The following is a 144,179-nucleotide window of genomic DNA, read 5'->3' as shown; positions in this document are numbered from 1 at the left end:
AGATAAAGGAACTTGCAGCAACACCACCAATGATTTGCATTTGTATAGCATCTTTTATGAAACCATAGTCTCAGGATAATAAGGTGACACTTTTAGGATGGAGATGAAGACACTTTTGGAATTAGAATTGGTTTATTATTGCCATGTGTGAAAAGCTTGTCTTGTGTACAACTCATACAGATTAATTCATTGCACAATGCATTCAAATAGAACAGCGTAAAACAATAATAATGCCTAATAAAGTGTAATGGCTACAGACAAAAAGTACAATGAAGACGGAGAGTGAAGTGCAAGATTATAGTGAGGTAGACTTTGAGTTCAAGAATCCATTTTATCGTACTAGGGAGCTAATCGATACCATGGTAGCATAGCCGTTAGCGCAATGTTATTACAGCACTGAGCAACAAAGTTTGCCATTTAATGCTGGCATCCCCGTAAGAAAGTTTTTACATTTTTTCCATGTGCACGTGGGTTTCTACCAGGTGCTCCAGCTGCCTCCCACAGTCCTATCACTTACCATTTAGTAGGCTAATTGGTCTCTGTAAATTGTCCTGTGATTAGACTAGAGTTAAATAGGAGAGCTGAGAGGGTCTGATCCATACTGTATCTCTAAATAAATTCAATATTCTTACAGCAGTTAGTAGAAGCTATGCTTGAGCCTGGTGGTATCAGCTTTGAGGCTTTTACATTTTCTGCCTGATGGGACTCTTTCTTTCTTTCCCTTTGAGCTGTTCCACCCAGAAACTCCTGATTTAACCCTAGCCTAATAATGGGACAATGCTAACCTACCAAATAGCACGTTTTTAGACTGCAGGAGGAAACTGGAACACCTGGAGGAAACCCACATGATCACGGACAGAACATACAAAGTCTTTACAGGCAATGGCAGAATTGAACCCTGGTCGCCTGTACTGTAAAGTATTGTGCTAGCCACCATGCTACCATGCTGCCCCTCCCCTCCACTTAGCTCAGTTGCTGCTTCTAATGTTGAAAGGGATCTCAGAGATGCTGAAATCCATTTATTTATGCAGACTGGGGCACAGGAACAGGACTTCAATCTAACTTGTCTATGATGACCAGGCTGTCTACTTGAGATCATCTCTTTTGCCGACATTTAGTCCAAATCCCTCTGAAACTTTCTAATCAATGTACCGGGCTAAATGTCTTTTAAAGGAATTTGACACTAAACTACATAAAGATGCACACTTAGTGGTTACTATATGAGGCACCTCCTGTACTTAATAAAATGGCCACTGAGTACAGATCAGATGACTCAGAGCTTGGTTGAATAGACAGATTTAAAAGAGTGAATTAAGGAAGGAGAGAAATACAGAGGATTATGGAGATAATTCCAGAGTCGAGTGTCCGGTAAGTCATCTATTGCTTTGTGGGAAGAGCTTAGTGTTGCTTATAAATGACCCGTGAACTATCAGACAAATTATTTATACACTTCAGTTTATAAAGGCATCTGACAACTAACCCAAGGGCCTGAGGGCAAGCAAGAAAGCACCCAATTAATAATGCATTATGGACAAAAAAAACACTGCATTTTCTGTCGCTTCATGTTGGTTTCAAATTGTATCACTGAGAGGGTAGGGGGTTCATGTTCAAGTTAGACAAGAATGGTGCTAATCTGTCACCATTGTGTAAACCTATTGCAATGCGTGATCAGACATCAGTACTGAATGCAGAAATGTCCTTGCTGTCATATTTAATATTAATGAGGCCAACAGAAGCTTTCTCACAAAATACACGAACCTCAATGAACTAATTCCCCTCAATACGAGCCTGGTGTCAGAAAAAAAAGAAAAAAAAGTCTGTTGCCACAAATCCTAATTAAACAACTGATATGGATGGACTGATACCTGTGAATGTGAAGCTGAAGTTATTCATGACAGCTTGAATATTATCTAGGATCAATGCTCTCACCCAAATTCACTGACGGCTTATCTCTCAAAGTGTATCAGTTTCATAATCCATGTTCTTATTTTTGAGCCCGTTTTGTCCCACATCTAAAATATTCTTTGGCCCCATAGTCAAAACAAAAGTTCTGCTCCACTGACTTTAACTGCTGTTGGGGGAATTCTTGTCTCTACTGCCCAGAAGACAATCATTTAGATTGGATCTCCCACCATTTCAAAGATTCAAGGGTTCATTTATTATCAAAGTAAGTATGCAGTATACAACTCTGAGGTTCATCTTCTCTAGATAGCCATGAAACATAGAAAACCACAGGAGTCGTACAAAGATAAATGTCACCTCCTCCCCCACACAAATAAAAACACATCTCACAAATGGCAACCTGATCATCGTCTCCGCATGAAAAAAGATCATGCAAATGGCAACAAGCATATCAACCCTCTCCCATACAGAAAAAGAAATAATGCAAATGGATAAAACATCAAACCCCACAATTCCTCCCCCTGCACAAAAAATTTAAAAAATCACACCAAACAGCGAGGAGAAAGAACAGGCGAGAACTATAAAAAATACATAAAACTGCAGGAGCCAAATTTGAACTACAGTCTACAGTCCAATCCACTTATAAAATCCATACATTTTTCAAACCATTGGTTTGAAAGAACCGAAATGTACAGGTTATTCATATGAGCAGAATACTATCCCGTCAGTATACGGTACTTAATTCTCTATGTGCTCTCACACTCATTTTCAGTTCTTGCACTTTGAAACTATTCTGAAATCATCACAGGAAGAAGCTATTTTATCGATTATTTGACCTTGTAGAAGTGTTTTGACCATATGGAAGCCATATAAAATCATGAGGGGCATAATTAGGTAGAATGCACAGTCTTTTTTCCAGGAAAATGGATTCAAGAACTAGAGGGTATCTTTTTAATGTGAGAAGGGAAAGATTTAGAAGGGACTTGACGGGCAACCTCTTCATACAGAGGGTGGTGAGTGTCCAGTGGAAGTGGTTGAGGCTGCTACAATAAAAACTTTTGAAAGATGCTTGGACTGCTTCACGGATAGGAAATGGATACAGGCCAAATGTGGGTTACAGGGACCAACTGGGAAAAAAGTTTGTGCAACATTAAGATAGATGAAGAATGCAAGGAAAATAATTTTAATATTATATACACCACTGATAATGAAACAAAAAAAAAGCATCCAGGACCCTTGCCCAGAGATCAGGGGAGATAAATGTTGAATACATAGATATTCTGAAAATATAATTGTGCAGTATAGTTTCAGTGTGTTTTGTTTTGGGGGTGTTTCAACGGATAGGTTCTGGCTAGAACATCTGAATGATCATATCAAGTCTAATCCAAGGTACTAACTATGCAAGACTTAATAACTGAATGGACATACAGCGTAGTCATTCCTACGGAAATGGCATCTAAAAATAAACAGGAATATTGATTCAAACAACAGGTGTTTAAATACAATAATCAGATCAACGGATGGTGAAATGGTGGGAACTTTGCATGAAGGTGCATGACTCTCATTTTCACATTTATGTTCAGCAAGACTTCAAGTACTAGAGTTTAACATCAGTGGACCCGTAGTCATTTTTTTTTATAAAACACTGATCATAGACTCATTTATCTGATCAGGCCACACCCAATCTCAATATATGCTTTCTTAAGGCAGCAAACTTTGCATGGGTCCTCCTCAGGTTAGTTAGTTAAAACTTGCAAAATTTGCATCTACAAGGATGCAATGGTAGAGCAGACTCAAAGGGCTGAATGGCTTAATTTTTCCTCCTTTGTCTTATGGTCTTGCATCTTATGAAGTTTGGTTGATACATCTATGTGAACAGAATTAGTGAGGATCTTGTATGCGAACAACTCATCTAAAGCTTGAGGGATAAGAAATGGAAAATGCTCTCATCTTTGCAGATATGGACACCGAGTCTCTGCATGCAAGGCTTGATAGAACACAGTGAACCAGGAGAGGCAATTACAGTAAAAAAAAGTCCTTATGTAGCATTGAGATAGATGAGGAATATGAAGAAAAGACTGTGAATACGCTATACAACACCAATGTTAACCAAAATAAATAAGCAGGTCAGTTCAAGACCTTGATATTAATATTGACACAACTGCAGATTAGTCCATTCTGGGAATAGACACTTATAACATGTTTACCCAGGTGCTATTTGCAAGAAAAAATTTAAATTTAAGTATATTATTTTGTGGTGACCATGAAGTTAAGGATGAGTGGAATCTGTGTTTTATAAAGGATCAAAAATGAAACTTCCATTTATAGTAAATGCTTATATTAATGAACAGGGAAGGGATTATATATTAATGAACAGGGAAGGGATTATATATTAATGAACAGGGAAGGGATTAGTTGATAGACCTGAAGCTGGATTCGACAAATGTATTTGAAATAAGTGTTGGGAGTGAATGTTTTCAGGAACTTTCTAATGTTCTAATGTTCTAATGTCTTCCAAGTAAATGGCAGGAGTCAAGCTGCAAGGAGAAATGGTTCAGTCTGAACAATAGAGTCCTAGTATATTAGAAAAATACAGCACAGAATCAGACACTTAGACCCATCTAGTCCATGCTGAACCATTTAATCTGCCTACTTCCGGTGACCTGCACCGGGACCATAGCTCTCCATGCCTCTACCATTGATGTACCTCTCCAAACTTCTCCTAAGTGTTGGAATTGGGCTCACATACACTACATGTGCTGGCAGCACATTCCACACTCTCACCACCCTCTGAGTGAAGAAGTTTTCCCTCATGTTCGTATTAAACTTTTTATCTTTCATCCTTAATCTTAGCCAGAGAGTAGTCGATCTATGGAATTCTTTAGCACAGGCAGCTGTGGAGGCCAAGTCTTTGTGTATACTTACACAAAGGTTGTTAGGTTCTTGGTAGGTCAGGGCATGAAGGAATATGGGGAAAAGGCAGAATATTGGGCCTGAGGGGAAAATTGGATCAACTATGTTGAAATGGTGGAGCAGACTCGATGAGCCAAATGGCCTAATTCTGCTCCTATATCTTATGGTCTGTATCCTTTATCCCTAATTGTAGTTCCACCCAAACTCAGTGGAAAAAGCCTGCTTGCATTTACTCTGTCTATAACGCTCATAATTTCATATACCTCTATCAAGTCTCCTCACAATTTTCTATGTTCCAAGGAATAATGTCTGAATCCATTCAATCTTTCCATATTACTCAAGTCCTCCAGATCTGTCCATAGCCCTGTAAATTTTCTCTGTACCCTTTCAAATTTATTTACATCTTTCTTGTAGGTAGGTGACCAAGCTGCACACAATATACCAAATTGGAATCTGCTGGCTGGTTCCACATGCAGAGTTGTAATACTGGGGAGATAATGGAGGCATACAGGATTAACAAAAGGCCAGAGGAAGTTGGCAATAGATTTCATAAAGCCCATTTTGGTTAATTATTCCCAGCATATGATACCCAGAAATAAAGTAAAGAGGACAACCTGATTGCTGATGTTTCTTTCCAAAGGGCAAAAAAAGGACACAATTGATCAAAAAGAATTTGTGAAATTATTTATCAGAACAGGATGGGGCAATATTATTGAGTCCAGAGTTGGGAAAAACTTCAATAACTTGTGGGGAATTCATGAGTTTAATGGAAGAGTCACTCACACAGTTGAGAGAATGAGCAATCTAGTTTCTCAGTTAGATCAGAAAACTTCAATTATGCCTTGAGGTTGTTGCATCTTTTATGATTGTTCATGTGACTCACTGTTGTCTTGGGTTGCCGCAATCATTACAGAAAGTACTGGGGTGAAATAATATTAAATCATTGGAAAGAGATGTCATAGGATTGGAAGGTGTAGAGTTTCTATGGGTTGAGTTAAGAAATAGCAAGGGTAAAAGAACCCTAATGGCAGTTGAATATAGGCCTCCAAACAGCAGTAGGATGTGGATTACAAATTACAGCAGGAGATAGAAATGGTGTGTCAGAAAGGCAATGTCATAATAATCGTTGGGGATTTTAACATGAAAGTGAATTGGGAAAACCAGATCAGTATTGGACCTCAAGAATTTGTAGAATGTCTAAGGGATGGCTTTTTAGAATAGCTTGTTGTTGAGTCCCACTAGGGGATCATCTGTGCTGGATTGGGTGTTATGCAATGATCCGAAGGTGATAAGTGAGCTTAAAGTTAAAGAATCCTTAGGGAATAGTGATCACAATATGATCGAGTTTACATTGAAATTTGAGAGGGAAAAATAAAATCGAATATGTCGGTATTTCAGTGGAATAAGGGAAATTACAATGGCATGAGAGGGGAACTGGCCAGAGTTAATTGGAAAGGGACATTTGCAGGAAGGACAGCAGAGCAGCAATGGCTGGAGTTTCTGTGAAAAATGAGGGAAGTGCAAGACAGATATATTCCAAATAAGAAGAAATTTTCAAAGGGAAGAAGGACACTACTGTGACTGACAAATGAAGTCAGATCCAGAGTAAAAGCAAAAGAGAGGGCATACAAGGAAGCCAGAGCTAGTGGGAAGATAGAGGATTGGGGAGCTTTTTAAAACTTGCAGGAGGAAACTAAGGAAGTCATTCGGAAGGAAAAGATGAATTATGAGAGGAAGCAGGCGACAGATATCAAAGAAGATACTGAAAGTTTTTTTTAAGTATACGAAGGGTAAAAGAGAGTCAAGGGTAGATATAGGACCAATACAAAATGATGCTGGAGATATTGTAATGAGAGATGCAGAGATGGCAGAGGAACTGAATGTGTATTTTGCATCAGTCTTCACAGTGGAAGATGACTGCAGTATACCGGACATTCAAGAGTGTCAGGGAAGTGAAATATGTGCAGTGAAAATTACGACTGAAAAGGTGCTCAGGAAGCTTAATAGCCTAAGAGTGGATATATCTCCTGGACCTGATGGAATGCACCCTTGGGTTCTGAAGGAAGTAGCTGGAGAGATTGCGGAGGCATTAACGATGATCTTTCAAGAATCGATAGATTCTGGCATTGTACCGGATGACCGGAAAATTGCAAATGTTACTCCACAATTTAAGAAGGGTGGGAGGCTGCAGAAAAGAAACTATAGACCTGACATCAGTGGTTGGGCGTTGTTGGAGTCGATTATTACAGGTGAGATTACGGAGCACCTGGAGACAAGATAGGCCAAAGCCAGCACGGTTTCCTGAAAGGAAAATCCTGCCTGACAAACCTACTACAATTCTTTGAGGAAATGACAAGCAGGGTAGACAAAGGAAATGCAGTAGACGTGGTATACTTGGATTTTCAAAAGGCCTTTGACAAGGTGCTGCACATGAGGCTGCTTAGCAAGATAAGAGCCCATGGAATTACAGGGGAATTACCAGCGTGGGTGGAGCATTGGCTGATCAGCAGAAAACAGAGAGTGGGAATAAAGGGATCCTATTCTGGCTGGCTGCCGGTTACCAGTGGAGTTCCACAGGGGTCGGTGTTGGGACCTCTGCTTTTTACAATGTGTGTGAATGATTTGGGCTATCGTATTAATGGATTTGTGGCTAAATTTGCCGATGATACAAAGATAGGTGAAGGAGCGGGTAGTGTTGAGGGACTAGCCGGATTGCAGGGAAACAGAGAGAGTTTAGGGGAATGGGCGAAGAAGTGGCAAATGAAATACAATGTTGGAAAGTGTATGGTCATGCACTTTGGTGGAAGAAATAAATGGGCAGACTATTATTCAGATAGGGAGGGAATTCAAAATGTAGAGATGCAAAGGAACTTGGGAGTCCTTGTACAAGATACCCTAAAGGTTAACCTCCAGGTTGAGTCGGTTGTGAAGAAGGCGGATGCAATGTTGGCATTCATTTCTAGAGGTATATGATATAAGAGCAGGGATGTGATATTGAGGCTCTATAGGGCATTCGTGAGATCACACTTGGAGTATTGTGTGAAGTTTTGTGCTCCTTATTTTAGAAAGGATGTACTGACATTGGAGAGGGTTCAGAGAATATTCACGAGAATGTTTCCAGGAATGAAAGGGTTACCGTATGAAGAACGTCTGGCAGCTCTTCAGCTGTATTCTCTGGAGATCAGGAGATTGAGGGGAGATCTCATTGAAACACTCTGACTGTTAAAAGGCTTGAACAGGTTAGATATGGCAAAGTAATTTCCCATGGTAGGGGATTCTAGGACAAGAGGGCACGACTTCAGGACCAAAGGACATTCTTTTAGAACTGAGATCTGGAGAAATTACTTTAGTCAGAGGGTGGTAAATCTGTGGAACTGTTGCCACGAGCGGCTGTGGAAGACAAGTCATTGGATGTATTTAAGGCAGAGATAGATAGGTTCTTGATTAGCCAGGGCATCAAAGGATATGGGGAGAAGGCAGCGGAATGGGGATGACTGGAAGAATTGGATCAGCCCATGACTGAATGGCGGAGCAGACTTGCTAGGCTGAATAGCCTACTTCTGCTTCTATATCTTATGGTCTTATGGCACGATAGTGTAGTGGTTAGCATGAAAGGAAAATCATGTCTGACGAATCTCATAGAATTTTTTGAGGATGTAACTAGTAGAGTGGATAGGGGAGAACCAGTGGATGTGGTATATTTGGATTTTCAAAAGGCTTTTGACAAGGTCCCACACAGGAGATTAGTGTGCAAACTTAAAGCACACGGTATTGGGGGTAAGGTATTGATGTGGATAGAGAATTGGTTGGCAGACAGGAAGCAAAGAGTGGGAATAAACGGGACCTTTTCAGAATGGCGGGCAGTGACTAGTGGGGTACCGCAAGGCTCAGTGCTAGGACCCCAGTTATTTACAATATATATTAATGACTTAGATGAGGGAATTAAATGCAGCATTTCCAAGTTTGCGGATGACACAAAGCTGGGCGGCAGTGTTAGCTGTGAGGAGGATGCTAAGGGGATGCAGGATGACTTGGATAGGTTAGGTGAGTGGGAAAATTCATGGCAGATGCAATTTAATGTGGATAAATGTGAGGTTATCCACTTTGGTGGCAAAAATAGGAAAGCAGATTATTATCTGAATGGTTGCCGATTAGGAAAAGGGGAGGTGCAACGAGACCTGGGTGTCATTATACACCAGTCATTGAAAGTGGGCATGCAGGTACAGCAGGTGGTGAAAAAGGCAAATGGTATGCTGGCATTCATAGCAAGAGGATTCGAGTACAGGAGCAGGGAAGTACTACTGCAGTTGTACAAGGCCTTGGTGAGACCACACCTGGAGTATTGTGTGCAGTTTTGGTCCCCTAATCTGAGGAAAGACATCCTTGTCATAGAGGGAGTACAAAGAAGGTTCACCAGATTGATTCCTGGGATGGCAGGACTTTCATATGATGAAAGACTAGATCGACTAGGCTTATACTCTCTGGAATTTAGAAGATTGAAGGGGGATCTTACTGAAACGTATAAAATCCTAAAGGGATTGGACAGGCTAGATGCAGGAAGATTGTTCCCAATGTTGGGGTAGTCCAGAACGAGGGGGTCACAGTTTGAGGATAAAGGGGAAGCCTTTTAGGACCGAGATTAGGAAAAACTTCTTCACACAGAGAGTGGTGAATCTGTGGAATTCTCTGCCACAGGAAACAGTTGAGGCCAGTTCATTTGCTATATTTAAGAGAGAGTTAGATATGGCCCTTGTGGCTAAAGGAATTGGGGGTATGGAGAGTAGGCTGGTACAGGGTTCTGAGTTGGATGATCAGCCATGATCATACTGAATGGCGGTGCAGGCTCGAAGGGCCGAATGGCCCACTCCTGCACCTATTTTCTATGTTTCTATGTTTCTATAACACTATTACAGCACCAGCAAAGCAGGTTCAATTCCCGCCACTGCCTGTTAGGAGTTTGTACATTTTCCTGCAGACCACATGAGCTTCCTCCAGTTTCTCTGGTTTCCTCCCACGTTCCAAAAATATGGGTTAGTAGATCATTTGGTCACATGAGTGTAGATGGGCAGCATGAGCTCATTGGGCTGGAAGGGCCTTTTTCCATGTTGTATCCTTAAAAAAAATTAGATAAAGTTCTCAAGAGGTATTCTAGGAGGAATTCCTGACTAAAGAGGATATATCTTATTTTGGGCCTCTTGCGTTTCATGTGTACTTGCATGTTCATAGACATTGTTGGATCTTTGAACCCACAGCAAACATTTCATCCATACTTTATTAGGCACATCTGTACACCTGCTCTTTAATACAAATATCTAATCAGCCAATCATGTGACAGCAACTCCATGCATAAAAGCATGGTCAAGAGGTTCTGTTATTGTTCAGACCAAACATCAGAATGGGGAAGAAATTTGATCTAAGTGACTTTGACTATGGAATGATTATTGGTGCCAGAAGGGATGGTTTGTGTATCTCAGAAATTGTTGACCTCCTGGGATTTTCATGCACAACTGTCTTGAGAGTTTACAGAAAATTATGTGAAAAACAACAAAAGGACAGCCAGTGAGAGACAGTTCTGTGGACAAAAACACCTTGTTAATGAGCGAGTTCAGAGGGGTATGGTTAAACTAGTTTAAGTTGACAGGAAGGCAACAGTAATTCAAATAAGCACACATTACAACAGTGGTGTGCAGAAGAGCGTTTCTGAATGCACAACATGTCGAACCTTGAAGTAGGTGGGCTACAGCAGAAAAGACGATACCAGGTTCACTCCATACAAATTAAAGTGGCCACTGAGTGCATAGCCCATCATTATGGGTGAGTGAGCAACAGTCTTGGCACTCACATTGCTGTTGCAAGCAGAATCTAGACTTTCTCCTACAGACTTTTTCTGAATAATTTTATTCAATATTATACACTGCTTAAATTCACAAGAAATAATCTCTGTCTGTGTTGAATCACATAATGAAATAACACCAATTTGCAACACTCTCCAAATGACTTAAAAAGGCTTAAGGAAGGACAAGTTCAATTAGCTCTCAGTGTGAAATTTTAAAGTATTTGGCAATAGTGTAGTGAGAGGAGAGAGCATTTTCTCATTAAGCTGAAGGCTAAAATGCACCAAGGCTAAAAGGACAAAGAGAAAAGATCAAATAGAAAATTCAACAAGGAGCTTAAAGTATTGACTGGCTTGGGCTTTGAGACACGTGGAATGCAGAATGGAGGAATAATCCTGGGGAAAGCAGGCTGCAAAACCCCTTACTTGTTTTGATTTAGACACCATGAATCAAAATCTAAGATACTGTTAATAATAGAGCACATCAGGAATCATATGTACAAAATATAGAAACTTACGTTACAAAAAGGTCCATTTGGTTCATTACATCTACGCCAATACATGGGATCATAAGAAACTGCAGAGATTGAAGACCCAACCAGCTCCATCATGTGTACAAGCCTCCCCACCGAGGATACCTTCAAAAGATGGTGCTGAAGAAGGCAGCATCCATCATGAATTGTGGGCATTCTTTGTTGGCACCTAAATGTGGATGCTTATGTGAGAATGCTGTTCTTCGACTACAGTTCATCATTCAACACCAAAATTCCATCCAGGCTCAACAAAAAGCTCGGTGACTTTGGCCTTCACCCTGCCTTGTGCAGCTGGATCCTGGACTCCCTGTCAGATCGCTGGCAGGAGACCTCTGCCCCTCTGATCCTCAACACAAGTGCCCCTCAGGGCTGTATCCTAAGCCCCCTCCTTTACTTTCTGTATACCCATGACTGTGTTGCCACCCACAGCTCCAATCTGCTAATTAGATTTGTTGACAATACTACACTGATTGGCCTAAATTCAAATAATCATGAGGCATCTTTCAGAGGAAGAGTTATCACCCTGTATCACACAGTAGTGTCAAGAAAACAACCTCTCCCTCAATATTACAAAAACCAAGAAGCTGGTTGTGGATTACAGGAGAAATGGAGACAGGCTAACCCCTATTCACATCAATGGATCTGGGCTTGAGAGGGTGAACAGCTTTAAGTTCCTTGACATACACATCACCAAGGATCTCATGTGGTCTGTACATACCGGCTGTATGGTGAAAAAACCACAACAGCGCTTCTTTCACCTTAGATGGTTCAAGTTTGGCATGAATCCCCAAATCCTGAGGACTTTCTACAGGGTCACAATTGAGAGCATCCTGAGTGGTTGCATCACGGCCTGGTATGGGAACTATTCTTCCCTCAATCACAGGTCTGCAGAGAGTGGTGCGGACAGCCTAGCACATCTGTAGATGTGAACTTCCCACTATTCAGGACATTTACAGAGGCAAGTGTGTAAAAAGTGCCCAAAGGATCTTTGGGGACCCGAGTCACCCGATCCACAAACTGTTCCAGCTGCTACCATCCAGAAAATGGTTCTGCAGCATAAAAGCCAGGACCCAGACTGCTTCTTCCACCAGGCCATCAGATTGATTAATTCACGCTGATACAATTGTATTTCTCTGTTATATTGTTATATCGACTGTCTTGTTGGACATACTCTAATTACAAATTACTATAAATTTCACATTGTACGTGTAACATAAATATTTTTACTCCTCATATATATGAAGAAGGTAAGTAATAAAGTCAATTCAATTCAATGTGGGCTTTCCACTGCAGATCCCTTGATATGTTGGTTATTAACGCAAATGTTGCATTTCGCTCTATGTTTCAATGTACATGTGATAAATAAATCTGAGTCTGACATTCATTCTGAAGGACCCTTGCTATCCAGGCCATGCCCTATTCTCAGTATTACCATCGGGAGGAGGTACAGGAGTCTGAAGATATACACTCAACACTTTAAGAACAGTTTCTTACTCTCAGTCCTTAGATTTCTGAACCATCCACGTACTCATGGACGTGAACTCGCAGTACTTCTTTTTCACGACTCATTCATTTTTCATGCTGTAGTTTATTTTCACTTGTTATGCACAGTACTGCTACCACAGAGCAAGTAGTGTTATGACTTGAGTCAGTGACAATAAACCTGATTTGATTTTGATACCAGCCAAATTTGGACCATCTTAATTTGCTGTTCCAGGTTTTGGATTATATTCTGGTGCTCGTTCTGGTACGCTTTGAATGTGTTGAAGGTTTCAGGTTCTATCAAGTATTCTGGCAGTTAGTTCTGCCTCACCATTTCTGGTTGAGAGAAATCATTTTTATATCAAGAACCCTTTGGCCAACAAACTTACATTACGATTTCCTCCCACAGTCAAATGATGTAGCGGATAGGCCAACTGGTCATTATAAATTGTTCTGTGATTAGGTTAGTGTTAATCAGAGTTGCGGATTTTCTGGGGCAATTTTGCTTGAAGGGCCTGTTCTGAGTTGTATCGCTAAATAAATTAATTAATAAAGTGACCCGTACAAAAAGGATGGGTTGCACTTGAATCCGAGGGGGACCAATATCCTGGCAGGGAGCTTTGCTAAGGCTATTGGGGAGAATTTAAACTAGGATTGTTGGGGGGTGGGAACTGAACTGAAGAGACAGAGGACGAGACAGTTGGGTCACAAATAGAGAAAGCTTGGAGACAGTGCAAGAGGGAGGATAGGCAGGTGATGGAGAAGGAACGCTCTCAGACCGATGGTTTGAGATGTGTTCATTTTAACGCAAGGAATACTATGAACAAAGTGGATGAGCTTAGAGCGTGGATCAATACTTGGAGCTATGATGTTGTGGCCATTACAGAGACTTGGATAGTTCAGGGACAGGAATGGTTACTTCGTGTGCCAGGTTTTAGATGTTTCAGGAAGGACAGGGAGGGAGGCAAAAGAGGTGGGGGCGTGGCACTGCTGATCAGAGACAGTGTCACGGCTGCAGAAAAGGTGGAAGTCATGAAGGGATTGTCAACAGAGTTGAAGTTTCGGGCCGAGACCCTTGGGTGGAAATTAGGAACAGGAAGGGGTCAATAACTCCTCTGGGTGTATTTTTATAGACCACCCAATAGTAACAGGGACATCGAGGAGCAGATAGGGAGACAGATTTTGGAAAGGTGTAATAATAACAGGGTTGTCATGGCAGGAGATTTCAATTTCCAAATATCAATTGGCCTGTTCCTAGAGTGAGAGGTTTCTATGGGGTGGAGTTTGTTAGGTGTGTTCAGGAAGGTTTCTTGACACAATTTATAGATAAGCCCACAAGAGGAGAGGCTGTACTTGATCTGGTATTGGGAAATGAACCTGGTCAGATGTCAGATATGTGAGTGGGAGAGCATTTTGGAGATAGTGATCACAATCCTATCTCCTTTACCATAGCATGAAGAATTCTGCAGATGCTGGAAACTCAAGCAACACACATCAAAGTTGGTGGTGAATGCAGCAGGCCAGGCAGCATCTCTAGGAAGAGGTACAGTTGAAGTTTCGGGCCGAGACACTTCGTCAGGACGAAGGGTCCTGACGAAGGATCTCGGCCCGAAAAGTCGACTGTACCTCTTCCTATAGATGCTGCCTGGCCTGCTGTGTTCACCAGCAACTTTTATGTGTGTTGCTCATTTACCATAGCATTCGAGAGGGATAGGAACAGACCAGTTAGGAAAGCGTTTAATTGTAGTAAGGGGAAATATGAGGCGATCAGGCAAGAACTTGGAAGCATAAATTGGGAACAGTTGTTCTCAGGAAAATGTATGGAAGAAATGTGGCAAATGTTCACCGGATACTTGCGTGGAGTTCTGCATCGGTATGTTCCAATGAGATAGGGAAAGGATGGTAGGGTACAGGAACCGTGGTGTATAAAGACTATAGTAAATCTAGTCAAGAAGAACAGGAGAGCTTATGAAAGGTTCAAAAACTAGGTAATGATAGAGATCTAGAAGGTTATAAAGCTAGCAGGAAGGAGCTTAAGAAGGAAATTAGGAGAGTCAGAAGGAAATGAGAAGAGCCAGAAGGGGCCATGAGAAGGCCTTGGCGGACAGGATTAAGGAAAACCCCAAGGCATTCTACAAGTAGGTGAAGAGCAAGTGGCTAAGACATGAGAGAATAGGACCAATCAAGTGTGACAGTGGAAAAGTGTGTATGGAACCGGAGGAGATAGCAGAGGTACTTAATGAGTACTTTGCTTCAGTATTCACTATGGAAAAGGATCTTGGCAATTATAGGGATGACTTACAGCAGACTGAAAAGCTTGAGCATGTAGATATTAAGAAAGAGGATGTGTTGGAGCTTTTGGAAAGCATCAAGTTCAATAGGTCACCAGGAAAGGACTGGATATACCCCAGGCTGCTGTGGGAGGTGAGAGAGGAGATTGCTGAGCCTCTGGCAGTGACCTTTGCATCATCAATGTGGATGGGAGAGGTTCCGGAGGATTGAAGGGTTGCGGATGTTGTTCCCTTATTCAAGAAAGGGAGTAGAGATATCCCAGGAAATTATGGACCAGTGAGTCTTACTTCAGTTGTTGGTAAGTTGATAGAGAAGATCCTGAGAGACAGGATTTATGAGCATTTGGAGAGGCATAATATGATTAGGAATAGTTATCATGGCTTTGTCCATGGCAGGTCGTTCTTTACGAGCCTGTTTGAATTTTTTGAGGATATGACCAAACACATTGATGAAGGTAGAGCAGTAGATGTAGTGTATATGGATTTCAGCAAGGCATTTGATAAGGTACCACGTGCAAGACTTATTGAGAAAGTAAGGAGGCATGGGATCCAAGGGGTCATTGCTTAGTGGATCCAGAACTGGCTTGCCACAGAAGGCAAAGAGTGGTTGTAGATGGGTCATATGCTGCATGGAGGTCAGTGACCAGTGGTGTGCCTTAGGGATCTGTTCTGGGACCCTCACTCTTCTTGATTCTTATAAATGACCTGGATGAGGAAGTGGAGGGATGGGTTAGTAAATTTGCCATTGACACAAAGGTTGGGGGTGTTGTGGATAGTATGGAGGGCTGTCAGAGGTTACAGCAGGACATTGATAGGATGCAAAACTGGGCTGAGAAGTGGCAGATGGAGTTCAACACAGATAAGTGTGAGGTGGTTCATTTTGGCACGTCAAATATGACAGCAGAATATAGTATTAACGGTAAGACTTTTGGCAGTGTGGAGGATCAGAGGGATCTTGGGGTCCGAGTCCGAGAGGTAATGTTGAAACTATATAGGACCCTGGTCAGACCCCACTTGGAGTACTGTGCTCAGTTCTGGTCACCTCACTATAGGAAAGACGTGGAAACCATAGAAAGGGTGCAGAGGAGATTTACAAGGATGTTTCCTGGATTGGAGAGCATGCCTTATGAGAATAGGTTGAGTGAACTCGACCTTTTATCCTTGGAGCAACAGAGAATGGGAGGTGATCTGAAAGAGGAATACAAAATGATGAGAGGCATTGATCATGTGGATAGTCAGAGGCTTTTTCCCAGGGCTGAAATGGCTAGCACTAGAGGGCACAGTTTTAAGGTGCTTGGAAGTAGGTACAGAGGAGATGTCAGGGGCAATTTTTTTCTGCAGAGAGTGGTGAGTGCGTGGAATTGGCTGCCGGTGAAGGTGGTGGAGGTTGATACGATAGGGTCTTATAAGAGACTCCTGGACAGGTACATGGAGCTTAGAAAAATAAAGGGCTATGGGTAATCCTGGGTAAGTTCTAAGACAAGGACATGTTCGGCACAGCTTTGTGAGCTGAAGGGCCTGTATTGTGCTGTAGGTTTTCTACGTTTCTATGTTTTTATTAATGCCCCTTAATATTTTCCTGTGCTCAATGGAAACAGGTCCTTTCTGTTTATACCATTGAGACTTATCATAATTTCATACCCATCAGTTAAATCTCTGCTTCAACTCCTTGATGTAATGAAAAAAATCTCATCTAGTCAGGCAGGATCTATGGAGCAGTAAATATAGTTATAAATACAGTTTTTATATTGCTCCAGATTGATAAGAACATAAGAACGTAAGAAATAGAAGCAGGAGTAGGCCATCTTGCCCATTGAGCCTGCTCCATCATTCAATAATATCATGGTTGATCTGGCCATGGATTCATCTCCACCTACCTGCCTTTTTTCCATACCCTTAATTCCCCGACTATGCAAAAATCTATCCAACCTTGTCATAAATATATTTACTGAGGTAGCTTCCACTGCTTCATTGGGCAGAGAATTCCACAGATTCACCACTCTCTGGGAAAAGCAGTTCCTCCCCATCTCAGTCCTAAATCTACTACCCTGAATCTTGAGGCTGTGTCCCCTAGTTTTAGTCTATATATTCAATGTTGTGCAAAAGGTCTTAGGCACATAAAAATAGCTATGGCGCTGCAGGTATTTGCATAGTTCGGTAATAATTTTATGTATTTCACCGTACTGCTGCTGAAAACAAAACAAATGTCATGACATACATGAATGATGATATATCTGATTCTGATACGGGTCTCTATTGTGGACTGAGAGTGGACGGGACAGGGAGAGGGGAGTCATGGTTGGGAAAAAGGGAAGGGAGAGGAGAGGGAGACATTCTGTCACAATTAGTAAACAAATTGTTTGGAATAAGATGACCTTGCCTGGTTTCTCAGGACTGGATGTGTCTGGACCCATATCACCTCGAGCCACTGACACTCTTTCTCTGCCACCTGTCCCACACCCAACTCACAGTGCTCCATCCTCACCATTCCCTGCTCCCTTTGCTGCCACCAGATTTACAAATGTGCTGTCTGGTCTATGTTGACAAATACAGTACTGTGCAAAAGTTTTAAGCACCTTAGCTATATACATGGGCTCAAGACTCACCATTGATGTTGACTGAACAGTTGATATCCTCCAACAGTTTTTATATTGCTCCAGATTGATAAGAACATAAGAACGTAAGAAATAGAAGCAGGAGTAGGCCATCTTGCCCATTGAGCCTGCTCCACCATTCAATAATATCATGGTTGATCTGGCCATGGATTCATCTCCACCTACCTGCCTTTTTTCCATACCCTTAATTCCCCGACTATGCAAAAATCTATCCAACCTTGTCATAAATATATTTACTGAGGTAGCTTCCACTGCTTCATTGGGCAGAGAATTCCACAGATTCACCACTCTCTGGGAAAAGCAGTTCCTCCCCATCTCAGTCCTAAATCTATTACCCTGAATCTTGAGGCTGCGTCCCCTAGTTTTAGTCTCACCTGGTAGTGGAAGCAACTTTCCTGCCTCTATATTATCTATCGAATTCATAATTTTATGTTTCTACACGATCTCCAGCATCTGTATTCTCTTGGGCCTCTATATTCAGTCTTTCCTTATAACCAGAGCTCTCCAGTCCCAGTTGAACGAATATAAATCTCCATTGTACCCTCTCAATGACATCACATCATATGGAGACCAAAGGTTTAACTTTGGTTTAGCCAGTGCTTTGTACATTGTAATATACTTTGCCTCAGCTAATAAGAACAAACGTGTACTTATACAAAAGAGAAAGGTGGATAATCATGTGACATTGTGCTCCCATTTGTGCTGACTTTTAGGGGAAATATTGAATTGTTTGGGCACAGATGATTTAACAAAGGTCAGTTGAAGGAGAACAGGAGCATTTTCCAGGAATTCTGCTCAGAATGCGCTGCTAATTAGCAACCAAGTCATTGATAACATCCTCCATTGTTACATTGATGTTTGCTGGCCAGTTCTCAGTGCTATTTTGAGCATTATAAAATCAAACATTCAGCAAAATTGTAATATTGGGTATGGAGCTCTGTGGAATACCCACAGTTGCAGGAAGACAGCTTCTTTTATTTTTTTCATGAATGCTGTAATGTATGGATTTCTTTCAGAGTAATGACCCCCTCCCCGACCTCTTAGCACCATGTATTGATGTGTTGTATCTCTATGCACTGTTGTCTAGGTGTGCTTATGTTCTCTCTCCCTCTTTTTTGCTGCAATGTGAATGCACCAGTTAAAGCCATTTCCCACGCGTGTGCTTTTATTTAGTTGATATGTCGTTGTGCACAGACACAACAAACTGGTGACGAGTATAGACCTGAATATCAAAGATATCACGAACTGCACTGACAGTTATGGGACGAAACAGCAAGAGTTAAATAGCACGAAGACCATCACAGACGCTAACAAAGAACAGTGAAAATCCGCTGAGTTTGAAGTGAAAATAATAAAAAGAAAGTTGATGAATTTGATAGCACTAATGAAGACTGGGAGTCGTATATCAAGAGGGTTGAACTGTATTGTAACATGAACAACATGGAGGAGCTTAATGGTCCCAAGAACATACAGTCACTCACGCAACTCAGTAACCCTGAAAAGCCAACAAGCAAGACGTTCAAATTGTTACAACTTTACAAAATCACTTGAGTCCTAAACTACTGACCATAACTGAGAGATTTAAATTTTGCAAAAGGAACCATTTAAATATGAATACTGTGCAAACTTTCTCAGTACTGTGACTTTAGAGATGTACTTTCTGATCAATTATGGGACAGGCTTGTATGTGACATGCATCTTCAAAGAACTCAAAAGAGACCTAACCTTAGAACGGGCATTGACCATTGCAATATTATTAGAGACTACAGCAAAGGATGCAGCAGAACTACAGAAAAGGAGGTTAAAGTGTGAAATGCACAAAAAGTTCCTGAATGATGCAAAAAGGCAAAAATGTTATCAATGTGCCAAATCCTCCCATAATGCAAATGACTGCTGGTTTAAAGAAAAAGTCTACAGAATGTGTCACATACAAGGTCACATGGAGAGAATGTACAAGGCAGACAAAAAGCACAACCGAGGGAAAAGTCTCAAACACAAAACTGAGCAAATGCATAAAGTTACTGAATGTAAAACAGATTCAGACAACACAGAGTCTGACAAAGGTGAACTGTCATGCTAGAACTTCAAAGGATAACTGAAGCAGATCCTAAAATCACCTGGATCACAATTGTGTCTGATGTAAAACTGAAAATGGACCTAGTTACAGGATCAGCTTTGTCTATAATTCCAGAGGCTGACTACAATACACCCTATCCTCGTTATATGCGAGGTATATGTTCCTTGAAGTTGACGCATTATGTGAGATCGCATAATGTGAATAATTATTTAAATGGAGAAAATAGGGATGCGTTCCAGAGGGCTTCCTAAATATGCTTTATCTGTAACTTATTCACATTTTATACCAATATGACACAAAAGCAGTACTACAAGACAGCATTTGTATTATATTTAATCAATTTAAGGTAATATTCAATGTAATAAATCATAGAAAGTTCTCACCAACAGTGGCGGGTGTGTTCGCTCCGGGAGATGAGTGGTTGTTGTGGTGTCGGGCAGTTTTACATGGATTAGGTGGATGGTTGTGGTCGTCAGGTTAATATCTAGCACAGTAAGGGGTGAAGGAAGATTCACAGAACTCTTAGAACTGCCGGCAGCAGAAAGATTACAGCGATTTGCATAAAGTGGTGAGGGTTGTTTGGTTGTCAGCATTTTTTTTCAGTATAAATTTGCTTGTAGGGAAGAAGGGTTGACGGCAGGGAACGACTGAAATGCTGACTCCGTTCTAAACTTGGGTCCATGTCCATCGTCATTTGTGCCAAGTGTTCCGACTTCTACCATTCCCTCACCGTTGGTAAACTCCTGGGATTTTCAAAATCGTCTGTTGCTTGCAGCATCTGAGAGATCGTTCGTCATAAAGAAAAATACGTACGCCTTGAATGTGGATCACACCAGTCGAGTGGTTGAATCAGCGATGTTGTGTTAGGTGGCAGGAAACACACTGTTATGTTAGGATGAATACTGTCCAAATGTTTAGGATGGGCTGGCGCATTGTCAAGCAATAAAAGAACTTTAAAGGCAGGATTCTGTTCCCGGCAGTAGCGTCCTAGTGCTGTGTTACCTTCAGCTGATGCCGCGCTGTTTATAATTTCCAACTATTTTTCAAGTGTTAAAGTGGTTCTCTGTTGCTCGGCTGACAGCTCAAGACATGACATTGGACGCTTAGAAGGCATAATTAGGCATAATTAAATATTTCAAGCACAAAATCACTGCACCGAAGGTAAAACCAACAGAAGTTTAAGATTGCGTATCCACACCTTGCCAAAACCAATGCGAGAGTGGCGGGAGTGAAATTGTGAGGCGTGCGCACCTGACTTGTATTGGCGGGAAAGTGGTGCTTCTTGTTCCAACAGCGAGACTGTGAAGTGTGCGCACGTGACTTTTATTGGCGGGAAGGCAGTGCTCCTCAAATAACTGTGAATTTTGTACGCATATAACGAGACGTTGGTAGAAATAGGTTCCTCGCATAACTGTGAATCTGCATAGTCTGAAGACGCATATAACAAGGATAGGGTGTAGTCTGTTTTCTAAGCTGCCATTAGAGAAGACCTCATTGATGCTAAAGACCTACATAGGTGAAAAAGTGTCTCCCAAAGGCAAACTGAAAGTGAAGGTGACATATGGAGGCCAAAAACAGCAGACAGAGCTTTATGTGTTGGAAAGTGTAGGGCTAGCGCTTTTGGAAGCGATTGGTTGAGAAAAATCCAACCAGACTGGCACTCAGTCAAAGCTCTCAGTGTGACATCAACAGGCAATGGCAGCACAAATGGTAGCACTAACCAGAGACTGGCATATCTGCTTAGTGCTAATGAGAAGGTGTTTGAGAAGGGGATTGGTAAACTCAAAGGCATGAAGGCCAGAATTGAACTGGATGAAACAGCAACACCAAGATTCCATAAAGTGCGCCCAGTGCCTTACAGACTACATCCTAAAGTGGATGCTGAAGTACAAGGCTTGTTGGTGTCTGGAGTTCTCTCCAAGATTGAGTGGAACGACTGGGCCATGTACATTGTCCCGATGATCAAGAAGGGGAATGCCAGAGCCATTCACAGACGTGGGGATTTCACGTCTCCCTACGTGAAATGCTGAATACTGTGCAGTATCCCCTGCCACGGAACAATAATACAGGGCATATATGAGTGTGTGAGTGATTATTTCAGGGACCAAATGAAAGATCTTAGCCAGCAGTCTGTCTACCTGCTAGGCAACACAGGATCAACAGTCATAACACTCCATTCAATTTACCTGTCACACTGCAAAGCTCAAAGTTCAAAGTAAATTTACTGTCAAAGTTCATATATATTCATATATAACACTGACATACATTTTCTTATGGGCATACTCAATAAATCCATAATGGAATAATAACCATAATAGAATCAATTAAAGACCACACCAACTTGGGCATCCTACCAGTGTGAAAATACAAAAAGAAAGAAAGAAATAATAATAAACAAAACAATAAATATCAAGAACATGAGATGAAGAGTCCTTGAAATTGAGTCCAGTCGTTGTGGGAACATTTCAATGATGAGGCAAGTGAAGTTGAGTGAAGTTCATGAGCCTGATGGTTGGCAGGTAATAACTGCTCCTGAACTTGGTTGGGGGTCATCTATTGCATCCGGTGCTCCCGGTGCCTCCTCTACATCGGTGAAACCCGACACAAATGGTTACCACTTCATCGATCACCTCCGCTCCATCCGCCACAACAGACAGGATCTCCCGGTTACCACCCACTTCAAATCTGCTTCACATTCCCATTTGGATATATCCATACATGGCCTCCTCTACAGCCATGATGAGGCCAAACTCAGGTTGGAGAAGCAACAACTCATATACCGTCTAGGTAGTCTCCAGTCCCTTGGTATGAACATAGAATTCTCCAACTGACGGTAATTCCCTCCCCCTCCCTTCCCCCATCCCAGTTTCACTCTGCCCCCTCCTCCGTCTACCTATCACTTCCCTTTTGGTTCCGCCTCCTTCTACTACCCATCGTGCTTCCCCCATTCCTTCTTCACTTTTCCTGCCTATACCCTCCCTGCTTCCCCTCCCCTATACCTTGATCTTTCCCCTTACTGGTTTTTCACCTGGCACCTACCTGCCTTCTCCTTCCCACCCTCCCCCCACCTTCTTTATAGCACCCCTGCCCCCTCCCTCTACAGTCCTGATGAAGAGTCTCGGCCTGAAACGTTGACTGTTTGTTTCCATGGATGCTGCCTGACCTGCTGAGTTCCTCCGGCATGTTGTGCGTGTTGCGAGAGTGATGGAGACCCCTAAGTTTATCAGAGTGCCTGAAGACGAAACCCTCTTACTGGACGCTCCAGAAGACCACAAGGGGGAGTCGGGATTTCCGGCTGGTGTGCTGGTGAGTCCCAAATTGCAGAAGCCTTCGGTTGTACAGGTGATCAGATGGCAGTGATCGTCAGGAACACTACAAAGAGAGAGGTCACCTTCAAGCGGTGGATGCCTGTGGCGTATTTGTTCCCAGTGATGGTAATGTCTAGTGCTCCCGTGAGGCACGCTGGGAAGAAGCTATTGGAAAAGGGGGGAAAGTTGACTGCTGAGTCGTTCAACTTCCGGGACTTCCCGGTGCTGCTGAGTTGGAAAAGGAGGCTAGTAGAGAAGATGTTGAAGCTGGAAGGTGTCATTTCCATTCGCGAGTTTGATGTGGGTTTTTCCAAGAGCACTCGTCACACTATCCGGGTGACCAAGGACACCCCGTTTAGAGAGAGGTCGCGCCGACTGGCCCCTGCAGATGTGGAAGACGTGCGGCAACATTTCTGTAAGTTGAAAGAAGCTGGGATCATCACTGAGTCCTAAAGCCCCTATGCGTCCCCAATAGTAGTAGCCCGGAAGAAGAACGGGAAGGTACGCATGTGTGTGGACTATAGGACACTGAACAAGCGCACAGTCCCTGACCAGTATATGGTTCCGAGGGTCGAAGACGCGCTGGCCTGTCTGAGTGGCGCGAAGTGGTTTAGTGTGCTGGATTTGAGGAGTGGATATTACCAGATCCTGATGAATGAGGCCGACAAAGAGAAGATGGTATTTATATGTCCCCTGGGATTCTTCCAGTTCGAAAGGATGCCCCCGGGCATATCGGGAGCCCCTGTAACTTTCCAGTGGGTTATGGAGAAGACAGTGGGGGATATGAACTTGCTTGAGGTGTTGGTGTATTTGTATGACCTCATAGAATGTGGATTCACCTTGGAAGAACATGAAGCGAGGCTACTGAAGGTGCTCGGCTTCCTGAAGGCTGGAGTGTTAAAACTTTCCCTGGACAAGTGCCAGTTCTGCCAAACATCTGTTAGCTATGTTGGACACATAACCTCACGGAATGGAGTAGCTACAGACCCGGCTAAGATAGAAGCGGTGACCACTTAGTCAAGGCCCTAGACTGTGTGCGCTCTGCACTCATTCCGTGGGTTCTGTGGTTATTATTGGAGATTAGTGAAGGGCTACGCCAAAGTGAGTCACCCCTTGAATCAGCTTCTGTGTGGTTACCCTCCCTTGGGGAAGAAAGGGAGGGGGAAAAAAAGGACAGGAGGATGGAGAATATCTAAATCCGTTGGAGCCCTTTGGACAGAGGTGGGATGTAAACTGTGAGGAGGCTTTTCAGTCACTGAAGGAGCTGCTGACTCAGGCACTGCTGCTGGATTTTGCGGACCCTTGATTGCCGTATGTACTGCACAAAGATGCCAGCCGAGAGGGTTTGGGGCATCCTGTATCAGGATCAGGGTTGAGGCCTGTGGCGTTTGTGAGCCGGAGTTTGTCACCCTCCGAGAGAAATGATCCCACGTTCAAGTTGGAATTCCTGGTGTTGAAATGGGCGGTGGTGGATAAGCTGAGTGACCATCTCCACGGGGCCAAGTTTGAGGTGAGGATGGACAACAACCCCTTAACTTATATCTTGACCTCGGCGAAACTGGATGCCACAGGCCATCGGTGGTTGGCAGCGTTGTCAGCCTGAAGTACTGGCTGGGGAGCCGGAACACTGATGCGGATGCTTTGTCCCAACGGGCGCATGAGGGACTGGACACGGACGAGGAGTGGGAGAGCTTTCCTGCCCCTGGGTTGACGGCCATGTGACAGTTTGCCTCACCGTGAAGGCAGAGGAAAAGGAGAGACAGGATAGAGAAGTGGATCAATTGGGGGCTTCTGATGATGCCATTCCCCAAGTTTACTGTAACCTGACTGCTCTGAAGACAAACCAGCTGCCGGAATTGAGTTCTGGGGAAGTGGCAGTTATGCAGCAAGATGATCCAGGCATTGGTACTATTTGGTCCGCGGTTGAAAAAGGAGACATGGCTCAGGCGGAGAAGATGAAACGCGCTTTGGTACCTCCATCACTGAAAGAATGGCCTTGATTGAAGTTGAGGAACAAGATCTTATACTGGGTCACATCACCCCCAGACCAACCTTGGCGTTGCCAGCTGGTTCTGCCCGACAAGTGTCAGAGGATGGCGCTGAAGTCACTTTATGATGATCTGGACATTTGGGGGTGGAAAAGACCTATGGATTGCTCAGATACCGGTTTTACTGGCCCCGAATGAAGTCGAAGGTCGAAGAATACTGCAAGTCGTGCATTCGCTGCATACGGCAGAAGACTCTGCCTACGTGAGCAGCTCCTTTGTCCTACTTGCAGAGTGCAGGGCCCCTGGACCTGGTGTGTATGGATTTCCTGTACATCGCACCCGCTGCCAGCAACACAGAAAATGTCTTAGTCATCACGGATCACTACACCAGATATGCTCAGGCTTTTCCTACCAAGGACCAGAGGGAGACTACAGTGGCAAAAGTGTTATGGGAGAAGTATTTAGTTTATTATGGCCTTCCCAAGTGGATACATAGTGACCAGGGACGGGACTTCGAGAACAGACTCATCTATGAGTTACTGGGCATGCTTGGAGTTGAGAAGTCGAGGACCACACCCTATTACCCGTAGGGTGATCCTCAGCCTGAAAGGTTTAATGGAACCTTACTAGACATGCTCAGGACCCTGGAAATCAGCAAAAAAAGTAGGTGGAGTCAACATATTGGGCATCTGGTTCACTGTTACAACTGTACACGAATTGAAGCTACTAGGTACTTGCCATGTTATCTGATGGTTGGGTGCGAGGCGAGCTTGCCAATTGACCTTTGTTTTGGGACTGACGAGGGTGACTCACCATTGAAACCTTATCTGAAGTATGTGTCTGATATGAGGAGAGAGCTGAAAAGGGCTTATGAATTGACTGGGGTCACCAAGCAGAACTGAGGAAATAAGAGGAGGCATGATCAGAAAGTAAAGTTCTCCAAACTCCTGCCAGGAGACCAAGTCCTCATAAGGAACTTGGGGCTACCTGGAAAGCACAAGCTGGCTGACCACTGGGTGGCCATACCCTATGTGGTGGAGAGTCAGATGCCAAACCTACCAGTTTTCTGGGTGAAACCAGAGGAGGGAAATAGGCCTGTCAAGATTCTCCATTGGAACTACCTGTTGCCCCCTGGGACAAGAGGTGCAAGTAGAGCCAGAGCCCAACTTGGAACCTACAACTAGTAAAAGAACTCTGCGAAAACGCGGGGCGACTGCAGGGCTCACAGCAGGAGAGGCTGGGCCGGGCCCCACCCATGAGAAGGATACTGATTCAGAGGTTGATGCTCTGGATGTGTGGTACATGCTGCCTTTTGCTAACTCTGCATTGATTGAGGAAGAGACTCCTGGCCCTTCTCCCACTGAGTCAGGTGAGGTGGAGGGGGCTATCTGTGGGCAGCCTGGGTTACAGTAGGACCCTGAAGGAGAGGAAGCGAGGCCTGGACATGGGACAGAAGGGTCCGAGTTGCATGGAGGCATGAGTGATAGATCGAGGGAGGACTCGCCAAGTGGACCCGAAGTATCCTCAGAGGCGTCTGAGCCTGAAGAGTTAGGTGCGGAGGTACAGAGGTCTCAGAGAATTAGGAGACTACTGGATAGGTTGGCCTATGTAGCGCCTGGGGAACAGAGTGTGATCTCTACTATTTTGGGGAGTTATGCCACTGCCTCTTGCACCTGGACTGGGCTTTGTGTTTTGCAGGAAGGGTTGGCTAATTATCTCAACATCATGAGGACAGGACTAAATTTTGTGGGGGGAGAGTATAACGTGCTGTAAGGTTTCACTGTTATTGTAATGGCTTCTTTGTAATGTTCACTGCTGAGGTAACGGTTTCTCTGTAGCAGCAACGTTTGGGTTATGGCTGGAGATAACAGGATGCATGTTAGCCAATAAGAGATTGTTGCTTCGTCTTGTGAGTCTGGCAAGATGTTTTTTTCGTGGTCTTTTGTCGAGGTGAAATGAAGAAGAAAGACACATGTGGAGAGAGCTGGTAGACCACCGAACGGAATGGACTGGGATCTGAGGGTCCGAAGGTCGGCGACGTTCGGAGGAGACTGATGGTGGAGGAATGACTACTGAGTGAACTCCAGTGTGACTTTGACTTGACTTTGGGCCCTTTTATTTGTTTATTTTCATTACTAACCCTATATTCAGATTAAGATTCATAAAGTTCTATCATTTAATTGCATATGGTGTACTGTCTGATATTTTGCGTTGTGGGTTTGTAACTGGGGGTACATTACAGAGCATCCACACAAACGTGATTACCCAGTTTGGCAGGGCCGAAGGCTGATTCCCCTAGACGAACGCGAGCTGGGCGAGCTGAGGGTTAGATATGCGACCCGGCTGCAGCTTTAAGAATGACTTTGGACAGGTTCGGTGAATGTTACAGTGCAATGAAGGGAATGGAAAGTGCACTTTTCAAGAAGCTGAAAGGCTTTCCAAAGATTTCAAATAAAGATAACTTAAAGTTAAGTGAACTAGAGGATCTATTAATGGAGTTGGTTTCAGCAAAGAAAGATGCTTATCTACCTGGTTTAGCTTACTTAAACACTGTCTTTGACATTAGTCCCATTGTTGAAAAGCTGTACATTCTTTGCAAGAGAAATGGATTTCTCAAGGTTCAAAGCATAAAAAGGAGAATGGAGTCATACATCCCCCTTTTCTTTCTTCAATGACTTTGTCTGCCATCAAGCTAAAATAAGAAATGACCACAGCTTCGCTCTTGGCAGCCACAGCTCATACTGGAGCAAGAAGTCTCCTCTGAAGCACAAAAACAGTAGGACTCCAGTGTTAGTCCACAAGACCAATGTCTCCCTAACTTCAGCTCACAACAAATCTGTACTTAAAGATGACCCAGCTAAACATTGCCTCATACATAATAAACCTCATAATGTTTTCAGGCTGTATGCTTTATGCTCAATGATGAGAACAGCAGATTCTTGGCCCAGCCTGTGTTCTTTGGTCTGTTTGGTTTCCATGCTGATTTATCATCCTACATCTTGAAGAGCTGTGCAGGTATAATGGAGAGATCAGGTAGAAGAGCGAAAGGTTATCAGATTGAAACACAGAATAGTAACATCACTCTTACCCTTCCAGATAATTGTGAAGAAATCCCAATTCTTGAAGCTGCTCTCTAACACACACACACCTCAAGTATCTTGCCAAAAAGAATCCACCAGTAGATGATAAGACCCAAATCCCTCTGTTGCTTAGGAGAGACATCCTCACAGCACATGAGGTCAGGGAACATATTAATGGTGCTAGTAATCCACCCTTCACACAGAAGCTGGACCTAGGACACAGAGAGGGAAGTTCCTGGGGGCAGAGGCTGATCCATTATGGATATTTAGGGAACTCTTAGATAGACATATTTTTGAAAGGAAAATGGAGGGCTATGGGTAAGTAGAAGGAAAGAGTTAGATTCAATGTGAGGATAAAAGGTCAGCACAACATTGTGGACTGAGGGCCCGAACTGTGTGATAATGTTCTATGTTCTAGATTAGTTTACCTTTGTATGTACTTGGGTACAATAAAATTCCCCACTTGTTTGAAGCTCAAAGAATAAACCTGCATACATATTAACATTAAAGACAATAATCAGCACAAGCCAACATCATGGTGCTAAGATTGTATTGCAATCTGAAGTTGTGAGAAAACACTACTGATGTGACAGCAGAAGAATAATCAGGAGAGGTATTGTTAAGGGAACGTGGCAGCACCACCAGGAATGGGATGTGAAAGAGGTGATTCGTCCAAGATTCTGAGAATAGAGGGGAAGAAGCTGTTCTTAAGTCTGGACATTCAGGTTCCTGTATCTCCTCTCTTAAGATAGGAGAGACAAAAGGGAGAAAGGGTGTGCTGTAATCAGCACTGAGGGGTCACTGTGTATATTAGAAACCATCGAAACCATAGAAAAACTACAGCACAGAAACAGGCCTTTTGGCCCTTCTTGGCTGTGCCAAACTATTTTCAGCCTAGTTCCACTGACCTGCACACAGACCATATCCCTCCATACACCTCCCATCCATGTATCTGTCCAATTTATTCTTAAATGTTAAAAAAGGACCCGCATTTACCACCTTGCCTGGCAGCTCACTCCACACTCTCACCACTCTCTGTGTGAAGAAGCTCCCCCTAATATTCCCTTTAAACTTCCCCCCCCCTCATCCTTAACCCATGTCCTCTGGTTTTTAATTCTCCCCTTGCCTCAGTGGAAAAAGCCTGTTTGCATTCATTCTATCTATACCCATCATAATTTTACATTATCAAATCTCCCCTCATTCTTCTACGTTCCAGGGAATAAACTCCTAACCTATTCAATCTTTCTCTGTAACTGAGTTTCTCAAGTCCCGGCAACATCCTTGTAAACCTTCTCTGCACTCTTTCAACCTTATTAATATCCTTCCTGTAATTTGGTGAACAAAACTTAACACAATACTCCAAATTCGGCCTCACCAATGTCTTATACAACCTCATCATAACATTCCAGCTCTTATACTCAATACTTCTATTAATAAATGCCAATGTACCAAAAGCTCTCTTTACAACCCTATCTACCTGTGACGCCACTTTTAGGGAATGTTGTATCTGTATTCCCAGATCCCTCTGTTCTACTGCACTCCTCAGTGCCTTACCATTTACCCTGTATGTTCCCCCTTGGTTTGTCCTTCCAAAGTGCAATACCTCACACTTGTCTATATTAAGCTACATCTGCCATTTTTCAGCCCATTTTTCCAGCTGGTCCAAGTCCCTCTGCAAGCTTTGAAAACCTTCCTCACTGTCCACTATACCTCCAATCTTTGTATCATCAGCAAATTTGCTGATCCAATTTACCACATTATCATCCAGATCATTGACATAGATGACAAATAACAATGGACCCAGCACTGATCCCTGTGGCACACCACTAGTCACAGGCCTCCACTCTGAGAAGCAATTCTCTACTACCACTCTTTGGCTTCTTCCATTGAGTCAATGTCTGATCCAATTTCCCGCCTCTCCATGTATATGTAACGACTGAATTTTCCTAACTAACCTCCCATGTGGGACCTTGTCAAAGGCCTTACTGAAGTCCATGTAGACAACATCCACTGCCTTCCCTTCATCCATTTTCCTGGTAACCTCCTCGAAAAATTCCAATAGACTGGTCCAACATGATCAACCACGCACAAAGCCATGTTGACTCTCCCTAATAAGTCCCTGTCTATCCAAAGGCTTGTAGAGTCTGTCTCTTAGTACTCCGTCCAATAACTTACCCACTACCGACGTCAAACTTACTGGCCTATAATTTCCTGGATTATTTTTCGATCCTTTTTTAAACAACGGAACAACATGAGCCATTCTCCAATCCTCCTGCCCCTCACCCATAGACACCGACATTTTAAATATATCTGCCAGGGCCCCAGCAATTTCAACACTAGTCCCCTTCAAGGTCCGAGGGAATACCATGTCAGGTCCTGGGGGTTTATCCACTTTAATTTGCCTCAAGATAGCAAGCACCTCCTCCTTTTCAATCTGTACAGTTTCCATGATCTCACTACTTGTTTCCCTTAATTCCATAGACTTCATGCCAGTTTCCTTAGTAAATACAGACACAACAAAAAAAACCACTTAAGATCTCCCCCATTTCCTTTGGTTCCGCACATAGCCGACCACTCTGATCTTCAAGAGGACCAATTTTATCCCTTACAATCCTTTTGCTCTTAATATACTTGTAAAAGCTCTTTGGATTATCCTTCACTTTGACTGCCAAGGCAACCTCATGTCTTCTTTTAGCCCTCCTTATTTCTTTCTTAAGTATTTTCTTGCACTTTTTATACTCCTCAAGCACCTTATTTACTCTGTTTCCTATACATGTCATACAACTCTCTCTTCTTCTTTATCAGAGTTGCAATATCCCTTGAGAACCAAGGTTCCTTATTCCTATTCACTTTGCCTTTAAACCTGACAGGAACATACAAGCTCTGCACTCTCAAAATTTCTCCTTTGAAGGCTTCCCACTTACCGATCACATCCTTGCCAGAGAACAACCTGTCCCAATCCACACTTTTTAGATCCTTTCTCATTTCTTCAAATTTGGCCTTCTTCCAGTTCAGAATCTCAACCCTAGGACCAGATCTATCCTGGTCCATGATCAAGTTGAAACTAATGGTGTTATGATCACTGGAACCAAAGTGCTCCCCTACACAGACTTCTGTCACTTGAACTAACTTATTTCCTAACAGGAGATCCAATATTGCATCCCCTCTAGTTGGTACCTCTATATATTGATTTAGAAAACTTTCCTGAACACTTTTTACAAACTCTAAACCATCTAGACCCCTAACAGTATTGGGTGATTGACCCGTAATCAATAATCAATATTGATTAAGATGTTCATGATTGTCACTGTTGTTTTCCCCCAGAATCAACAAAAAACAACCTGCTACATGTTCTATTCCTCAGCTACTAATCTTTCCACCTCCAGGCAACGGAGTGCAACTGCTTGCAACCTACCTGATATAGGACCCCAACTGTCCAAGCCAATGTTTCATGGTAATGTCCAATCAATTCTCCACAACCTGCTTCACCAATGCCTCCTTTACCATGTACATAACCTGACCTGACCATTCCTCACATTCTGCCTCACATTACCTCTCCGCTCCGTAGAAAAACAGAAAAGTATGCATTGTGATCAGAGATGAAGGGAGCTAGGGCTTTACTTTTTGGAGAGAAGGAGAATGAGAGGAGACATGACAGAGGTGTACAAGATAATAAGAGGAATAGATAGAGTGGATAGCCAGTGCCTCTTCCCCAGGGCACCACTGCTCAATACAAGAGGACATGGCTTTAAGGTAAGTGGTTGGAAGTTCAAGGGGGATATTAGAGGAAGGTTTTTTATTCAGAGAGTGGTTGGTGCGTGGAATGCACTGCCTGAGTCAGTGGTGGAGGCAGATACTCTAGTGAAGTTTAAGAGACTACTAGACAGGTATATGGAGGAATTGAAGGTGGGGGTTATAAGGGAGGCAGGGTTTAAGGGTCAGCACAACACTGTGGGCCGAAGGGCCTGTACTGTGCTGTACTATTCTATGTTCTATGTTCTATATTCTGTGCTTGAACTGAGTCCATAAATATGCTTGTTATGCACCCCCTTATTCTGTTGTTCTCTGTCCTTCCTCCGACCACCATCAACAAATGTGCTTGGTGAGACTTACCCCTTCTTCACCTATTATTCCCTTACTTGCTAAGCCATTTTGGATTTTTTTCAGTGATGATTTGAATTTAAAAGTTTTGTCTTTGTTTTCAATTCCCTGCATGCTATGCTGCTTTTTATCTCAATAACCTCCAATTCTATGTATCATCTAATGTCTCTGTATTCCCCCAGTGCAAGATTCATTAAGAGCCCAAGTCTTATTGCCTTATATTAGATGCCCTGTGCATTCAACTGTCCAGACCCTAAGCTGTGGAACTTACACCCTAAACATGTCTTCCTTCAGGCTTACCACTTTCCCAAAATCAACAGGATTAAAATATTAATTTGTCTGGCATCTTCCCCCTTCCTCTTCAGTCCTGAAGAACTGTCTTGGCCTGAAACATTGACCGTCTATTCATTTCTATAGATGCTGTTTGACCTGTTGAGTTCCACCGGCATTTTGGATTTCCAGCAAATGCAGACTTTCTCAAGTTTATTCTCTTGTCTCTGTTATGCTTTGTAACTTCAAAACATTAAACTAATTCAAAGGAAGGCATGGCAGCCTGAAATACGAGTCCAAATTCATGTTTACTTTAGGCGAGGCATACACATACCAAATGGTAGCATGGTGACGTATGCAATTTATGTACTTATACAAGGGGTGATTGATAAGTTCATAGCCTAAGGTAGAAGGAGTCAATTTTAAAAAACCTAGCACATTTATTTTTCAATATAGTCCCCTCCTACATTTATACAGTTAGTCCAGCAGTCATGGAGCATACGGATCCCTTCTTTACAGACGTGGTCCACAGCAGGGGTGATTGATAAGTTCGTGGCCTGAGGTAGAAGGAGATGAGTTATACTGCTCTCGTTACATGCGCGTGCAGTTCAACTTTTTGAGTGAAAATGTAGAAAGTTGGAAGTTAATAACTCATCTCCTTCTACCTTAAGTCATGAACTTATCAATCACCCCTGCTGTGGACCACTTTCTGAAGGTCCAAGACGCCGACTTCTACAAAGAAGGGATTCGACTGCTTCACAACCGCTGGACTGTGTATAAATGTACAAAAATCAGTGTACTAGGTTTTCTAAAATTGACTCCTTCTACCTTAGGCCACAAACTTATCAATCACCCTTTGTACCAATAACCTGTAATGAATTATTTAGATAGACAAGAATGTTTAATCAAACAATATATATACAAGAATATGCAAATACCACTGAAATATTAAATACACAACAGTCTGATTATCCTCCTGGATAACATCTTAGGACATTTTACTAATAATGTATTCAGATATTTGTTGTAAGTAAGCAGGATACATACATTAAAAAAACAATATAATTCTCATTATATTTTCAGTAGAAATTAATGACAGAGTTAGTTCAGAGCCATTTTAAGATTATGCATAATTATTTGGCCCCCTTCTGATCAAGCCAATTTTATAAAATAAAGTAAAATGGAATCATTTTGTAGGTGTATTGTAATAAACATAGTATTAGGAAGATCTTTGCAGATAATTTGGTTTACAGTGGTTATTGTTCAAATAATTGAAGCAAATTACAGTGTTCACAGTACTCAAAAAATATTATGGCTTGTGATATCCCATGGTTTCAATAGAGAACCCATAATCTCTGTAATCAACACAAGTTTCTTCCATGCGATTGAGAAGCCAACATAACGAACAATCATCTTTTTCCACAATGATCAATTTACTCTTGGAAATGTTGAAACTGATTGAGAACAGATGTAAGATAATAGCTCACTTTCTATGCAGAGCATAAAGTCCTCCAGGCCCAGCCTGTTTCTCTGAAAACTTCAGTTTTCTCTGCTTTTAAAAACAGCATGCTTTCTTCAAATGCAGATTTTTTGTTGGTGGACAAGTCAATTAAATTGGATAAACCTGACACATGTTGAAGGGGATGGGGGGGTTATATTGTTGGAGAATTTTGACATCCTCTAGCTCTAAGTAAATTGATTATACTCTTGTTCTCAAACGTTTCAGAAGATATTTACTGTTTGTTAAAGACAAACTAGGTCAGGAACAGCACAACTAATGGAAAGATTGTGAGTGGAATGGGGAAGAACCTCTTCATTGATCTGTTCCTGAGTTCAGCCAATGTGGCCATGTTGACCACAGAAAGCAGAGCAGTGGTGTCCATTGCCTTCTTAGAGACTTTCCAGGACTGCAGAACACCACAGAGGCTGGAGTACAGCTTGGAAGCAGAGAGCAATATTTAAAGTTCCTTCTTGAAATTCAAGATTATTCAAGATTGCTTTTGGAAATAAAGTTATCTTTTTAAAAAAAAACCCACCAAAAATGGAATCTGAGGACAAAGAGTACCAGATAGCCAACGTCTTCACAAAGAAGGTGGGGTGTGTATGGAATGAGCTGCCAGAGAAAGAGGTTGACAGAAGTACAATCTATGGTCCAGGTACAGGTCAATAGCAGTAGGTAGTTTAAATAGTTCAGTACAGACTAGATGGGCCAAAGGGCTTGGTTCTGTGCTGTACTTTTCTTCGACTCTGTGACTCAACTATTTAAAAGACACGTGGATCAGAGGGTATAGAGCCAAGCATGAACAAGTAGGATAGCTTGGTTGGCACAGGAGAGTAAGGCCAAATAGACCTATTTCCATGCTATGTTACCCTATGCCGATGAATTGTTAGGAATTATAAGGAGCTTTGACCCAAAAGCAGAGCAGCAGAGACAATCTAGCAGCAAGTAACAGCTTTAATAATAGATGGCAAAGTAACAAGCCACAAAAGGACACAAAGCAAGAGAAAACAGAAACTAAACACAACAGGCAACCAGGTAAACTTTAGGCAGGGAGCTTGAAAGATCGGAGCAACTGGTTGAGACTGGCTGGTTCAACGAGTGGCAAAAGACCACATATGTGAACCTGATTTAAGTAGGTTGCAGGTGATCAGCCTGGAAAGAGTAGCAGGTAAATCTTATTAGCTTACTGGAGACTGGGAGTTGCCTACATATGCAGGCTAGGAGGTGTCAAAGGGAGCTAGCCTGACAGGACTCTGGCAAAATCTGGGTGCTGGGGGAGCTGCATACATTTTCTGCCTGCAGACAGAAGAGACTGCACTTGCTGGTCTAAAAAGTAAGAAACAACTACTGGATGAAGTCAATAGGTCAAGCAACATCAGTGAAAACAAATGGTCAATGTTTAGAGTTGAGGCTCTCATCAGTTTAGCCAAATACAAATAGCTTTTCTCTTGTATCCAATGTCTATTCTCATTTGTTATCACTTAGGAAGAACAATGTTTGCTTGCTTTTGTGTTGGCTTTCATGCCTCTGAATCAGAGGTTTGTCCATTTTTATCTTTCTAGATACTAATACACATTATTTGGTTGGATCATTTCTTGCTATGGCAAGGGACTGCTGTATTTTCACTGATGCAGTGATTGGGATAAAGCATTAATCTATGCAGCTTTTAACTTTGGATATTAATGAAACTACAGTACTGTGCAAAAACCTTTGGCATGTAAAAAATTCTGTAGCGCGAAGATACTTTTAAAAATAATGAACTGAAAAGTTTCTAAATATCAAGTATTTACTTTAAAGAACAGTAACTAATAAAACCTAAATCAAATCAATATTGACCACCCTTTGCCTTTAAATCTGCATCAATTCTCTTAGGTGTACTGTTATGCAGTTTTATAAGAACGTCAGCTAGTAGGTTGTTCCAAGCATCTTGGAGAATTTGCAACAGTTCTTCTGTGGACTTTGGCTGTTTCGCTTGCTCCTGTCTCTTGAGGTATACCCAGACAGCCTCGATGATGTTGGTATCAGGACTCTATGAAGACCATACCATCTGAAACCATATAAAAAATAGGATGCCTAAGACTTTGGCACGTTTCTGTATACATACAAAAATGGATTCAACGCAGAAAATGCAGAGTGTATTCTTCAGATCAGGCAGAACCTTTGGAAAGAGAAAAGTGGTTACTGTTTAAGATCAAGAACCTTTTAAAGATGATGAAGTTCTGAAGGATGATTAGTGACATGGAATATTAACTCTTTTGCAAAAAGCTCAGCAGTCAGGCAGCTTTTATGGAGACAAATGAATCGTTGATGCTTCGAATCAAGGGCTGAAATTGTTGACTGTCCGTTGTCTTCTCCAAATGCTGCCTGACCTGCTGAGCATCCACAATATTTCAGTAATTTTAAAGGTATATTTCAGGCTTCCAACACAAGCTTGTTTATCTTTTTTGCTTTTCAACTCTTCAAATGAAATTTTTGCAAAGACTATTTTCACTCCACCTGTCCAGAATTCTGTTCACCTTCCTAACCCCAGGATGATGAATTCCTTCATCCCCTCAAGTTCATTTTAGTGGAGGAAAGGGTTAGTGTAGAATATTTTCATTAGACGCTTAAAAGAACTGGAATCACATCGTAAGTATTCATGAAACTGAAGATTATTTCTCTCACTTCCTTTTTTGCATTGGTATCCTGCCACGGGAGCAGACAGTTTGATTCAACATTATTGCTTCAGTCAAGGGCATTGCAATGGGAAAGAGAAAGGCACAATCCACCATCACAAATATTATAGATGATTTTCAATTGGAAAAGAGGGAAAGAAATTAGATTGCAGATTAAAATGATTTAATTGTTTTTTTGCAGTTAAATTATTTATACTTGTGGACTATTTTCTCTTTGAGAAATCTGTTATTTTTGAGTGTTGGCTCAGAGCTCCCTCAAGACTGAGCCTTGAACTATTTGCAAATTCTCTACTGGAAAGATTCTTGGACCACATCCACGTAATTTTAGTGACCAACCCTTTGGAACAGGCATTTGTTCCTGAAAATGGAATCAGAATCTCAAAGAAACTGTCCTGTACCCGTCTTATAAATGTAATTGCAAAGAATGCACAACTTAGCCTCTACTTCCTCAGGGGTCTGTGGAGATTTCGCATGTCATCAAAAACCTTGAGAAACTTCTACAGGTGAGTGGTAGAAAGTGTATTGACTGACTGCATCACGGCCTGGTATAGGAATCAGGTAGAAGGTGCAAAAGCCTCAGGACTCACACCACCAGGTTCAAGAGCAGTTACTACACCTCAACCATCAGCATCTTGAACAAAAGAGGATAACTACACTCATCTATTGAGATGTTCCCACAACCAATAATCCCACTTTAAGGATTCTTCAGCTTGATATTTCATGCTCTTGTTTCAGAGTTTTTTTGCCTTCTATGTTCTACTTGATCTTTCAGTAATCCTTTTTTCATTACTATTCTAATTTGCTGAGTATGCCTGAATAAAAAAGAATGTCAGGGTTGTATATATTGACATACTGTATATGTACTCTTATAATAAATTTTACTTTGACCTTTAAGAATCTGGCTTATTATCACTGTCCTAATACATGTAATTTTTTTTGTTTGCAGCAGTGGTACAGTGTGAAGACAAAATTAATATAAATTACCAAATAAGTAAATAGTGTAAAAATATAGTCTTCAGGTAACGTTCATGGACCATTCAGAAATCCGATAGCAGAAAGGAAGAAACTATTTCTGAATAAATCAGTGAGGCTCTTTAAGTATCTCTCCCTTCTCCCAGGTGGCAGTAACAAGGAGTGGGAAATTCCTGAATAGTGAGGATCCTTAATGATGGATGCTGCCTTCTAGAGGCACTGTCCTATTCTGGCGAAGAGGGATGTGTCCATGATGGAGATGGCTAAATCTACAATATTCTGAAGTCTGCAGCAGTTCTGTGCATTGGTGATTCTGTACCAGGCCAGTCAGAAAGCATTCTGCCGTACATCTATAGAAATTTAATGTGCTGACATACCAATGCTCCTCCAACTGCCACTGCCATATCTCCTTTATGATTAACATAGAAAAAAAAACACAGAAAATAGGTGCAGGAGTAGGCCATTCAGCCCTTCGAGCCTGCACCGCCATTTATTATGATCATGGCTGATCATCCAACTCAGAACCCCGCCCCAGCCTTCCCTCCATACCCCCTGATCCCCGTAGAGAGTCTAGGACAAGAGGGCACAGCCTCGGGATAGTGGGGCGCCCTTGCAAAACAGAGATGTGGTGGAATTTGTTGCCACATGCAGCTGTGGTGGCCAGGTCGTTGGGTGTATTTAAGGCAGAGATTAATAGTTCTTGACTGGATGCGACATCAAAGGTTAGGGGGAGAAGGCCAGGAAATGGGGTTGAGGAGGAGAGGGAAAAAAAAGGATCAGCCATGATTGAATGGTAGAGCAGACTCGATGAGACAGATGACCTAATTCTGCTCCTTCGTCTTATGGTCTAATGATTGCATCAATGTGTTGAGCCTAGTTCAGAATCTCTGAGATGTTGACACCCAGGAACTTAAATTAAATCTGCATTAGTGAATAGAAATTGATAGGTGAACTGTAGGCTGTTGTCTGTTACATGTAGCCTTTGAAGCTTGGCTGCTGTGGATTACTACTAGCTAAAGCTCACAGAGCAGCACATTCCAGAATGTTTAAAATATTTATTAAGACCATGGAAATGCAACAAATAAAACAACATAGGTAAATCAGTTTGTTATTGTCACAATTGCCAAGGTACAGTGAAAAACTGTTTTGTACATCATCCATAAGGATCATCTCATTGCATCAGCAAATTGAAGTTGTCCAAGGAAAATCAATAATTAAATGCAGAATAAATGTTGCAGAGGCAGAGAAAGTGCAGTGCAGGCAGACAGTAAGGTGCAAGGCATAGCAAAGTAGATTTTAAGGTCAAGAGTCCTTCATATTTTGCTAAGGGACCATTCATCAGTCTCAAAACAATGGGATAGAATGAATAATACAGTATGGCAGAGTGTTTTCAGGATTTTGTATCTTCTGCTGAATGGAGGAAGTTGGAGGAGAGAGAGAAAAGGGAGAATGTCTGGGGTTGGTGACTGCTTTGATTATGTGAGATTTTTTGTTTATTGAGATAAGGCGTGGAATAGACCTTTCCGGCCCTTTGAGCCACACCGCCCAGCAATCCCCGATTTAATCTGAGCCTAATCATAGGGCATTTTGCAATGAGCAATCACCCTAGCAACCAGTATGTCTTTGGACTGTGGGGTGAAATGGGAGCATCTGGAGGAACCCCACTGCGGCCACGGAGAGAACCTACAAACACCTTACAGGCAGCGATGGGAATTAAACCTAGCCACTGGTACAGTAAAGCGCTGTGTTAACCATTATGTTACTGTGCTGCCCAAGTTCACGGAGGGGAGGCTGTGTTCCGGGTTTCCATGATGTACTGAGCTGTGTCCATAACTCTGCAGACACAAAGACTACATAAAGGAAAAGGAACTGATATTAAATGACATTAAACATTGTAAATATAAAAGATCTCACCACTTTGCACCTTAGACAGTTCTAATCCTTAAATGTAATTATGAATTCGACTCATCCTTTTCTCTAAGGCTGGTTCTGGAATTAATTCACTCCAGGCAGCATGTTTCCTTCCATCTGTGTAGGTTTTCACTTCTGTCCATAGTTTCCTTGTAAGATCAAGTCTTTTGCAATCCCAAGTGTCTGATGGTTCTGAATGTATCTCACCCTTGTGATCATTCAGAGGAATGTGTGCCAGGGAATAAATCAAGTACTGATGAAGGGTCTCCACCCAAAATGTCAACCTTTTATTCACTTCCTGACCTGCTGTGTTCCCCCAGCATTTTGTGTACATTGCTCTGGATGTTCAGCACCTTCAGAATCTGGTGTTAATAAATCCTGTCACGGCTTTGTGCAAATTAATACCATTTGCATTGAACGTTCCTTCTTTTCCTATAAAAAACTTCCTCTGACTTTATGGTCTGATGAATTGCTACTCACCAGCCTAAGCCTCACCTCCAATTACACCATCTCCAATTAATTTGCTACATTCAGGTACAGGTACATGAACTATTCAAAATAGTGTTGATGGTCAGCCATTAGAAGAACTTTGATGGGATAATGTCTGTACCTTCCAGAACTCTGTGAAGTTGGAGAATAGGTGCTACTCTGCAGTTCCTGTGTTTACCATTTTCAAAGGCTGTTGGAGATTCAACCAGACTTGTTGGAGTCGTCACCATTATCTATCTGTTGACCTGCGATTCTTGCTGACATTCACATCACAGGAAGCCAGAGAAGAACATATTATGCTATATACCAACTTGCACTAGGTTATTTGGTATTTCCTTTAAGCTAATAGCTCATTTGAAAAGTTCACCTCTGAGCCCTTTTTTTTATAGCACACTGGGGTAAGAAATTTGACGAAATTTTACTCCAGGAGGCCGGATACAAAATTAATAACCTACTTCAAAAACTTATAAAAATTTGTATCTATTCATTATGATTATTACCAGAGAACAAAAACAATTCATTACCTTTACTTTTCTCTTCTTCTATTCTTCATTCTGGCTCCCATCTTACTCCTTCTGTTTCCTCAACTCCCATATACACCACCTAGATCCCCTCCTCTTTCTCTTTCACTCGTGGTCCACCCTCCTCACTTATCAGATTCGTTCTCCTTCACCCCTTTGTCTTTTGCAACTATCACCTCCCAGCTTCTTATTTCATCACCCCTCCCGTATCCACCCACCTTCCCCTTCACCTGGTTTCACCTATCACCTACCAGCTTGTACTCCTTCCCCTCCTTGTCACCTTCTTATTCTGGCTTCACTTCTCTTCCTTTCCAGTCCTGACGAAAGGCCTCAACCTGAAACACAGACTGATTATACCCGCCTGAGATGCTGCCTGACCTGCTGAGTTTCTCTTGCATTTTGTATGTGTTATTCTGGATTTGCAACATCTGTAGAATCTTTCGTGTCTATTTATCGGCAGCTTCAACGTTGCCCTGTATCCTGATGTAAACATTTCCTATTTATTGATTCTCATGATTAATGGATATCTCTTAATTATGATAGACTGCATTATTTTGATTTGTTAAAGCAACTTTCCTGTTTACAATGCAATAGCATTAACTGCCTAAGAGATTCAGTGTTTCTGCATGCCGTTAGTTTCAAAGATCAGACTTAAATGTCAAGTGACTTCAAATGAATAAAGTCTAAAAATGTTGATAATTATCCATATTCCTCTCTCATTTCCAAATACTGATTTTCTTCTCTATCAGATGATATATTTATTTCTCAATGACTGTGATTTTGCAGAACAATACTGACATTTCCAGCTGTCAAACTTTTCAGTGCTGTAGCAAGAATAAGAAATGGACCAATTTATTTTTCCTAATACTATCGTCATAGAACAAGGCACAAAGAAATTGCCATTTAGCCCAATTAGTCTGCTAGATTTGTCTTCAGCCTAGTCCCATCTACATGCACCCAGACCATAGCCTTCCAAATCCTGCAGTCAAATTATTCCTAAGTGTTACAGTTGAACTCCGATTTACCTCATCTACAGTTGCACCACTCTCTAAGTGAAGAAGATCCCCCACATATTCCCCTTAAATATTTCACCTTTCACCCTAAACCTGTGACCTCTTGTTCAAGTCTCACCCAAAATGAGAGGAAAAAAATCTGTATGCATACACCCTATCTATACCCCTCCAATTTGTTTATCTCTATAAGATCTTCCCTCATTCTCCTACACTCCAGAAAATAAGGTCTTAACGTACTCAACCTTTCCCTATAACTCAGGTCCTCAAATCCTGGCTAAATCCTTATCAATTTTCTCTACACTCTTTCAAACTTTTTGATCTCTTTCCTGTGACCAGAAATGCACACAGTACTCAAAATTCAGCTTCACCATCATAACATCCCAACTTCTGTAGTCAGTACCCTGATTTATGAAGGTCAATGTGCCAAAAGAACTCTTTATGACGCCATCTGCCTGTGATGCCACTTCCAATAAATTATGGGTCTGTATTGCCAAGTTACTCACCACCTCACAATTCACTGTGTATGTGTCTCTCTGGTTTGTCTTCCCAAAGAAAACCACCTCGCATTTGTCTTGTAAGTTCCATCTGCCATTTTTCAGCCCACTTTCCCAGCTACCATCAGGCAGGAGGTACAGAAGCCAGACATCCTATATCACCGGGTTCAAGAACAGCTTGTTCCTTCAACTATTAGTTCTTGAAGTAACTGGCAAAAACTTAATTACCAGAATTTAGCAACGCTATGAATACTTGGCACTAAAATTGACACTTTTCTCTTTCTAATTGTATGCTTTCTTGTAAATATTGTACCTAATTTGTGCTTAATTTATGCTCTTCTTATGGATGCTGCTTATCTGATAACATGTGCCTGTGATACTGCTGCAAGGAAATTTTTCATTACACCTGACCATACATGTGATTGTTCACATGACAATAAATGTGACATTGAATTTGGCAAAGCCTGTAAAAGGACAATTAATTCCCTTTTTGTTCTTAAGCATTGCCCAGGATAATTTAGGAAATTTGCCCACTCGTTGTGACACATTCCATGAAGATGTCCAAATCCACCTGAAAGAGAAGGCAATGCCTCAGCTCAATGTGTTAAGCAACAAGAAGCCCCCATTCTATGCAGTGTGGTGTTCCTTTCATACTGAACTAGAATTCAAAGAATAAGACAGAACTTCACCTCAAACTCAACCACCACAGCCAAAATCCACACCAGACATTTATTTATTAAGATACAGTGTGGAATAGGCCCTTCCAGACCTTTGAGTCATGCTGCCCAGAAATCCCCCAATTTAATTCTAGCCTAATCGTGAGAGAATTTGCAATGACCAATTAACCTATCAAACAGTACGTCTTTGCATTGTGGGAAGAAACCGGAGCACCCAGAGGAAACTCACGTGGTCAAGGGGAGAACATATAAACTCTTTACAGGCAGCAGCGGGACTTGAATCCAGGTTACTGGTACTGTAAAGTGTTGTGCTGACCACTATGCTACCATGCTGTCTATTTGCCAATCACAAGTTTCTGTTTGCATGCAAGGTAACTGGAAATTAACCTGGGCTGACTAGAAGCATTTACCATTACTCTTATACCAATTAGCAGCTCGGTTGTATTTCTTAAATGATTTACCCACAGTGTCTGATAAGGTATTTACTTATTGTAGAATAGTCCATCAAGTCAATCCCAGCTCCCAACAATCCCTTTACACCATTTATTTCTCTGTAAGATGTTGCAGGGTACAGCAACTTCTTTTCATCCATCTCTTGACTCACTTTTTGATCATGAATTTCATGCCGTGCAAATAGATTCGGGCAGTAGTTTTGAAAGGGAGAGTTTTCTTTAAGGTAGAGATCCAAATAAATAATCACTTCCATTTAGTAAGTCTGAAATGGCTAATTATTAATTTATGAAGCAAAGGAATGATGGAAGATTTGTCTTAATGCAAAGGTGAGCAGGCCATTTCCAGAAACGGAATTAAAAGCAGGGTTAAATTGAATTTATATAAATTAGACAAATAATATAGATGTGGAGATCTGTGGAGAAGGGGCAGTGGAATGAAATTAACTCCTGCAGAGGAGATGTTTATTAATCCAAGGATCCTTGTCAAGGAATGTGTTATTCTCAATCTGTTCAGGAATGGTAAGTGGATTTAATTATTTGAGGGTTATCTACAAACGTCACATTAGAGAGGATTGCTGCAATTGTTCCTGACAAACAAAACTCATCGACACCTACTGCATACCAATATCCAATAAAAATGTCAATCATATTGTTCCTAAAGGACCAATCAATTGAGTACAAGAATTAGCTTGAACAACTTATGTCACATTAAGCTTCCAATACCCCCCTGCTGGTTTGGTATCTCTAGCTATCTGTTTGTATTTAAATATTTATGGGTGATTGAAGAGGTCCATGGGGATCAAGTGACTGAACAGTCTTGTTGGTTATTGGCCTATGGTAACTGTTGCTCATTGAATTATACTGTCATAGAGTCATAGAGTGGAGTTCTACTGCAGTAATTTTATATGTTGCAGTATACAGCTGCCTCAAAAATACTAATTTCATGACTTATGTGAGTGATGATAAACCTGGTTCTGACATGGGCCTCTATTGTGGATTGAGAATGGGAAGGGGGAAGAAGCAGGGAGTCATTGTCGGGAAAATGTGGAAGGACAAGAGGAGGGACAAGGAAGTACCAGATTGCCATTCTGTAATGCTCAATAAACCTGAATAAACCAGTTGTTTGGAATCAGATGACCTTGCCTGGTGTCTTAGGGCTGGGTGTTTCTGCATCCGTGCCACCCGGCACTCCTTCTCAGCACCACTTGTCCCACACCCCTTCCGCAGCGCTCCACTCTCGCCATTCCCAACATCTTCCACTCCCATCAGATTTACAAACTCCCTCCCTGTTCTACGTCGACAAATACTGCGCAAACCTCTTAGCCATTCTAGCTATATATATGTGCCTAAGGCTTTTGCACAGTACTGTAGAACACTAAAGCACAGAAACATGTCCTTTGGTCCATTTAGTCTGTGCCAAACCATTATATCCCATCGAGCTGAACCTCGACCATAGACCCATCTCATTTCAGTTCCAAGTCACTAAGATCACATTACTTCCCCATTCTGATGTTTGGTATGAACAACAAATAAATCTCTTCTTCTTCTAGTGATGTTGAATGGCGGTTAGCAGACCAACAGAAGGTGCATTACCACCACCTACTGAGCAGATTTCAAACACAACAGATACTGTTCTTCCAGAAAGTCTTACTCCACCATCCCTTTCACATTTGTGTCAATACAACCTCACATTATACTATGAGTATTAAAATCCCCTGACCATTAGTTAAAAAACTACTAGCATTCCATTGTAAAAAAGAAAAAAAATAAGGAAGAAAAAATGTAAAAAAACATTAGCAACCCTTCTTTGAAGTCTAAATGTCATTTACCTATCCTTGTAAAGCACCATTAGTAACTTCCAGAATTAAGTCTTGACTTGACTTGACTTTATTACTTACATCCTTCATATACATGAGGAGTAAAAATCTTCCTGGATGGTAGCAGCTGGACAGTTTGTGGTTGAGGGGACTGAGGTCCCTAATGATCCTTCGGGCCCTTTTTCCAACCTGCCTTTGTAAATGTCTTGAACTTTGGGAAGTTCACATCTACAGATGCACTGGGCTGTCTGCACCACTCTCTGCAGACTCCTGCGATTGAGGGAAGTACAATTCCCATGCCAGGTAGTGATGCAGCCAGTCAGGATGCTCTCAATTGTGCGCCTATAGAAAGGTCTTCGGATTTGGGGGCCCCTAACAAACTTCTTCAACTGTCTGAGATGAAAGAGGCGCTGTTGTGCCCTTTTCACCACACAGTCAGTATGTACAGAACACGTGAGATCCTTGGTGATGTTTATACTACGGGACTTAAAGCTGTTCACCCTCTCAACCCCAGATCCACTGATGTCAATAGGGGCTAGCCTATCTCCACTCCTCCTGTAGTCCATAACCAACTCCTCTGTTTTTTGCGACATTGAGGGAGAGGTTGTTTTCTTGACACCACTGTATCAGGGTGATGATTTTTTTCTCTGTAGGCTGCCTCATTATTATTTGAGATTAGGCCAATCAGTGTAGTGTCATCAGCAAATTTAATTAGCACATAGGAGTTGCGAGTAGCAACACAATCATAGGTAAACAGGGAGTAAATGAGGGGGCTTAGTACACAGCCCTGAAGGGCACCTATGTGTTGAAGGTCAGAGGAGCAGATGTGAGGGACCCCACTCCTATCCCCTCCCGTGATCTGACAGGCCAAGTTATTTGAGCTTCTTGTCGAGCCTGGAGGGAATTATAGTGTTGAATGCTGAACTGTGGTCCCGGAACAGCATTCTCACATAAACATCCTTCTTCTCCAGATATGTGAGGATGGTGTGTGGAGTGTGTAGTCTTTTATCACTCAATATTTTTCTGCAGCTATTAGAATAATTTTAATTTTAGTTTGTGATGTACAATTGACCACATCTGCAATGAAAGTAACAAATTTTAGTTTATCGACAATTAACAAATCCTCTGTTATAAAATAATGCAATTTACCCAGTGACTTAAATATATCTCTATTCTGGTTATTAATATATCCCACTGACACTGTTTTCTGTACTTCCTATAAAGCCTCTGCATATGAAATGCCCATTTCTACTCAAACATATTACCCTTCTATGGCTTTCTTATGTACAGGACACCCTGCATAAACAGAGCTATGTTCTCCTCCACATTTGCTACATTTTAGCCTAATACCTTCTCCAAAATTGCATTAATCATGTTCTCCATCACATCTATCATACTACTTTATAGCCTTCTACTGCTATATGACCAAACTTGTGGCACTGAAAACATCACACAGGGAGAGGCACCTACAGTATATTCAAACCATATAATTCATTTAGCCTAAATTAACACTGCCTGAAAACTTTTTTCCCATCAAATTTAATCAATACCAATAAGCTTTCTGTTCTTACTCCACCACAAAACCTTTAAAAATATTTAGCATCTAAACTTCTCCCCCCATTAAATTATTTTTGACTTGATCCATGTCGGTAGGGGTTAGAGGCACTCCTGTGATTACTCTGCAAAGCCACTGTCATTCAATATAAGTCATTAGTGTTATTTTTCTTGCTCCCACAGCTGCGTTACTCCCAAAGCTTTCTCACATTGCTTAGTATCTTTACAAAATACTAAAAGTGCCCCATCTTTAAAGGTCTTGCACCCACAATATCTCCTAACATTTTTTTTTCAAATCCTTATATAGTCTAATTGAATTGATATCGGAAACAGGCCCACATTCAAAACTCAGCAAACCCTAAACTTTTCATTCCTTCTTTTATTTAAATCATGTCTACTGTCTTCATCACTAGATGATAAACCATTACAATCCTCAATTTTCCATTTTCCAGAAACCTGCCACTCACTTTCCTCCATACAATCCCTATCACACAACACTGTCTCAAATTTGATACTTCCATTTTCTTCATTACTTCCTGACGTCTCTACCCTGCACTCCAAGTAGAGCTAACAGACTGGCTACACATGACAATCAACAACAGATCAACTAATCCACCTTCTGAACCTCTTGACCATGTCTGCATGCTTTTATACATTGAGTTGCCGTCGCGTGATTGGTTGATTAGATATTTGCAGGTGTACAGGTGTATCTAATAAAGTGACCACTGAGTGTATATAAGTCAGAGAAGTAAGATTTCCTCCTTGCTTTCCATAACACTGACAGCATCTTCACATAGAATAACTTATTTTGAGTTAAAATGTATTTTAATAATGCAGCCGTGCAAAAATATCATTTTGTACACGGTATCATCCCCAAAACAGTTACAAGAATGAATTACTCCTTCACTACTGCAGTGAAGTATAAGTCCAGATGATGAACTCAGCTCCTTTAACTTTAACACCAGCATTGAAAATTATAATAAGTTAGTCAAACAGGAGAATTCTAATTATATGTGATGTTATGTCTGATTCTGGCATGCAGTGTAGTGATTAAGCTCTTTCCCTTTGGCTCAATAAAGCTGGTTTTTTCCATCTAATTATGCTGAACATTCTCTCCAAACTTTGTAATGAAAAATGGGCCCAAAGTTTAGAGTTAATCAGCACAGGGCTAGAGAGTGTTAGATGAAAATTAACAAGCCTCAAGGGAGACAAGACGATAGAAGAAACTCCCCAATTCCGTATGTTTGGTGTAGATGTCCACTCAAAGCAAATTATGAAATTGTAAATTCCTATACAAGCATTTCTAAAAGAAGTGCTGAAGTGTACTAAAATACTTCAGTAAAGTTGTGATTATCTGCTATGGCAAAGAGCCATACAGTCATGCATCACAGAAACAGGCCCTTCGACCCAACTGGTCATTGCTGACCAAGATTCACCTCGACGCAAGTTCCATTTCCCTCTATATGAGCCAGTTTGGCTCATTTCCCACTTATGTACCTGTCCCCGTGTCTTTTAATAAAAGCTAATATACCTGCCTCCATAGGACTATGTCCATTCAAACCAGATCTTTCAATACACTACTCACTTCCTCTGGCAACTTATTCCATCCAATGGTAAACCTTTCTCCATTTCACTTAAATTGTACCGCTTAGTTTTCAATCTCCAAGCGGGTGAACTGTGGAGGGAAAGGAATTATTGATGATTTGGGTCAAAACCCTACATTGGACTCAAAATGTCATTATTTCCTTTCCTCTAACCAGATATACCCATTGACTTGGAACCATGTTGATAGATTCTTGATTAGTTCGGGCATGAAGAGATAAGGGGGAAAGGCAAGAGATTGGGGCTGAGAGGGATCAGCTATAATGAATGACCAAATTTTCTCCTATATCTTATGGTCTTATGCTGCTTGACCTACTAAGTTCCTCCTGGAGTTTGCACATTGCTTCTGCCTCTATATTCTTTTGTTCTTTTTGTACCTCCAAGAACCTAGGTCTAAGGCTCTGTAATTCATTCCCCAAATGTCTTTGCTAGAGCATCACTCTCTCTCCTTTTGGGCACAACTTAAATATTTCTCTTTAACTAAGCATTTCTCCCCATGAAATAGCTCCTGTGAATTTGATTGAGTGCATTACAGGGCACTGCAGTGGTGCCTCACAGTGTCAGAGACCTGTGCTCAATCCTATCCTTTGGTGCAGTGTGGGGTTTGCACACTTTCCTGCGATGCCTTGGGTTTCCTCTGAGTGCTCTGATTTCCTGCCACATCCCAAAGACATGGGTAATTTGCTGCTATAAATTACTTCTTATGTGTGGCTAACTATAAAACATGGGGAGGGCTTGAGAGGTGAGAATGTGGGGAGAAATGCAAAGTAGGATTAATGTAGCATTTGTGTAAATGTATTCACGAAAGTTGGTGTAGACTAGGTGGGCTATTTCATAAGACCATAAGACATAGGAGCAGAATTAGACCATTTGGCCCATCGAGTCTGCTCCACCATTCAATATGGCTGATCGTTTTTTTTCTCCTCGTCAATCACAGTTTCCAGCCTTCTCCCCATAATCTTTGATGCCATGTCCAATCGAGAACCTATCAACCTCTGCCTTAAATACATCCAGTGATCTGGCCTCCAAGCTGCATGTGGCAACAAATTCACCACCCTTTGGCTAAAGAAATTTCTCCGCATCTCTGTTTTGAAAAGGCACCACTTTATCCTGCGGCTGTGCCATGCTATATCTCTCTGAGAGTCTTGGATTCTATGAGAGTGATTGTATTATTGGCCTGAAAAAATGAAATTTATAGAGTACTATAGCATCTCAACAGGCCCTTCAGACCATCTAGTCCATGTTGACTTGCCCATCTGCCTAGCCCTGCCCACCTGTACCCGGACAATAGCTCTTCATGATTAAATGCCTCTTGACTGTTACAATCGAACCTGCACCTGTCATTTCTGTTGTTAAAATGTAACATGGTTATAACATTTAGCACCACTGCCAAATTTGATTTCTGTCAGACGTAGCATGGAAACAGACAAGACAATCTAATAAGTTGTCCCAGTGTCTTAGCTAATATGCAGCTCTTCCAGTATGCTTCTTAGTCTTAATGCATATTTATCTTCCTGTTTGGCATTTCTTTCAGATTGAGTATGACTTGTTTCTGGTCCAGTTTTGTGGATTCCAGGGAGATAAACTCGGGAGAAATTGTTGGTATTTGGTTTCTAGACATCTAATTAAGATAGCTCTGAAAGGCAAGAGTGAATTTCATACAGTCAGTTAATATGATCTGGGATGTGTTGTTTGAAAAGACAGGTGAAATGCATTCAATAAAATATTTCATAAAGGATTTGGATACATACTTGAAGAAGAAATTGCAAAACCTTGGGAAAGAGTAAATGGGGCAAGTGTCAACTCTTTCAAAAATGCAACAGATTCAGGGTGAGCCTCTGTGTGCATGCTTTTACTTATGCTTTCTTTTCCCAGAAGTATAAGTTGTAAAGTTTCACAGGTTTAGGTCAAATAATTCAACAAAGTACATTGACTGAGCTCCACTTGGAATTCATCATTACAGATAACATACTTTCCCGCTGAATCACAGACAAAGCTTCATCCAGAACCTGCCATGAGAAGACACAGAGTAACTTTCTTATTTGATTTTAATTGTCCCTTTTACATTGCAAAGTAACTATCTCGCAATAAATCCAACTAATCCAAAATTTATAGTACCATATTAAGATGTAGTGATTTTTCTTATTTGATTTTAATTGCAGGGTTACCATCCCTCAGCAAACCCACATGAAAGCCCAGGCTAATTTCTTGATGGTGTTCTGTCAATAAACAGAGAATAAAGGGCTCTTTCTGGAATAACTGATGAATACACAGTCCATGTTGTTGCAAAACATCAAATCAAGTGTTGAACTTCAGTCTTCAGAATAAAACGGCAGAATACTTGCCAAGAGCGCAAGGAATGAATGTAACAGAAAAAGAATAGTGGGAAGTCAGAAGTACAGTCTTGAAAGGCTAAAAATATTCTGCGGAGGAGGCTACAACTGGAGAGAGGAAAATAATTAAATCGCCAAGTCAATCTAGTTGAATTCAATTTATTGCAATGTGCACAAGTATGATGAGGTACAGGTGCAGGCATTGTCCTTCAGCTGAGGTGGGAGAAGTTATAGATTCTAAGCAAATAATGAGACAGGCAAGACTTTGGTTAAAATACATAGAAACATACATAGAAAATAGGTGCAGGAGTAGGCCATTCGACCCTTTGAGCCTGCACCGCCATTTATTATGATCATGGCTGATCATCCAACTCAGAACCCCGCCCCAGCCTTCCCTCCATACCCCCTGACCCCCGTAGCCACAAGGGCCATATCTAACTCCCTCTTAAATATAGCCAATGAACTGGCCTCAACTGTTTCCTGTGGCAGAGAATTCCACAGATTCACCACTCTCTGTGTGAAGAAGTTTTTCCTAATCTCGGTCCTAAAAGGCTTCCCCTCTATCCTCAAACTGTGGCCCCTCGTTCTGGACTTCCCCAATATCGGGAACAATCTTCCTGCATCTAGCCTGTCCAATCCCTTCAGGATCTTATACGTTTCAATCAGATCCCCCCTCAATCTTCCAAATCCCAACGAGTACAAGCCCAGTTCATCCAGTCTTTCTTCATATGAAAGTCCTGCCATCCCAGGAATCAACTTGGTGAACCTTCTTTGTACTCCCTCTATGGCAAGGATGTCTTTCCTCAGATTAGGGGACCAAAACTGCACACAATACTCCAGGTGTGGTCTCACCAAGGCCTTGTACAACTGCAGTAGTACCTCCCTGCTCCTGTACTCGAATCCTGTCGCTATAGATGCCAGCATACCATTTGCCTTTTTCACCGCCTGCTGTACCTGCATGCCCACTTTCAATGACTGGTGTATAATGACACCCAGATCTCGTTGCACCTCCCCTTTTCCTAATCGGCCACCATTCAGATAATAATCTGTTTTCCTATTTTTGCCACCAAAGTGGATAACTTCACATTTATCCACATTAAATTGCATCTGCCATGAATTTGCCCACTCACCCAATCTATCCAAGTCACCCTGCATCCTCTTAGCATCCTCCTCACAGCTAACACTGCCACCCAGCTTCGTGTCATCCGCAAACTTGGAGATGCTGCATTTAATTCCCTCATCCAAGTCATTAATATATATTGTAAACAACTGGGGTCCCAGCACTGAGCCTTGCGGTACCCCACTAGTCACCGCCTGCCATTCTGAAAAGGTCCCTTTTATTCCCACTCTTTGCTTCCTGTCTGCTAACCAACTCTCCACCCACACCAATACCTTACCCCCAATACCATGTGCTTTAAGTTTGCACACTAATCTCCTGTGTGGGACCTTGTCAAAAACCTTCTGAAAATCCAAATATACCACATCCACTGGTTCTCCCCTATCCACTCTACTAGTTACATCCTCAAAAAATTCTATGAGATTCGTCAGACATGATTTTCCTTTCACAAATCCATGCTGACTTTGTCCGATCATTTCACCGCTTTCCAAATGTGCTGTTATCACATCCTTGATAACTGACTCCAGCAGTTTCCCCACCACCGACGTTAGGCTAACCGGTCTATAATTCCCCGGTTTCTCTCTCCCTCCTTTTTTAAAAAGTGGAGTTACATTAGCCACCCTCCAATCCTCAGGAACTAGTCCAGAATCTAACGAGTTTTGAAAAATTATCACTAATGTATCCACTATTTCTTGGGTTACTTCCTTAAGCACCCTGGGATGCAGACCACCTGGCCCTGGGGATTTATCTGCCTTCAATCCCTTCAATTTACCTAACACCACTTGTAATGGCAGGATGGGTGAAGTGGAGCCAAAGAGCAAAGGGGTTTATCTTTGTCAAGCTGTTAGCCGGGAGTGATTTGCTACTTTCATAGAGTTCAAAGGGTTACGGAAACAGGCCGTGAGACCAATTGGTCCATGCTGACCAATATACCCAACAAAGCTCGTCCTATTTGCCAGCATTTTGTTCATAACCTTCTGAACATTTCCAACCCATTTAATTTCCCTTTGGATTATGTCCTTTTCCATGTTTTCTGAAAGATCTTTCTCATCTCACATACATTTCTAGTAGACTTTTTGTTGCGTAATGAGTGGTTAGATATATTATGAATTATTTATTATAATTATTGAGAGAGAGCACAGAATAGGCTCTTATGGCCCTTCAAGCCATGCAGTCCAGCAATCCCTCAATTTAATCCAACCCTAATCATGGAAGAGGAAGGGAGCAGTTACTCTATTGGGGGTATTCTATAGGCCCCCTGGTAGCAGCACAGATACCGAGGAGCAGATTGGAAGGCCGATTTTGGAAAGGTGCAAAAATAACAGGGTTGTTATCAAGGGTGACTTTAACTTCCCTAATATTGATTGACACCTGATTAGTTCCAAGGGTTTGGACAGGGCTGAGTTAGTTAAGTGTGTCCAGGACGGATCCCTGTCACAGTATGTTGACAGGCCAACTAGGGGGAATGCGATTCTAGATCTAGTATTAGGTAATGAACGGGGTCAGGTCACAGATCTCTCAGTGGGTGAGCATCTGGGGGACAGTGACCGCCGCTCCCTGGCCTTTAGCATTATCATGGAAAAGGATAGAATCAGAGAGGACAGAAAAATTTTAATTGGGGAAGGGCAAATTATGAGGCTATAAGGCTAGAACTTGTGGGTGTGAATTGGGATGATGTTTTTGCAGGGAAATGTACTATGGACATGTGGTTGATGTTTAGAGATCTCTTGCAGGATGTCAGGGACAAACTTGTCCCGGTGAGGAAGATAAAGAATGGTAGGGTGCAGGAAGCATGGGTGACAAGTGAGGTGGAAAATCTAATCAGGTGGAAGAAGGCAGCATACATGAGGTTTAGGAAGCAAGGATCAGATGGGTCTATTGAGGATTATGGGGAAGCAAGAAAGGAGCTTAAGAAGGGGCTGAGAAGAGCAAGAAGGGGGCATGAGAAGGCTTTGGCGAGTAAGGTAAAGGAAAACCCCAAGGCATTCTTCAACTATGTGAAGAAAAAAAGGATGACAGGAATGAAGGTAGGACTGGTTAGAGATAAAGGCGGGAAGATGTGCCTGGAGGTCCTCAATGAATACTTCTCTTTGGTATTCACCAATGAGAGGGAACTTGATGATGGTGAGGACCATATGAGTGAGGTTGATGTTCTGAAGCATGTTGATAGTAAGGGAGAGGAGACGTCGGAGTTGTTAAAATACATTAGGACGGATAAGTCCCCGGGGCCTGATGGAATATTCCCCAGGCTGCTCCACGAGGCGAGAGAAGAGATTGCTGAGCCTCTGGCTAGGATCTTTATGTCCTCGTTGTCCAAGAGAATGGTACTGGAGGACTGGAGGGAGGAGAATGTTGTCCCCTTGTTCAAAAAAGGTAGTAGGGATAGTCCAGGTAATTATAGACTAGTGAGCCTTACATCAGTGGTGGGAAAGCTGCTGGAAAAGATATTTAGAGATAGCATCTATGGGCATTTAGAGAATCGTGGTCTGATCAGGGACAGTCAGCATGGCTTTGTGAAGGGCAGATCGTGTCTAACAAGCCTGATAGAGTTGTTTGAGGAGGTGACTAGGCATATAGATGAGGGTAGTGCAGTGGATGTGATCTACATGGATTTTACTAGGGCATTTGACAAGGTTCCACACGGTAGGCTTATTAAGAAATTCAGAAGGCATGGGATCCAGGGAAGTTTGGCCAGGTGGATTCAGAATTGGCTTGCCTGCAGAAGGCAGAGGGTGGTGGTGGAGGGAGTACATTCAGATTGGAGGGTTGTGACTAGTGGTGTCCCACAAGGATCTGTTCTGGGACCTCTACTTTTCGTGATTTTTATTAACGACCTGGATGTTGGGGTAGAAGGGTGGGTTGGCAAGTTTGCAGGCGACACAAAGGTATTGTAGGTAGTGTAGAGGATTGTCAAAGATTGCAGAGAGACATTGATAGGTTACAGAAGTGGGCTGAGAAGTGGCAGATGGAGTTTAACCCGGAGAAGTGTGAGGTGGTACACTTTAGAAGGACAAACTCTAAGGCAGAGTACAAAATAAATGGCAGGATACTTGGTAGTGTAGAGGAGCAGAGGGATCTGGGGGTACATGTCCACAGACCCCTGAAAGTTGTCTCACAGGTAGATAGGGTAGTTAAGAAAGCTTATGGGGTGTTAGCTTTCATAAGTCGAGAGATAGAGTTTTAAGAGTCACAAGGTAATGATGCAGCCTTATAAAACTCTGGTTAGGCCACACTTGGAGTACTGTGTCCAGTTCTGGTCGCCTCACTATAGGAAGGATGTGGAAGCATTGGAAAGGGAACAGAGGAGATTTACCAGGTTGCTGCCTGGTTTAGAGAGTATGGATTATGATCAGAGATTAAGGGAGCTGGGGCTTTACTCTTTGGAGAGAAGGAGGATGAGAGGAGACATGATAGAGGTGTACAAGATAATAGGAGGAATAGATAGAGTGGATAGCCAGCGCCTCTTCCCCAGGGCACCACTGCTCAATACAAGAGGACGTGGCTTTAAGGTAAGGGATGGGAAGTTCAAGGGGGATATTAGAGGAAGGTTTTTTACTCAGAGTGGTTGGTGCGTGGAATGCACTGCCTGAGTCAGTGGTGGAAGCAGATACACTTGTGAAGTTTAAGAGACCTCTAGACAGGTACATGGAGGAATTTAAGGTGGAGGGTTATATGGGAGGCAGGGCTTGAGGGTCGGCACAACAATGTGGGCCGAAGAGCCTGTACTGTGCTGTGTTATTCTATGTTATATCTATATTCTATAATCTATAATGACTGATTAAACTACCAACCAGTACATCTTTGGATTGTGGAAGGAAACCTGAGCACCCAGATGAAATCCACGTGGTCACAGGGAGAACGTACAAACTCCTTACAGGCAGCAGCAGGAATTGAACCTGGGTCGCCTGTACTGTAAAGCCTTGTGCCACTATGCTACTGTACTGAGCCTTAAGTCATTAGTGTAGGTTGCAAACAATTAGATGGTCAAGACTTAAATCTTGATCTCTGCAGTCTCCCTCGAGTGGCTTCCAGTCACCTCTCTATTTTCTTTTTACTGACAACTCTGTAATCCTTTTTAATTTACTGCCTTTGATACATGAGCCTCAGTCTTTGTAATAGCAGTTTGGGTAGCATTTTATTGTGTCGCTGTCCACTGCATACAACAGTTCTCTCTTACCTACCTGATGCACCTCCAAAAAGCTTCAAAAATTGTTAAAGCATAAATCTTTCACAATACGATGCTATGCTGAAGGTCTGAAATGTCAAATGTATTCTTTTCCATAGATGCTGCCTGGCCTGCTGAGTTCCTACAGCATTTTGAGTGTGTTGCTTGGAGTTCCATTATCTGCAAATTTTCTCTTGATCATGCTATGATTGTTTAGTCGAAGGACTTTGTTTCTATATTCCATAATGACAATATAGCTATATTTCTAAAGGGAAATAAAGAGTCAAAAGAAGTCTCTGCAAGAGCTGTAAGTAGTGATAGTAACCCATCACCGGTAGCAGCGGTGGCCTTGATCTGAATATGGAGTAGTGATCTTGATGTGAAGTTGACAGAGTCAGTGTTGATTCTGTAAGTTTGTGGAACACCGAATTTAAAGATCTAAGTGCCTTCCCCATGATTTTATTAAACATTGACCAGTGTCCGAGGATAAGGAGATCAAAAATTTGGGCTAGGACAGAAAGATGAGATAATCGGAAGGATATTTTGTCTGAATAGTTGAACGTTGGAGTTAAGGTTTATTCCTCTTTGGCCTATTTTGTTTTTCTTACAGGGAAAGTAATACTACTTGAGGAGCATTCTGAAAATGACGAGTCCCATTACTGTAGTCAGGACATCCCCAGATGAGTTAACCAATACTATGGAATTAGGAAGATAGAAATAGTAATGTTGATCATGAAGCTGGTGACCAGTGGTGTGCCAGAGGGTTTAGTGTGGACCCAGTTACTCATTATTTATATATATAATATGGATGTTAGTGGACAAGGCTTGATCGGTTATTTCGTGGATGACATAAAATTAGGAGGTGTTATTGATAGTGAAAAAAATTATTGTAGATTACAGAGGGATATTGATGAGTTAGAGGAATGGCAAATGGATTTCAATACAGATTAGTGTAGGCAATTCACTTGGGAAGTCGAATCATCATGGGACTGATGCCATGAATGCTACAGCACTGGGGCGTGTAATGGAACGGAGGGATTCGGGAGAACAAACACTTAGTTTATTTATAGTATTACAAACGGCATCACATGTACACAAAGTGGTGAAAAAGATATTTAGTATGTTGGCACTCATCAGTCAGAATATTGAGTATTGTAGTTGGGATATTATGTTCCAGCCATATACGTTGTGGGTGAGGCTGCACTTGAAGTACTGTGGTCCAGTTTTTGTTAGCTGTTACAGAAAAGGTTACAAAAAAACAAGAAAGAATACAGAGAAAAATACTATGAGGATGTTGCCAGGACTAAAGGGCCAGAATAAGAGGAGAATTTGGCAAGGCTGGGTCTTTATTCCTTGGAACATAAGAGATTGAGAGCAAATTTATAGATTTTTGTAAAATTATGAGAGGAACAGGTAAGGTAACAGTCTTATTCCCAGGGTTGGAAAGCCCAAAGCTAGAGGGCTTACATTATGGCAAGAAGGGAGAGATTTAGAAGGGTCCTGAGGGGCAACCCTTTCATGCAGGTGGTGTTGAGTATGTGGAATGTGCTGCCAGAAGAAGTAGTTGAGGCTGGTTCAATACTGTCATTTAAGAAACACTTGGATAGGAAGATTGAGGGCTAGGGCTTAGAGGGATGTAGGCCCAATGCAGGAAATGGGACTGGCTGAGTGGGCAGTGTAGTTGACACAGACTCATTGAGCTGAGGGGCCTGAAACCATGCTGTATTGCTCTATGACTCTACTAATCTATGACACTATAGGACTGTCATAAAAATCTAACTTGTTGCAGGGAAGATATGTTTGTTATATGGAAACAATTGAGAAGAGTAGTTCTAAATTCTCTAAATTTTGGAGAACAGAGGATGATTGCATTGAAGATTACAAATTTCTTACCAGGCTTGACAGGGTGATGAAAGAAGGAAATTGGCCCTGGTTAAGGAGGTTAGAAGCAGTGACCAGAGTATCTGTAAAAGAGGCCAATTGGGACTGAGACGACTAAAAAAACTCCTTACTCAAAGGATGGTGAATCTTTGGAATTCTCAACCATGGACACAGCCATGAGATGAATTCAAAACAGACCAATAAAACAGTAAAGTAATAATACAGAAAAATGGGTCTGATGTAAAGTAACATCTATAATCTTGCTCAGTGATGGAGCAAGCTCAAAGGGTCAGGTGACCTTACCACTGTTCTGAATTGTTCTGAAATAATCTGAATATCACAATTATTATATGTCACATAATCCCCCTGATGGATTCTGAAAGAAAAGAAAGAAAATGAGAGAATGAGAAAACGCTTTATTTTTTTTTATCTGTAAGTAAGTCATTTGTAGATTTAATTCTTACTTTTTGTGCGTTATATGTGTCCTTTATACCCTGGTCCGGAGAAATGTTGTCTCATTTGGCGGTATACATGTACATAGGTATATAGTTAAATGACAATAAACTTGAGTTGACTTGGCTTGAAACAAAGAAAGAAAAGATGAAGTAAACAGTGAAAGTGAGGAAGAGAAGCGAGAGAGAGAGAGAGAGGCTTCACGTAAAGTTGAAACAATTGACTGAGACATCAATGAGTTAGAATTTTGACATGGATGGGTCTGCATCAATCTGCCAACATCAATTATGTTCTAAAGCTTGCTTCACATTTGAACTGTTAAACAAACTCTTTGAAAATTATATTAATAAAATTGCTCTATACAAACAAATTGATAATCATTCCAAGATAATTAACATCACAGTCATTTGTTGTGCTGTCAGCTTTTATCCTTTTAAATTGAACCATAAACATGAATGTCCCAGGATGGTAAGAAACTGAGACTGAACAAACTTGCTGCAAATTCCTTTTCAGTATTAATTTCCTAAGGGACAATGAACGGGATAATAAATGGAGAGAAAGTTGTTACAGTGTAGTAACACAGACACAGGTTCAGCAAACAGCCAGACATGTAACTGTCCAACACTGCCGATCATCTGACACTCCTCACAGGTACAGTAGATGGCATTTATGATCATTGTTTGTCGTATCTTACAGTGTCAGGGACATTTTGGGAGAGGTTTTAAACTGGAAAAGCCATTGCACTCCCTTGACCTTGGAAGTCTAGGTGCAATGGTGCGAATAGTCATTGCAACTGGGATCTTCCTTGGTTGCATGGATGATTATGGCTTTGTCTTCACCTTGGAATCCCCTTATCTCTCCAAGAACCATTGCAGAATCTCCTTCCAGGATGTTGGATCTCACTGTTGATCTTATCGGCCCAGTCCGCCGGACTGGCACTGCATATAACCTATACCAGATATGTTCTGGTGAACTATGCGAAATGCAGAGTTCCATCACAGGTTCTGTGTTTGGCTGCTTTTGTTAGCATGACTCAATAAACACAGGTCGATGCACTGAGGTTTCCAACGCTGCTACTCTCTGATTCTTCAACTATATGCTTGCCCAGACTTGCTACCACAGCCACAGGACACCTGCTGGCTTGTACTCATTCCCTCGCACCACCCCCACCTTCTTCTTCTGGCTCCTTCCCCCTTTCTTTCTTAGCCCAAAATATTGTTTATTCCTCTCTATAGATGCTGCCTGACCTGTGAGAGGTCATGGCAGAGCACACTCAATTGGCCTAATGGTCTAATTCTGCCTCTATGTCTTTCGGTCTTAGTTCCTCCTGCATCTTATATGCATTACTCTGGACTTGCAGCAGCTTGTGTTTAAAACTGTAACACTTTGTTCAATATGTCAGTGCCCAGCTCTTGGACTCAGTTCTGATTCCATTTGTGGAAAGCATGATCAGATGTATCAGCAAAGAGCAGATGGATCCTTACAGATCTGTTGATATTAGCTGAGAATGATCCAGATCAAAGGTGTTGCCACAAGCTTACAATGTATCACATAAGTGCATTGATCTATCTTGCGTTGTGCAGACTGGAGATGTATCTCCATGGGAATGTGGCAAAGATCCCATAGCTGACCAGTCTGCTGCCCTTTCTGCATACAACAAAACTCATGACTTTAGCCAAGTCCTACCATCTGTGCCTGTGTTATTCTGCATATATTTCAAGCTAGTGCCAGTCATGGTTGAGAAGCTGTGCATCAGATACGGTCTAATCAGTTGATTAAGGGCCTGAATTAACTGAAGTTATCATTCATATGCAGTCAGTATCAAAACATGCAAGAGGGCTAGATTCAGGGTGAGAGGAAGGAGTTATAATGAGAATCTGGGTTTTTTTTTGTACAGAGGTTGGCTGATATCAAGAATGCATTTGCTGAAGAAGTGACAGAATCGGATATAATTACTGTGTTTAAGAAACTTTTAGACAGATGTTTAAATAGAGAAGAAACAGAAGGATATGGTCTTAATGCAGGCAAATGGGATTAGGGTCGATGGGCAAATTGTCAGCGTGTACATTGTGAGCTGATGAGACCATTTCTGTGCTGTACCTCTTTATGGTTCTCCGACAGTTTTTCCCAATGGTGGTGGAGACCAGATCATTAGTTATATTTAATAGGAGATGAATAATTACTTGGAAGAACAAGGAATAGGGGGTTTAGGGCAGCGGTCCCCAACCACCGGGCCGTGAGGAAACGATATGATTTGGTGATATGAGTCAGCTGCATCTTCCCTCATTCCCTGTCACGCCCACTGTTGAGTCATTACGCACATGAGGTCATTACCCGCGCATCATCCATGTCAGCGCGGGAAGGAGATCAACTCCTCGATCTTGCAAATGACGGCGGGCTGAAAAGTATGTTTGACATAACATCTCTGCCGGCATTCTGGATCAAAGTCAAGGCTAAATATTCCGAGATAGCCATGAAAGCACTGAAAACATTGCTTCCATTTCCAACATTTTTCTGCGAAGCGGAGTTTTCTACAATGAATGCAACGAAAACTATATAGCGGAATAGACTGGACATAAGGAACCAACTTCGAGTATTGCTGTCTCCCATCACCCCTCGATGGGACCGTCCTGTTGCAGGGAAACAAGCCCAGGGCTTCCTCTGATTAGCAATATTGGTGTGTTGCAATGATTTTATATGTTCTTACGGGGAAAATATGCGCTGTGTGTTTAATATCCAAACGTTACTTAAAATGTTATGCCATTGACTTACATAACCATATAACAATTACAGCACAGAAACAGACAATCTCTGCCCTTCTAGTCTGTGCCGAACGCTACTCTCACCTAGTCTCACCGATCTGCACTCAGCCCAGAACCCTCCATTCCTTTCCTGTCCATATACCTATCCAATTTTTCTTTAAATAATAATATCGAACCTGCCTCTACCACTTCTACTGGAAGTTCGTTCAATACTTACTTCAAGCTCCCCTGTCCTCCCCTGATAATTGACTTATCACTATATTCATGCGAGGAAAATATGCGCTGTGTGTTTAATATTAAATTCATTAGATAAACCCTTTTAGAAACAAAATTGAGTATATTGGCCACTTATCACCGATATTCCAGTCATGATTAATAACCCCCCCCCCCGAACAGAATTACCAAAAGCAATTTGTAGAAAAAACATCGGCACACACACGCATGCGCACTGGTGCCTGCGCAAGGCCTCATGGTCATTGTAGTCTTTCTCTGGGTAAGCACAACGTATTTGACTGCTACTCTTGTCCGTTGGCAACCTACCCCCCCACCCTTGCCTCCCCGGGTTGGCCAGTCCGCAAGAATATTGTCAATATTAAACCGGTCCGCAGTGCAAAAAAGGTTGGGGACCCCTAGTTTAGGGGAACTATTGCTCAAATTTCCAGCATAGATCTGCCATAATCACACCGAATGGCAAGACAAGCTTGGTGGCCACTCTTTCTCCCATGTGTCGTTGCCAGTGACATTCCCATCGCAAAACAAACGCATTAGATAAAGTTGACTGCTTAATTCAACCTTAATTAGTAAGCATTGGCATAAATCAAGGTTAGACTCCGACTGACATCATGGTATTCCTGATGGCAGGTAAGAGTGTGTTAGCACTCCTTCTAATAAGACAGCCAGCAGAACTTACATTGCAAATGTCGGTACATGGATAGAATGCTCTTGTGGAAGGAAATTGTCACTGTAACAACCACAGAATCAGCCTGCATGGCCAACTTATTTCGCTAGCCTATCTCTCATAATTGTGGGTTTTATGTTATCTGTTTTTCAGCCCTCTGGGAAAACATCTTTATTCCAATGTGTTATTAGATATCTGGTACGTAATGTGCAAATAAAAGTAGTGGATAAGAATTCAGTAGTTTACTATTATATTTTCCACACTCTTATTAAACTAGGTTATAAGCAACAACCTCATCAAATAATGATGAGCCATTACTTGCAGTTAGAATTCAAATGTTACTCTTTTTTTAGTAATTTCAACCTCAATTAAGCACTTTGAGAACATTTCACAGAGAATTTACCAATCCAAGTGGATATAGTCCAATTGTCATGAGCTTATTCCCGTAGCAACCAGCAACTGAGTTCATGTTTCCTCCCTATAGTTGTTAAACAGTTATATTTACTATTACTAGCATTATGTTACTGTGGGATTATATATCAACAACAATTAATATAATTTATTTATTGCATTTTGATATGGATGATAAGTATAGGGCTTATGAACAGAGTGAATCTGGTAGGCTAAACCTGATTTTGTTTTCTTATTTTTTGTAATTAAAGCTCCAGTTGGATCTTTCTTGCTTTTCTGGCTGTAAACATGTGCCTTTTCATCCAAATTGTTCCATTACGGAAGAAAAAAATCTAAAGCCATAAAGAGGTTAACTGTTACTTCACCTTCCTACGATAAGCAATAAAATTCATTGGAAGCTCACTCAGGCTTGGGATTTGAAAATTGGCCATTTCTCTTTGCTTCAAGCTCATCTTGTGCTCAAAGCAAAACAGAGAAAAAAGCACTTTGCTTTCATAATAGTCAAAGCTGGAATATAAAACGGGAAAACAATGAGAAATGGCATCAATATCAAAGAATCATAGGCTATTTCAACTTAAGTTTGTTGATGTGCCTTCAACTTCAGTGTTATTTATGGGACTTATGTTTTCACATTTTATTAGCAATTCAGTCGACTAACATAAGTTTCAGAATTTTTCATCCTTGTATTCAAATCCTCCCGTTCTTTGTTGCTGTCGTCTTCCCTGTCAAACTTTAAAATTTCTGTGGTCCAGAGCAAATTATTATTTGTATTTTTTTCTCTGATAGTATTACTTTATATGTTGTTTGTGAGTTATACGTACTGAGTTGTGCACCTTGGTCCAGAGGAACGGTGTTTTGCTTAGCTGCGTACATGTATACGGTAGAAAGACAAAACAAAAACTTGAACTTGAACCTGAGCTCTCAGGTTCGCTCCCTCTTCGCCCTTGATTCTCCAACTTTCTCTCTTTTATTAAACCCTATCACTTTTCCAAACTGTCTTCAACTATCCAAAAATCTTTCTATGCCTTTGTATTGAAATTTGTTTGATAATGCTCCTTTGAAATTTTTTCAGCATTTTACCATGGTCTAAAGAGGAAAGCCATCGGCAAAATGTGCTAGTAATTGGAAATCTGAAATCCAAACCTCGATGTAGGTTCAAAGAACAGTAATTTATCTTTTGAGTAGCTTTCAAGACTCATTGTTGAATTGAATATCTTTAGATTAGCAGCAATTCTAGTCTTGTGTCTCACATTGGCAGCAATCTCGGACTTCAATAGCTTGTTCATACCAATACACAATTAGTCGCCATCTCAATGCACAATGTTTCCCTGTTCTTTAAATCTACTCAAACTAGTTGCCCCTGAACTCCCATTTAATTTTGCTCATTCAAATCTTTTTGAAGCTGAAAGGCAATGGAAGTCCAATAGTACTCCATGAATTGTCTTTGTTACACACTTGGTTCAGTTAATGGATGGCAGATATGTAGCAGATTCTGTATTCTTTGAAAATATGAAAGTTACAGTAGAAGAAAAGCCTTCAATTCTACAATCTCTTCCTTCTAATTATCTTGTCTAAGATGGCCTGCATTTTTTTTTTGTCCTTTACTGCTTCTTGGATAACTCTAGGTTCCAAACCACTGTAAACATTAAATTGCATGTTGGTGGTGACATCTGTTAGGCTCGTGAGACCATGGATCTGCACCTGGAAAGTCTTGCTTCAGTCTATGTTGGTAGAGCAGCATCTGTTGTGGCTGTAGAGGCCCACACGGGAGTGACAGTCTCTGCTGCAGCAACTGCACTTGAAGGCGCTGTCCTCCAGTGTTGTCTTGGTGCTGTTTTTTTGGCAAGTGCACTTTTCTTCAGCAGCAAGCCTCAGCTTCTCTTCTCCTCTTTTTAGACCTCTGCTTGGTTCCAGCCTCCAGCGAGAGCGATCGCTTGCAATGTCCTCCCACCTCTCGACGTTCATGTTCAGTGACATTATGTCTTTCTTGCAGACATCTTTGAAACGAAAGTGGGGCTGCCCTTGTGCTCCCTTGCCGGAGGCCAGTTCCCTATACAGCAGGTCTTTCAGGATCTTCCCACGTGACATGCGGTGTACGTGGCCTAACCAGCGGAGACGGCGTTGTTGGAGCAGGGTAAAAAGGCTGGGTATCTAGGCGTGGGCCAGGACCTCATTGTTGGTGACTCAGTCAACCCACTTGACGCCAAGGATGCGTCTCAGGCTGCGAAGGTGGAAGGCGTTGAGACGCTGCTCTTGACTGGAGTAGAGGCTCCAGGTCTCGCTACCGTAAAGCAGTGCGTTGAGGACGCAGGCCCTGTAGACTGCAACCTTGGTGTGGATCATCAGCTTTCTGTTCTCCCAGACTCTCTTTTGCAGCCTGGTGAATGTTGACGCTGCTCGTCCGATCTGTCTGTTGATCTCGGGGTCTAGGGAGAGGCTGTCCATGAAGGTGGAGCCAAGGTATGTAAACTCATGAACTACCTCCAACACGTAGTTGTTGATGGTAATGGCAGGGGAGTGCTCAGTGCCTTGGCCCAACACATTGGCCTTCTTCAGGCTGATGGTCAAGCTGAAGTCCTGGCAGGCTCTTGAGAAGCTGTCCATGAGGTGTTGCAGTTGCTCTTCAGAGTGTGCTGCCAGTGCCGTGTCGTCTGCAAACAACATGTCCCTGATGAGTACTTCACGAACCTTTGTTTTCACCCTCAGCTGGGACAGACTGAACAGCCTCCGGTCTGATCTGGTGTGGAGGTAGGTACCATCAGCTGATGTTCCAAAGGCGTGCTTCAGCATGACTGCGAAGAAGATGCCGAACAGGGTGGGGGACAAGCACACAGCCCTGCTTCACACCACTGCGGATGTTGAAGGCCTCTGAAAAAGAGCCGTCAAACTAAACGACGCTCTTCATGTCTGTGTGGAATGACTGACCTATCCTGAGGAGCGTCGGGAGACAACCAATCCTGGCGAGGATTTTGAACAGGCGGTCTCTGCTCACAAGGTCGAAGGCCTTTGTGAGGTCAATGATAGCAATGTAGAGTAGTTGTCTTTGCTCTCTGCATTTCTCTTGTAGCTGTCAAAGGGAGAAGATCATGTCGATTGTGGAGCGTTCTGACCTGAGGTCTCAGTGCGGTTTCAGGTCAGAAAGTTCCACAATTGACATGAAATTATGTAAAGTTTTGGATAGCCTACAAATTCATTAATATAGAACGTGTTTGATGGATTTAATACCCAAAGCAAATCTGAATACCAAGGGCTTATTTCCCAGCACTTTCACTAGTTCAAATGAAGCCCATATTGCTACACCAAAGTTCCTGTGGATCACAGGATGCGAGAGGAGGAAGCAGTATGCTTTCTTCACCCCAGAAAAGCAACATTTCAAACCAACTTAGAGAATTCTTTTTATTGTCGTTTTGTTTTTGGTAGACAATATCTTGATTAAAAATTCTTTATTGCAAAGGCTTAAGTGATTGGACTATTGATTTTTCATCAGCCCTATATATCACAGGCACATCCCTCCTTACTATTGGTACTATGAAAATAAGACACTGCTTCAAGAAAGCTATCATCTCGCTGCTACCATTGCACAAGCCTGAAGTTCGGAAGGCTGAGGTGCCATGCCACCAGGTTCAAGAACAGATACTTTTCTTCAACCATCTTGTCTTGAACTAACTGGAGCAGCCCGAGTCACAACCTGAGTGAAAGAATTCTGTTTGGATTACAATGAACTTTGTTTTTGCTCAAACTTTGTGCAATTAATGTTTAATTTATGTTTGCCTTCTGAACGTTGTGCATCTGATGCAGCATGCTTGTAATGCTGCTGTGGTAAGTTTTTCTTTGCATTTGTACTTGTGTATTTGGCAGTAACTTGACTTGATCAGACCATTTATTGTACAGTGCTCCAAGAAGAAGCAGCAACAAGACTATGGAAAAATGTTCTTGCATAGAAGGAGCTTATTTGGCTCATCAGCTTCCTGCTGGTGCTTCATGAAACAATGTAGTCAGTCCCATCCTTCATCTCTTTCCCCAGTTCCCTGTGAATTATTTTTCAAACCAACTCCCTTCTGAAAGAGGGAATGGAATGGAAGATCCATTGTGGTCAGAGAGATTTAAATACATGAAAACTGAGAAGTGACTGTCTTGATGAAGAATTTACACTCAGTGGTCACTTTAAATGCTCGTTAATGCAAATAGCTAATCAGCTAATCAAACGACAGCAACTCAATGCATGAAAGCATGCAGACATGGTGAAGAGGTTCAGTTATGTAGACCAAACTTCAGAATGGGGAAGCAATGTAATCTAAGTGACTTTGACCATGCAATGATTGTAAGTGCTGGAAAGGGTGGTTTGAGTATCTCAGAAACTACTGATCTCCTGGGATTTCCACACACAATAGTCTCTGGAGTTTACAGAGAATGGTATAAAAAGAAAAAATATCTAGTGAGTTGTTGTGGGAAAAACATCTGTGGGAATTAAAAAAACCCACCTTGTTAATGAGAGAGATCAGAAGACAATGGTCAGACAGGTTCAAGCCAACAGGAAGGTGGCAGTAATTCAAATGACTACACTTTACAACAAAGGTGTGCAGAAGAGCATCTCTGAAAAAACAACATGTCACACCTTGAAATAAATGGATTACAGCAAAAGAAGACCTCAAGCATACAATCACTGCCCAATTTATTAGGGACAGGAGACTGAGCCCAGCTACAGAGAATGTGTGGTGCAGGGAGACAAATGAAGTGCAAGGGTCACTGTGATGTAAACTGGTAGGTCAAAAATTTAGTGGCATGGCAGTTTAGTGGTTAGCACAATGCTTTACAGAACAAGTGACCCTGGTTCAATTCCTGCTGCTGTCTGTAAGGAGTGTGTATGTTCTCCCTGTGATTGCGTGTGTTTCCTCCAGATTTTCCGGATTCTTCCCGAAGTCCAAAGATGTACCAGTTGGTAGTTTAAATGGTCATTGTAAATCGTCCGATAATTAGGCTAGAATAAATCGAGGGATTGCGAGGAGTTATTGCTCAAAGGACCAGAAGGGCCTATTCTGTGCTATATCTCAAAAAAAAAGAAATTCATCTGTAGCATATGAGAAGTCCATTCAATAGTGTGAACGATATGTCAGGCAAGTTGTTCATTGTACCTCAGTATGTGTGTCATTAATAAAATAAGTTACCAATTTAGAAAGACACAAAGAGATTCCTCAGGAATCCTTAAATGTATTAGTTTAATATTAGATTAGATTAGATTAGATTAGATTAGATTCAACTTCATTGTCATTATGCCGAGTACAGATACAAAGCCAATGAAATGCATTTAGCATCTGACCAGAAATGCAAAGAATAGTGTTATTTACAAAATAACTGTGAATAAAAAAGTGCTACAGCACACAAATATAAAAGTACTGAGACAGTACAATACGGATGCAATACTGCTTAGCGCTGTGATGAGAGGTTCAGCAGTGTCACAGCCTCAGGGAAGAAGCTCTTCCTGTGCCTGCTGGTGCGGGAGTGGAAGATCCTGTAGCGCCTACCGGATGGGAGGAGAGTAAAAAGTCCATGGTTAGGGTGAGATGCATCCCTAATAATGCTTTTCTCCCTGCCCAGGCAGCGTTTATGGAAGATGTTCTCAATGGTGGGCAATTGGGTGCTGATAATCTGCTGGGCAGTTTTCACCACATGCTGGAGTGCTTTGCGGTCCGATACGGGACAATTGCCATATCACACTGAGATGCAGTTAGTGAGTATGCTCTCAATGGTACAGCGGTAAAAGTCTGTCAGTATCCTGGGACAGAGGTGAGCTTTCTTCATGCTCCACAGGAAATAAGGGCGCTGTTGCGCCTTTTTGATCTGGATGGAGGAGTTCAGGGACCAAGTGAGATCCTCGGAAATGTGAACACCAAGGAATTTGAAGCTTGATTCATGCTCCAATACAGTTCCGTTGATGCAGATGGGGACATGAGTGTGACTCCTGGCATGCCTGAAGTCCACAATGATCTCCTTGGTCTTCTGGGTTTTAAGGGCCAGATTGTTGTTGGCACACCACGCAGCCAGGTGCTGGACCTTGTGCCTGTAGGCTGTTTTGTCATCCTCTCTGATCAGACCAACCACCATGGTGTCATCTGCGAACTTGATTATGGAGTTAGAACCATGTACAGGAACACAGTCATAAGTGAAAAGGGAGTACAGAAGAGGGTTCAGCACACAGCCTTGAGGCACGTCGGTGTTCAGGGTGAGAGTAGAGGAGGAGTCATGTATACCAAGTCATGTGTACCAAGATACAATGGAAACATTATGTTTGCATACATTTCAGGCAAATCATGTCATAGATAAGTAGAGTGAACCAGTAAATGGAAAATAGTGTACCAGCTCCAGAGAAAGCGCAGTGCAGGTAGAGAGATGAAGTGCAAGGGTCACAATATGAGGTTGAATCGGAGATCAAAAATTCATCTGTAGTGTCCTTTCAAGCTTTTGCATTTTCTTTGAGAGGGAAGAGGGGAGGAGAGAGAATGACCATTGTTTTACACAACAGGCAGATTTCCATATACAAAAGAATTTCCCTTGTTAAGTTTCTTCCACCCCTCATTCTGAAAGATTTATTTTCTTGCATATTGGTTCCCTATTACAATTGTGTCATTACCCTTATTACATGACTTTTCCAGCTCCCTTTGGCTATTATTTGGAGGCCTATATATGATTCCCATAATATTTTTTCACCCTTGCAGTTTCTTAACTCCACCCGCAAAGATTCAACATTCTCTGAGCCTATGTCATCTCTTTCTGAAGATGTAATTCTATCTCTTACCAGGAGAGCCACACCACCGGCTGTGCCTTCCTGCGTGGCATTTTGATATAAAGTTTATCCTTTGATATTAAGCTCCCAACTATGGCCTTCTTTCAGCCACGATTCAAGGGATGCCCATAATATCATACCGACCAATTTCTAATTGCACCACGAGTTTGTCCACCTTATTCTGAATGCTAAATGCATTTAAATACAGCACCTTCGGTCCTGTATTCTTTGCCCTTTCGGACTTTGCCCCTGTGGTACAATTTAATTCTTTGCTCTGTGTGCATTTGTACTCAATCATTGGCTTGTTTTTCCGTACATTCATGTTACACTCATCATCTACTTGTAAACCTGCCGGCTGATCCTCAGCTCTATCATACTGGTTCCCATCCCCCTGCCATATTAGTTTAAACCATGCCAACAGCTCTAGTAAAACTGCCCCCAAGAATATTGGTTCCACTCAGATTCAGGTGCAATTTGCTCCTTTTGTACAGGTTCCACCTGCCCCAGGATGTGTTTCAATTATCTAGAAACCTAAATCTTTGCCCCCTGCTCCAATTCTTCAACCATGCATTTATCATCTTATTCCTATCCTCACTGTTGAGTGGCACAGGCAGCAGTCCCTAGATTGCTACCCTTGAGGTCCGTCCTACTACTCAGCTTCCTTCCTAACTCACTGTATACTTTTTTTCAGGATCTCCTCCTTTCTCTACCTATGTTGTTCATACCAATATGTACCACGACTTCTGGCTGCTCACCCTCCCTTTTCAGGATATTGTGGACACGTTCAGAAACATTGCAGACTCTGGCAACTCCTAATGAGATAGAAGTTTTCTTCATGATTGCATCAAAGTGCTGGGCGCAGGATAGATCCTCTAAAGTTTTGACACCCAGGAACTTAAAGCTGCTCAGCCTTTCTACCATTGACCCCCTCAATGAGGAGGAGTGAGTACTCTCATGATTACCCCTTTCTAATGACCACAATCCATTCCTTGGTCGTGCTGATGTTCAGTGTGAGGTTGTTGTTGTGACAATATCCAACCATCCTAGCATTCTCACTCTTGCAATCCATCCAAAAAAAAGCACTGACAATGACAGTGATAAAAAAAACCTGAAGCAATGAGGTAGAATCTATTACGGAAGAAAGCTGTTAATTGGGAAGAAATAAAGAGATTGTCTTTTTCATTGAAATCTACTGCATGTTGAGAGGACTAGTTATGGTGGATTTGGAGAGGATGTTTCTTATGGTGTGGGTATCCAGAACTAGAGGATACAGCAAAATTGAGGGGCGACCCTTTAAAATAGAGGTAAGGAGGAATTTTTTTAGTTAGGGAGTGGTGAATCTGTGAGATGCTCTGCTACAGACTGTGGTGGAGGCCAAGTCTGTGGGTATATTTAAGGAGGAAGTTGATCATTTCCTGATCGGTCAGGGCATCAAAGGATATGGTGAGAAGGCAGGTGTATTGGGTTGAGTGTAATCTGGGATCAGCCATAATGCAATGGCAGAGCAGACTCAATAGGCTGAATGGTTTAATTCTGCTCCTGTGTCTTATGGTACGGGTAGACCTCAATAGGTATATTGCAGAAAATTCTAATTATCATGTCCTTTCAGAAGGATGTGAAGGTCCTGGAGAGAGTGCAGAAGAGATTCACTGAAACGTCTCCAGGAATGAAAACTTCAGCTATAAGATTAGACTGGAGAAGCTGAAGTTGATAGGAGAATACATAGAGATGCACCAGATAATGGCACCTTACACAGTTGAAATGGAGTCAAGCTGATTCTAAGGGCTAGAGGACACCAATTCAAAGTGATTCTAAGGGCTAGAGGACACCAATTCAAAGTTACTAAGAGGAAAAATATTTTGTCAAGAGACCATTTATGATCTGAAACTCTGTTTGTAAGAATGGTTTGAACTGGGTTTTTAACATGGAATTGGATGGGTACTTGAAGGAAATAATTTGCATGGTTACTTTGCAAAGGCAGATGAATGGGTTCTGAAGAGATTCCTCAACAAAACACCAGGACATACATGATGGACTGAATAGCCTCCTTCTATACCACAACAAGGACTCTCAGGTTCAAAGAATTATCTTCAACCAATCAAATTGGAAATCTAATCATATTCCCATTAAGCAACAAAGGATAGGGCTATCAAGTACTTTGTATATTTTTCTCGATTTCTTGGCCGTTAAATTTGCATGCATGCACACATACACGTATACATAATGAAAGCATATTGTGGTTTCAACCCAGGCTTACGGTGAAAGAATATTAAAATTAGAGTTTCTCCCTCAAGAATCTTTCAGCGTCTATTTTGCTGTATCTGTTAAATTTTGTTCGAGAACATCTGACAGAAAAGATAAATTGTTTTAATCAAATTGTTTGCCCTGAAACATCTGAATTTCAGTGTAAGTAATGACAGTGAGCGTTTGGTATGAAAATTGTATTGCTAAGCTTCATTGATCCACTTAATGAGAATACTTTACTGTCAGATACTGAATTAACACTTTTACGGGACATTTCTGTCTTCTTGAAGAAACTGGTGTTCAATTATTCATCAGTTGCACTTTCCATCCTTCTTAAAATAACATTTCTAGAAAGAAAAGCAGAGAGATTAACCAGCCCAGAAATGGCTACAAAGCTCATGGTGAGGAGCATGTGGTAAACCATGTATATATGTTGTAACTCGGTTACCTGTCTGGACACCCCCCTCTGCTGACTGCCCCTGTGGCTCCTCCCACAGAGTCCTGTATAAAGGTGTTCGCCTTGCCCCTCCCCCTCAGTCTGGGGGCAGACACTCACTGTGGAGGTCGTATTGTACAGCGAATAAAAGCCTTTCAGTATTTTACCAAACCTCAGTCTTTTGGAGTAATTGAAGGTGCTTCAATTTTATTCGCTGTACGTTTTAAAACATGGAACAGTCCCTGAGACCAGAAAAATTAGACCTCAATCCGCAAACACCTGAAGCTGGAAACGCTTTCGAACTCTGGCTGGCCTGCTTCAAAGCGTATCTAGAGGAGATTAAAGCGACCGACCCCATAGCGAAGCGCAGAGTTCTACTCTCCAGGGTCAGTCCACGGGTTTATTCCCTGATCAGAGACCAGCCGAACTACGACAGTGCAATGAACGCACTCAAAAGACAATACCTGCGGCCGATAAACAGCGTCTATGCTCGGCACCGTTTAGCGACACGGCAACAACACCCCAGGGAATCGAGTGCTGAGTTCGTCCAGGCCCTACGGACGCTCGTGCGAGCCTGCAATTGCCAGGAGCTGACAGCGACGCAGCATGCAGAACTCCTAGTGAGGGACGCCTTCGTCACGGGGACCAGGTCAGTGTACGTGCGCCAGCGGCTGCTGGAAAAAGCCGATCTTACCCTAAGTTCGGCGATGCAGCTGGCTGATACGTTGGAGGCCGCTCTACATAACTCTGAGGCTCTCCAGGCACGCGATTCCCCGATGGCCTCGTGGGTGCCGCAAACCCTGCAACCTGCCGGTGAATCGAGCTCGGCTGCCGCCAGTCGTGAGTCTGCGAAGTGCTACTTCTGCGGACTGGAGAAACACCCCCGGAAACGCTGCCCGGCCCGACAAGCAACCTGCTCCAGCTGCGGAAAGAAGGGCCACTTCACCAAGGTCTGTAAGTCAAAACCGCGAGCGGGATTGAGCAGCGCCGCGTGCGAGACATGGGGGTCGCCATCTTCCCTGCACGCCACCATCATGTGCGAGACATGGGGGCGGCCATCTTGGTCGGCGCCACCTCCCACCGCCTACGACCAACAGGTGCTCACAGGGGACCCCACCACACTGGACCAAGACAGCGACCCCACCCTGGCTTCCGTGACCCTCGACCAAAGCGCTCCCCACCAGTTCACAAGGTCAATGATGGACATCCTGATGGAGGGGCACAGGACAAGCTGCCTGTTTGATACAGGCAGCATGGAGAGTTTTATCCACCCGGCCACGGTGCAGCATTGTGGACTCATGATACGGCCGGTAAGTCGAAGGGTCACCATGGCCTCCAGGTCGCATACAACAGACATCCGGGGGGGTTGTGTAGTGACACTAGTGGTGCAGGGCACAGAATATCGGGACTTTACGTTACTGGTCTTGCCTCAACTGTGTGCCCCTGTACTGTTGGGGTTGGACTCCCAGAGCCACCTGAAAAGCGTGACAATGAAGTATGATGGGCCCCTCCCGCCATTTACTGTCATAAATCCCGTTTTGTAGAGATATGTCACGTACCCCACTACTGACCACACACACACACCGACCCACACATCCCACCCAACATCATGCCAACTGCCACACTACCGACACCACTTGCGGCCTCTCCACCCTCAGGATCCCTCCCCCACCGCTGTTCGCCAACCTGACTCCCGACTGTAAACCCGTGGCAACTAAAAGCAGGAGGTACAGCGCGGGGGACAGAGCTTTCATTAAGTCGGAGGTGCAGCGGCTGCTCAGGGAGGGGGTCATTGAGGCAAGCACAAGTCCTTGGAGGGTGCAGGTGGTCGTTGTTCAGAACGGGGAGAAGAATAGGATGGTCGTGGACTATAGCCAGACCATCAATAGGTTCACGCAGCTCGACGCGTACCCTCTACCCCACATCGCGGATATGGTCAATCAGATAGCACAGTACAAGGTGTACTCGACCATAGACCTAAAATCCGCTTGCCATCAGCTCCCCATCCACCAGGAGGACTGCCCTTACACTGCTTTCGAGGCGGATGGCAGGCTTTATCAATTCCTGCGCGTCCCCTTTGGTGTCACGAATGGTGTATCTGTCGTCCAGAGGGCAATGGACCGGATGGTGGACCAGTGCCAACTGAAGGCCGCGTTCCCATATCTGGATAACATCACCATCTGCGGTCACGACCAGCAGGATCACGACAACAACCTCCAAAGATTTCTCCAAGCGGCCAAATCTTTCAACCTCACCTATAACAAGGACAAGTGTGTATTTGGGACCACCCGACGTGCTATCCTTGGGTGTGTCGTGGAGAATGGAGTCATTGGCCCTGACCCCAACCTTGTGCGCCCCTTGTTGGAACTCCCTCTTCCCAAAACCCTCAGAGCCCTCAAAAGGTGCCTAGGCTTCTTTTCATATTACGCTCAATGGGTCTCTAACTATGCAGACAAGGCCCACCCCCTGGTCAAGTCCACTACATTCCCCCCTCTCTGCCGAGGCCCACGCGCCCTTCAACCGCATAAAAGGGGACATTGCCAAAGCAGCAATGCATGCGGTGGATGCGGCCATTCCCTTCCAAGTAGAGAGCGACGCCTCTGACTTTGCGCTGGCTGCTACCCTCAACCAGGCAGGAAGACCAGTGGCGTTCTTCTCCCGTACCCTTCAAGGCCCTGAAATTCGACACTCTGCAGTAGAGATAGAGGCCCAGGCCATAGTGGAAGCTATAAGGCACTGGAGGCACTATCTTGCCGGCAAAAGGTTCACCCTGCTAACTGACCAGCGCTCAGTCGCGTTCATGTTTAATAATCAGCAGCGGAGCAAAATCAAAAATGATAAAATTCTGAGGTGGAGAATCGAACTCTCCACCTACAACTATGACATCATGTACAGGCCTGGGAAGCTCAACGAGCCCTCCGATGCCCTATCCCAGGGAACATGCACCAATGCGCAGATCGACCGGCTATACGCCCTACATGTAGACCTTTGCCACCCGGGAGTCACCCGGCTTTTCCACTTCGTGAAAGCCCGGGACCTGCCTTACTCCCTTGAGGAGATCAGGATGATGACCAGGGACTGCCAAGTCTGCGCAGAGTGCAAACCGCACTTCTACCGACCCGAAAAGGCACCACTCATCAAGGCCACCCACCCCTTTGAGCGACTGAGTGTTGACTTTAAGGGCCCCCTTCCCTCCATCGACCGCAATGTGTACTTTCTTAACGTAATTGACGAGTACTCGCGGTTCCCCTTCGCCATCCCCTGCCCCGACACCACTACCATGTCAGTTATAAAAGCCCTGCGCAAGCTCTTCACTCTGTTCGGATACCCATGCTATATCCACAGTGACAGAGCGTCCTCGTTTATGAGTGACGAGCTGTGCCAATATCTACTGGCTAGGGGAATTGCAACCAGTAGGACCACGAGCTATATTCCCCGGGGGAATGGACAGGTGGAGAACGAGAATGCCACGGTGTGGAAAGCCACACTCTTAGCCCTCAGGTCAAAGGGACTACCGGTCTCCCGCTGGCAGGAGGTCCTTCTCAAGGCACTCCACTCCATCCACTCCCTGTTATGCACGGCCACCAATGCCACCCCTCATGAGCGGCTCTTTTCTTTTCCCAGAAAATCGACCACTGGAACCACCCTACCAACTTGGCTGATGTCCCCAGGGCCAGTGCTGCTCCGGAAACATGCGAGGAGCAATAAATACTCCCCGATAGTCGAGAGGGTTCACTTACTTCATGCAAACCCCCAGTATGCCTACGTGGTTTTACCTGATGGGTGGGAGGACACGGTCTCAATCCGCGACCTGGCGCCCGCAGGAGCTCCGGGCCCCTACCCTGAACACTCCGTGGTGACTATTGACCCCGTACCCACCAATGTATGTACCTACGAGACACCGTGCACCCCAAACCCTATACAGACACCACACGACACTCCCATACCGGGCGCGACGCACACGCACGAGGGATTACGGACGCCTAGCGTGCTGGCACCTCAAGTCAGGCTGGAGCCAGCACAACCGCCATCGCCGGTGTAATCACCGCCGGTGCTACGTAGATCACAGCGACGGACTCGACCGCCTGATAGACTTAACCTGTAAATATACCTCTTGTAAATATTGTCAGTCACTTCACCCCGCGGGACTCTTTTTAAAAAAAGGAGGGGTGAATGTGGTAAACCATGTATATATGTTGTAACTCGGTTACCCGTCTGGACACACCCCTCTGCTGACTGCCCCTGTGGCTCCTCCCACAGAGTCCTGTATAAAGGTGTTCGCCTTGCCCCTCCCCCTCAGTCCGGGGGCAGACACTCACTGTGGAGGTCGTATTGTACAGCGAATAAAAGCCTTTCAGTATTTTACCAAACCTCAGTCTTTTGGAGTAATTGAAGGTGCTTCAGAGCAATACCATTATGATTTGTGTCTGAAGCAATTAAAACACAAACTTCATGTTGCATACTAGTTAAATGGCTGTAGAATGTAACCTGTCCTCTCTCACTGTCAGGTAGTTGCCACACCTTAGCATGGTCCTTAGTATTGGATGTGGGAGACTCGAGTTCAAGGAAATCAGCACTTCTTACACGTAACCTGTATCTTATAATGAAGAGATGCATTACAACACCAGCAAGTACAATTGCCCAAAGAGTGGTCATTGTGATGATTGAACTCCATATTTGATATTTTGAAGGTAGAGTAGCGATGAGTAGAAAAGATAAGGACAGATATCTTTGCCATAAACTCTAGAGATTCTTCAGAATCAGAATCAGAATCTGGTTTAATTTCACCGGCATATGTCGTGAAATTGGTCGACTCTGCAGCAGCAGTACAATGCAATAAATAATAATGGAGAAAAAACTGTGAATTACAGTAAGTATGTATATTAGATAGTTAGATTAAGTAAGTAGGGGAAAAGTAGAAATAAAAATGTAGTGAGGTGGTGTTCATGGGTTCAATGTTCATTCAGAAATTGGATGGCAGAACAGAAGAAGCTGGTTCTCAATCATTGCATGGGTGCCTTACAGCTTCTGTGTCACCTTTCCGATGCTAGCAATGAGAACAAGGCATGACCTGGGTGAAGGGGGTCCTTAATGTTGGATGTTTGAGGCATCGCTCCTTGAAGAAGTCCTGGATACCGTGGAAGCTGGTGCCCATGATGGAGCTAAGTTTACAAGTCTCTGCAGCTTATTTCAATTCTGTGCAGAGTCGATCACTGCCCCCATACCAGATGGTGATGCAGCTGGTTAGAATGCTCTCCACGGTACATCTGGAGAAATTTGCAAGTGTCTTTGGTGACATAACAAATGTTCTCAAACTCTAAATGAAATGTAGACACTTTCCTGCCTTCTTTGCAGTGAGATTGATATGTTGGGTCCAAGTTAGGTGCTCAGAGATATTAACCCACAGGAATCAGAAATTGCTTGAAATTCAGATGCTGGAAAACCAGAGCAACACAACAAAATGCTGGGGCAACTCAGCACAACAAGCAGCACCTATGGAGAGGATTAAATAGTTTCATATAGGGCCGATACCCTACTGGAAAGCAAGAGAGAAAAAGCCAGAATAAGAAGGTGGGGTGAGGGGAAGAGTACAAGGTAGTGAACAATTGAAAGGGAAAGTAGTTTGGAAGAGGAGGTGACAGGTGGAAAAGGTGAAGGCTGAAGAAGAGGCAATCTGACAGAAGAGGGGAGTGGACCATGGGAGAAAGGGAGGGAGGAGGGTTACCAGAGGGAGGTGACAGGCGGATGAGGAGAAGAGAAGGAGTAAGAGAGAGCCAGAATGGGGAACAGAAAAATAAAGGGGGAGAGAGGAGAAATTACCAGAGTTAGAGAAGTTCATGTTCATGCTATTAGGTTGGAGGCCATCGAGTTGGAATATAAGGTGTTGTTCCTCCAACCTAGGACTGGCCTCATCATGAGTCTCGGATGGGAATGGGAAGTAGAAATGAAATGGGCAGCCGCTGATTACTTTTGTCTTTGGTTGCATTGTACTCTCCTTATGTTGCAACTGTTTTAGGTTCAATAGAATGAATTTACCAAGGTTGGGTAGGGTACTCAATCATTTCTTTATAGCACATTTATTGTACATGACCTAGGTGTATCCTCTATCCACAGATAAGCAAGTAATTCCAAGGGCAAACAAGTTTGAAGAACAATTTACCATTAAGATCGACGCCATTGCATCTTTACGTCAAAGAGCTGGATGCAATATCGTAGAAGTTCAACAAATTCTTGTGTGGCTAAAGGCAGGAAAGTGTTGCCAAAAACGTTACATCCTGTTACATCAGGTGCTGTGCTGTCCGTTCCTTATCTACCAAAAATAACCATGAATCTGAGCTTCCATATTTCATAGAGTCAAATGCGACAGAAACAAGTTCTGGGCCAATACTCATTGAAGTTTAGAAGAATGAGGAGGTATCTCAAAACCTATTGACTGTTGAAAGGGCTAAACAGAGTGGATGTGGAGAAGGTGTTTCCTATAATGTAGAGTCGAGAACCAGAGGGCACAGCCTCAAATTAGAGGAACATCCATTTAGAATGGAGAGAAGGAGGAATTTCTTTATCTAGAAGGTGGTGAATCTGTGGAATTTGTTGCCACAGGTGGCTGTAAAGGCCAGGTCATTGAGTGTATTCAAGGCAGAGGTTGATAGATTTTTGATAAGTTATGACATGAAAGGTTATAGGGAGAAGGCAGGAGAACGGAGATGAGGGGGAAATGGATTGGCCATTATGAAAGGACAGAATAGACCTGATTGGTTGAATGGCCAAACTGTGCTCCAATGTCTTAATGTCTTATGTTCTAAGCCCTACAGTCCACTGTCCATGGGGACCATCTAGCACTCATTTACACTGTTCCTACACTATTCTATTTTAACTCAACTTCACACTCAACATCAGTGCAAGTTGCACTGCTAAATTAGTGTCTACAAATGGAATGACATAGGTTTAATGTGAAAACTAAAAGCTTTAGAGGGGAACAATTTTGTGGAAGAATATTTTCATTCAGAGCATGGTTTCATTCTGGAATGCTCTGAGAGAGGAGGGGGGTGAAGGCAGGTGCTATTGCACATCTAAGAAGCACCTACACAAGCACACCGCAAACAACAGATCAAGTGTTGAAAAATGGGATTGGCATGGATCAGGAGGTCCCATCCTTTCGTATACTTTGGACCAATTACATTAGGTAAGGGGTCTGTGGACCCCGGGTTCAGAACCCCTGGTATGGACATAGAAGATGAAGGACTGATCTCTACACAGATCCTTATAAATCACTATTGATGCACCGTACAAATTAACCTCTCCAGATGCATAACGGCCTGGTACGGTAATTGCTCTGGTTGTGACTGCAAGAAACTGCAGAGAGATGTGGGCACAGCTCAGCACATTACAGAAACCAGCCATGCCTCCATTACATCTGTCTACACATCTCCATGCCAAGAAGAAGCAGGCAGCATAGATCTAGAGCATGCTCTCTTTATCACCCTCCAGTCAGGCAGAAGGTACGGAAGCCAGAAAGCATGTACACCAGGCTCAAAGGTAGCTTCTATCCATAAGACCATAAGACAACAATACATTGGAGCAGAATTAAGTTCTTCGATTAAGTAAGTCTGCCATTTGATCATGCTGAGCCATTTTTCTCTTAAACTCCACTCTCCTGCCTTCTCCCCATAACATTTCATGCACTGACTTATCAAGAATCTGTCTGTCATCCTTCACTTTAAATACACTCAACGACCTGGTCTCCACAGCCAAATATGGCAATGAATTCCACAGATTCACCATGCTCCGGCTAAAGAAGTTCTTGATCATCAGCATTTTACATGGACATCCCTCTGTTCTGAGGTTGTGCCCACAGCTCCTAGACTCTCCCACTACAGGAAACATTATCTCACATCCACTCTAACTTGGCCTTTCAACATTCGATAGATTTCAATTAGATCCCTCCTTATTCTTCTAAATTCCAGCAAGTACAAGCCCAGAGCCATAAAATGCTTTTCCTATGATAGCCTTTTAATCCTGGAATAATTTTCATGACCCTCCTTATAACCTTCTCCAATGTCAACACATTCTTTCTCAAATAAAGGGCCAAATCTTCTCACAATATTCCAAATGAGGTCTCACCAATGCCTTATAAAGGTTTCAACATTACATCCTTATTTTTATATTCTAGTTCTCTTGAAATGAATGCTATCATTGCATTTGCATCCAAATCATTGACATATAATATAAAGAGAAGTGGTACCAATACCGACCCCTGCAGAACACCACTAAGTGCTGGCAGCCCATCAGAAAAGGCTCCCTTTATTCAAACTCTTTACCTCCTGTCAATCAGCCAATATTCTATTGAAGTTAGTATCTTTCCTGAAAAACAATGTGCTCTTACCTTGCTAAGCAGCCTCATGTGTGGCACTTGGTCAAAGATCTTTTGTAAATCCAAGTACACAACACTCACCAATTCTCCTTTGAATGTCATGCTTGATAAATTCTTTGCTCAAAGAATTCCAACAGATTTGTCAGGCAAGATTTTCTCTTAAGGAAACCATACTGACTTTGGCCCATTTTATCTTCAAGTATCCTGAAACCACATCTTTAACAATCGACTTCAACATCTTCCCAAGAAATGAAGTCAAGCTAATTGGCTCTCAGCCTGAAATGTTAACTGTACTTTTTTCCAAAGAAACTGCCTGGCCTGCTGAGTTCCTCCAGCATTTGTGTGTGTTGCTTGGATTTCCAGCATCTGCAGATTTTCTCCTGTTTGTGACGTATAATTTCCTTTCTTCTGCCTCCCTCCCTTCTTGAAGAGTGGAATGACATTTGCAATTTTCCAGTGCTCTGGAACTATGCCAAAATGTAGTGATTCTTGAATGATCATTACTAATGCATCCACAATCTCTTCAGCCACCCCTTTAAGAATCTTTGTGTGTAGCTTATCTGGTCCAGGTGACTTATCCAGCTTCAGACCTTTCAGCACCTTCTCCCTTGTCATGGCAACTGCACTGTCTTCTGACACCTGACACCCTTGAACATCCAGCATACTGCTGGAGTCTTCCACACTGAAGACTGATGCAAAATACTTATTCAACCATTTCTTTGTCCTTAGTACTACCTCTCTAGTGTCATTTTCCAGTGATCTGATATCTACTCTCACTTCTATTTTACTCTCTATATATCTGAATAAATTTTTAGTATCCTCTTTGATATTATTGGCAAGCATAACTTTATATTCCATCCTTTATCCTTAATGGCCTCTTTAGTTGACTTCTGTTGGTTTTAAAAAGCCTCCCAATTCTCTAATTTCCCACTAAATTTTGTTCTATGATATGCCCTCTCTTTTGCTTTTACTTTGGCTTTGACTTCACTTGTCATCCACAGTGATGCCTTTCTGCCTTTCAAATGGATAATCCCATGATTATAAGATTATTGAGCAGTACCTTCATATAATAAAGTGAACTTAAACTTGAAAGGTCATTTTGATGATATCAGAAGGGATTAGGCAAGTGTGGATTGGGACAGGTTGTTTTCTGCCAAAGTTGGATTTGGAAGTGGGAGCCTTCAAAAGTGAAATTTTGACAGTACGGAGTTTGCATATTCCTGTCACAATAAAAAGGCAAGGATAACAGGTTTAGGGAACTTTGTTTTTTAACAGCTATTGAGGCCCAACTTAAGAAAGAGAAGGAGGTGCATAGCAGGTATAGGCAGATTAATGGGGGAGACCTGAAATGGATTTTTTGCATCTGCATTTACTCAGAGACATATACATTTTCTATAGAGGTGAGGTAAAGCATCACTGAGGTCATGAACCCTATACAGATTACAGAGCTGGAGATGTTTGCTGTCTTGAGGCAAATTAGGGTAGATAAATCCCTAGGGCTTGATAGATATTCCCTTTGACCCTGTGGGAGGCAATTGCAGAAATTGCAGGTCTCTAGCAGAGATATTTAGAATGTCCTTAACCACAAGTGAGGTGCTGGAGGATTGAAAGATATCTAATATTGTTCCATTATTTAAGAAAGTTTCTAAGAATAAGCCAGGAAATTATAGGCCAATGATCTTGACATCCATAGTGGGAAAGTTATGGAAAGCCTTCTAATGGATCGGATTTGAATATTTCAATAGACATGGACTGAGTAGGGATAGTCAGCATGGCTTCGTGCTTGGTAGGTTGTATACCGAGTTTTCTAGAAGTTTCCAGGGAAGTTGACAAAGGGAATGCACTGGATGTTGATTACATGGATTTTAGCAAGGGCTTTGACAAGATCCTGCATGGGATGTTGGTAAAGAAGGTTCAGTAGCTTGGCATTCAAGATGAAATTGTGAACTGGATTAGGCACTGGCTTTTCGGGAGAAGCCAGAGAGCAGTAGTAGATGGTTGCCTCTCAGACTGGAGACCAATGTTCCTTCTAATTTTTAGTAGTTAATGGGCGCAAAAATCTTATGTTGTGCATATCTTTTCCCTGTGACAAAAATATGTGCGTACTGAATGCACACATGGCACAGTTTACGTAGGTTTACAAAATATTTGACATAAAATTGCACAGAATAACAACAAAATAACATACATATTTAAGTCACTCAGTTATTTTTTCTCTCTCCTGTCTTTGGCATTTACCCATTCTTTGTAAACTCTATCTAGACTAATAGAATTTCCATCCAATTGATTTCTTTTGATTCGCATTAACATATCCAAATGACATTCACCTAAACGGTTTCTTAGCTTGTTTTTGAGTTGATTCATTAGGCTAAAACCTCGCTCATAGTCTGCACTAGATGCAAGAAAGGTTCCCCCAATGTCCATCAACTGTGCAAGGTCACAAAACTGTTTATTTTGAAGTACAAATGCCATCATTTGAACAAAGTTTAAAATCAGTTTGGATTTAATTTTTGCTTGCACGGAAAATTTGAAATCATTAAACTCTAACTATTACAGTATTTTCAGCTAGAAAATCATGATATTTTAGACATAAGGTATTAACTTGTTCATCGCCAAATGTGAAGTCACAATCAGCAATTGCGGAGAAATCAAAAGCTAACCATTCTTGTACCTCATCTTCAGGAAACCTTTCTTCTAAATGAACACAAAGACTATTTATAAAAGTCAACAGCGAACTTGTATCTACTGTGATGTTTTCTTCATATTGTTGGCTTAGCAAAACTTTAACTTTGTCACTCCACGAAACATTGTGTCCCAGATACCTACTGCTTTCTTATCTTGATAATTTTGGCTCACGCAAAATGAAGCGAATCGATCGGTGTCAGGCCAGTCTTCTGTAGAATCTTGCACAGTGCAGTCAGTTCATCAAAGACATCACTTAAAACCTGTAAAGTACTTTTGCGCTTCATGCCCTTCACTTCTTTTGAATCAATATTTTTTTTTCAATGAAAACTAGTAAGCTATCTATAGGATTTGAAACAGACCTAAAAGATTTGAAACAGATCTTCGCAAATTTTAGGATATAAACACTGTCTGCCAAAAATGGCTGCCACCGTGATGCAGCTGTACAAACCGGAACAGGAAAGGTGAGGTGACGTAAATTAGTGACGTGCATTGTGATATTTGAAAAAATGACTAACTAGTTAAAAGAATCATTTAGCTGAAATATTATTTTCAATAAGTATAGTTATTAATTACTATATTATTTTAGGTAACTAACCTTTTGTGCGCACATTAGTTTCCATTGTGCACTGGTTGAAAAACGTGTGTGCGAGCACACGGCTTAGAGGGAACATGGCAGGAGACCTACGTCTAATGAAGTGCTGCAGTGTTCGGTGCTGGGTCCATTGTTGATTGTCACCTGTATCAATGATCTGGATGATAATATGGTGAACTGGATGAGCAAATTTCTGGATAACACCAAGATTGGAGGTGTAGGTGACAGTGAGGAAGGCTATCAAAGCTTGCAGCGGGAACAGGACCAGCTGGAAAAATGGGCTGAAAAATGGCAGATGGGACTTAATGGAGACCAGTGCGAATTGTTGTACTTTGGGAGAACCAACCAGGGTAGGTGTTACATGGTGAGCAGTAGTGCGGTAGAACAGAGGGATCTGGGAATACAGATCTATAATTCCTTGACAGTGGCGTCACAGGTAGAGAGGATGTTAAAGACAGCTTTTGGCACATTGGCCTTCATAAATCAATGTGTTGAGTACAGGAGTTGGGATGTTATCTTGAAACTGTATTGTGTATTGTGTGCAGTTTTGTTCATCTACCGGTAGAAAACCTTAAATAAGATTGAAAAAGTGTAGAGAAAATTTACAAGGCTGTTGCCGGGATGTGAGGTCCTGTGCTATAGGGAAGGGTTTAGTAGCTCAGGACTTTATTTCCTGGAATGTAGACGATTGAGGGGAGATTTGGTAGAGGAAAACAAATTTATGAAGGGTATTTATACAGTAAATGCAAGCAGGCTATTCCCACTGAGGTTGGGTGAGATTAGAACTACAGGTCGTGGGTTAAGGGTGAAAGGTGAAATGTTTATAGGGAACATGAGGAGGGTCTTTGCTCAGAGGGTGGTGAGAGTGTGGAATGAGCTATCAGCGCAAGTGGTGAATGTAGTTTAGATTTCAGCATTTAAGTGAACTTTGGATAGGAGCAGTATGGAGGGCTATAGTCTAGGCTCATTGATGGTTTGAAATGAACTAGATAGGTTAAAGAGCCTGTTGCTGTGCTATGGAGTTCTATGACTCTATGACTCTTTATCTACTCATAATGAACTTCCACCTTATTGTTTAGCCACACTACACCTTCTCTGTAGCTATAACACTTCATTCTGCATTCTGGTATTGTTTTCTCCTTGTACTATCTCAACACACTGTTGTAATAAATTGATCTGTGTAACTGTTATGCAAGCCATTGTACGTGTGCCAATAATAAGCCAATTTACAAATATTATCCTCTTTGTCACATTAAATGACTATTACGTTTCCAGCTCTGTTATAAATGGTTGTGTAAGAACACAGGGTTAATGATAATGTATTATGTGAAATCTGAAGGCCACAAGGAAATACGAACATTTTTAAAATCTTCTACGGCATGTTCAGAACATTCTTTAACAAAAGGAGAAAGCTCTTCAAATCCTCCAGTATCACAAATGAGATCCAAGTGTTTTTTTTCACACGAAGGACTGGGGAGATGTTTTATCTATTCTTAAGTAGAATTGAATTCAATCTCAAATGCTTCATCAACTGTGGCATGCAAATTTACAAACACATATTGTTATTTTTCTTTTTTTGCTGTGTTGCTCTCTCTCACCACTGGACAGTGAAATTATCAGTCATTCGTATAGAACGAAGAGAATCCAAAATGTATTAATAATTGCTTCAGCCGTCTGTAAGAAGCAATGAATGCATTATATCATTACAAAAACTTTTTAATCAATTTTATAATTGTGTTAACCAAAACAATGTCTTGTACAATTATATCTGACCATGGATTGAAACTTCACCTACTCCCCACTATTTCTTGTCTGCTGCTGGACCATGACCCAAGGCTGATACAATTTATTGGGTGCTATCTATTACTCATGGACCATCATCCATCTGTGTGAATCTCAGCTGTGAGCAAAGAGCTTTATTACTGAGATGAACATAACTTGACCCCGAGCGCACTCATTTGCCATTTCAATTTTGGGCATCAGGCAGAGAATGGTTTGGAGTTTACAGTTCCCAATCTGGCTGTCTGCAATTCTATAGATATCCAAGCAAATGCAGATGTCCCAAAGGCATAGTAAGTTATTTGTGGTGGCTTTCCTGGAAGTACTCCAATGTCAGACTGTTCAAGGAACACCATGTGAGTCTGCAAAATGGTGAAATTTCTCTAGCATACATGGAGGAAAATGTTCCACAAAACTGTGCGCTCTCTTAGACATTTCTTTTATTTCATTGTAAGATATCAGTTGTGGGTGACAAAGGTAAACAATTTCGATAATAACTTAAATCTTTCAGTTTACTTTAGTATTTTAGATTAATTTTAGTGTTTATTTTATAAAATATGTTGACATTTTTAAAAAGGGTTTAATGACTTTTCAGTTCTTGAATGGTCTTGAATGTTTAGTTTCATTCAGAAACATTTAATTTTGATGGCTGACTAAGATATTAGTAAAATCCAGACCGAAAAAAAACATAGGCCAAGAACTTGAATCCATGAATGTTGCGGAAGTCTGCGGTTGATCACAATACAGCTTGTCTTCTGCCGAGCGAACAGCCGGGGCAGCACCAACTCCTGCTTGGACACCACACCACACTGCCTCAAACTCTGATTATCCTTCTTCCTGGGCAAAGGAAACAGCAGAGGGCAAGGATGGGAAAGTGAGGGACAGATGAGGAAGGTATTTCCAGTAAACCAGGAAGTACCCTACTATAAAATGTCTAAAGAAAAATAAATTACAAACGTGTCATGGTACTAATATAGCAATTATGCACGTACTTTTTAAATTCACAAAGGCCCCATTTTCCACAATCCCTTCACCCACATCCTCATTCTTATACACCATTTCATCCTACCTAGTTCACTAGAAATATCCTCCTGTGTAAAATAAAAAAGTGAATTAAAAGGGGATTGAAATATTAATTGGACTAATAATATTCAGCAGACAGTAGATCTGTTATTATATCACCAACAAAGTCTGAAGGATGCAGGAATATGGGAGATTTTCTTTATTTGACTTTTTATAAACCCACACTGATGATCTTAACTAATGTCAATTAAACATGGAACAATACCTGGAAAAGGAGAGCCCTCTCATACAGTACCTGAACACTTGACTATTGCAGTGATTCTTCCATTTCATAGGACTGGGTAGTATACACTCTAAAGTACACTTCACAGGCGTTCTATTACACAACACATTTCATAATTTCCATTGCCATTCTATCAAGCCATCGATGCATTGGTAAAAGAAGTGTCGATGTGGACAAGTTCAGGGAAAAAATCCAGAACAAAGCAATGATGAAGTTAAGCCCACTGATAATTAGCTACATGGCATATAAAGGGTACAGAAATACGAGCATAAGACCATCAGATATAGGAGCAGAATTAGACCATTTGACCCATCAAGTCTGCTCTGCCATTTCATCATGGCTGATCCATTTTCCCTCTGAGCCCCAATCTACTGCCTTCCTCCTGTATCCCTTCATGCCTTGACCAATAAAGAATCTATCAACATCTGTCTTAAATATACACAAAGACTTGGCCTCCAAAGCTGCCTGAGGCAACAAATGCTACAGATTCACTACTCTCTAACTAAAGAAATTCCTTCTTATCTCCATTCTTCAAGGACACCCTTCTATTCTGAGGCTGTGTCATCTGGTCGGAGATATTCCCACCATAGGAAACATCCTCTCCAGATCCTCTCTATGAAGACCTTCACCTTTCAATAGATTTCAATTAGGTCACCCCTCATTCTTCCGGATTCCAGTGAAGACAGGCCCAGAGCCATCAAATGCTCTTCATATGGCAAGTTGTTCAATCCTGGAATCATTTTCTTGAACCTCCTTTGAACCCTCTCCAGATGCAGCCCATCTTTTCGAAGATAAGGGGCTCAAAACTGCTCACAATACTTCAAATAAGGCTTCACCAATGCTTTTTAAAGGCTCAACATTGTATCCTTGCTTTTATATCCTAGTTCTCTTGAAATGAATGCTAACATCACATTTGCCTTCCTCACCAGACTCAACTTGCAAATTAACCTGCAAGGAATCCTGCACAAGGACTCCCAAGTTAACTTTGTGCCTTAGAGTTTTGTAGTTTCTCTCCATTTAGAAAATAGTCAACAAGTAACTAGTCACCTGTTTAATTTCTTCTACCAAAGTGTATGAACACACACTTCTCGATCCGATATTCCATCTGCAACTTCTTTGTCCATCCTCCTAATCTGTCCAAGTCCTTCTGTAGCCTCTTTACTTTCTCAAAATCACTCGCCCCTTCACCTATCTTCATATAATTTGCAAACTTTGCAACAAAGCCACCAATTCCATTATCCAGAATGTTCATAAGGCATAAAAGAAATCAGCCCCAACTGAGACCCAAGTGAAACACCAGTAGTCATCGGCAGCCAACCAGAAAAGGCTCCCTTTATTCCCATTCTTTGCCTCCTGCCAATCAGCCACTGCTTTATCCATGCTAGAATCTTTCCTGCAATTCCATTGGCTCATAGCTTAATAAGCAGCCTCATGTGTGGCACCTTGTCAAAGACCTTCTGAAAATCCAAAACCACAACATTAACGGATTCTCCTTTGATTATCCTACTTGGTATTTAGAACATAGAACATAGAACATAGGAAGTACAGCACAGTACAGGCCCTTTGGCCCACAATGTTGTGCCGACCCTTCAACACTGCCTCCCATATACCCCCCCCCACTTTAAATTCCTCCATATACCTGTCTAGTAGTATCTTAATTTTCACTAGTGTATCTGCCTCCCCCACTGACTCAAGCAGTGCATTCCACACGCCAACCAAAGAATTCCAACAGATTCATCATGCAAGATTTTCCCTTGAGAAAACCATGCTAACTAGTGCTTATTTTATCATGCGTTTCCAAATATCCCTGAACCACATCCTTAACAATCAACACTAACATCTTCAAAACAACTGAGGTCAGACAAACTGGCCTATAATTTCCTTTCTTCTGCCTTTCTCCTTGAAGAGTGAAGTGACTTTTGCAATTCCTAATCTTCAAAAACCATTCCAGAATCTAGCGATTCTTGAAAGATCATTGCTAGTGCCTCCACAATCTCGTCAGCCACCTCTTTCAGAATCCTGTGGTGTACACCCTCAGGACCAGGTGACTTTTCTACCTTCAGATCTTTCAGTTTCCCAAGAACCTTCTCCCTACTAATGGTAACTTCACACAATTCATGACCCCTGACACCTGGAACTTCCACCAGTCTGCTTCTGTCTTCCACAGTGAAGAATGATACAAAATACTTATTCAGTCCATCTGCCATTTCTTTGTCCCCCATTACTACTTCTCCATCATCATTTTCCAGCAGTTCAATATCTGGTCTCATCCCTCTTTTACATTTTACGTATCTGAAGAAAATTTTGGTATCCTTTTTGACTATTATTGGCTAGCTTACTTTTCTATTCCGCCTTTACCTTCTTAATGACTTTTTTCAGTTGCCTTCTGTTTGTTTTTAAAAGCATCCCAATCCTCTAACTTCCCACAAATTTTCCTCTATTAAATGCCCTCTCTTTGTCTTATGTGGTCTTTGACTTCACTAATTAGTCACAGTTGTGTCATCTTGCCTTTAGAAAATCATTGTGAATCACAACCACAAAACCAAAATATACACTCACTTGGTGAAGAACCCCTGTAAACCTACATGTTAATGCAAATATCTCATCAGCCATTCATGTGGCAGCAACTCTATGCATAAAATCATGTAGACATGGTCAAGATGTTCAGTTGTTGTCCAGTCCAAACTTCAGAATGGGGAAGAAATGACTTTGACCATGGAATGATAGTTGGTGTCAGACAGGGTGGTTAGTTTATCTCAGAATCTGATCTCCTGGGAATTTCACACATAAATCTCATGGGAGTATACAAAGAATGGTGTGAAAAACAAAAAAAAACATCCAGTGAACAGCAGTTCTGTGGGCAAAATCACCTTGTTGACACAAGAAGTAAAAGGAGAATGATTAGACTGGTTCCAACTGACAGGAAGGCAACAGTAACTCAAATAAGCACGCGTTAAAACAGTGGTGGGCAGAAGAACATCTCTGCATGCAAAGCACATTGAACCTTGAAGTGGATGGGCTACAGCAGTACAAGATCATGAACATACACTCAGTACAGGAGATACCTAGTAAAGTATCTGATACATTTTTAACCTCAAAACATTAAGCTAATTAAAAGAAAAACACGACAGCCAAAAGATATGACTCTTAGTTTGTTCTTAACTTTAAACGAGATGCCACATATCATGTGGTAGCATCATGACATATGCAATTCACGAGTTTTAAAAGTTTTATTTATCCATGAATTCATTAAAATACAGCACAGAATAGGCTCTTCAAGCACACTGCTCAGCAAACTTCTGATTTAATCCTAGCCAAATCATGGAACAATTTGCAATGGCTAATTAACCAGTTAGGAAATTGGAGATGCAGCTCGACGACCTTTGTCTGGGTCAGGGAAAGTGAGGAGGTGATAGAGAGGAGCTTTTGGCAGGTAGTCACACCGGGGCCTGGGGAGATAGATAAATGGGTAATAGTCAGGAGAGGGAAGAGCAAGAGTCGGATACTAGAGAGTACCCCTGTGGCTGTCCCCTTAACAATAAGTACTCCTGTTTGAGTACTGTTTGGGGGGGATGACCTACCTGGGGGAAGCAACAGTGGCCATGCCTCTGGCACAGAGTCTGGCCCCGTGTCTCAGAAAGATAGGGAAAGGAAGAAGGCAGCAGTGATACGGGACTCTATAGTTAGGGGGTCAAACAGGTGATTCTGTAGATGCAGGAAAGAAGCACGGATGGTAGTCTGCCTCCCAGGCGCCAGGGTCCGGGATTTTGCTGATCGTGTCCACGATATCCTGAAGTGGGAAGGAGAACAGCCAGAGGACGTGGTACATACTGGTACCAATGATATAGCCAGAAAAAGGGAGGACGTCCTGAAAGCAGACTACAGGGAGTTAGGAAGGAACTTGAGAAACAGGACCATAAAGGTAGTCATCTCGGGATTACTGCCTGTTCCATGTGACAGTGAGTATAGGAATAGAGTGAGGTGGAGGAAAGATGTGTGGCTGAGGGATTGGAGCAGGGGGCAGGGATTCAGATTTCTGGATCATTGGGACCTCTTTTGGGGCAGGAGTGACCTGTACAAAAAGGACAGGTTGCACTTGATCCCAGGGGGACCTATATCCTGGCGAGGGGGTTTGCTAAGGCCTTTGGGGAGAGTTTAAACTAGGAGTGCTGGGGGGTGGGAACCAAACTGAAGAAACGGAGGAAGAGGTGGTTGGCTCACAAATAGAGAAAGCTTGGAGACAGTGTGAGAGGGAGGATAGGCAGGTGATAAAGAAGAGACACCCTCAGACTGATGGTTTGAGATGTGTCTATTTTAATGCAAGGAGTATTATGAACAAAGCGGATGAGCTTACTGCATGGATCAGTACTTGGAGCTATGATGTTGTGGCCATTACAGAGACTTGGATGGCTCAGGGGCAGGAATGGTTACTTCGAGTGCCAGGCTTTAGATGTTTCAGAAAGGACAGGGGGGAGGCAAAGGAGGTGGGGATGTGGCACTGTTGATCAGAGATAGTGTCACGGCTGCAGAAAAGGAGGAAGACATGGAGGAATTGTCTACAGAGTCTCTGTGGATGGAAGTTAGGAACAGCAAGGGGTCAATAACACTACTGGGTGTTTTCTATAGCCCACTCAACAGTAACAGGGACATTGAGGAGCAGAATCCAAAAAAGTGCATAATAACTGTGGTGGGAGATTTTAATTTTCCAAATATCGATTGGCATGTCCCCAGAGCGAAGGGTTTAGATGGGGTGGAGTTCATTAGGTGTGTTCAAGAAGGTTTCTTGATACAATATGTAGATAAGCCTACAAGAAGAGAGGCTGTACTTGATCTGGTATTGGGAAGTAGTCATAGTCATACTTTATTGATTCTGAGGGAAATTAGTTTTCATTACAGTTGCACCATAAATAATTAAATAGTAATAAAACCATAAATAATTAAATAGTAATATGTAAATTACGCCAGGAAATAAGTCCAGGACCAGCCTATTGGCTCAGGGTGTCTGACCCTCGAAGAGAGGAGTTATAAATTTGGTGGCCACAGGCAGGAATGACCTCCTATGACGTTCAGTGTTGCATCTCGGTGGAATGAGTCTCTGGCTGGATGTACTCCTGTGCCAAATCAGTCCATTATGTAGTGGATGGGAGACATTGTCCAAGATGACATGTAACTTGGACAGCATCCTCTTTTCAGACACCACCGTCAGAAAGTCACTGTCAGAAACGAACCTGATCAGGTGACAGTTCTCTCAGTGGGAGAGCATTTTGCACAATTCTATCTTTTTTATCATAGCATTGGAGAGGGATAGGAACAGACAAGTTAGGAAAGTGTTTAATTGGAGTAAGGGGAAATATGAGGCTATCAAGCAAGAACTTGGAAGCAGATGTTCTCAGGGAAATGTACAGAAGAAACGTGTCAAGTGTTCAGGGGATATCTGCGTGGAGTTCTGCATAGATACATTCCAATGAGACGGAAATTATGGTAAGGTACAGAAACCGTGGTGTACAAAGGCTTTTGCAAATCCAGTTAAGAAGAAAAGGAGAGATTACGAAAGGTTCAAGAAACCAGGTAATGATAGGGATCTAGAAGATTATAAGGCTAACAGGAAGGAGCTTAAGAAGGAAATTAGGAGAGCCAGAATGGGTTATGAGAAGGCCTTGGTGGACAGGATTAAAGAAAACCCCAAGGCATTCTACAAGTAAACAACAAGAGGATAAGACTTGAGACAATAGGACCAACATAGTGTAAAGGTAGAAAAGTGTGTATGGAACCAGAGGAGATAGCAGAGGTACTTAATGAATACTTTGCTTCAGTATTCAATATGGAAAAGGATCTTGATGATTGTAGTGTATACTTACAGCGGACTGAAAAGCTTGAGCATGCAGATATTAAGAAAGAGGATGTGCTGGAGCTATTGGAAAACATCATGTTGGATAAGTCACCTGGACCATATAAGATGTACCCCAGGCTACTGTGGGAGGCAAGGGAAGAGATTGCTGAGCCTCCGGCAATGATCTTTGCATCATCAATGGGGACGAGAGAGGTTCTGGAGGATTGGAGGGTTGCGGATGTTGTTCCATTATTCAAGAAGGGGAGTAGAGATATCCCAGGAAATTATAGACCTGTGAGACTTAATTCAGTGGTTGGTAAGTTGTTGGAGAATATCCTGAGAGGCAGGATTTATGAACATTTGGAGAGGCATAATATGATGAGGAATAGTCAGCATGGCTTTGTCAAAGGCAGGTCGTGCCTTATGAACCTGATTGAATTTTTTGAGGATGTGACTAAACATATTGATGAAGGTAGAGCAGTAGATGTAGTTTATATGGATTTCAGCAAGGCATTTGACGGGTCATATTCTGAATGGAGGTCAGTGACCAATGGTGCGCCTCAGGGATCTGTTCTGGGACACCTACTCTTTGTGAGTTTTATAAATGACCTGGATGAGGACATGGAGGGATGGGTTAGTAAATTTGCTGATGACAGAAAGGTTGGAGGTGTTGGGAATAGTGAGGAGGGCTGTCAGAGGTTACAGTGGCACATTTATAGGATGCAAAACTGGGCTGAGAAGTGGCAGATGGAGTTCAACCCAGATAAGTGTGAGGTGGTTCATTTTGGTAGGTTAAATATGATGACAGAATATTGTATTAAAACTCCAGTTAGGCCACACTTGGAGTACTGTGTCCAGTTCTGGTCACCTCACTATAGGAAGGATGTGGAAGCATTGGAAAGGGTACAGAGGAGATTTACCAGGATGCTGCCAGGTTTAGAAAGTATGCATTATGATCAGAGATTGATGGAGCTAGGACTTTACTCTTTGGAGAGAAGGAGGATGAGAGGAGACATGATAGAGATAGAGTGGATAGCCAGCGCCTCTTCCCCAGGGCACCACTGCTCAATACAAGAGGACATGGCTTTAAGGTAAGGGGTGGGAAGTTCAAAGGGGATATTAGAGAAGGTTTTTTACTCAGAGAGTGGTTGGTGCGTGGAATGCACTGCCTGAGTCAGTGGTGGAGGCAGATACACTAGTGAAGTTTAAGAGACTACTAGACAGGTATATGGAGGATTTTAAGGTGGGGGCTTATATGGGAGGCAGAGTTTGAGGGTCAGCACAACATTGTGCACCGAAGGGCCTGTACTGTGCTGTACTATTCTATAATCTAATTCTGAAGATTAATGGTAAAACTCTTGGCAGTGTGGAGGGTCAGAGGGATCTTGGGGTCCAAGTCCATAAGACACTCAAAGCTGTTGCGTAAGTTGAATCTGTGGTTAAGAAAGCATACGGTGCATTGGCCTTCATCAATTGTGGGATTGAATTTAGGAGCCCAGAGGTAATATTGCAGCTATATAGGACCCTGGTCAGACTCCACTTGGAGTACGGTGCTCAGTTCTGGTTGCCACACTATAGGAAGGATGTGGAACCATAGAAAAGGTGCAGAGGAGATTTACAAGGATGTTGCCTGGATTGGGGAGTATGCCTTATGAGAATAGGTTGAGTGAACTCAGCCTTTTTTCCTTGGAGCGACGGAGGATGAGAAGTGACCTGGTAGAGGTGTATAAGATGATGAGAGGCATTGATCGTGTAGATAGTCAGAGGCTTTTTCCCAGGGCTGAAATGGTTAGCACGAGAGGACACAAATTTAAAGTGCTAGAAGCAGGTACAGAGGAGATGTCAGGGGTAAGTTTTTTATGCAGAGAGTGGTGAGTGTGTGGAATGGGCTGCTGACGACTGTGGTGGAAGCGGATTTGATTGGGCCTTTTAAGAGACTCCTGGACAGCTACATGGAGCTTAGAAAAATAGAGGGCTGTGGGTAATCCTATGTAATTTCTAAGGTAAGGACATGTTCAGCACAGCTTTGTGGGCTGAAGGGCCTGTACTGTGCTGTAGGTTCTCAGGAGTTTCTCTAACAATTTACCAACCACTTGAGTGTGCTAGTAAACCATCACGTGACAGGAATGATTGGTTACATGACATGAAGATGTTTGATCATATGTACAGTCTTGCATGTATGAGACTTTTATTTTTATGTTTAATTAGAGATACAGCATGGTAACAGGCCCTTGTGACCAAACGAGCTCATGTCACCCAAATACACCCAAATGACCAATTAACCTACTGAACTATATTTACTTGGAATGTGGGAGGAAACCCACGTGCTCACAAGAAGAACATACAACATAAAGAGAGTGGTGGAAATTGAAAGTGCGTTCTGGCACTATAACAGTGTTACACTAACTACTATGCTGAAGAGACTTAAGTGGAATGTTGTGCTTGTTGTGTATTTAATATTTGAGCAATATTGTAAACATATATTTTGAGTAAGCATTCTTTATTTGTTTAAATAATTTATTATGAATTATATGTAAAAGTACGTGATTTGCATACATCATGACGATACCCTGTTGTACGTGCATGCCTTGTTTAAGGTAGAAGCAAAACTAAAACCATTTCTCCTGGACTCTCAACTCTTTTTCAATTGGCTTAATGGTTTTGAGTTATAAAATATAACTGTGGCAAACAGGAAGTCTTAAACAAACCTTATGTACCCATTGAAGTACAGCAAAATGTTCAAGTTGAATAAAAGCACATGTCTCTTCAGAAGGGAGTTTAATATTAGGCAGAAAACAGATAAATTCACGGGTGCATAAACAATAAGTTCCAGATGATAATATTCATAATAAAAGCAGAAATGATTGGCTACATCAGAAAGATTGACACGTTTGATACACAACAGATAACTGGATATCGTATATGAAATTTCCATAGATGCTGTCTCTCCTGCTGAGTTCCTCCAGCATTTTATGTGTGTTGTCTTGGACTTTCAGAATCTGCAAACTTTCTCCTGTTTATATATTGTAATTTATAATATTTATTGTATTGCCTCAAACAGCAAATTCTATGGTAGTTGTCAGTGATATTAAACCTGATTATGATAATCTAGTGTTGTTGGTTAGCATGGAAGATGGTGGGCCAAAAAGCCCATTTCCATTCTGTATGACTTTAACTAGTGAGGTAAAACTTAAACAAATGCTGAAATTACCCAAATATTCTATAGCTTTGGGTATAGCATTAAGGGCCCGTTAATGCAAAAGCTGATGAGTATTTTTGATGCTGTCCAAGACAATTACACTGTCAAGAAGACAACTGTCTAAAGGCATTGGTTCAGCCCTTTTGTGGTGCTCATTATAACAAGATTCTGTACCTTTCACGGAAATGTAGGCCCTCCCCTGAAAGACTAATTGTTTAATATCAAATCAAATTTTGCTCCAAGAATCACTGCTTCTAAATTCCCCAGTATGACTTTCTGTGAGATTGAGTTTGACCAAACCATGAACCCCAAAGGATCGTCAAGCAACAGACATTCTTCATTACATGAAGCAATGGATGTAAAAGATACTTTAATAAGCAGCAGTCGTCTCTTTTTGAGATTATTATGGTGCACAACATTTTTTAAATGACAGCTTTTAGCAATGGGGATTTGAAAACAATAATGCAAGCAAGTAGTGAACATTATTTTTAAAGAGTCATCGAATCACTTGGTTCTGACACCTATCAAAAAATCCCAGCTGGTACCCATGGAGTACAGATGGAAAACAACACGTCAAAAATAGCTTCAGTATTAGTGAAACTCCTCAGAGTGGATCTTAACTGTTCTTAATCCATACACACCTGGAGTATTTTATCCTTGAGGGATTCAGAGCCAGACCTCAGCCTGATTAATATCAAGCCAGGAGAATTTAGAATAGTTGGAACTCCAAAAATAGTGGTGATAAGGGTGAATCAACTCATGGTTGTTTTGTGGTATCTGGATTGCTGTGACCAAGGAAACCTGAAGAAATAACTTGTGCTTCTACTGGGCAACAGCTAGCATGAAGGAATTGAACTTGTTCTTAAGATTGTCCGACTGGAAGAGTTCATGGAGGCTCCAACACAAAGCTAATCTTTGTTTAGCCTGTAAACCAGGCTGGTTCCTTAAGGTTGTCACAGCCGGGGAGAGATAGAGCAGATAAGTTCCCACTGTCTCTTAAAAGCTCCCAATAGCGTGCACCTCAAGCAGCCTCTGATGACCAAGTCCAGCTCCTGACCTTCACGTATGGCTTAGCTACTAAGGCTGTTGGAACTATAAAGGAGGAGGGGCAAAAGCAGGCTAATGGCATCTTAGAACCAATTGCTTCAGGCAGATAGGGCTCGTCAGCCATAGTTGGCAGTTCATCCAGGAGAAGGAAAACTCTGATCTCAAACCTCCAAGGACTTGTGGCTTTATCTACTCATGGGGAAGGTTTTGGGAGTAAACCCTGAGGAAAACTCTGGAGCTAGCTGGAGTCCCTAAAGCAGTCCAACGTTGAGTATATATATCAAAGGCATGTCCTTGATCTTGGTAATATGTGCTTTCAGGCTTTTGTATCTTCTGCCCAATAGAAGAGGGGAAAGAGAGAATGCTTGGGGTGTTTAGGGACTAGCAATGATGCTAGTTGCTTTACTGAGGCAATAGGAACATTAAACAGAGTTCAGGAAGGGGGGTTTGGTTTCTGTGATGTGCTGGAACATTTCCACAACTCTCTGCAATTTCTGGCAGTTGTGATTAGAGCAGTTCTAATGAAATGTTAGCTTTGTTCCTTTTTTCACAAATGCTGTCTGACCTGTTGAGTATATTCTCAGAGTTATTTTAGATTTTCTGCTCCCACAGTATATTGCTTTACAGAGAAAGAAGTTTGTAAAGTATATTTTCTTTTTTGATTAATATTAACTACTGATTTATGGTGGTCAGGTTATGGGTCTATCCACAAAGATGTCACTATTTGTGATTAGGTCAGAGAATGCCTTTATACATTGAGCTCAGCCCAAACCATTAAATTAATTCATTGATGCCTGTGTTCTTTTGTTGAGCATAGAATAAACTATTAGTCATCCACAAGTCAAATAAAACATATTCTATGCACAGTGAAACTAAACAGGGGTGTCAAGTGACAACAGCACGATTGTAAATACGTCCAAAAGCAAGAAATAGTGTTCGATCACAGAACAGTATGGAAGAAATGAACAATGATCCCCACATACATCTGTCTCTCTGCCAACACAATAATCATTTGCTGGCTCTCACTGTGGCATCTCCCTCTCTGATGCTCTAAGTTACTTTTATGCACGCTTCAAGGCATGCAACACAACACTGGCCACAAAAGCTATCCCCTCCCAGGTGAGCAGCTCCTCTCTGTAACAACATCAGATGTTAAAAGGACTCTGCAGACAGTTAACCCTGTAGGCAATTGGATCTGACAACTTCCCAGGCTGAGTACTCAGGGAGTGTGCACACGAGCTCACCGATGTCTTCATGGACATCTTGACATCTTCGTGGACAACCAGGGTTGTAATTCCAAGACTGCTATATGTGCCACGTGTTAGCGAGGCTAGAACTAGGAATATTATATGGTTTAATACATAACTAAGGAGTTGGTGTAGGAGCGAGGGTGTAAGATTTTTGGATCACTGGGTTCTCTTCCAGGGAAGGTGGGACCTGTATAGAAGGGACGGTTTGCACCTGAACAGAAGGATTCTAATTCTTGGCAGGAAGGTTTGTTAATGCTGCATGGTAGGGATTAAACTAGAGTTGCAGGAGGATGGGAACCAGAGTGTCAGAATAGTTAGTGTAGAGGCTGTCGAGGCAGATATTGATAAGACCTTAGACAGAGTTAGGAACCAAAAACGTTGGACATGGTGCGACAAAATCAAAAACCGTGAATACAAGACTGAAGATGTTGTATCTGAATGTGCGGTATACAGAATAAGGTAAATGAATTTTCAGCACAGCTGCAGATTGGCAGGTATGATGTTGTAGGCATCATGGATGAAAGATTATAGCTGAGATCTTAATGTTCAAGGATATACGTTGTATCAAAAGGATGGCAGGAACGTGGAGAGGGCGGCATTGCTCTGTTGGTAAAAAATAAAAGGAAATCATTAGAAAGAGGTGACATAGGTTCAGAAGGTGTAGAATCATTGTGGATAGAGCAAAGGAACTGCAAGGGTAAGAAGGCCTTGATGGGAGTGGCAGACAGACCACCAAACAAAGTAAGGATGTGGCCTACAAATTACAATGGGAGATAAAAAATGCATGCTGAATGGGCAATATTACAATAGTCATGGGGGACTTCAAAATCTGGGGGACTGCAATTTCTGGAAGCAAATCAGAAGGCACAGGATATATACATCCCAAAGACGAAGAAGTATTCCAAAGGAAAGGTGACATGGCTAACAAGAGAACTTAATGTCAAGATAAAAGCCAAAGAGAGGGCATATAATAGAATGTTTTAAAAAGTGGGAAGTGAGAGGATTGAGAAGCTTTTAAAAAACAACAGAAGGCAACCAAAAAAGTCATTAAGAAGTAAAGATGGAATACGAAAGCTAGCGAATAATGTTAAAGAGGACACCAGATGATTCTCTAGATACATTAAGTGTAAAAAAAAAGCCAAGAGAGGATATTGGACCACTGGAAAACGATGCTGGAGAAGAAGTAATGGGGGCCAAATAAATGGCTAACAAACTGAATAAGTATTTTGCATCAGTCTTCACTATAGAAGACTCTAGCAGTATGGTGTCAATGGTAATGAAGAGTGTGAAGTTACCATAACTAGAAAGAAAGTTCTTGAGAAACTGAATGGTCTGAAGGTAGATAAGTCACCTGGACCAGATGATATACACTCAAGAGTTCTGAATGAGGCGGCTGAAGAAATCATACAGGCATTAGTAGTGATTTTTCAAGATCACTGGGTTCTGGAATGGGTCCAGAAGACTGGAAAATTGCAAATTACATTCTACTCTTCCAGAATGCAGGGAGGTAGAAGTAAGGAAACTCTAGGCCCTCAGTGGTTGGGAAAATATTGCAATTGATTATTAAGGATGTCACAGGGTACTTGGAGACACATGACAAAAGAGGCCATAGTCAGCATAGTTTCCTCAAGGGAAATAATAAGCAGGATAGAAAAAAGGAGAATCAGTTGATGTTGTATGCTTCGATTTTCAGAAGGCCTTTGACAGGGGTGCCACACATGAGGCTGCTTAACAAGTTATGAAACTATAGTATTACAGGAAAGATTTTAGCATGGATAAAGCCACGGCTAATAGACAGGAGGGAAATAGTGAGAATAAAGGGAGCCTTCTCTGGTTGGCTGCTGATAAGCAGTGTTGTTCCACAGGGGTCTGTAGTGGGACTATTTCTTCTTATGTTATATGTCAATGATTTGGATGATGGAATTGATAGCTTTGTTGCAAAGATTGCAGATGAAATGAAGATAGGTGAATGGGCATGCAGTTTTGAAGAAGTAGAGAAGCTACAGAAGGACTTAGACAGATTAGCAGAATAAACCAAAGAATGGCAGATGAAATACAGTATTGGGAAATGTATGGTCATGCCCTTTGGTACCAGAAATGGAAGTGTTGATTGTTTTCAATATGGAGAGAAAATATAATAAAACTGAAGTGAAAAGTGACTTGGGGTCCTTGTGCAGGTTTCCCTAAAGGTTAATTTGTAGGTTGAGTCTGTGGTGAGGAAAACAAATGTGATATTAGCATTCATTTCAAGAGGACTAGAATATAAAAACATGGATGTAATGTTGAGCCTTTATAAAGCACTGTTGAGGCCTCACTTGGAGTATTGTGAGTAGTTTTAGGCTATCTCAGAAAGGATGTGCTGCAACTGGAGAGGGTTCAAAGGAGGCTCATGAAAATGATTCCAGTATTGAATAGCCTGTCTTATGAAGAGCATTTGATGGCTTTGGACCTGGATTCATTGAAATTCAGAACAATGAAGGGAGACCTCATTGAAACCTATCGAATAGTGAAAGCCCTTGATAGAGTGGATGTGGAGAGGATGTTTCCTGTGATGGGAGAGTATAAGATAAGAGGACACAGCCACAGAATATAAGGGCATCCTTCTAGAGCGGAGATGAACCAGAGAGTGGTGAATCTGTGGAATTCTTTGCCATAGGCACTTGTGGAAGCTAAGTCTTTATGTATATTTCAGCAGGGGATAAGAGATTCTTGATTGGTCAGGGCATGAAGGGATATGGGGAGAAGGCAGAAGATTGGGGCTGAGAGGAAAATTAGATCAGCCATGATGAAATGGTGGACTGGGTTTGGTGGGCCAAATATCATTATTCTTCTCCTATATCTTACTGTCTTATGGTCTTAACTTCAACACTTCACTCATCCAGGCTGCTATTCCACGTGCTTCAAAACAGCCACTGTCATGTCTTTACCAAAGAAGTCTATACCTTTAGAATTAAATGGTTATCACCCAGTGGCAGTGATCATTGAGAAGTACTTTAAACAGCTGACAATTGCACATATCAAAAACTCACCAATATAGAACCATAGAACCATAGAAACTACAGCACAGAAACAGGCCTTTTGGCCCTTCTTGGCTGTGCTGAACCATTTTTTGCCTAGTCCCACTGACCTGCACACGGACCATATCCCTCCATACACCTCCCATCCATGTATCTGTCCAATTTATTCTTAAATGCTAAAAAGGAACCCGCATTTACCACCTTGTCTGGCAGCTCATTCCATACTCCCACCACTCTCTGTGTGAAGAAGCCCCACTAATGTTCCCTTTAAACTTTTCCCCCTTCAACCTTAACCCATGTCCTCTGGTTTTTTTCTCCCCTTGCCTCAGTGGAAAAAGCCTGCTTGCATTCACTCTATCTATACCCATCATAATTTTATATACCTCTATCAAATCTCCCCTCATTCTTCTACGCTCCAGGGAATAAAGTCCTAACCTATTCAACCTTTCTCTGTAACTGAGTTACTCAAGTCCCGGCAACATCTTTGTAAACCTTCTCTGCACTCTTCCAACTTTATTTATATCCTTCCTGTAATTTGGTGACCAAAACTGAACACAATACTCCAGATTCGGCCTCACCAATGCCTTATACAACCTTATCATAACATTCCAGCTCTTGTACTCAATACTTTGATTAATAAAGGCCAATGTACCAAAAGCTCTCTTTACGACCCTATCTACCTGTGATGCCACTTTTAGGGAATTTTGTATCTGTATTCCCAGATCCCTCTGTTCTACTGCACTCCTCAGTGCCTTACCATTAACCCTGTATGTTCTACCTTGGTTTGTCCTTCCAACGTGCAATACCTCACACATGTCTGTATTAATCTCCATCTGCCATTTTTCAGCCCATTTTTCCAGCTGGTCCAAGTCCCTCTGCAGGCTCTGAAAACCTTCCTCACTGTCTACTACACCTCCAATCTTTGTATCATCAGCAAATTTGCTGATCCAATTTACCACATTATCATCCAGATCATTGATATAGATGACAAATAACAATGGACCCAGCACTGATCCCTGTGGCACACCGCTAGTCACAGGCCTCCGCTCGGAGAAGCAATTCTCTACTACCACTCTTTGGCTTCTTCCATTGAGCCAATGTCTAATCCAATTTACCACCTCTCCATGCATACCTAGCGACTGAATTTTCCTAACTAACCTCCCATGCGGGACCTTTTCAAAGGCCTTACTGAAATCCATGTAGACAATATCCACTGCCTTCCCTTCATCCACTTTCCTGGTAACCTCCTCGAAAAACTCCAATAGATTGGTCAAACATGACCTACCACGCACAAAGCCATGTTGACTCTCCCTAATAAGCCCCTGTCTATCCAAATGCTTGTAGATTCTGTCTCTTAGTACTCCCTCCAATAACTTACCTACTAATGACGTTAAACTTACTGGCCTATAATTTCCCGGATTACTTTTTGATCCTTTTTTAAACAACGGAACAACATGAGCCACTCTCTAATCCTCCGGCGCCTCACCTGTAGACAGTGACATTTTAAATATTTCTGCCAGGGCCCCTGCAATTTCAACACTAGTCTCCTTCAAGGTCCGAGGGAACACCTTGTCAGGTCCCGAGGATTTATCCACTTTAATTTTCCTCAAGACAGCAAGACCTCCTCCTTTTCAATCTGTACAGTTTCCATGATCTCACTACTTGTTTCCCTTAATTCCATAGACTTCATGCCAGTTTCCTTAGTAAATACAGACGCAAAAAAACTATTTAAGATCTCCCCCATTTCCTTTGGTTCCGCACATAGCCGACCACTCTGATCTTCAAGAGGACCAATTTTATCCCTTACAATCCTTTTGCTCTTAATATACCTGTAAAAGTTCTTTGGATTATCCTTCACTTTGACTGCTAAGGCAACCTCATGTCTTTTTTTTAGCCCTCCTGATTTCTTTCTTAAGTATTTTCTTGCACTTCTGATATTCCTCAAGCACCTTATTTACTCCGTGCTTCCTATACATGTCATACAACTCCCTCTTCTTCTTTATCAGAGTTGCAATATCCCTTGAGAACCAAGGTTCCTTATTCCTATTCACCTTCCCTTTAATCCTGACAGGAACATACAAATTCTGCACTCTCAAAATTTCTCCTTTGAAGGCTTCCCACCTACCGATCACATCCTTGCCAGAGAACAACCTGTCCCAATCCACACTTTTTAGATCCTTTCTCATTTCTTCAAATTTGGCCTTCTTCCAGTTAAGATCTCAACCCTAGGACCAGATCTATCCTTGTCCATGATCAAGTTGAAACTAATGGTGTTATGATTATTGGAACCAAAGTGCTCCCCTACACAGACTTCTGTCACTTATCCTAACTCGTTTCCTAACAGGAGGTCCAATATTGCATCCCCTCTAGTTGGTCCCTCTATATATTGATTTAGAAAACTTTCCTGAACACATTTTACAAACTCTAAACCATCTAGACCCCTAATAGTATGGGAGTCCCAATCAATATATGGAAAATTAAAATCCCCTACCACCACAACTTTATGTTTCCTGCAGTTGCCTGCTATTTCTCTGCAGATTTGCTCTCCCAATTCTCGTTGACTATTGGGTGGTCTGTAATACAATCCCACTAATGTGGCCGTACCTTTCCTGTTTCTCAGCTCCACCCATAAGGACTCAGTAGACAAGCCCTCTAATCTGCCCTGCCTGAGCACTGCTGTAATATTTTCCCTAACAAGCAATGCTACCCCCCCACCTTTCATTCCTCTGCCTCGATCACATCTGAAACATCGGAACCCTAGAATATTAAGCTACCAGTCCTGCCCCTCCTGAAGCCAAGTTTCACTAATTGCTATGATGTCATAATTCCACGTGTCAATCCACGCCCTCAACTCATCCGCCTTCCCTGCAATACTCCTAGCATTGAAATATATACACCTCATTAGATTTTTACCACCACTCACAACCTTTCTATTAGCGGATTTGCTTGAACTTTTAAAATCATTTATTTTCACCCCAGCCACACTGTCAGCTCTGGTACTGTGGTTCCCATCCCCCTGCAAATCTAGTTTAAAGCCTCCCCAAAAGCACTAACAAACCTCCCTGAAAGGATATTGGTCCCCCTGTAGTTCAAGTGTAACCTGTCTCTCTTGTACAGGTCCCACCTGTCCCAGAAGAAGTCCCAATTATCCTGAAATCTGAAACCCTGCCCACTACACCAGTTCCTCAGCCACTTGTTCATCCTCCAGAGCATCCTATTCCTACCCTCACTGGCATGTAGCACAGGTAGCAATCCTGAGATTACCACTCTCGAGGTCCTGCTTTTCAACTTCTTACCAAGCTCTCTATACTCACTCTCCAGGACCTCCTCACTCTTCCTTGCTATGTCATTGGTACCGATGTGCACCACGACACCTGGCTGATCACCCTCCCACTTCAGAATGTCATGCAATCGATCAGAGACATCCTTGAATGCTTCCCAACAGAACCTCTCTCTGCCAGTTGCCATTACATCTGTTGTGCACCTGGCCCTGACACAACTAGAAAACAAAAACACTTATGTCAGAATGCTGTTTCTCAATTTTATTTCAGCATTCCACATTATTGTCCCACAGTCCTATTCCTCGGTCCAAGTGCACCAATGTGCAGCCAGGTTTTGGACTTCTTAATGAACAGACGTCAGAGAGTTAGGCTGCACAACTGTTCTTCCCTCCCTATGATCCTTAACATGGATGCTCCCCAGGGCTGTGCATTGAGCCCATTGCTGTACAATACGCTCACTCATGACTGTTCAGCCAAACACCTGAGCAATCACACTGTCAATATCACCAATCACATGACAATGGTGGGGCTCATCAGCAGCAATGATGAGATAGCCTACAGAGAGGAGATGGAAGAGCTCATGGCCTGGTGTCAGACTAACATTTCCTCAATGCTAACAAGAGAAAGGAAATATTTATTGCCTTCAGGAGAACTCAAACCACTCACACTCTTCTTTAGATCAGTTGCAATGCAATGGAAATTGGAAGCAGTTTCAGTCTCTTATAAGTGCACATTTTGCACGACTCTTCACCATCCCAGAACACATTTTACACAATCAGGAAAGTTCTTCAACATCTCTGTTTTCCGAGGAGACTGAAGAGAGTTTGACTATGTACATCTATACTCATGTCATGGGAACTGAACATCAAAGGAAGCAATTTGTATGAAAGGACAGGCAGGAAGGCATAGGCGGTGGTGTGGTTCTGATGGTAAGAGATGGAATTATATGGTAAGAGGTGACATAGGATCAGAGAATGTTGAATCTTTGTGGGTGGAGTTAAGAAACTGCAAGGGAATCAGATATAGGCCTCCAAATAGTAGCCAAGATGTGGGGTTCAGATTGCAAAGGGAGTTGGAAAATGCCTGTAGTAAAGGTAATGACACAATTGTAATGGGGGACTTCAATATGCAAGGGGATGGAGAAAATCAGATTGGTGTTGGATCGCAAGAGAGGGAATTTGTTGAATGCCTACAAGGTATGAACAGCTTGTGCTTGCGCCTACTCGGGGAAAGGCTGTCTTAGATTGGGTGTTGTGTAAGAACCCAGATCTTATTAGGGAGCTTAACATAAAGGAACCCTTAGGAGGCAGTGATCATAAAATGATTGAATTCATACTGCAATTTGATAGGGAGAAGCATAAGTCACATGTATCTGTATCGCAGTGGAATAAAGGGAATTACAGAAGCATGAGAGAGGAGCTTCCCAGGTGGATTGGGGAAGCATACTGGCAGGGATGACGGCAGAGCAGAGATGGCAGAGATGCCAAAGAAAGGGCTTATAAGGTAGCAAACGTGAGCGGGAAGTCTAATAATTAGGAAGCTTTTAAAATCCAACAAAAAGCAACTGAAAAACCTATAAGAAGGGAAAAGATTAAATATGAGGGAAAACTAGACAGTAATTGTAAGCAGGATACCAAAAGATTTTTCAGTTATATAAAGAGTAAAAGGGAGGTGAGAGTTGAGATTGAACCACTGGAAAACAATGCTGGTGAGGTAGTAATTGAAGACAAAGCAAAAGCAGATGAACCTAATGGGTACTTTGCATCTGTCTTCACTGTGGAAGACACTAGTAGTGTGTCAGAAGTTCATAAGTGTCAGGGAGCAGGATTGAGTGTCATTGCTATTACAAAGGAAAAAGTGCTGGCAAACTGAAAGGTCTAGAGGTGGATAAGTCACTTGGACCAGATGGACTACAAATTAAAGTCCTGAGAGAGGTTGCTGAAGGGTTAACGGATGCATTGATCATGATCTTTCAAGAATCACTTCATTCTAACATAATCCCAAAAGAGTGGAAGATTGCAAACGTCACTCCACTCTTTAAGAATAGAAGAAGTCAAACGAAAAGAAATTATAAGCAGTTAGACTAATTTCATTGGTTGGGAATGTGTTGGAGTCTCTTATCAAGGATAAAGTTTTGGGGTACTTTGAGACTAATGATAAAATAAGTCAAAATCAGCATGGTTTCTGTGAAGTGAAATCTTGCCTACAAATCTGTTAAGACTTTTTCAAGGAAGTAACAAGCATGGTTGATAAAGGAGAGACAACGGATGTCATTTACTTGGACTTTCAGAAGGCATTTGATAAGGTGCCACCCATGAGGCTGCTTAACAAATAAGATCCTATGGTGTTACAGGAAAGATACTGGCATGGGTGAAGGAATGGCTGACAGGCAGGAGGCAGCGAATGGGAATAAAAGGGGCCTTTTCTGTTTGGCTGCCAGTGACCAGTGGTGCTCCTCATGGGTGAGTATTGGGACCGCTACTTTTCACATTGTTTTTTTCAGTGACTTGGATAATGGAATTGATGGCTTTCTGGAGAAGTTTGCAGATGATACGAAGATAGGTGGGGGGTAGTAGTGCTGAGGAAGCAATACAATTGCAGCAGGACTTAGACAAATTTGAAGAATAGGCAAAGAAGTGGCAAAAGGAATAGAGTGTTGGAAAATTATGATAATACACTTTGGTAAAAGGAACAATAGTGCAGACTATTATCTAAATGGGGAGAAGGTTCAAACATCAGAGTGCATAGGGACTTAAGAGTCCTTGTGCAAGGCTCCCAGAAAGTTAATTTAGAGGTTGAGTCTTTGGTAAAGGAAGCAAATGCAATATTGGCATTTATTTCAAGGGGAATAGAATATAAAAGCAAGAAGATAATGCTGAAACTTTATAAGACACTTGTCAGGCCACACTTGGTGTAATGTCAACAGTTTTAGGCCCCATATCTCAGAAAGGATGTGTTGTCATTGGATAGAGTCCAGAGGAGGTCCACGTGGATGATTCTGGGAATGGGGGGGCTAACATATGAGGAATGTTTGGCAGCTTAATCACTGGATTTAGACGAATGCGAGGGGATCTCATTGAAACCTACCTAAAGTTTAAAGGACAAGATAGGACGGATGTATAGAGGATGTTTACTATGGTAGGAGTATCCAGAACTATAGGCCACAGCCTCACAATTGAGGGGCAAACTTTTAGAGTAGAGGTAAGGAGGGTATTTTTTAGCCAAAAAGCAGTGAATCTGTGGAATGCTCTGCCACAGACTGCTGTAGAGGCTGAGTCCGTGGGTATATTTAAGGCAGAAGTTGATCACTTTCTGATTGATTAGGGCATCAAAGGATATGATGAGATGTCAAGTTTATGGGATTGAGTTGTATCTGGGATCAGCCATGATGGGATGGCGGAGCAGACTTGATGGGTCTGAATGACCTAATTCTGCTCCAATGTCTTATGGTCATTCTACAAATGTGCAGTACAGAGCATCCTAACAAGCTGGTACATGGTACATAATCTGCACTGCTGCAGAGAGCAAGGCTCTACAACGGATAGGGAAAACTGCCCAATGTATCACCAGCATCAGCCTACTTGCCATCAGGGATGTATATAAAGGTGCCAGAAAATGCCAGCAGTATCCTGGAGGATCCCAGCCACCCTGCCCTTGTACTCCACATCCCTCCCCTTATATTGGCGACACAGTAGAGGAAATGTCAAGCAGTTTTAAACTTCTGGAAGAACACATCACATGAAACCTCTGATGGTACCAGAACACATCCTTCATAGTCAAGAGAGCTCACCAGTGTCTTTACGTCCTGAGAAGGCCGAAAAGAGTTGGACTTTGCACATCTATGCTCATGTCATTCTACAGATGGACAGCAGAGAGTATCCCAACAAGCTGCATCGCTGCATTGTACAGAAACTGCACTGTGGCAGATAGGAAGACACTGAAGAACAGGACCTCAAGGGTGGCGTTCTCAGGATTGCTGCCAGTGCTACCTGACAGTGATGGTAAGAATTGGAGGAGATGGCAGTTAAATGCGTGGCTGAGGAGTTGGTGCAGGGAGTAGGGTTTTAGATTTTTAGATCATTGGGATCTCTTCTGGGGAAAGTGGGACCTGTACAGATTGGATGGGTTGCACCTGAACTCGAGGGGGAGCAATATCCTTGCAGGTAGGTTTGCTAGCATGGTTCGAGAGGGTTTAAACTACTTTGCGAGGGGGATGGGACCCAGAGCGATAGAGCAGTGAAAGAAGTGCATGGAGTAAAGCCAGATCTAACATACAGAGAGGTTTTGAGGAAAGAGAAGCGGAATAAACGGTGTAAAGACAGTAAGGTAGAAGGGCTGAAATGTGTGTACCTCAATGCAAGAAGCATCAGGAACAAAGATGATGAACTGAGAGCTTGGATACATACATGGAATTATGATGTAGTGGCCATTACAGAGACTTGGCTGGCACCAGGGCAGGAATGGATTCTCACTATTCCTGGATTTCAGTGCTTTAAAAGGGATAGAGAGGGCGGAAAAAGGGGAGGAGGGGTGGTATTACTGGTCAGGGATACTATTACAGCTACAGAAAGGGTGAGTAATGTAGCAGGATCCTCTTTTGAGTCAATATGGGTGGAAGTCAGGAACAGGAAGGGAGCAGTTACTCTATTGGGGGTATTCTATAGGCCCCCTGGTAGCAGCAGAGATACAGAGGAGCAGATTGGGAGGCAGAATTTGGAAAGGTGCAAAAATAACAGGGTTGTTATCATGGGTGACTTTAACTTCCCTAATATTGATTGGCACCTGATTAGTTCCAAGTGTTCAGATGGGATAGAGTTTGTTAAGCGTGTCCAGGATGGATTCCTGTCACAGTATGTGGACAGGCCGACCAGGGGGAATGCCATACTAGATCTAGTACTAGGTAATGAACTGGGTCAGGTCACAGATCTCTCAGTGGGTGAGCATCTGGGGGATAGTGACCACCGCTCCCTGGCCTTTAGCATTATCATGAAAAAGGATAGAATCAGAGAGGACAGGAAAATTTTTAATTGGGGAAAGGCAAATTATGAGGCTATAAGGCTAGAACTTGCGGGTGTGAATTAGGATGATGTTTTTGCAGGGAAATGTACTATGGACATGTGGTCGATGTTTAGAGATCTCTTGCGGGATGTTAGGGATAAATTTGTCCCGGTGAGGAAGGTAAAGAATGGTAGAGTGAAGGAACCATGGGTGACAAGTGAGGTGGAAAATCTAGTCAGGTGGAAGAAGGCAGCATACATGAGGTTTAGGAAGCAAGGATCGGATGGGTCTATTGAGGAATATAGGGAAGCAAGAAAGGAGCTTAAAAAGGGGCTGAGAAGAGCAAGAAGGGGGCATGAGAAGGCCTTGGCGAGTAGGGTAAAGGAAAACCCCAAGGCATTCTTCAATTATGTGAAGAAAAAAAGGATGACAGGAGGGAAGGTAGGACCGATTAGAGATAAAGGTGGGAAGATGTGCCTGGAGGCTGTGGAAGTGAGCGAGGTCCTCAATGAATACTTCTCTTCGGTATTCACCAATGAGAGGGAACTTGATGATGGTGAGGACAATGTGAGTGAGATTGATGTTCTGGAGCATGTTGTTATTAAGGGGGAGGAGGTGTTGGAGTTGTTAAAATACATTAGGACAGATAAGTCCCTGGGGCCTGATGGAATATTCCCCAGGCTGCTCCACAAGGCGAGAGAAGAGATTGCTGAGCCTCTGGCTAGGATTTTTATGTCCTCGTTGTCCACGGGAATGGTACCGGAGGATTGGAGGGAGGTGAATGTTGTCCCCTTGTTCAAAAAGGTAGTAGGGATAGTCCGGGTAATTATAGCCTTACGTCTGTGGTGGGAAAGTTGTTGGAAAAGATTCTTAGAGATAGGATCTATAGGCATTTAGAGAATCATGATCTAATCAGGGACAGTCAGCATAGCTTTGTGAAGGGCAGATCGTGTCGAACAAGCCTGATAGAGTTCTTTGAGGAGTTGACCAGGCATATAGATGAGGGTAGTGCAGTTGATGTGATCTATATGGATTTTAGTAAGGCATTTGACAAGGTTCCACATGGTAGGCTTATTCAGAAAGTTAGAAGGCATGGGATCCAGGGAAGTTTGGCCAGGTGGATTCAGAATTGGCTTGCCTGCAGAAGGCAGAGGGTGGTGGTGGAGGGAGTACATTCAGATTGGAGGATTGTGACTAGTGGTGTCCCACAAGGATCTGTTCTGGGACCTCTACTTTTCGTGATTTTTATTAACGACCTGGATGTGGGGGTAGAAGGGTGGGTTGGTAAGTTTGCAGATGACACAAAGTTTGGTGGTGTTGTAGATAGTGTAGAGGATTGTCAAAGATTGCAGAGAGACATTGATAGGATGCAGACGTGGGCTGAGAAGTGGTAGTTGGAGTTCAACCCAGAGAAGTGTGAGGTGGTACACTTTGGAAGGACAAACTCCAAGGCAGAGTACAAAGTAAATGGGAGGATACTTGGTAGTGTGGAGCAGCAGAGGGATCTGGGGGTATATGTCCACAGATCGCTGAAGGTTGCCTCACAGGTGGATAGTGTAAAGAAAGCTTATGGAGTGTTAGCTTTCATAAGTCGGGGGATAGAGGTTAAGAGTTGCGATGTAATAATGCAGCTCTATAAAACTCTGGTTAGGCCACACTTGTAGTACTGTGTCCAGTTCTGGTCACCTTGCTATAGGAAGGATGTGGAAGCATTGGAAAGGGTACAGAGGAGATTTACCAGGATGCTGCCTGGTTTAGAAAGTATGTATTATGATCAGAGATTAAGGGAGCTAGGGCTTTACTCTTTGGAGAGAAGGAGGATGAGAGGAGACATGATAGAGGTGTACAAGATAATAAGAGGAATAGATAGAGTGGATAGCCAGCACCTCTTCCCCAGGGCACCACTGCTCAATACAAGAGGACATGGCTTTAAGGTAAGGGATGGGAAGTTCAAGGAGGATATTAGAGGAAGGTTTTTTACTCAGAGAGTGGTTGGTGCGTGGAATGCACTGCCTGAGTCAGTGCTGGAGGCAGATACACTATTGAAGTTTAAGAGACTACTAGACAGGTATATGGAGGAATTTAAGGTGGGGGCTTATATGGGAGGCAAGGTTTGAGGGTCGGCACAACTTTGTGGGCCGAAGGGCCTGTACTGTGCTGTACTATTCTACGTTCTATGTTCTATTTAGAACTGAGATGCAGAGAAGTTACTTTAGTCAGAAGGTGGTAAATCTGTGGAATTGTTGCCACGAGTGGCTGTGGAGGCCTAGTCATTGGGTGCATTAAAGGTTATGAGGTGAAGGCATGCGGGCGGGGATGACTGGAAGAATTGGATCAGCCCATGATTGAATGGTGGAGAACACTCGATGGGCCGAATGGCCTACCTCTGCTCCTTTATCTTACAGTCTTATGGTCTTATCATGTGCAGTGAAGAGTGGTCAGCCTGCACCTTCCTAAAGACTCATGTTGTTGTGCTCCCACCACTCTATCATCTGTACGCCACCTTGCCATTGTTCGTGAGGCTAACCACTGCTGATTCGGTTTGAACTGGATCTAACAGTACAGTTATCCATCAGCAGCATGAACAACAATGGGCTGAGCATGCAGCCCTGGGAACGCCAGTGATAAGTGTGATAGAGCAAGAGATGTTGGTGCCAACATGGACTGACTGTAGTTTTTCTGACAAGATGTCCAAGATCCAGTTGCAGAGAGGGTGGATCTCGATCTTGACAGAAAAGCAGAGAAAACTCAGGAACAACTGATTCCATGTGTCTATAATTTACTTCAATATGCTTTAATGTTTGGTTGTCCATCATATCTGATGATGACATTGAAACCTTTGTGGGAAAGTTTTTCAAAGTGAAAAAAAAACATTTCATTGTTGCAGGTCCATTCCCTCGACCTTGAAAGTCTAGGTTCTCTACACAAATAGATGTCATAATTGGGTTCTTCCTGGTTGCAGTCGATGACCATGACTTACTCTGTGCTTTGCCACATCCTCACTTTTTATGTAGCATTGCAGAACCACCTTCCTGGCCACTGGATCTCACTACCTAGTTCACTGGAGCTGACTTCACATGCAAGGACAAGGAAGGAGTTACCTCAGCAAAGACAGGGAATGAGGATACCCTCATCCTGTTGTATGCAAAGATTAAAGTCATGTGTGTCCTTGTCGTTGCTCAAGGACACACATGCTGCCTCGGCCGAGGCTCAAACTCACGACCTTCAGATCACTGGTCTAACGCCCTAACCACTAGGCCACGTGCCACAAGTTGCATGCAGACAGACACTTGAGACCACGGGTGGGAGCTGAGTATCCGTTAGGGACCAAAAGTGATTGAGCTGCCCCAGAATGGATACAACAAGTCCTTCCCTGAACACCTCATATACTTCAACTTTAACAATCCAGTTCTTAACTTGTGAAGTGGTTAGAGTTTAAAAGTGGCAAAGTTTTGTTACAATTGTACAGGGTGTTGTGAGACCATACCTAGAACTATGCATCATTTTACACCCTTACCTAAAAGAAAGTATATGGTAGTATTGGATTCAATCCTAAGGAGATTCTGGGATAACAGGATTGTTGTATCATAGGAAGTTAAATAGCTTAGGCCCTTTGGATTTAGAAATAAGAAGGGTGATCTTATCAAACATTTAATATCCTAAGGGTGCTTGATAGGATAAATGCTAGGATATTTTCACTAATGGATGAGTCACAAACAAGAGGACTAACTTCCAAATGAATGTGACCATTTAAAGCTAAGGGTAATGATCAATGGATGATGAGTTGGAGATACATCTCTATCAAAGAAGGCATAAGGCACTCCTTCCCTCCACTAGCCTGCAGGTCACCTTTGGGCAAGGTGTAGAACCTGCTTAGCATCCACTCCCCCCACCCCAATTAGAGTCATGTGAAACCATGGCAGCAGTTGGTGGGTGGTCGTATGAGCAGACTGTGCATATCACAAGTCCTGGTTATGTGACCACTGCCATCAGGCAGACAATCTCTGAAGAATATCAGTAATGGCTGGGGTCATCCGTCTTGTAAAGACGCTGGCAAGAAAAAGGCAATGGCAAACCACTGCTGTAGAAAAATTTGCCAAGAACAACCATAGTCATGGACACCATAATCATCCACACCATGTGACACAGCACATAAAGATGATGATGATGAATGAATCGAAATTCATAAATTGTTTTATTATTGTCACATGAACTAAGATACAGTGAAAAGGTTTATTCTGGATGCCAGCTGTGCAGACCATTTCATTGTATCAGTACATTGAGCTGGAACACGGGAAACAGTAACACACTGCAGAATGTAGTGCAGAGCAGGGGAGCGAGGGCTCATAATGAGGTAGACTGTGAGTCAAGATTCTTTCTTATCCCACCAGGGGAGTGTTCATTAGATGCATGACAGCAGGATAGAGACTGTTCTTCAATGTGCTTTCAGTCTTCTGTATCTTCTGCCAAATTGGAGGTGGGGGAGAGCTTATATGAGAGAGTACCCACTATTGGAGGAAGCCAGATCACCAAATAAATTAAAGTTTATTTATTGGATGTGGATACCATAAGAGACAGTGCAGAGGAGAATTACAAGTATGTTGCCTGGACTGGAGGGGGTACCTAATGAGAATAGGTTGAGCCTTTACTTCTTAGAGCAACAGAGAATGAAAGGTGACCTGATCGAGGTGTATCAGATGACAAGGGGCATTCATCATGTGGATAGCCAGAGGCTTCTCCTTAGGGCCGAAATGGTTAAAATGAGGGGCTATAGTTTTACAGTGCTTGGAAATAGGTACCGAGGGGAAGTTAAGGCTAAGTTTTTCACACAGAGAGTGGTGGATGCGTGGAATGCACTTCTGGCGGCAGTGGTGGAAGTGGATACAATAGGGTCTTTTAACAGCCTCTTAGATAGTGGGTACATGGAGCTTCGCAAAATAGAGGGCAATGCACTAGGGAGATTTTAGGCAGTCTCTAGAGTAAGTTACATGGTCGGCACAACATTTTGGGCCGAAGGGTCTGTAATATGCTGTAAATTTATATGAGTCTGAGACTCATATGAGTCTCTATTGTGGACTGAGAGTGGGGGGAAGAGGGCAGGCAGAGGAGAATCATGGTTGGGAAAACGAAAGGGAGAAGGGAGGGAGCAGGAAGCACCAGAGAGACATTCTGTAATGATCATTAAACCAATAGGTTGGAATCAAATAACTTTGCCTGGTGTCTCAGGGCTGGGTGTGCCTTCACTCACACCAACACCCGCCCCGCTCCTGGCCTCCTGCCTCCTTCTCTGCCATTTGTTCCACACCCCTGTCATGGCACTCCACCCTTGCCATTCCTAACATTCCTCACTCCCACCAGATCTACAAGCTCGCTCTCCGCTCCACGTTGACGAATACAGTATCATGCAAAGTTCTTAGGCACTATATATATATATATATGTTCCTAAGACTTTTGCACAATACTGTATTTCACTTTTAAGTCTTGAATTTGCACAATTTTTTGTCTTTTGAAATTGGTTGCTCTGTCCATCTGTTGGGTGCAGTTTTTCATCAATTCTATTCTATTTCTTGGATTTACTGAGTATTATATAAATTTATAAATTTACTTTGAACTTTGATTTTAAATTTATTTTCTCATCTTCTCACAAGACTTCATGCTGTGAGAATCTTCAATGCCTCACATTCCCAGTCCCAGTATTGTCTCCGTAATGGATCCATGGAGACAGAGGTTCTTCCCTGCCTCTTCATATCAAAACATTACCCAACCAGAGCAGATGAGTAACAGGTACCATGGGAACCATGATTGTTATGAAATTGTACTGAAAAGCTCCATTGCTTTCTTCAAAATGAGATTTTCTTGCCTGCATCAGTCTGGGATAGCACTTTAATACGCTCTAAGCAATGCAAAGACTCGATTTCCTTAAGCATCCTTCATTCTACATAACCTGGCAAAATGCAGGGAACAACTTGTGCCCAAAGGATATCAAAGAGGTCAAGTGGCTCATGTTTAATTGAGTAATATAGCAGAGAAACAGGTCCTTTGGCCCAGCTGGTCAATGCTGAACAAGCTGCTCATCAAAACCAGGCCCACTTGGCCAGCCTTGGCTAATATCCCTGTAGGCCCTTCCAATCCATGAACCTGTTCCAGTATCTTTTAGAAGTTTTTATTGTACCTGCTTTTCTGGTAGCTCATTTCTTTCAGTTACCTTATGATATCATAAACTTATTTCAGCATTGCCTGATTTATACCCTCAGAGGAGATGTCTGGAGCCATTTCAACCAGTTTCTTTTTAAAATGGAGCTAATAAGTCTCTTAGCCTATTTTCTATATAAAATTTTCCTTTTAGTCAACACACCATTGAAAATGATTTAATTAATTGTAGGACTGTCTCCCTTTCCACAAAGGCATAACTTAAGAGCAGAATGTGGCTTTTCAACCCATGGAGTCTGCCCTGTCGTTCCCTAAAGGCTGATTTATTATCCCTCTCAACCCTATTCTCTTGCCTTCTCCTTGGAACCTTTGACACTCTTACCAATCATGAACCTACCGATCTTTGCTTTAAGTATACCTAGTGTTTGGCCTCCATAACCACTTGCGGCAATGAATTCCACAAATAAACTACCCTCTGCTAAAGAAATTCATCCTCATCTCTATTCTAAAGGGACACCCTTGTATTCTGAGACTGTGCTCTCTCATCCTTGACTTCCTCGTCATAGGAAGCACCCTTTCCATATCCACTCTACCTAAGTCTTTCAATATTTGATAGATTTCAATAAGATTCTCCCCTTGTCCTGCTTAACTCCAGCAAGTACAGGCCCAGAGCCATCAAATCCTGCTTGTACATTACCCCTTTCATTCCCAGGATCATTGTCGTGAACCTGCTCAGGACCCTCTCCAATGCTAGCACATTCTTTTTTAGATAAGAGGCCTATGTTTACTCACAAAACACTAAATGCAGTCTGACCATTGCCTTATAAAGTCTCCACATTAATCCTTGCTTTTATATTCCATTCCTCACAAAGGGAATGCTAGATTTGCATTTGGATTCCTTACCACTGACTGAACACGCTGGAGACAATTCTGTCTCCTCCTTGCCAACCAGACAGTGTGTTGCTGTTGTGCTCTGCTCTTTGGGGCCAATGCTATTTTCTGGTGCTAAACTATCAAGTGTCAGGTTCTATCAGGAACTTTGCAGGTCCCATTTTAGCTCTTGGTTCAAGGTGCAAACCACCCCAACGCCTTTTCAAACTGGAGCTGGCCAATATTGCAATTTTTTGTGCAGAATCTGATTAGACATTAGTGTTTAACGCAACTATATTTTGGCCTGCCAAAATTAAGCCCCTATCTAGACAATACAGTTGAAGTCATAACAATTTATTTTTTACACAAATAGAAGTTGCTGGAAGCATTCAGCAGGAGAATCACTAAGGAGATAATCATTATTAACTTTTCAAGTGAAGGGACGCTAATCAATCTCCAGTATGATTTATTTTATCTTCTTTTCCCTTACTTTCCAGTCCTGTTGAAGAGCCTTGGCCTGAAACGTCAACTCTTTATTACTCTCCATAGTTGCTGCCTAACCTGTTGAGTTCCTCCAGCATTTTGTGTGTGTTACTCTAGATTTTCAGCATCTGCAGAGACACAATAGACAATAGACAATAGACAATAGGTGCAGGAGTAGGCCATTCAGCCCTTCGAGCCAGCACCGCCATTCTCAGTGATCATGGCTGATCATCCACAATCAGTATCCAGTTCCTGCGTTATCCCCATAACCTTTGATTCCACTATCTTTAAGAGCTCTATCCATCTCTCTTTTGAAAGCATCCAGAGACTTGGCCTCCACAGCCTTCTGGGGCAGAGCATTCAATATATCCACCACTCTCTGGGTGAAAAAGTTTTACCTCAACTCCGTTCTAAATGGCCTACCGCTAATTCTTAAACTGTGGCCTCTGGTTCTGGACTCACCCATCAGTGGGAACATGCTTCCTGCATGCAGCGTGTCCAATCCCTTAATAATCTTATATGTTTCAATAAGGTCCCCTCTCAGCCTTCTAAATTCCAGAGTATACAAGCCCAGTCACTTCAATCTTTTGACATATGACAGTCCCGCCATCCTGGGAATTAACCTTGTGAACCTACGCTGCACTCCCTCAATAGCAAGAATGTCCTTCCTCAAATTTGGAGACCAAAACTGCACACAGTACCCCAGGTGTGGTCTCACCAGGGCCCTGTACAGCTGCAGAAGGACCTCTTTGCTCTTATACTCAATTCCCCTTGTTATGAAGGCCAGCATGCCATTAGTTTTCTTCACTGCCTGCTGTACTCGCATGCTTGCTTTCAGTGACTGATGTACAAGAACACCTAGATCTCATTGTGCTTCCCCTTTTCCTAACTTGACTCCATTTAGAGAATAATCTGCCTTCCTGTTCTTACCACCAAAGTGGATAACCTCACTTTTATCCACATTAAACTGCATCTGCCATGCACCTGCCCAATCACTCAGCCTGTCCAAGTCACCCTGCATTCTCATAACATCCTCCTCACATTTCACACTGCCACCCAGCTTTGTCTCATCGGCACTTGTGTGTATAATTTGTTCTGCACATTATTCATACCATAAGTTGTTTGTCTCCTGATACATTTCTTTCCCCTTTTCCACTGGAAATTGTGGCAGGGACAATTGGGTTTGGTAGACTGGTCTGTTGAACATACAAACTCAATAGCTCACTACTGAGGTACTGAGGAACAAACTGGTTTCAGCACTAACTCTGTCATTAGTGAAAATCTAAGTGATAGACAGAACATGACGGAAGTCCATTAATGAAGAGTTTTGACAAGAATAGAAAAACCAAGGTCTCATCACGTATGAAGCACCAGTATCTTTCTACTGTTTACTTTTTTAACTTGCATCATAAATGCACCTTTTTATTTGTTAACTTACTTGTGGTAATATTACTTTATGTGTAAACACAAAATAATCTGCGGATGCTGGGGTCAAAACAACACTCACAACACACTGGAGGAACTCAGCAGGTTGGGCAGCATCTGTTGAAACGATCAGTTGACGTTTCGGGCCGGAATCTGACGTCCTGACGAAGGGTTTCAGCCCGAAACGTCGACTTATCATTTCCACGGATGCTGCCTGACCTGCTGAGTTCCTCCAGCATGTTGTGAGTATTAATTTATGTGTTATGTGTGTGTTATATGTACTGTGTGGTGTACCTTGGTACGGAGGAACGTTGTTTCAATTGGTGGTACACGTGTGTACAGTTCAAAGATTCAGAGATTAAAAGTACATTTATTATAGAAGTGTACATACAGAATACAACTCTGAGGTTCGTCTTCCTGCAGGCAGCCACAGAACAAAGAAGCACCATGGAATCCATTCAAGAAAACTTCAAACACCCAGCGTGCGAAGAAAGAACAAATAGAGTAAATGGCAAAAAGCAAGGGAACAACACATAGAATATCAAACATCAAATCAGAGGTTCAGTAGTCTTCCATTTAGCTCAGTTCAGCACCATGCCTCTAGCCTCTGGAGGCCGAAAGCAATTTTTTGCCAAAGCGTCCCAGTCTGTAACAATTACCCCAATCAAACCACTGAAAAACAGCAAAAAAAAAGTAACCAGAATCCAAGAATACATGCAACATGAACCCTAAAGTCCTCCAAAAGGAGTCCACTGCCTCACTGGGACTCTTGCAACATGGATCCCAACACTCCAGCACGTTTCTCCTCCAATAGCAGCTAATGAGAAGAGAGAAGACAGGTCAAACGCAGGCAGACGATGCCAAACACCTGACTGATCTCTGCTCCCATCCTCATCAATTTCAGCTTTGCTCAATGGCCTCAGTTGGAGAGAAGCATTGGAAACCATCATGGGCTTGAGCCCTCGACGCCTCAATCGGAATGAAGCAATGGGGTCGATCATGGGCTCACGTTCTGTCTCCAGACTTCCAGGACTCTAGGCTGCGCACTCTGCTCCCTACCTCACCGAACTCCCTCGAAGACAGCAAACCACCAGATTGCTCAATCAGCCCCAAAAACACACCATCAATATAAAAATCACAGGTTCCAATCACATGCAGCTTCGAGGTGGAATCCTATTTGAAAGAAGAAAAAGTAAAAGTAGCTTTGTGAACTGTTTACAGGACGCTGCCACTGTTGTTGTCTTGCGCCATTTTGACTATAATAATATTGAATGATAATAAACTGAACCTGAACTTAAAATTGACGAATACTCAGGAAGATGGAGAAAAATTTATACATTTCACTGTCAGTTGCATCTACATAAATGTTGATACAATTCATGTAGAGCATGTATTGAAATGTTAATTTTATTCATCAGTGCTAAATGCTTAATTAATATTAATAGTTTTATTTAAATGAATTTCCAGTGAGCTTAAGCATTAATACAGTGGAATTACAGCCTGGTATCAATGGATGAACTATCTTGGGACAAATTACCGAAAATGAGAATGCGAAACAGAATGAGAGATGAGCTACTTTGGGAACATGGTGCAATATATCAGGAGACCTTTTGCTCAGGAAGCCAATCTAAATTAAGGTTTGTGGTAGTTTATTATACTCTACCATTGAGTTTTACTTTTATGCTCTGCTTGTGGATGAGTTATGTCAGAGAAAGGCTGCGTCCATAGACAACCTCTTGCTTCTTATCAGGATCACCGTTGTGGAAGCTTGTAAGACCTTGAGACAAAGCAGCAGAATTAGAATGTTCAGCCAACCAAGTCTGCTCTGCCATTCCACCATGGCTGATCTATTATCCCCCCCCACCCCATACTCCACGTCACCTTTGATACCCTAACTAATCAAGAACCAATTAACCTCCGCTTTAAATATAACCATTGATTTGGCCTCCATAGCCAATGAATTCCTCAGATTCAGCACCCTCTGGCTAAAAAAATTCCTCTTCATCTCTGCTCTGAAGGGACTCCTTCAATTCTGAGACAGTGCCCTCTGGTGCTAGACTCCCAGTACTGGAAGCATCCTCTCCATGCCTGCTCTGCGGAGGCCTTTCACTATCTATTAGGTTGCTTGGCAGCTTGATGGATGGCTGTGAGAAGACTTACTCTACAGATAAATTTAGTGGTTTCTAGAGAAAGGTGAGAAATCCCAATTCCAAACCTTCTCTCAGCTGACATTCATATATATTGCAACTAATTTTGATTTAGGATGATTGGATTTAATGGGAGTCATTGACTTAGATTTTAGCTTGGCTCATTGCCACTGGCTGACAATGCTCAAGAGCCACTCCAGAGACCAGAGCACAAAAAGCAATGTTAACATTCCTGTGTAGTGTTGAAAGGGTGCTGTGGCATGAGAATATCTGTCTGCTGCTTAAAATGCTAAACTGTTCACATCTTATTCTCACAGACAAGGATAAAATTCCAATGTATTGAAGGAATGCACCAAAGTCTTTCCATGGAACGAAAGAGAAGTCACTTCCCTGGCGATGGGTTGACTCATTAATGGCCGAGGGTAAGAGTGAGCCCTTACCATGGAGATGGAATAAAACACGGCAGAGGAATTAAATAACTACTTTATATCTGTCTTCATCAGGAAGGGTCTTGGAGAAGTCCTGATGAAAGGTCCTGGTCTGAAACAAAGACCGTTTATTCCCTTCCATAAATGCTGCCTGAACTTCTGTGGTCTTCCAGAACTTTGTGTGCTTTGCACTGGATTTCCAGCATTTGTAGAATTTCTTGTGTTTATAAATAAAGTGATTTCCTCAGTGTGTTCCAGTTACCTTGCACATTTCAAAGGTGCACAGTTTAGTAGGCTGATTGGTCACATGGGTATATTTGGGCAGTGCAAGCTCTTTGGTCCAGGAGGGCCTGTTACTGTACTGTATCTCTAAACAAGACAAGCAATCTATCAGCACATCCGTGCAATGTGGGAGGAATTCTGCAGCCAGGGAAATCCACACAGTTAAAGGGACAGCATATAGGCAGCTCCATCCAGAACTAGGTTCAGTTCTAGATAGATAGATAAATACTTTATTGATCCCAAAGGAAGTTACAGTGTCACAGTAGCATTACAAATGCAAAGATATACCAATATACAAGTATTAGAAGAAAAGTAAGAAAGAATAAAAAATAAGTTACCTCAAACAGTCTAACAGGAGAGGGTCATCACTTCCCCAGCTATAGGTTGACTCATTATAGAGCCTAATGGCCGAGGGTAAGAATGATCTCATGTCGCGCTCTTTGGAGCAGTGCAGTTCTCTTAGTCTATTACTAACAGTGCTCCTCTGTTCAGCCAAGGTGGCATGCAGAGGGTGAGAAATGTTGACATTCATTCTTTGGGGTCACTTCTCTGTTTTCATGGATGGTTGTGAAGAAAAAGCATTTCAGGATGTATATTGTATACATTTCTCTGAGATTAAGTGTACCTTTGAAATCTTTGAAACCTTTGAAGTATAGCTGCTGGAGTGCCTTTTCTTTTGTGGTTGCATTAATATGTTGGAAAATGATGTGTAAATAGCAGGTATGTGGGCAGCACAATAACACAGCGGTTACTGTAATGCTTCACAGCACCAGTGACAAAGTTTCAATCCGAGCTGCTGTCCGCAAGGAGTTTTAATGTTTTCCCCATGACTCTCTGGGTGCTCCTGTTTCTTTCCAAATTCTAAAGGCATACAGGAGGTTAATGAATTGAACTGAATTGAACGCAACCAACAGGAATTCTGCAGATGCTGGAAATTCAAGCAACACACATCAAAGTTGCTGGTGAACGCAGCAGGCCAGGCAGCATCTGTAGGAAGAGGTGCAGTCGACATTTCAGGCCGAGACCCTTCGTCAGGGCTAACTGAAGGAAGAGTGAGTAAGGGATTTGAAAGTTGGAGGGGGAGGGGGAGATCCAAAATGATAGGAGAAGACAGGAGGGGGAGGGATAGAGCCAAGAGCTGGGCAGGTGATTGGCAAAAGGGGATACGAGAGGATCATGGGACAGGAGGTCCGGGAACTGAATTGAATTCAGTTTATTTACATGAGGAGTAAAAGTCTTTAAGTTACGTCTCCATCTAAATGTGCCATGTACAATCATAGTAATTTATAATAAATAGAACAGTCAATGTAATGCAGAGTACACTCAGATCAGCGTGAGTTCATCAGTCTGATGGCCTGGTGGAAGAAGCTGTCCTGGAGCCTGTTGGTCCTGGCTTTTATGCTGTGGTACCGTTTCCTGGATGGTAGCAGCTGGAATAGATTGTGCTTGGGATGACTTGGGTCCTCAATGATCCTACAGGCCTTTTTTACATACCTGTCCTTGTAAATGTCCTGAATCATGGGACGTTTACAACTACAGATGTGCTGGGCTCTCCGCACCACTCTCTGCAGAGTCCTGTGATCAAGGGATGTACAGTTCCCATACCAGGCAGTGATGCAGCCAGTCAGGATGCTCTCAATTGTGCCCCTGTAGAAAGTTCTTAGGATCTGGGGGCCCATACCAAACTTCCTCAACCATCTGAGGTGAAATAGGCACTGTTGTGCCTTTTTCACCACACAGCTAGTGTGTACAGATCACGTGAGGTCCTCGGTGATGTGAATGCTGAGGAACTTGAAGCTGTTTACCGTCTCAACCCCAGATCCATTGATGTCAATAGGGGTTAGCCCATCTCCATTCCTCCTGTAATCCACAACCAGCTCCTTTGTTTTTGCGACACTGAGGGAGAGGTTGTTTTCTTGACACCACTGTGTCAGAGAGGTGACTTCTTATCTGTAGGCCACCTCATTATTTTTTGAGATAAAGCCAATCAATGTGTCGTCAGCAAATTTAATCAACAAATTAGAGCTGTGGGTGGAGATACAGTCATGGGTATACAGGGAGTAAAGGAGAGGACTCAGTACACAGCCCTGAGGGGCTCCTGTATTGAGAGTCAGAGGGTCAGAGGTGAGGGAGCCTACTCATACAACCAGCTAGCGATCTGACAGGAAGTCCAGGATCCAGCTGCACAAGGCAGAGTCAAAGCCGAGGTCTCTGAGCATATTGTCGAGCCTGGATGGAACTATGGTGTTAAATGCTGAACTGTAGTCAAAGAACAGCATTCTCACATAAGCATCCTTCTTCTCCAGATGTGTAAGGACGGTATGTAGAACATTGGCTATTGCGTCATCTGTCAATCAGTCGTGTCAGTAGGCGAATTCTAGGGGGTCCAGTCTGGGTGGTAGCAAGCTGCAGATGTAATCCTTGATCAGCCTCTCAAACATGTGTTTATTATTGAGGTCAGTGCGACAGGACTGTTACCCTGTTTTTTTTGGTACAGGGACAATGGTGGATAATGTGAAGCAGGAAGGCACTCTACACTGGGAGAGGGAGAGATTAAAAATATCAGTAAACACACCTGCCAGTCATGCTGCGCACATCCTGAGTACTCGCCCTGGGATGCAGTCCAGTCCCGCAGCCTTACGACTGTCCACTCGTTAGAAACATCTGAGTACCTCACCCTCAGAAATGACCAGGTTGCAGGTTGTAGCGGTGGCTTTCCTTGGAGGCTAAGAGTTAGCGACATCGAATGGAGCATAAAAGCAATTGAGCTCATCGGAGGTCAAGGCTGCCATGTTCGTGGCACCACAATGTTTGGCTTTGATGTCTGCGATGGTATGCAGCTCTCGCCACAAGTTTTAGGCTTACTTTAGGCATGTTACGTTGGGATCATAAGCGAGGCAACACTAGTGGTCTGCCCCAGGACATCTCAGACTGTGTTGGTCATTGATGCAATGTATTTCACTATGTGTATGTTTCTATGTTTAATGCACATGTGACAAATAAAGCTAATCTTTTAAAGACCTTTCCTCATTAAAAATGCGACCTGGAGCTGGATCGCCTTTCTTTCATCCACACTGTATAAATCCTGAAGTTTCTTTCCTATTTACATTAACAGATATGAACAATAAAGAGGTAAACAAGTGGCTGAATCAATATTTCCCATTTCACTTTCAAAATTGCTACATAAACATCCCAATTTTAAATCAAACTCATCAGTAGTAAAGTTGCTTGATTTCAGCCCTGGGCTAGAAAGGTTATTGTCGCACTCCCTACACTATGTTGACCAAGAATATTGGCTAATTCAATAAAGATCATATATTCTGTTTTTGAATCTCCTGACTGTAAAAAATCTTGATATTAGTTATTCATAGAACATAGAACTTAGAACAACACAACACATTAAAGGCCTTTGGCTCATGATGTTGTGACAAACTTTTAACTTACTTGAAGATCAATCTAATGCTTCCCATATACAAAGACCTCCATTTTTCTTTTGCCCATGTGCCTCTATAAGAGTCTGTTAATATCCTTAATGTAATGGCTTCTACCACCACTCTGGCAGTGTGTTTTAATGTACTTATCACTCTCTGTGTAAAAAAAAGCTACCTCTGACATCCCCAACCCCCTTTGTAAATCCATACTCTTTTCCTACTATAGTGCCTTCAAACTTCCTTAGAGGTTTGTGTGGAATCGGCATGAGTTCTAAAACTTTGACAAACTCCCATAGATGTGTGGTGAAGAGTATATTGACTGGCTGCATCACAGTCTGGTATGAAAACACCAATGCCCCTGAATGGAAAATTCTACAAAAAGTAGTGAATATGGTCCAGACCATCACGGGTAAAACCCTCTAACCACTGAGCACATCTACATGGATCATTATCACAGGAAAGCAGGATCCATCTTCTGGGACCCCACCATCTAGGTCATGCTCTCATTTCACTGCTGCCGTCAGGAAGAAGGTACAGGAACCTCAAGACTCACATCTCCAGGTTCAGGAACAGGTGTAACCCCTCAACCATCAGGATTTTGAACCAAATGATTCACTTGTCCAATCACTGACATATTCCTACTTGCTATGGATACATTTTCAAGGACTTTTCATCTCATATTCTCAATATTTATTGCCTATGCATTTATTTACTTATTTATTTATTTATTCTTTCTTTCTTTTTGTTGAAACCACCTGGTTTCCTTGGCTGCCTAATTCTAGGGAAGACACTCTCCAGTCCTGCCAAACTCATGAGATTGAGATGGCTCTCCCACTCCAAGCCCTGGTTTGTGTGGATGCTGTGTAATTTGCTACCTTGTTACAAATTAGTGCCACAGAATAACAGACAGTACACCACATATGATTCAAGGAATTTTATTTATCAATCATAACTCAACTAAAAATTAATAAAAAAAAACAGAAAGAAGAGGGCCCAGTTTAATTAAACAGTCAAATGTGCACGAGTTGGAGCTCAAAGTTTCGTCATATTCACTGATCCTCAATCAACCTTGCCGCTGGCTTTGTCGAATGATGGTCCCCTCCGGGTCGAATCCTATGACCTTTTCTCTTTTCTCTCCAGTGTCTTCTCTCTTCATCTCCTGCCAAACAGAAGGCCCAAGCCCAACCTATGTGTCCCTCACCGGAGAAACCTCCTCTCAACTCTACCATCCTAATTTGATGGCCCACATTTCCCCTTATCCCTTATCTTCAACAATAACCCAAACAAGCTGAAAACAGAACGACTGCTCTTACAGAACTGCTAAATGAAATACATACAGCATAACAGTAAAAATATGAATCAGGACATTACATTGTATTTGCACACTGGTTAAGCACCCAAGGTGATGTGGTCTTTCATTGATTCTGTTAAGGTTATTATTCTATTATGGTTTTATTGAGTATGCCCGCAAGAAAATGAATCTCAGGGTTTTATATGGTGACATGTACATACTTTGATAATAAACTTACTTTGAGATGTGAACTTTAAACTTTCACCCTCTAAGATATAAGCTTGAGCAATTAATACCTTAGAACGCTCCTTGTAAGATCATCAGTTACTTTGAAGTGGAAGAATGGAATGTTGGGTATTTGGTCTGTCAATGGCTGATGATTCAGTGTAACTGTTGGGATCAACATCTCTGAGGTAACTGCACCCAATGATTACATGGATTCATCTTAAGATCCTGATCATCACACCCATCGCTCCTATGCAGATCTGAACTCCATATGATGAATTTGCCTTTGTGATCTTATAGTCGGATACCATGTGGGATTCAATTTTCCATTCACTTGAATTCCCTGCCTGAGGATTCGAAGGAAAGATATGTTAATTTCTTCTTATTTATAAAATAGAAAAAAATGGATAATATGATTTTAAATTTCATCATAACCAATTTGGATTCTACTTATCAGAGTTGTATAGCCTTTGTTTCCCTAGTTCTTCACCGTGTCATTGAATCCTATCATCTCTTCCTTCTTGATCCTGAAATGTTAACCTTGACTTTCTGTTCTAGCGTTTTTTGTTTTTTTTGCTGTTTTATTATGTTATCTTCCTAATTATCTCTTATAGCCCACTTTATAATGTATTCTATTATAATAGATTATATTAAATTGACGTATTGTAATTTAACACTGTTACGTACCCCGTAACTGGGTTGCCAAACCAACAGAAATGGAACGCTCGTTGAAGTCTGGATTACTAGGAACTAATAAAGTTTTATTAAAGAAATCAGTAATACAGTACGCTAATCGTAAGAATATAAATGTAACAGGTTAGCCATGATAATGCACACATATACACAGAACTAGGGTAATAGGAATCAACCAAGCTCTATCGCAGTCTAGGGGTAAAATGATCAGTCTTAAGTGAAGCAGAGTTCAGTTCAATTTAGTGCAGTTCAAAGTAATTGCTGTTGTTGTACCGTTGGAGACAGAGAGAGAGAGAGAGAGATACAATTTGGTTTCAGGCAGACCTTTTGATGTCTTCTAATCCCGCTATGGTCACCGACTGTGAGCCCTCCGTTCCGGTTTTTCCGCGGTGAACCCGGCACCCAGGCAAGGGCAGACACATACCCCAGGTTCCCACTGATCGTACCATTACACCCTGTGAGTCTCTGGTTGGTTCCCGCGAACCAGTCCACTAAATTCTCACCAACTTGTGGGGGCACACTGTTCTTTCCAGGCTCGTGCCTTAGTAAACCTGCTCCTTTTATCCCCCTGCTGGGGTATCACCTATCCATCAAACTTCAAACAGTCCAGGTTCAAAGCAACCGGTCTGTCAATATCTGAATTGTGTTTCTTTCCCATTAATCCCTCTCTTCTCTCTTATTAGCATTTTGAAAGTTTCTCCATTGTCTTTCTTATCTCTCTCATTAGCATCATCCGTCCGGTACCTCTGCTTGGCGTCACACATGACAACACCAACATCAGATACATTTCAATGCTATCAGTTAAGAGCCTCAGAGCTTTGATGCAAGGTAAAGATTTGCCTTCAGTTGTGCATATTGTTGAAGTTTCTGAAGGATGTGTTTCAGAATTCAGTGGTCTTGTTGTGATATGCCATTCATTATGAGTATGTAGAAGATCAGCTCAACTGGTCCTTAACATCTGCATCACATTATAGCAAGCAGAAGTGCCTCGGTGATAGGCTGAAACTATGTTCATTCAGCCAATTGTGGAACATGATCTCTTACTTTGTCATTGGTGTAACTTTTAATGCAATAACTTCTAATTCAAAAACAGGTGAAGGGGCTGATAATGTAAAGGAAGCAGGGATTTCCAAGAAGGACATGGACAGATTAGGAGAAGAGCAGACAAGTGGCAGATAGAGTATTGGTAGAAAGAATAAAGGAGACTTTTCTAAATGGGGTGTGTATTCAGCACACAGATGCAAAAAGATTTGGGCATTTTTTGCAGAATTCCTCAAAGGTTAACTTGCAGATTTAGTTGCTCATAAAAATTGCAAATGCAACGTTGGCATTTATTTCAAGAAGTTTAGAATATAAAGGCAAGTAAGTAATGCTGAATCTTTATCAGGTATTGGTCAAACTGCACTTGGAGTATTGTATTGTGAGTAGTTTTGGGGCTCTTATTTTAGAAAGAATATGCTAGCAGTGGAGAGGATACAGTGGAGATTTACAAGACTTATCCTGGGAATAAAAAGGTTAACACATGAGAAGCATTTGATGTTTCCGGGCCTGTACGCACTGGAGTTTAGAAAAATGAGGGGGGATCTCATTGACACCTATTGAATATTGAATGGCCTGAATAGGATGGACGTGGAGAGGATTTTTCCAGTAGTGTGAGAGTCTAGCACTAAGGGCACAGCCTCAGAATGAAGGTAAGGATGGCACATCTATGGAATTAATTTTCACAGACTGCCGCAGAGATCAGGTTCCTTCAGGTTGTCATAGTCGGGGCTGAGAGTGGGAATTAGTTCCCCCTACTTACTACAAGCTCCCAAACAACCATGTCCAGCTCCTGGCCATCATTTGTGACTTAGTTACTAAGCCTGGAGGAATCATTTCTACTGTCAGGAGAAGAGGCAAAGGTGGGTTACTGACACCTAGTTGCTTCAGGCAGGTGGGGCTTGTCAGCCGTGGTTGGCAGCTCATCTAGGAAAACATAGAAACATAGAAACATAGAAACCCTACAGCACAATGTTGTTCATCCATCACTGATGTCGATGAGGACCTCGACACCATAACGATGGTGTTGAGACTAGCGCGAGATTTGGATTTAAGTGAGGGAGAGTTGCGCAGCGTCAGCCTCACTCTCTCTTCCCAATTCCCATCTGGATCCAGTGGCAAGACAGAGTCTAGATGGCTGGAGATGGGACTAGGCGCAGTGGATGACCAGGATGTCTTCTGTGTCTTGTCCTGCTCTACACGTTCCACGACGCTTGCAGAGACCGCCTTCTTGACCGTTGGACCTTCCATTGGTCTCGTCTGCTCAATCCGCCGGAGTCTGTCTTCATGTGCTGGGATAGACAACTCCCTATCACACCGAGGGTTTGAGACCCGTCGGCTACCCTCACCTGGTTTAGCCGGCTTGTCGAAGCCGTTGCCCGGGGTGTGGCCGCTGTCACATGCAAACAGCTACGGGGAGCCACAGGTGAGAGCTGAGTGCCAGATTGGGACCAAAGGTGGACTAACTGCCCTGAAAAGGACGCGACATGTTCCCCCACCAGAGGTGCTACCCCTCCCTGACACCCCATACATTCCACAATACAGCACAATACAGGCCCTTCAGCCCACAAAGTTGTGTCGAACATGTCCCTACCTTGGAAATCACTAGGTTTACCTATAGCCCTCTATTTTTCTACACTCCATATACCTATCCAAAAGTCTCTTAAAAGACCCTATTGTATCACAACTCTGATCTTAAATCTCTGCTGGTTTGCGTCTACATCCACTCATGAGAAAGGCTTTGGAAGTAAACCACGAGGAGAAATCTGAAGTTGGAGTCCTTAAGGCAGAGACTGATACAGTGCCAAACTGTATCGGTCTCTGCTATTCCTTTGGATTCATCAGCCGCGAGAGGGAGCTTGCTACATGGACAACAACTTGCTCTCCATATGGTACTTCCCTGGCTTGAGTGTTGGCTCGCATATCACATAGACAGTTAGGACACAGTATTCATGATCCACCCCGACTGACCAAGGGCCTCTTGTGGAGGCAAAGTCATTTTTAAAGTGGGGGTTGATTAGTCAGGGCATCAAAGGTTATCGGGAGAAGGTAGGAAAATGGGGTTGAGAGAGAAAATATTCAACCATGATGAAATGGCAGAGCAGAATTGATGCGCCAAATGGTTTAATTCTGCTTCTCTTGCTTATTGTCTTATGTTCTAGGACAGAGGAGGAACTAGTAGAGCCAACACTTCACCTCTCCAATCACCCAGGCTCAATCTCAACCTACTCTGGATGCTGTGTTTTTTCCCACATTCCAAAGATGTGCAGATTGGTGGATGAAATGGCCAGTGTCAATTGCCCTGAGGGTTTAGGGAAGTGGGAGAAGGGAGAATGTAGGGAGAATAAAATGGGATGAATGAAGAGGGGAGTCTGATGGTTGGTGGCCTTGTATATTTTAATCTGCTTGAGGATGACTGAGGCTTCCAGGCAGCTTCCTCATTAAGAATATAGAACACAGACGATTGAACAATGCAAATCAGGAACAAACCCTCCAATTCACCGTGTTTGTGCTGACCATGATGCCAATCTAAACTAATCCATCTAGACTTTGTAGGTAGAGTCAATGGAAATCTGCTGACCTTGATTCCTCGAAGGCCAAAGGAGGGGAGAATCAAACTGTACTCCTACTGTTTAACTTTATTTCTCATTTCCTTTTGGAAAATTGTACATTAGAGAAAAGAGTTAATGAAGACACATATACAAGTTGCCTTTCACATCTCTTTTAGGGAATTTTGAAGCACAACACAACTATGCACTTTTAATGTGCAATCACTTCCGCATTGCGGGAGGTAATTTACACACAACAACTCACTTTCAGATAGGTGTGTTGAGTTGTAACCTCGTTGGTTTTATTAACTTTTGGCCTAGGCTTATGCATGAATCATGACCATTGAGCTGGTTATCTGCATTATGTGGGTGCACCTGAACAGAGAGCGTGGACAAACTTCGATTGTTTTCCCTGGTGTGTTAGAGGCTGAGGGTTGACCTGACAAAAGTTTATAAAATTACTTGAGGAATGAATAGATACCCCTTTTGCCCTGGGGTAAAAATGTCAAATACTAAAAGCATAGCTTTAAGTTCAAAGGTTCAAAGGGTCCAATTTAGTGTCAGTGGAATGTATACAATGCACATCCTAAAATGTTTTTTCTTCGTAACCATCCACGAAAACAGAGGAGTGCCCCAAATAATGAATGACAGATTAAATGTTAGGACTCCGAAGTCCCCCCAGCTCCCCTCCCTCCTATGCGTAAGCCGCAGCAAGCAACAATCCCCCCCTCCCCCCACCAGCAAAAAAAGCATTGGCACCCGCCACCGTGCACTCAAATGTGAGCAAAGCAACAGCAAAGACACAGACTTGCAGGTACTGCAAAGACTTTGTGTTTCTCACGGTATATGATATACCACAGGCTCTCTCGCTCCCTAATAAGGGAGAAGGGGGTGTCTCCATTTTCCCAGCGAGCAGGGAGACATAACAAACAACTCGCTGGTTTACGATGTTAAAAGTCCGTTATATTGCTTTTTTCCATCTCTGTGCCTGAAGAGCTCAAAGATCTCGGGTCTCCGGGCACACAGCCGCAGATATTTCAACTCCCTGGACGACACACGGGTCTCCTGCCATGACACCGACCTTCAATACGTCCATCTCCAGAGCTCCGAGATCCTAGGCTTCCAAATCCGTGCCGGACTCTTAGGCTGAGCCCTTGGCGTGCTGAACAACGGTCAGTTATGAAACCCCGAGAGCAGGTCCCATTCCCGTAAAGGACCAAAGTCAACATGTAACTCCAGGTCAGGTTCTTCAAAAAACCCTGAAAGGGAAAAATAAAGATATTAAAGATGGAAATAGAGCTGTTTCCGAAGATACAAGCTGTTTAACGCCTCCAGAAGAGGAGGAAAAAGTTTAAAGGAGATATTTAAGAAGAGGGCAATTTTTTTTACATAAAGAGAGTGGTTGGTGCCTAGAAAGTGTTGCCAGGGCAAGTGTTGGAAGTGAATATGATTGGAATGTTTAAGAGAAACATGGAACAGGTATATACACCGTGTTGTTTGGTATATACAGTAGACAATATGCTGGTAGATGGGCAGTTTAAATTGGCATCATTGTTGGCACAGCCATTTTGTGCTAAAGGTCATGTTCACCTGCTGTCTTACTGTTTGTTTGTTCACCGTTATATCCCAACAGGGGATAATTGCATCAATAGAGAGAGGAAGAGGAGAAAAACATTATTCATGCTGCTGAAGCTGCTAAATGCTCAGTTCTACGATGAAATGTGGCTGTGGTTACTCCAGCTGCAGTGATGTCTGACTTAGTGTCTTTTGTAAATCTTTAGTTCTGAATGATATTTGCACAATTTTTTTTTTCTCTTGGCGTAGTGGATGTTCGATGGTCTTTTTTAAAATGGGCTCTTTTGGGGTTTCTTTGATTCGTGGCTGCCTTTAAGGAGACAAATCTCAATGCTGTATAATATATACATGCTTTGGTAATAAATGTACTTTGAACTTGAACTTTGAACTTTGGATACCTGCATAACCACAATAAGTCCACAAGTACTTTATATTCAGTGAAATGCTTCTAAGAGTAAATTGTCATCTGGCAAAAGTCACAGCCAATTCACAAGTAACAAGTTCTATCAAACATTTGTTCAAAATAACTAGATATCCTCTTTGTGTTGCATCCAGGTGCAAGGTGGTTATTACCTGGGAGAACACAAAACTCTCCGCAAATCTTCTCTGAATCTTTGGTTGGTTGCAGAAACTTTAAGTTTAAACTTTTGTTTTACAGAAAGGTGTGGACCCTTTTAGCCCTTCCAACCGTGCTACCCAGCAGCCTCTGATTTAACCCTAACCTAATCATGGGATAATTTCCAATGACTTATTAACCCACCAATCAATACTTCATTGGAATATCTGAGGAAGATGGCACACCCGGAGAAACCCCATGCGGTCATAGGGAGAATGCACGAACTCATTACAGCCAGTGGCGGGAATTGAACCCTGGTTGCCGGTACTGTAAAGTGCTATATTAACCACTACACTACTGTGCCGTCCCAAGTTCAAAGTAAATTTATTATGAAAGTACGTATATGTACACCATATACTACCCTGAGATTCATTTTCTTATGGGTATTCACAGTAAAGCAAAGAAGTACAACAAAATCAATGAAACACTACACACAAGGACTGACAACCAACCAATGTACAAAAAATAATAAATTGAGCAAACAGAATATAAAAATAATAATAATAATAATAATAATAATGAAAAAGTAAATAAATAATTCTAAAAACGTAAGTTGTAGAGTCCTTGAAAGTGAGTCCATAGGTTGTGGAAACAGTTCAGAATTGAGGCGAGTGAAGTTACCCACTCTGGTTCAGGATCCTAATGGTTGAATGGTAATAACTGTTCCTCAAGATTTAATTGCTGTGCTTTGTAACATTGGACTCTAATTCAGGTTTGATAATATATTCTAGTTCTGCTTGTTCTTATTTTTGTTGCGACTTTTGGATGATGTTTGAAACGGCGCAGCCTGCAGATAATGAACCTCCACAACTTCTGCCACTTTCAACAGGACCCCACCACTAAGCGCATATTTCCCTCTCTACACCTCTCCTCTTTCCACAGGGATCATTCCCTCCGTGACTCCCTGGTCCATACGTTCCTCCCCACGGATCTCCAACCTGGCACTTATTCCTGTAAGCGTAAGTGCTACACCTGTTCCTACACCTCCTCTCTCATCACTATTCAGGGCCCCATACAGTCCTCCCAGGTGAGGCAACACTTCACTTCTGAGTCTGTTGGGGTCATCTATTGTATCCGGTGCTCCCGGTGCGGCCTCCTCTACATCAGTGAGACCTGACGCAGATTGGGGAATCGCTTCTTCGAGCACCTCCGCTCCGTCCACCACAACAGACTGGATCTCCCAGTTGCCACCCACTTCAACTCTGCTTCACATTCCCATTCGTATATGTCCATACATGGCCTCCTCTACTGCCATGATGAGGCTAAACTCAGGTTGGAGGAGCAACACCGTATATACCATCTGGGTAGTCTCTAGCCCCTGGGCATGAACAATGATTTCTCCAACTTCCAGTAATTCCCTCCCCCTCCCTTCCCCCATCCCAGTTCCACTCTGCCTCTTCTTCCAGCTGCCTATCACTTCCCTCTTGGTTTCGCCTCCTTCTACCACCCATTGTGCTTTCCCCTATTTCTTCTCCACCTTTCCCGCCTATCTCCTCCCTACTTCCCTTCCCCCACCCATTTATCTTTCCCCTTACTGGTTTTTCACCTGGCACCTACCAGCCTTCTCCTTCCCACCCTCTCCTCACCTTCTTTATAGGGCCTCTGCCCCTTCCCTCTTCAGTCCTGATGAAGGGTTCCAGCCGGAAATGTTGACTGATCATTTCCACGTGTGCTGCCCGACCTGCTGAGTTCCTCCAGTGTGTTGTGAATGTTGCTGCAGATAATGAACGCTGATCTGAACAGAAATATGCCTTTTGATTTTGTGTTTTATAGTTTATATTTTCACTCTTTTTACTGTCGCTATTTGCAAAATTGGTTTTGCATGTGGGGGGAGGGTGTGTTTGATGTTTCTCTGTGAACAGGTTGGTTCAATAGTTCTTTGTTTTGTGATTGTCTGTGGGGAAGATGAAGTTCAGGGTTGTATGTTGAATACATATTTTGATAATAAATGTATCTCTGAGGATCTATCTTGCACTCAACATATCAGTGCAGCTACAAAGAAGGCACAAAACTGGCTATATTTCATTGATATTTGAGAAGTTTGAGGACATTTGGTATGTCATCAAAGACTCTTGTAAATTTCTACAGATATACCATGGAAAGTATTCTATCTGGCTGCTTTACTGTCTGGTATTGGAGCGGTGGTGGGGCTACTGCACAGGATTGAAATAAACTGCAGAAAGTTGCAAACATAGTCAGTTCCATCATGGGCACTGGCCTCAATGGTATCCAGGACATCTTCAAGGCAAGATACCTCAAAAAGGCAGCTTCCATTATTAAGGACCCCATCACCCACGTCCTGCCTTTTTCTCATTGCTACCATCAGGAAGGAGGTACAGAAGTGTGAAGTGATTCAGGAATCACTTCAATATTAGATGCAATATTAGATCTCCTTTTAGGAAACAAGTTAGGACAAGTGACAGAAGTGTGTGTAGGGGAACACTTTGGTTCAAATGATCATAACACCATTAGGTTCAACTTGATCATGGATAAAGATAGATCTGGTCCTCGGGTTAAGGTTCTAAACTGGAAAAAGGCCAAATTTGAAGAAATGGGAAAGGATCTGAAGAGTCTGGATTGGGACAGGTTGTTCTCTGACAAGCATGTGATCAGTAAGTGGGAGGCCTTCAAAGGAGAAATTTTGAGAGTGCAGAGTTTGTATGTTCCTGTCAGGATTAAAGGCAAAGTGAATAAGAATAAGGAACCTTGGTTCTCAAGGGATATTGGAACTCTGATAAAGAAGAAGAAAGAGATGTATGACATGTATAGGAAACAGGGAGCAAATAAGGTGCTTGAGGAGTAGAAAAAGTGCAAAAAATACTTAAGAAAGAAAGAAGACATGGGTTTGCTTTGGCAGTCAAGGTGAAGGATAATCCAAGGAGCTTCTACAGGTATACTGAGAGCAAAAGGATAGTAAGAGATAACATTGGTCCTCCTGAAGATCAAAGTAGTCAGCTGTGTATGGAACCCAAAGAAATGGGGGAGATCTTAAATGGTTTTGTTGCGTCTGTATTTACTAAGGAAACTGGCATGGAGTCTATGGAAATAAGGCAAACAAGTAGTGAGGTCATGGAACCTATACAGATTGAAGAGGACGAGGTACTTGCTATCTTGAGGCAAATCAGAGTAGATAAATCCCCAGGACCTGATAGGGTATTCCCTCGGACCTTGAAGGAGACTAGTGTTGAAATTGCAGGGGCCCTGGCAGATATATTTAAGATGTCAGTATCTATGGGTGAGGTGCCGGAGGATTGGAGAATAGCTCATGTTGTTCCTCTGTTTAAAAAAGGCTCTAAAAGTAATCCGGGAAATTATAGGCCAGTAAGTTTGATGTCGGTAGTAGGTAAATTATTGGAAAGAGTACTAAGGGATAGGATCTACAAGTATTTGGATAGACAGGGAGTTATTACGAAGAGTCAACATGGCTTTGTGTGTGGTAGGTCATGTTTAATCAATCTATTAGAGTTTTTCAAGAAGGTTACCAGGAAAGAGGATGAAGGGAAGGCAGTGGATGTTGTCTACATGGACTTCAGTAAGGTCTTTGACAAGGTCCCACATGGGAGGTTAGTTAGGAAGATTCAGTCGCTAGGTATACTTGGAGAGATAGTAAATTGGATTAGACATTGGCTCAGTGGGAGAAGCCAGAGACTGGCAGTGGAGGATTGCTTCTCTGAGTGGAGGCCTGTGTCTAGTGGTGTGCCACAGGGATCAGTGCTGGGTCCATTGTTATTTGTCATCTATATCAATGATCTGGATGATAATGTGGCAAATTGGATCAGCAAATTTGCTGATTATTCTAAGATTGGAGGTGTAGTGGGCAGTGAGAAAGGTTTTCAAAGCTTGGAGAGGGACTTGGACCAGCTGGAAAAATGGGCTGAAAAATTGCAGATGAGGTTTAATACAAACAAGTGTGAGGTATTGCACTTGGGAAGGACAAACCAAGGTAGAACATACAGGGTAAATGGTAAGGCACCGAGGAGTGCAGTAGAACAGAGGGATCTGAGAATACAGATACAAAATTCCCTAAAAGTGGTGTCACAGGTAGATAGGGTCGTAAAGAGAGCTTTTGGTACATCAGCCTTGATAAATCAACGTATAGAGTATAAGAGCTGGAATGTTATGATGAGGTTGTATAAGGCTTTGGTGAGGCCGAATTTGGAGTATTGTGTGCAGTTTTGGTCATCAAATTACAGGAAGGATATTAATAAGGTTGAAAGAGTGCAGGAAAGCTTTACAAGAATTTTGCTGGGACTTGAGAAACTCAGTTACAGAGAAAGGTTAAATAGGTTAAGACTTTATTCCCTGGAGCGTAGAAGAATGAGGAGTTGATAGAGGTATATAAAAATATGATGGGTATGGATAGAGCGAATGCAAGCAGGCTTCTCCACTGAGGGTAGGGGAGAAAAAAACCAGAGGACATGGGTTAAGGGTGAAGTAGGAAAAGTTTAAAGGGAACTTTAGGTGGGGGGGGGTTCACACAGATAGTGGAGGGAGTGTGGAATGAGCTGCCAGATGAAGTGGTTAATGCGGGCTCACTTTTAACATTTAAGAAAAACTTGGACAGGTACATAGATGAGAGATGTATGGAGGGATATAGTCCAGGTGCAGGTCAGTGGGACTAGGCAGAACAATGGTTCAGCACAGCCAATAAGGGCCAAAAGGCCTGTTTCTGTGCTGTAATATTCTATGGTTCTATGGCTCTATGGAACAACTTATTCCCCTTTGCCATCCATTTTCTGAATGGACATTGAACCTATGAACACAACCTCATTACTTTCTATTCTTGCATTACTTATTTGATTTAACTACTTTATATTTATATATATACAGAGATAGATGACAGATGTCAGTGACATTAAACCTGATTTTGATTCTAAATGAATCTTTGAATCACATGAAAGACACTATATAAATGTACGCTTTTTTTCACCAGACCTGCCGAAGGGTCTCGGTCTGAAATGTCGACTATAGTCTTTTCCATATATGCTGCCTGCCCTGCTGAGTTCCTCCAACGTTTTGTGTTTGTTGATTTAAATGTAAAGTTATTTCTTTTGTATCTGCAATGCTATAAAACAAGTCAGGAGGCAATTTAAAATGTTAACAAAAAAATCACTAAATTTTAGAAGCTAAAACACAGGAAAGAATGCCACAATATATAGCCAACAGGACCATTGCTACCTGTCTGCTACCTGCAAGATCATGAAGTGATCTTGAAATGGAAGCATGTATCTTTCTCTAGGACTGATGCCTCTGAAAATGATTTTGTTCAAAATATGCTAACGACCACAAGATGACTGATTGATCTCATAATTATACAACATAGGACTTTTCCACAAAATGATGCAACCAGACTAACCTAAAACACATTTTTTAAAAATCTTGTTAAAATTACCTTTATTGCTCATAGTCTTACTGAAATAAATGATAACAAAAAACATTACATAGAAAATATCCAAACACGAGGAATTCTGCAGATGTTGGAAATTCAAGCAACACTCATCAAGTGTGTTACATAGATGTGTGTTACGTAGAAAATATCGATTGTTTGGACGAATGACATGAGGTATTGGATTCATCGCTGTCCCTAATGGCTGATTTGGCTAAATGGCTGACCCGGATCTGGGCCGTACCCTCCAAATATCCGGACCTGCCTCTCGGTTTTTTCGCACTCTCTTACTTTTCCTTTTCTATTTCCTATTTATGATTTATAATTTAAATTTTTACTATATTTACTATTGATTTGTAATCCAGGGCATGCGAAGCGCTGAATAAAATAGCGCTGTGATGATTGTACTCTCTAGTATCAATTGTTTGGCGACAATAAAGTATTGAAGTATTTGCACAACATGAATTCAATGAGCCAACAATGAGATCCCAATATTATCTGCTGGACCCAGAATCACCGAGGGTGTGACATGCAATGAATTGATCTTACTTTGTGTCACAAAGTCAAATTGCATGATGAAAGATTATCCATTTGGAACACAAAGACTGTGTTTCAAGGTTATGAAGGTAACAGAGAAATTGGGCTCAGATAAGAATGAGAAGGAAAAGTTCTAGAATGCACCTGATGCATGGAACATGATTGGGAGTGATAATATTCCAGGAAGGAACCAGGTATTAAAAACTAGCCTGCCCACAGCACTCTACAAGTTAACCTGAGAAGAATTATTGGAGATACACTTTTAGAACAATGTTTTACACAATCTTCTATTGATTTTGAAAAAATATTGGATATGAGGTAAATGTGTACTGAAGAATATGATCCTTCTCTAACCGGTGCGTCAATGTCATGAGGAAGTGGATCTGTGTTTCTATTGACCGTGCTGGGTAATAAGAGATGATAGCTTTCAGAAAAATGCTCATCAGTAGTTGCTATTTGAAGCAGGATACATCAAAAAAAATCTCTCAGAAATTAACTTCATCCCCATCGTGGGAGAGTCTGAGACCAGACGAAACAGCCTCAGAATAAAGAATGTCCATTTAGAGCAGATATGAGGAGAAATTTCTTTAGCCAGAGGGTGGTGAAGCTTGGAGTTCATTACCATGGATGGTGGTAGAGGCCAAGTCATTGAGTATATTTAAAGCAGGTGGTGATAGATTCTTGATCAGTCAGGGTTTCATGGGTTACGGGGAGAAGGCCGTAGAATGGGGTTGAGAACGATAATGAATCAGCCATGATGGAATGGAGCAGACTAGCTGGATCCAAAGGCCTGAGTCTGCTATTATGTTATATGGTCTTATGGTGGAAATGATAACAATTAAGAGTGCAACTAGAAACACTACACTGGCTAATAGTAGAATCATGCTTGTCTTAGATCAAGCTTACTGCTAGCCTATGGTTCCTTAGAGAATTGTTATCTGCAAATAACAGTGCTGCTTGTTTCAGGCTTCAGCACAACCTTACTAATGCCCAAGGCTAGCTGAAGGTCACATAACAATAATAACTTTACAGAGCACTTTTCAGACAGGTGATGAAGTTGAAAGTACTTCACAATTGGATAAAAGTGTAAATACACAAAAAAATTTTATTAAAAGCATCAAAATAAAGGCAAAAAAAGATGTTAGTTAAGAGCAAGGTTAAATAAATAGGTTTTGAACTGACATTTAAAAGTGCCAACTGAGTCTCCATCCCTTATAGTTTTCAGTATTGAAATCCACAGTTCTATTGAGGGAGACTGTTTAAATTTAACAGTCTAGAAGAAGACAACCTGAAAGCTCGAGCAGGATTATAATACAAAAATGGCTCTGTGATGTACCCTGGTCCTAAACCATTAAGATCTTTAAAAAAAGGTAAGAGAACTTTAAAATCAATGCTACAAGATACAGAAATCCAATGCAGAGTAGCTAGTACGAGTGTGATATATTCCCTCATCCTGGTTTTTGGTTAAAAGTTCAGCCACGGCATTCAGAGTCAATTGAAGTTGCCCTGCTGGAGAGCCACGGCTTCAGCGCCAAGGTAGAGTTTTACCCCCAGCACATCCACACAGGCCCCCAGTGGGACAGCAGGTCCAGGCCAATGATGCAGGGCTCCCGGATGTTGGCTAGACGCACCTCATGTTCCACTGTGTTTCTCCCCTCTGCGACTCGCTGCACAGTCGCTGGTGACCGTAGCCAGCTGGACTGCTGTCGTCGTCCACCCAGACAGGGTGGGGAGGACACCGGGACGGATGATAGTGATGGTTGACCCCGTGTCCACCAACGCACGGCATTTGAAGCCCTCCACTACACATCCACGTGTAAGCCTTGCTCTTCACCCAAAACAACCCACCCTGAAAGGCGACAATGGAGAGTTTCTGTTGGAGGTCTTGGGGATGCTATCCATTTGGCGTTTCCCGATGGCTGTGCTGGGTCTCTGGCGTAGTTCTGGTTCAGGGATCACACCGGTAGCAGAGATCATTTCGTGGCCCATGGAGGGGACCTGTCTCAAGGGCTCCTCCTCGTCCGTTTCCACCTCAGTGACACTAGCTTGAGCTCGCAGCATATGGGGTGATGCTGGAACACCTTGGGGGGACTAAAATTGCTTCTGCCCTCTCCACCTCTGCCAGCACCTCAGTCAGCGATGATGGTGATGCCAGGCGAACATGCTGTCAAAGGCACCCTGGCGTCAGCGCCTTTACAAAGGTGTGGAGGGCAAGCTCTTCCTGGGCCACAGAATGTAATTAGGGGTGGCCATGCTGAGCACAGTGGTGGGGATCTGTCGCGAATGGCCCCAGGCTTTCTCCCATACAGCACTGTCTGCTGCATAGCTCATCCCTCATTGCTTCCACCAACAGCTTCTGCTCGAAACACAGCTCCAGTGCCAGTACGAGAGCCCTGTAGTCACGCTGCTCCGCCAATGTTAGGTCGAGGAGGGCCCACAGGGTATTCCCCTCTAGTGCCAGGACAAGATTTACCACCATCTCGGTGGGGCTTCAACCGTTGTACCATGTGGTAGGTTTGACTTGCGTTCAGTAATGGTCCAGGTGATTGGTACCGTTGTATCTGGGGAGATCAGGGTGGACCTTGTGGCACCAATTGCTGAGCCTGTTGGTCTTCCTCTTGCCCCAACGACGTCTAACATGGTGCCCATCCTCCCAAGGCTGTGGCATCTTGGGCTCCCCGGTGTGGGTTGTAAGGGAGGCAGGTGATGTGCCCCACTGTGTCCTGTGAGTTGGGGAGCCTGGGTATGCTCACTCAGTCATGGCTTCCTGAGAAGGCACAGTGCTCGGCTCCCAGGTTCTCCCTCCTATCCAGGAGCCTGACCAGGGGGTGTGCGAGAGGCATACTGCTTGGTCCCTCAACTTATTCCCCAGGTCTTAAGGTGCTCAGTCTGACATCGTAGCTCTTCAATCTCATCATCAATTTCTCATCTCACTCCTGACGCCAATGTGGTGAGCGTTCAGTCCATGATGACAGATAAGGAAGCTCATTAAACAACTGTTTTATCATGAGCCATGACCTGGGGAGAGAACCCACTCAGTCTCGTACAGGCAAGGGTGGTGATTATTACACACATCAGTTACAGTCAGGGTGACCCACAAACAGACATGCAAATAACTGTAGAACCCAAACTAAAATGTAACAATAAATGAACGCGAACTTCCCATCTAATCACACAAAAGCATTTTAACAGAGGAACAATGAACAACACCGGTCACTAGAAATGTGGGGGCAGGCTGTTGAACATGATCCCCTCCCACACTCCCCAGAGGGTCACAGTATATTTATGGATTGCTCTGTATTGCTGTGACAAAACAACAAAGATCACGTAGTTTGTCAGTGATACAGATTCTGCAACAGTGGGAAGAGAAGTCCATGTTTCAGGTTAAGGACTCTTCACCATGACTGTGAAGGAAAAAGTGGGACCATATTGTAGACAAAATGACATAGATATGAGGAAACCTTATTCTCTGTTTATCACTATGGTCATCTAGATTCTACCCTATCTGATACTCCCTGCAGCTAAGCAAGATTATTTTGTCTCCTTCCTAATAGTGATGAAGTATCTTTGACCTGAAATGTTAAAGCTGTTTCACTTCTACAGATGGTGCTTGGCTTGCTGAGAACTTCCAGCATTTTTCGTTTCTTTTTTCGATTTCAAGCACCTGCATGTGTTGTTTTTTTTTGGTTTTCATGATAATGTACACATTTTAGTTGTTAATTTGTTAAGCTACCATGAGCAACCACGAGATTAATGTGCAGGTACTATACTTCAAAACAGTATCTCAGCTGCTTCACACTCGTTGATGTCGAAATGAACACTGTTTCCAATATCCATGTTACAATTTCTTCTTATTAATTCCATTCATCTTTTGGCCCAATTTAACAGTTTCAATTATTAACCTTTCTAAAACATTTAGTATTCATAGGAATTGAGCAATTGAACCAGGAGAGTAACACATCTACCTTTCTCATTTTAACCTGTACTCCATTGAATTAATTCATACTCCATTGTACAGTGACCAAAGAAATTTTGACAAAAAATAGTCTAAATTGTGGGTGGAAAATTAAAGTAATTGAAAATATTTTTTCTCCCTTGTAATGGCCTCATACTGTTGATTAAATCTCTGTTGCCGCAGCTAGAAATGTTCCTTTCTGGTAACTCTCCTAGAAGTGTTACTCTCAGCTCCTCTGAATAAGCCTTAGAATAGAAGGGTGCACCTTTAGAACTAAGATGAGGAAACATTTATTTAGCCAGAGGGTGGTGAATCTGTGGAATTTGTTGCCACTTATTGCTGTGGAGGCAAGATATTGGGTATACTTAAAGAGACTTCGATAGGTTCTTAATGAGCAAGAGCATCAAAGGTTATGCAGGGAGGGCAGGAGATTGGGGTTGAGAGAGATAATAAGTCAGCCATGATGGATGCCAGAACATAATTGATGGACGACCTCTGCTCCCCACTCTTATGATCTTGTGTGTATGCATTGGGAGAACATAAATGCTAGAAGGAATGAATCATGCCACAAAGCTAACTAAACACATTTCCTTCTGACTTCTACCTCTGGTCCATTTGTAGTTGAGTCTCTGGGGCCCACAGTGACCTCACCAGTAACTTAAATTTGGATTGGAAATTACCCAAAGAATCACATGAAAAATGGACTAAGGGGATATTCAGTAAAGAATCTGTAAAACTAAAATAAAAATAATTCCATGGGTAGAGTTCAGATTTATTTAATACATATACATTGAAACATACAGTGAACTGCGCTGTTTGCAAGTGTCACCACATATTCCGGTGCCAATGTAGTATGCCCACAGTGTTCAGCAGAGCAACACAAGCAACAAGAGAGCACAACGAAACTAAACACAACTAGCAACGAAAGAAGAACAGCAGTCTAAGCCCTTTTCCGCCATCCCTTCCACCTGTCTCTCCTCCCTACTCACAGGCACAGACAGCGTCTCCAACCCTAGGACAGGTTTCAGAGCTTTCAACCTCCAGTGGATTAGCGATCTCACAGACAATGGGCCTCTGACTTTTTCCAGTGGACTCTCAGGCTTGTAGACCAAGGGCATAAACCCTTGGGCTTTGACTTCCAGACATCCAATTGACTATCTGTATTGGTAACTTTTTAAAAGATAATAGGATAAATGCTCTAGTTGATCCACCACTGGTCAGCTGATGAATATGCTCAGATCAAATAATTCCTGAGGAGTTCAGCAGGTTCACTGGTATCTATGGAGGATAAATGCTCTAGTTGATCCACCGCAGGTCAGCTGATGAATATGCTCAGATCAAATACTTCCCGAGGAATTCAGCAGGTTCACTGGTATCTACGGAACAAAAGAAAGAAATTGTCAATACTTTAGGTCAAAGCTCTGCATCATTCCTGAGATGAGGAATGATTCTATTTATTTCCCATAATTCAACTCAGCTAAGCTCCAATCCCAGGCTGTGCTGAATAGGGCAATGTGAAGTTTCTCAGGTTCCTTAGCTCTCAAGTTAGCAAATTATCCATCGAACCCACACCTGGCAATCTGGAACAAGAACTTTAGAGAACTTTATTCCCTGGAGAGTGAGGAGAGATTTGTTCAAGTTATAAGGTATATAGATGGGATAAATGCAAATAGGCTTTTTCTGCAGAGGTCTTAGATTAAAGGTGAAAGGTGAAATATTTAAGGGAAACCTGAGGGGGAACTTCTTCACTCAGAGGGTGATGTAAGTGTGAAAGCAGTTGTCATCGAAAGTGATGGATGTGGGTTGAATTGCATCTTTTAAAAGAACTTCGAATAAGTACTCGGATGGGAGAGGTATGAAGGACTATAGTCCAGGTCCAGATGGGACTAGGCAGAATAAGAGTTTGGCACAGACTGGATGGGTGAATGGCTTGCTTCTATGCTTTAGGGCACTGTGACTCTCTAAGTAGAGCAGCCTAGATTAGATTAGATTAGATTATGAGGACACTCAGTCCTCGTTTATTGTCATTTAGAAATGCATACATTAAAAAATGATAAAACATTCCTCCAGAATGATATCACAAGAAAACACAGGACAAACCAAGACTAAAACTGACAAAACCATGTAATTATAACATATAGTTACAACAGTGCAAAGCAATACCATAATTTGATAAGGAGCAGACCATGGG

Source organism: Mobula birostris, chromosome 7 (assembly GCF_030028105.1).
Source record: "Mobula birostris isolate sMobBir1 chromosome 7, sMobBir1.hap1, whole genome shotgun sequence".
NCBI classification, from domain to species: Eukaryota; Metazoa; Chordata; class Chondrichthyes; order Myliobatiformes; family Myliobatidae; genus Mobula; species Mobula birostris.
This window is presented reverse-complemented; position numbering follows the sequence as displayed.